The 104,651-nt window shown below is 43.4% G+C and overlaps 1 protein-coding gene and 3 pseudogenes across 3 annotated transcripts; all 4 read left to right on the top strand.

The window, feature by feature from the left end:
- Positions 1-3,703: 3,703 nt before the first annotated feature.
- On the top strand, positions 3,704-5,057 carry LOC101028302 (tubulin alpha-4A chain pseudogene; annotated as a pseudogene).
- A 9,636-nt stretch (positions 5,058-14,693) lies between these two features.
- Positions 14,694-61,172, top strand: LOC104651708 (cyclin-Y-like protein 2). Of its 3 annotated transcripts, none has more exons than XM_074382189.1 (13): positions 14,694-15,253; positions 15,444-15,544; positions 16,499-16,653; positions 22,021-22,525; positions 23,711-30,234; positions 31,471-31,505; positions 39,039-39,139; positions 42,473-42,508; positions 45,433-45,484; positions 46,267-46,386; positions 47,298-47,464; positions 56,253-56,415; positions 57,595-61,172. In XM_074382189.1, the coding sequence occupies exons 5-13, from the start codon at positions 29,853-29,855 to the stop codon at positions 57,703-57,705; spliced, it is 1,167 nt and encodes a 388-aa protein (XP_074238290.1). In that variant the 5' UTR covers positions 14,694-15,253; positions 15,444-15,544; positions 16,499-16,653; positions 22,021-22,525; positions 23,711-29,852; the 3' UTR covers positions 57,706-61,172. The 3 variants fall into 3 exon arrangements, with proteins under 3 accessions (XP_074238290.1, XP_074238289.1, XP_074238288.1); XM_074382188.1 differs by having other exon boundaries at positions 16,499-21,340; XM_074382187.1 differs by having other exon boundaries at positions 16,499-22,525.
- A 7,982-nt stretch (positions 61,173-69,154) lies between these two features.
- LOC104651709 (protein PHTF1 pseudogene) lies at positions 69,155-70,797 on the top strand (annotated as a pseudogene).
- A 5,982-nt stretch (positions 70,798-76,779) lies between these two features.
- LOC101028622 (tubulin alpha-4A chain pseudogene) lies at positions 76,780-78,074 on the top strand (annotated as a pseudogene).
- The last annotated feature ends 26,577 nt before the right edge of the window (positions 78,075-104,651 follow it).

The following is a 104,651-nucleotide window of genomic DNA, read 5'->3' as shown; positions in this document are numbered from 1 at the left end:
TCTACATCCTCAACTTCATCATCTTCATCAAACTCCTGTTCTTCACCATCCTCATCCTCCTCATCTTCCTCATCTTCTCCTTCTTTGTCCTCCTCCTCTTCATCCACACCATCCACCTCGGCATCTGAGTCAGGTGCTCCCTGGTCCTCTCCCTCACAGCCATCCAAGTAGGTAAGCTGGGGCAGGAGCTTGCAGACACTCTCGGTAGTCACTCAGGTTACTGACCTCACAGTTAAAGAGGCCCAGGCTTTTCAGACATTCTAACTTTTTCAAAGGTTCCAAGGTGCCGACATCTTTCCGTTTATTTCCACTTAAGTTCAGATGTGTGAGATTTGGAAGTTTTTCAGCGAACATGTCCAGACCGCCAAAGATTCTATTTTCAAAGTTCAAGTTTTTCAATTTAGGCACCTTGGGGAGGTTTGAAACTGAAATCAAGCCTACATTTATTAAATTGAGGAACTCTAAGTTCACAAATTCAGCTGTTAAGCCCTCAATTTTTCCATTATTTGATTTGCAGTTGTCCAAGAACTGCTGCCGAGGTCCGGCTCCAGAAGGGTTTGCTCGCGGTAGAGGCCGGTGGCCTGGTCCTGGGCGGCTGGCGGCGTGCGGGCAGGCGAGCCGAGCTCTGGAGCCAAATAACTCACCAGAGCCGAGAGAAACCACGGCAGGAAAGGGGGCCTGGAGCGCAGCGCTGGGCTCACTACCGCCGCTCAGCCCAGTGTCACTGCCCCGCGAGGCTGCTCAATGTAGACGTTAGGCATGTCCCACCCATCTGCCACCCACCAGGGCACCTCGGGTATACCAGAACCGCCGACTTTTTTTTTATTATTATTGTGACTGCTGAAGCTCTTTATGGAGAACCAGGAGAGGGGGCACAGGGAAGGGGGTGGCAGGAAGGGAGCCGCTGGCTGGGCTGGTAGGGTTTGTTCCCAAGTCCCTATGCAGAACAGAGGTGTGAGGTGGGGCTGCTCCGGGGCTGCTGAGGAGCCAAGGTGACCCTTGCCCCGACTGCAGGGGTATAAAGGCGTCAGCTTCCAGGAATCCCTTGCGCTACGCGAGTTTCTTAAATTCTTCCAGGGCCTCTGTGTTGACGTCGGGATTCCTACCCGTGAGCTTGGCTACTTGGAACCTTTCCCCCTCAAATTGCAATGAACAGAAAAACAGGCGGTGGTCCCTCACAGAGGAGCCCTCCAGGTGTAGGTAGTTCAGGCCCCCAGAGGTCCGATATCTGCCGGGTTCCCCAGTTTTCTCCAGGATGGTGTCTATTTCGTGGCACTGACCGTGGCTCCTCTTCCTGAGGGAGGCCTGTGTGTTACGGCTGCCCAGCAGTGAGAGCGTGATGGGGGACACCTTCTTCCCCGAGATGCCCTTGTTTCCTGCAATGGCCTTGATACACCATGTTCCTGAAATCTGCTCCAAATCAGCGGCAGAGCCAGTTCTGGAAGAGCGGGGCGTGGGACCCTCCGGTGCTTTCCTCTCCCAGCTGCAGCTCTGTTCCCAGAGGGGCTTCCGGGAGCCAGGGACTGAGGCCCAGGACCCCGCCAGGGGTGGGTCCGCTCCCCTTCTTGGAGGGAGTGTGACCCACAGAGGCTCACAGGCTGCACGGAAGAGCAAAGCCACCCCCGTGACATTCCACAAGGTTCCGCTGGCCGGCCCCTGCCCTGCCCCAGACAGCGGCACACAGGCAATGCCCTGCAGCCTGAGACCCGGGGACCCCGGCCTTGGTCCCAAGGAGGCCGGGGACAGAAAGGCTTCCTCCGGGATTCTCGGCAGGAGAGGAGCCGAACGTCCTCAGAGTCAGGGATTGCGGCACCCACGAGAGTCTTGGGTCACGTCTGCAGCACCTGGACCTGAGCCCGGGGACAGGCAAAGGAACGCAGCTTCGCAGCAGCCCAGAGAGCCAGAACCAGAGCGCGCAAATGGCAACGGAGGCCACCGCGGGCGCCAAACCAGTAGCGCCCGTCCTCAGGCTTCCCCTGCTTGCGCCCTGAGGACAGTGTGGAGCTTGGCAGCGGCGTCCCAGGACAAGGAGTGAGCTCACAGTCTCTGGTTGCATCTGGGTTCAGCCACACCAAGCTGAGCCTTAATCGACAATCACACTGTGCTTTCCGCGGAGCCAGACTTTCCTGCCTCAGCCCTAGGGTATTTGGCCTGGGCTTGGGCATGAGCACTGGGGAATAAAAGGGGCAGAGTGGCAGAACTGGATTGCCACAGTGGGGTGAGGTGGGCACGGCTCAGGAATGGGAGGATGTGTGCACGCCTGTGTGTGTGATGGGTGTGGGGAGTGCCGAGTAGCCACTCTGACCAGCCAGAGTCCTGCAGCGCCATGGAACACTTTCCCAGGGGAATTAATGTCCCTATTGGGCAGCCAGGGCAACAGGGTCGGAGTCAGGGAAAAGCCCGATTCACAGAGGAGACGGCTTCCCTATATGGGAAGTAGGGGGCTGCTTTCACTTTGTCCTGGCCTGTTTAATCTCCCTAGAAGGGCCAAAAATCCAGCAGAGGATCCCTGCAAGCAGAGGTGAAGCAAGCCCAGATATCAGCCTTCGGTGCAGCCCGGATCCGCGAGGCCTCGCTGGAGTTGGCCAGCAGAGGACGTACTCACGCCGCCTTAACCGGCTGGCCAGCGAGGAGGGGCCTCTGGGGGCTCCCCACCCTCAGCCCCCTCTGCCTCCTTCTGCCAGGGGTCCTCAGCAGGGGAGAGGGAAAGCTAAGCCCAGCTCAGGCTTCTGGAGCCAGCACCTACCTTCCTGCTCAGCCGGGGTCCTCCACCCACTGGCACTGTTCCCCTGGCCCCAGCAGAGACTGCAGCAAAAGCAAAAATTGGCGTGCAAAGGAAGTTTATTTATCTGTTTAAGAGAGAGGCATTTGACAGCCACATTCGGGTTCATCCGCTGTCTCACTTAAAACCATGTCCCAGCATAAATGAACATACTAAATACAAGGAGGCTGAAAGTGAAGGGCACATCTGAGATATATGGACAGAGCCAGGAGTTGCACAGGGTTGCAGTTATAAGCACATCTTTCTCTTTCTCTTGCAAGGTCCTCTCCCCTCGGGGGCCCAGGAGCCGGAGGAATGCGCTCAGAAAAGGCACTGTGGGTGCTGCTCACTCTGCTCTTTCCACTCGGCGCTGTTGCCAGGCTTTATTTATTTTAAACGAGCCCCCATGACTTCTCCTTCCTCCTCTTCTGTGGAAGGAGAGCAAGCTCTGCACCGAGCAAAAGGAACATCTGAAAGCAGCCAGCACTGTGATGTTCCACTCCAGGGCTCGGTGGGTGAGAGGCCTCTGAAGCTGCAGCCCTGGAAAGCTCGTTGCAAGCTCCTGCTGCATCTGTGCCATGAGCTCCTGGCAAAGAGACAGCCTGGGCTGAGCAGAGCCTGGAAGAAACTGATCTTCGGTCTTCAGTGCCAGCTGTGGCCAAGCCACCATTTAGCAAACTGGTCCCAGAATCCCACAGAAACCAAAGGAGGAAGACGGGGGCACTTTGATTTCTGTCTCTCATCTGAAGGCTCAAAAGCCTGGCCATTTGCTTAAACTTCCCAGGAACAGGAGCACACAGGAGAGAAAATGGTGATTTATGATTATTGACTGCTTACTGTAACAATACCTTGTATCTGCTCAGTGCTTTCCTAACCTTTTCCAAGAAAAAAAAAAAGGTTTCACTGAGACCCATCACCCCAACTCAACATGAGATGCACCACCCGGACTCACCACGTGTGAATGCATCTCAGTCCATGTGAGGCAGGCGGGTGTCCAGATGGGCAATGCCTGCTGGGAGCTCTATTGCTTGGAACATAAGATTTAGCCTGATGGGCAGATGCCCAGTGACATGATCACTGGTGGAAAGGATGACTCCTTCACCACCTTCTGTGAAACTGGTGCTGGAAAACATGTGTGCTGGGCAGTTTTTGTGGATCTGGAGCCTACGGTCATTGATGAGATCTGAAATGGCCCATACCGACAGCTGTTCCACCCCGAGTAGCTCATCACTGGGAAAGAGGATGCTGCCAACTACTCTGCCCGTGGTCACCATACCATTGGCAAGGAGATCATTGACCTGGTGCTGGATGGGATCCGAAAGCTGTCTGACCAGCGCACAGGCCTTCAGGGCTTCCTGGTGTTCCACAGCTTTGGCGGGGACACTGACTCTGGCTTCACCTCACTCCTGATGGAATGACTCTCTGTTGACTATGGCAAGAAATCCAAGCTGGAATTCTCCATCTACCCAGCCCCACAGGTGTCTCCAGCTGTTGTCGGGCCCTACAACTCTATCCTGACCCCCCACACCACCCCGGAGCACTCAGACTGTGGTTTCATAGTGGTCAACGAAGCTATCTATGACATCTGCCACCACAACCTAGACATGGAGCTTCCAACCTACACCAACCTCAACCACCTCATCAGCCAAATCGTCTCTTCCATCACAGTTTCTCTGCACTTTGACGGGGCCCTCAATGTGGACCAGACAGACTGCCAGACCAACCTGGTGCCCCACCCTGGCATCCACTTCCCCCAGCCACCTATGCACCAGTCATCTCTGCTGAAAAGGCGTACCACAAGCAGCTGTCAGTGGCCGAGATCACCAATGCCTGCTTTGAGCCTGCCAACCAGACGGTGAAGCATGATCCCTGGCATGGCAAGTACATGGCCTGCTGCCTGCTGTACCGTGGAGATGTGGTGCCCAGGGATGTCAGCGCTGCCATTGCCGCCATCAAGACCAAGAGCAGGATTCAGTTTGAGGACTGGTGCCCCACAGGCTTCAATGTTCGTATAAACTACTAGCCTCCCACTGTGGTGCCTGGGGGTGACCTGGTCAAGGTGAAGCATGCCCTGTGCATGCTGAGCAACACAACGGCCATCGCCGAGGCCTGGGCCGGCTCGGACCACAAGTTTGACCTGATGTATGACGAGAGGGCATTTGTGCACTGGTATGTGGGTGAGGGCATGGAAGAGGGCGAGTTCTCCGAGGCCCGTGAGGAAATGACTGCCCTGGAGAAGGATTATGAGGAGGTGGGCATGGACTCCTATGAGGACAAGGATGAGGGAGAAGAATAAAGCAGCTGCCTGGGGTCTATTCACTATGTTTATTGCAAAATCCTTTTGAAATAAACAGTTTCCTTGAGAAAAAAAAAAAAATCCCGGCCTCCCAAAGTGCTGGGATTATAGTCGTGAGCCACCACGCTGGCCCAAGAGCCTTACTTCTTAGAAAGGTTCAGCTTGGCAGGCTGGCCATCTTGACAGGCTGGGAAGTGTAGCTTCTAGCAAGGACCAAAAGCAGGCACTTCCAGGGACAGGAAAGTGAGACAGGAAGTTATGCTGAAAGGGCTGGCTAAATGTACATATTCAACAAGTTATAGAAGAATCTGTGACTATTCATGAAGAGGGTGATACACACCTACTTTACATGTTACATATGTCCCATGTTCATTTTGGGATGGAGACAACATTTAAATGCTTTATAATTGGGCCCTTTATGTCAAAAGGTGAAGCAGAAGGTTCGAAGGCACACAGTGCACAGGCTTCCTACTGGAGAAAACTGAGAAATATTTACAACAGAGACAATCAAGGAAATCACGAGAGTGTGCCTATGGCCAGAAAGGTGGGGAATGGAGGCTTTCAGGACATGGATCTGGAGAAACAGCGAATAGACATCACACCAGAGGAATTAACAGACCACTTGATGGAGATGAGGGCTTTCAAATCAGTGCCAGATCATGAGGAAGAGGGTGTAGAAGCAGTGCCAGGAAAAGCTGACATTCAACAATCTGGCAGAAGGATTCCGATTTTTCAAGACTGCTTGTGATTTTTTTTTTTTTTTTTTTAACCACATGGACCCTTCTATGATATGGGCACTGAAACTAAAGCAAATGGTGGAAGAAGCACTGGTACCATACAGAAACATTTTTAGAGACATGAAAAACCAAAAATGTCAGACAGCAAAATAAAAAATTACAATAAGTTTCCATACAGTTACACTGAGCGTGCGTGCCTCTCCTGCCTCCCTTCCCACCTACTCCACCTTTTCTGCCTCTCCATCCCTGAGACGGCAGGACCAACCTCTTCTCTTCTTCAGCCTACTCAATACAAAGATGATATGGATGAAAACCTTTATGATGACCCACTTCCATTTAGTGAATAGTGAATACATTCTCTTCCTTATGATTTTATTAGTAATATTTTCTTTTCTGTAGCCTACTTCATTGAACTATTCTGTCACTCCGTTAACCCCTCTTCACCTTGCTTATCTTCTACTGGTCTGCATACCTCATTCTTAAAAAAAAACAAAAAACAAAAACAAAAAACTCCCAAAACTTAAGCGAAACCTCAAAGAAAAACTTTAAAAATAACATTTTATTTTTGATTATTAAAATGTTTCAATCAATGTTCCGAGCCTAAATGTGTAGGTGAGTGCTTTCTCCATCTTTGTACATGTGAGGTGCTCCTGGACCATCTTTGAACATGTGAGGTGCTCCTGGACCCCACAGTCCTCAAACACCATCATATCCTTAGAACAGAAAGAAAGAGCAGTTGCACTAGCCAGCCCCTATAAGCCACTCACTCGGGTCCTCCCCTGCCCTGCTAAATTTGGGAGGCCTGATTCCAGAGAGCTGGATACTGAACTGGCAAAATCAACCCAGAAGAATCTTAATTGCAGACAAAGACAAACTTGTCTTTCATTTCAGATAGACATCCCATACCAGTGCTTTTGATGTTAGCTGCGGTTAAAGGGGCAGGAAAGGCCCCTACTCTATGGCTGGTGGCGTGGTCAGCTCAGTGCTCCCACCTCGGTGGGCTCCATCCCACCGTGACCGAATCAGGCTGCTGGTGTCTCCTTATGTCAAGTGGAAGGAAATGCAATCAAATTCTGACATGTCCTGCAGGTCCTCCCAGGCCCTTAGCTACTGGTTAGGACACTAGTAGGGCCGTGTATCAACCAATTAAACCCATTAATAACTGGCAGCACAGCACAGCCTCCTTCTCAACAAATTAAGATGCTGATCCCTGGACTCAGCCATCCATGTCCACGGTCTTTTGTCCATAAGCGTTCAAAAACCCTCGCCTGCTTCATGCTTTCTAGTCTTGAGGACTTGGCTTAAGCCTGCTTCTGAATGGAAGCTGCCTCTGGGTTGACATTTTTTTTTTTTTTTTTTTTTTTTTGAGACGGAGTTTCGCTCTTGTTACCCAGGCTGGAGTGCAATGGCGCGATCTCGGCTCACTGCAACCTCCGCCTCCTGGGTTCAGGCAATTCTCCTGCCTCAGCTTCCTGAGTAGCTGGGATTATAGGCACGCGCCACCATGCCCAGCTAATTTTTTGTATTTTTAGTAGAGACGGGGTTTCACCATGTTGACCAGGATGGTCTCAATCTCTCGACCTCGTGATCCACCCGCCTCGGCCTCCCAAAGTGCTGGGATTACAGGCTTGAGCCACCGCGCCTGGCGTTTTTTTTTTTTTTTAGACAGAATTTTGCTCTTGTTGTCCAGGCTGGAGTGCCATGGCGTGATCTTGGCTCATTGCAACCTCTGCCTCCCAGGTCTTGAACTTGATTCTCCTGCCTCAGCTTCCCCAGTAGCTGGGATTACAGGTGTCCATCACCACTGCCAGGTATTTTTTTTGGTATTTTTAGTAGAGATGGGGTTTCGCCGTGTTGTCCAGACTGGTCTTGAACTCCTGCGGACTCAAACTCGCTTGCCAGCCTCACCCGCTGAGTCCACCCAACAGCTTCACCCTAGACTTGAGGCTTCGGAAGCGGCGGGCTGGGTGGTGAGCACGACGGGGCTCTGTCCCTTTGGAACCTGACCCCCAACTCCGCTCTGTAACCGGATTTCTGGAAGCCGCGACCTCGAAGCCACCAGCCTTCTTCCTCAGTGGCCGGGCCTGGGCTCCCGGAAGCCTCGCAGCCGCCGCTCCCGCCTGCAGCGGACGCCGGAGCCGCCAGGGGGCAGCGCAGCGCGGCGGGTCCTCCCCGGCCTCCGTATTGGGGCGCGCGGGCGGGAGGCCGAGGACCTGCGGCTTCGGGGGACGCCGGCGCCCTCCCCTGCGGGGAACAGAGGCGGCTCTGGACGTGGGTTTAATGCGGACAGCACGACCGGAGGGGCGCAGAACGCGTCTCCCGGCGTCCCGGGCTCCGCCAGCACAATGTTACACCAGCGGTGACACCCGAGTCCTGCGGCGTGGAGCCCGGCCGCCTCGCTTCCGCGCCGAGGGCCCCCGTCCCCGACTTCCCGGGCTCTGTGGGCCCTGAGCTGCCGGTGATCCCGGGGTCTCCCGGCCGAGGCGGGAAGGGAGCGGGGCTCGGATGACTTGGGGTCGTTTCTCCGCCCCTGCCCCGTGGCCAGAGCCGCAGCCCGGCCCCTTCCCCTCCGGGGCCCCGCCTTCCTGCTCGCGGCCAGACAGGCTGGCCCTGGCGGGCTCTCGCAGGTCGGGGCGGCCAGGGCCGCGCTGCGGTGGCGAGGCGGACCCGGTGCGCCCACGGGGCGGCTGGAGGCCGCTGCGTCCCGGACCCACGAACAACGCTGGAGTTGCGGCTGCGGCGTCGGCTCTGGGATCTGCTTCGTCTCTTGGCTCCGGGGCTGCGGCCGCCTCCCTGCCGGCAGCCGGCTAGTCCCAGAACCGCAGCCTGGGGCGTCCCCTCCGGAATGGTGGCCAGGGCTGGCGGGGCGTGTTCGCTGCGGGACCCCCGAGCCCGACTGCAGCCGCCACCAAGCATGGCGAGGAGCAGCGTGAGCCTCTCCACACCGAGTATGGCGGGCCGCACTCGGGTATCCCAGGTGGGCACGGCCAGGGGCAGGCTCAGCACTGCGCAGGCCGCCGGTTCTGTGAGCGCAGAGAGGGGCCTCCGGTTTATGCCAAAAATGTGTCTTTTCCAACCTTCTCCTCAAGCCCTTCTCATATGCTGGTTCCTGTCTCTAATAGTGCCTAGGAGTCTCTGCCCCCAGGCACTATTAGAGACAGGAACCAGCATATGAGACAGCTTGTTCTCCCCAAGCTCAGCTGTGGGCTTCAGGGATCCGGAAGCAATCCTAAGAAGGATTGCTGGATAACCTGCCCACCCATTGGGGTGGAAGGCCAGTTGCTACCCTCATCTCCACTGTGACACTAGGAGACAAGGAACATATGTATCCAATTATTATGGATACATAATATTCATAAGTTGTACATAAGGAACATTTCGATTTCATTCTTTTAGTTATTCTGAATTATATAATAAATTATAGTCACCCTATTGTGCTCTTGGACACGAGAATTTATTCTATTTAACTGTATTTTTGTACCTGTTAACCTGTCCCTCTTTGTCCCTCCCTCCCTGCTACCCTTCCCAGTCTCTTAGCCATCATTGAGAGAGATGCCTATTATGTAAATATTTTAAAATTTTCAAAAGGAAAACACATACTTGGTAACGTGCTCTAACTGTAATGCAAGATGCACACAATGCAATCTTCTTTTTCCCTGCTCTAACTGCTGGTCTCTCAGATCCCTGCAGAGCAGGATCCTTCTAGATGCATATAAACACATTTGCCACCCTTTAGAAACACAGATGGTAGCTTATTCTATACAGTTTTGTGCTTTGCTTTTTTCATGTAACACATCTTAGAGGGATATATTCAGTGAGTACTGTAGTTCTGCCTCCTTTTTAATCCATCCTATGGATGCACCATTATTTAGTCTAGCTTATGTTGATTGCTCTGCTCTTGGTTGTCAAAGCCTCCTGAGAATGCAGAGGCACGTAAAATATATGGATTTAGGTGTGTAGGTGTGTGTGGATTAGGGGTGTAACACTGGCTTAGATGACAAAGATTGGCAGCTGAGGGACTGTTTGCTCCCTGTTCTTTCTGACCCTACAACCAGCTGCTTGCCCCTTGGCACTCTGTGTCATCAGATGTGGTGTGAAGATACTCCACCTGTCCATTGAGCTGTTCCAGAACCATTTCTGTGCTCAGAAGCCTCACCTCCGTCTCCTCACCATTCTTAGATGGATACCTCTGCTCGGCTACAGAGCAGTCTGCCTCTGTGGGGTTCTCAGTCCTGAAAGAAGCCAGCGAGGCTCTGGAAGCCTCAGGACTTTGCTGGAAGTCTCCCTTCTTAGGATTGCTTCTTGTTTAGAGCTTTTATTTTGCTGCAGTATTAACAAGAATTTAATTGAAATATAATTTTTAGTTTTCCCTTAATGTCTAGAGTGCCAAGCTGTTCTACCTTTGTGGAGTGGTGCATGGAGAATATCAAAACGAGGAAATTGACAATCTGGGCCATTTTATTACAGTTACAAAGTTTAGGCCTCTCACATGGCAAACTTCCCACCCTTATATCCTGGCAGACAGGTAAAAAGTGATTGTAAACGTTTTCTTCATGGGTCATATATTTCAAAGCTAAAAAGGCTAGAAAAAGAACAGTGATAGAATTTATTTTTTGCCTATTTGAATAGTGGGGGTAGAAGTGTAGTAGATGGATAATGTCTATTGCTCCAAGATGCTGTGTCTTTGGGAGTAAATTAATTATGAGGTATTTAGGGAAATGGGAGGACTTGGAAGCACTTAAGGCTACAGGATGTGGCCCCATCCTGTGTTCAGCATCAGTTTTCAGTGATGCTGCCTTGTGTCCATGCCCTTGAGTTCTTCATGTGTGCCTTCAGTTTCCTTCCTTTGTGCTCTTCTTCATGTCGTTTTCTCAGCCTGGAATACCCTTTTCCACCTGCCAGAAGCCACATCACATTAAAAATCCCAGAGTACAGGCTTGCCCTCTTCCAGAAAGGAATTTTCTGAATATGTTTTTCACTCTTCCCTGACCCCAGGTGGATATCATCTCCCTGTCTAGTGTCTTATGGAATGAATGTCACTTTTGGCTTACAGTGGTATGTCTGTCCCTTTTCCTCTGGTGGATGGTGAATGGTGCTTCCTTATTTCTCTATTTTCTAGTTTTCTAAACGACATGCTTAGTGGACAAGAGTGTGGTGAGTCATTGACACATGAAAGGAGGTATAGGAATTTTTGACATTCATTTCTGCTGTATGACTGAATTTCTTTTTCTAGGGTGAAAGATTTGACAAACCGAGAGAATATACAAACAAACATCAAATGTGACCAGAAGGTGTCACTCTGTGGTAAAGAAGAGCGCACTTAAAAAATCAAAGGCAGATTCACATGCCAAGTATTGTCTCGTTATTAGAACATATTAGAATTACACATAGGATTCTTGGGATGGCTTGATTTCTCAGGAAAACAGAAATATGACCAAACAAGGGAAGATGCCCTTGCTGGACGTTTGAAAAGTAACCCAGCGATGTGTAGGCCTGCAACCGTGTTATCAAATCCGTCTTCTTCTGTAGCTAGAGGGACACCGTTCCGGTTTGGTGCAGAGCCCTTCTTCAGTGAAATGTTTTAACCCCTTGGACTGTGGATCGTTTTTACCCCCAAGTCCACACTAGATACTTACTGACTTGTCAGCAGAAGCTGGCTCTTTAAAAGGGGACTGTCTTCTAGGGTAGGAGACTTTGCTGAGAATGATGTCAGTTTCTTCCCAGACCCTTGTATCTTCCTGAACAACAGAAGAAGAAGTTCTGTTTAAATGAGAAGGAGAAGCTGGTTTATGCACCTCTTCCTGGAGTTGGGGGTGTGCTGTATGACAAAGACACTGTCTGTGTTGACCTTGGTGGCAGCCACAGTTTTGGGGCATCAGTGAGACAGGATTCATTGCTCTGAACTCTCATTCTTCTTTCTGAATCTATTTTTTAATCACAAAAATTAATGTACTCAGCTTTTATTTGTTGAAGACTTTTCTTTTGTACTTATAATAAAGGCCTGAATGCATATTGTAAATCTATAGAATTAAAAGAATACTTTTTTTTCATTGTACCAAGCAGAAGAGTCTTGTCCTCCATGCCTCCTCGATCCATGGCCCCAGCATGAGCACTGCTGCCAGTGTGGCGCCTGCACGGCCCGTGCCTGTTTCTACAGAATCAGTGTGCTTTCCGGCTCTCGTTGGTCTTTTTCTTTTTCTCATTCACAGTGGTCTCCTCTTCTGTATTTTAAAGTGGGTTTCAAATGTTTATTTGTCAGTTCTGAAGTTTACTAGCATTGGGTTAAAATCTGGGTTACTTTAAAATGTTAGAAAAGCTACCATTGTTATACCATTGGAAGTGAGGTTTTTCTAGCTAGCTGTTTAGAGTATCAGGTTATATACTCCCAGAACACTGTAAAAGTTTAACGGAGATGGGGATCCATTTCAAGCTTTGTTGTGAAGATTTTCTTCTGTGCTTTTTGAGACATGAAGAAAGGTTCTCAGGAAATGTGTCTAAGATAATTTTGAGAAACTGAGTGAAACCAGTGTCTCTCCAGGATCTTTGTGCTTTCCTCACATACCCTTTCTTGGTGGTCTCGACAGGACGAGGTGGGGTCCACTCATGAGCTGGTCCAGAGTCTCGTCTCCACCCACTCCATCATTGATACCAAGATGGCTTCAAGTCGAGTGACACTGTTTTCTGATTCCAAGCCACTTGAGTCAGAGGATATAGATAATCAAGGGTAAGTCTGCTTTTTTTCTATTTTTAATAAAAAGGTAAATTACAGAAGATGTATAATTCTGCCATCAGAACACATTTTGGTGGGATTCATTCTAGGCTGATTTGTTTTTCTTTGTGTGTGCATGTGTCTGAGGGCTCTTCACTTACCTGACATTACAAGGAAGTATTTACTTGAAATAAAATACAGGATGCATTTTTTAACAGCCCTTAAATATTCTTCAAATACCATGCCATTTTCCATAGGTTGCTTTTTGTTTTTTAAGGGACTTGAGGCCACTTGGCTTTCTTTTGGTGGCCAAAACAATAGAGCAGAGCCAGAGAGTTTGTGGCTGTCCAGAAGCCACGTGCCTTGGCTCTGAAAGTTTTATTTAGATTATGTTGTACTATCTCCTGTGGGTAGGTTTCCACTGATGTGTGGCTTATGTGAATTCTTTTTCAGTCTGGATTGGAGATTTGTATGCCTTTATGCATAGTGGATGTTTGCAAAACATTGGTTTTGTTGTATTGATTTATGACTCCCAGTAAAATGTATCTGAAAATTTTGAGATTATCTAGTATGTAATTTGTTATACTGTGCGTAAACTACCTAGCACAGTGCCTGATAGATACGAAGTGTTCGCTGAAAGATCACTCTTTTATAATGAGTGTTATGAGCTGTTTTCATTTTTGCATATCCTTCTAGTCATCCTTGTCTACAAGAATATTGCCTTCTAATACAGTTACAGTTTAAATACATAATTTTATTTCTATATTCTGAGCATTTTCTTTTTCTATACAGTCTTTATGTCATCATTATTTTGTTATTATTGGTGTATTCTTTTTGTTTGTTTTTGAGACAAGGTCTCACTTTGTCTCCCAGGCTGGCGTGCAGTGGCATGATCTTGGCTCACCGCAGCATTGAACTCCCAGGCTCAGGTGATCCTCTTGCTTCAGCCCCCCAAGTAGCTGGGACTGCAGGAGTGTGGGAGCTTTCAGCCTGTCTCCTGTGTCCTTTCAACCACTCCTGGCTGAATTTTTTTTAACTGTTTTCTAGAGAGGAGGTACCACTATGTGGCCCAGGCTGGTCTAGAACTCCTGGGTCCAAGGAATCCTCCCGCGTTGGCCTCCCAAAATCCTTGGATTAGCCACGCCTTTTATTGCTGTATTCTAACTTACCCATCTCTTATTGTATGATTTTTAGTTGTTCCTAATTTATGTTTTTATAATTTTATGTATTGTGCTATGTTAAACAACTTGATGCAGTTGTGTTTCATCCTGCGATTTTAACCTCCTGATGATTCTTCGTTATCAGTTATGGCACTGGTGACTTAAAATGGAAGTTCTTCCTCCGTCAGTCCTCCTACATTTGTTAGCTGGCCTTTTTAACAAAGAACTTTCACTTCTCCCCTTTATTTCAGTGTCACTGGTGACTAATGCACTGGTGTTTTATTCCACGAGTTATTTTCTATCACTGTCATTATTCTTTCTAATGCCTATGCTGTCCCAGATTCGGCTGCGGGAGCCTTCAGCCTGTCTCCTATGTCCTTTTAACTGTCTCTGTTAGTCTTTGAGCATGTCTTACTTTCTGACAGAACAAGAGGATCCAGGCTTATTTTATCTTCTTTCTACTTTGGGCCTGGAATTAGCCATTTCTCTTAAGGATCATGTGTTTTTAGCTTAGAAGTTGATGAGATTTCCAAAAGATCTAGAAAACACTAACATCTTTTTTGAGCAATTGTTCTCTAAAATTAGATTAGTCTTTTTAAAGGGTTATTCATTTATTCTCTCTCTATATTTTTTGAAGTGTGGTATTAGGGAACCATGCCTGAGTTTGCGTATTTACTCTTCCAATGTTTATCAGATCATTTTTTACCTCTGCTATGTCATCCTAAACAATTCTTCGACATTTTCTATTTCTTTGTATTTTCATTGACTATATTGTCATTTCTAGATTTGCTGATGAACCTGCAAATTGAGTTCTTTTGCATTTCCTTGGTAATAATGTAGGCTGTTGATGCCAAAGGAAGAAAAACAAATGGACTTGAAACTAATCGAATGCGTCAGAAAGCCATTTTTGCAGATGAAGATGGATCTGGAGATAGTGGTGATGAAGAAGATGAAATTTCTGAAGGTGACAGATTGGAAACCATCTTTAGTGATGAGGAAGCAGAAGAGTAGGAAAATGCTGAAGTGACTGGTCACTATATGACTGCTAAGGGCATCAAACGAGGGAAATTTGAGGAGTTGGAAGAAGCCAGTGAAGTAGATTTGCCAGCATTTGCTGTCCGTGACAATGAGCTTGAGAGGAGCTCAGCAGAAGGGAAAGTGGAATAAGCTGGAGAAAGCAGTGAGGAAGAGGACTGCACTACAGGAGAGAGGGGCATTTCAGGATCAAAGACTGCTGGAGAAGGTAGTAAAGCAGAGCTGTCACCAGCTAATCCCCGGAGTGACCCTGTAAATCTGGAGAAGTCTTTGTCGATGAAGAAAGCAGCCCTCACCTCTTTGTTTCTGGGCATTGCACAGCTGATGAGGCATTTGCATCTGAAGAGGAATCTGAAGAAAGCTCTGCACTCAGTGCAGAGGAAGAGGACGTGGAAAATGAGGACCCTTTTAGGAAAAAGGTTTCAGAGCCTTCTCAAGTGGGCAGTGGTCAGAAACTGGGGTGAAGAAACTTAATTGGTGAGACCAGTGATGTAGAAGATTTACTCAAAGAAGAAGATTGCAAGGAAGAGAAGAATGATTCCACAGAAGCCTCGGGTAAGCTTAAATTGAGTTGGTTGCTGCTATGAACTTGACTCTCAAAATGGTACCCAAAGGAATGTCTACATTTGGGGGTCTGTTGATTCTAAGATTTTGGTAACTCTTGAAATGCTGCATTGTGGATGGATCTCGGGGGAGGGGAGACAGGTAAACAATTCTAACTGGTGGTTGGCATTCGTCATTTCAGGTGCCCTCAAGTGGAAGGAAGACCTTTCCAGAAAGGCGCTAAGGCTTTTCTGAGGCAGCAACAAGCAGCTCCAAACCTCCGAAAGCTTGTTTATGGGACAGGTAAAGAATTCTGGTTCAGAGCTGGAGATGTTTCAGTTTCTCTGATTATTTTCTGAAAAGGAGATAGGGAATTGGTTGGAGTATTGGGCTGGTATTGTTGACATCCGTTATTACTGGCCATCACATTTCCTATTTGGCAGATGTCTTTAATCATCAGCTTACGAGGACCACACATTGGTCTTGTGAAGTACACTTCTGGGTTTGCTGTAAAACTCGATGCAAGTCGTGTCCATCGCATCATGTCATGTCCCTTTTTAAAAAGTCATTCATGAGAAATTTTTTGCAGAATTTAGTGCCAGAAAAATATTTCTGCCCTTAAAAGTATTTGTTTGTTCCTTTCTGAGAATGAGAACCCTGTATAACACATTCGGTTCTTCCTTTTGCCCTTGTCCTCTGATTTTACGCTTTGTTAAGCATACCTATATGTTCTTTGCGGTAGAATTAATGCCAAAATAAACATAGAGTGGTGAACTTTACATTGTGTTCCCTGGTTACTGCACGATGAGATCAAGGCCACATGGTGAGACACTTGGGCTCGGCACACTGAATTGGGAGGGTTGTTGTGTACTGTTCGTTCAGCTTTTGTCTAGCTACTTTCAGTGATGAGTGGCTCAACACCCTTTAGAGCTCTTCTTTAATAATCAAAAGCTCTGCTTTTAAATGTCCCTTCCCTCCTTGACCCCTAATATTCTAAGTCCTCCTCAACTGCTTAGCTGCTGCCATGCAGGAGTGCAGGAGCCCCCACACATGTAGAGCAGTAGCTTCCTGGCCTCTCTTTACCTGTAGCTGACCTGCCCTCTCAGTGCCTGACTCATATGTGGCCATTGCCATACCCACCACAGACAGAGGCCCTTGGTTCCTGAGTTGGAAGAATCGTGGCCTAACTGGATGAAAACAATGAGTCCTCTAGGGCTGTAGGTTTTGTTCTCACTTTTCTCATGGTGTTCTCTTCAGTGACAGAAGATAATGAAGAAGATTATGATACCTGAGAAGAGCTTGGAGGGTTGTTTCATGTCAGCCAGCCTGACAGAGCGTGTAAGCACAAGGCTGACTCTTTGGACTGCTTCAGATTGCTTGTGGAGTTGCCCCGTGACTGGGATTTAGAGGAGGTAAGGCTGGATAATACGTTTGATTTATTAGAGAGTTGTTCTAGAATAAGATTATCTGATGTCAATATTCCGTACCTGTTGTTGGTTTCTTATTTTTATAGGATGACAGATCATCCTCCCAGGTACTGTGGTGGGCACTTGATGCATTCTAAGCAATAACACATTCTGAGTTTAGTTAGTCCATTGCACAGCCCACGGAGGACAGGTTCAGCTTCCAGTGTGAACAGTAGCGCCAATCTTTATTTTGAAGCATCACACATACATTTTTATACATCTGATGTATTTTGTGTCTTATCACTAGGATGTATGTAGCATCCCTGAGTTAACATTTATAGTTTCTGCTATTTGTAAGCATCCAGAAATGTGTGATACCTGTAAATGTTCTTCCTGCAGCTCACCACTTTGTAGTCACACTGGAATTCATTCAGTACTCAAACGCCACACAGCTTACCCTCCTCTTAGGCCTTTTCTCTTTCTCTCTCTTTTTTGAGTCATGGTCTGGCTCTGCATTCCAGGCTGGAGTGCAGTGGCACGAGTGTACGGCCCAATGCAGCCTCGACCTCCTGGGCTCAAGGGATCTTCCCACCTCAGCCGTCAGAGTAGCTGGGACTATAGGCACGAGCCACTAGGCCTGGCTGCTCTTTGCATTTTTTGTAGAGACAGTGTTTCACCATGTTGAGCTAGTCTCAAACTCTAGGCTAGAGTGATCTTCCTGCCTTGCCCTCCCAAGAGTGCTGGGATTACAGGAGTGAGCCATTGCATCACCCCTTTTCTCTATATTCTCTTCTGGAATGTTCTGATCTTCCAAAGGCTGCCTTCTTTTTTGTCAATTCAGTTTGGCTTAGGTGTCACTTCTCACAGAGGCCCAATTGCTCTCATCCTGCCTATTGTAATTTTCCAGGTAACACTGAATGCTCTTTATGAGATTTCATTTAACCGTTTTTTAATGGTGAAATTTAATACAGATAGAGAAAACCAAGAAAAACGAATTGTTTAACTTAATGGGTTGCCAGAAGGTGAATACCCCTGTACTCAGCACTCAGGCTGGGAAATCAAGCTTTGCTGCCTGATTGTGACACCAGCCAGGGTCCTCTTCCTCCCTGTGGAAGGAGGTGTGGTCCAGCCTCTTGTGGCGACTCTTTTGTTTTCTTCCTGGTTTCCTCTTCCGTGCTTCCATAAGCATCGTAGTTTACTTTTACCTGATTTTTATTACAGACTTTCCATCTGTCTTTTCAAATTTGTAGTCAACAATCTTCCTTCCTATTTCTTTTTTTTTTTTTTTTATTACATTTTATTTAAGAAACCAAGTCGTTGGTCTGTAGAGTTTCTCATGTTCTGGATTTTGTGGATTGCTTTGCATCCCTCTGCAGTGTCTCAGGCCCTCCTGTATTTCCTGTGAGTGTGTACGGAGCATTACTGATAGAAATTCTGTGATGACTGGAATGTATATCCGAGGTGTGGGTTGTGGCTACTTGTGGCTACTGGGTACTTTAAATGTGGCTAGTGAGACAGGAGAACTAATTTTTAAGTTTTATTTAATCTTAATTAAGATGAATTTAAATAGCCACATGGTTGTATTTACCTGATGGATGAAACATGTAGCAGTTGGACAGGATTTAAATTTGATTTTTATTTTTCAGCAAAACTTCTTCCCAGGTGGTGGTGTTTTCCTATTGGGAGGCATATAAAGACAGGTTGTGTCCTTTTAAAGGCATGAGATGGAGAGATGGTCTAATCTGCCATACGCTGCCATACACTGGGGCAGTGGCGAGTGATTTGAACTTCATGGCATAGATGGAAACTTCCAGGTTCTCTTGGTGGTAGGCAGAGGCCTCAGTTTTTAAGAAACTCCCCAGCTTCCACCCTGCCAGTGAGGATGTTGATTGAGGTGATTGCTATCAGTTTTAAGTAGAAAAGATTGTTTCTTGATGTTGAATTTCAGGTAAGGAATCTAGCTCCTGCATATCCTAATGGTGGTGCTTGGGCTGAGACAGGTCTAGAGAGCACGGTCAGAAAAGGGGCTCAAGGAAGTAGCTGTGAAAGACCCCTAGGGTGTTTTCTGCTCCCCTCTCTGCAAATCCCCTGGAGGGAGATCCCATTAGTCACTATGGGGGTGTGTGTGTGTGTGTGTGTTCATCACTTATTTTATTTTCATTTTTGTTTTTCTGTATAAAGTCTGCAGACTTTCCAACAGTACCTTGATGTTTCCTGAAAGCAGAGCTGATGCGCACACTCTAGGGCCTGAGGCCTCAATTTGGTGGTATTTACTCGGGACTGGTGTATACCTACAAACTGTGTGATGGGGTCAGGCCAAAGAACACTAGTTTCTGTGTGAAAAAGACATTTCGTTCAACTGGATGACAGGCCAAGTCTAGTGGAGAAAAGGTCTACTCTGCCATAGCATGGGGCAGCAGCCTGCAGTTCAGAAGACTGTTGTGTGTCTGGAAGTTTCCAGAGCTTCCAGTTGCTGGCAGAGGGCCAGAAGGTAGGACGCATTTGTCTGCAGATCAGAGGAGGAGGTCTGTTCACCCCGACGTGATGTTGGCCATGTGTGGGCCCTTGAGTTTTCAGGGCTGGATGTCCTGACTGACACTGCCATAGGAGGGTATAAGAGGCTGAGAGTGACGCAACTGTAGGCTGTGGGGATGATGTTCACAGGAAGCCTCCCTGCTGCCTGTGGCAAGAGCAAAGAGTGAAATGCTTGGGGCTGGGAAGAGGCAACAAAAGCCCACAGAGTCTATTCTCAGTTCATCTGCCATCCTAGTCCTATCATGGCCTAACATCCTTAGTTACCGATTGCAGAGGAGATTCTGCACATTTGTGTTCATGTGGCCTTGGATGTAGACAGATTCACATTGGTGCCCCTGGCATCTGTGCCTGCATCTGCAGTTTCAATGGGCTCAGGAACAGGCTAAAGGGCCTCCAAGCTTCCTCCAGTTTCCTTGTATATGCATGTGAAACATACTCTCTTGACCTGGGTTTTCCTGCCTTTTCTTGCCAGTTGGGTCAGATCTAGCTTATTAACCAGTGTTTTTTGAGCTTTAATAGAACTGGCTCAGACCAGTTGGAGACCTGAAAAGGGCTATGTGATAGACGTTTTTTTAGAGTAGTTTCAAATGTGCAGCCAAATGGAGTACAGAGCCCAAAGTTCCCATGTGCCCTCAATTCCTGTGCACTCTTGGGTCACTCCACTAACAACCTCCTCTACCAGAGTAAAATATTTGTTATAGTCATGAACTTATACTGACATGTCATCACCACCCAGAGTGATACCCTTGGTGACACATATTCTGAGGATTTGGAGAAATGTGTAACGAGTATGTGTATAATGAATGTATCATCATAGCTGTTATATCCTGCAGTATATTTTCACTGTGGTAAGTATCTTGTGCTCTATTTATTTATCCTCTCTTTTCCTAACCACTGCAAACCACTAATCTTTTCAGTCTCCATAGTTTTGCATTTTTCTGAACGTTGTGTTCTTGGAATCATAGAGCAGATAGCTTTCCAGATTGGCTTCTTTCAGTTAGTAATGTGCATTTAACGTTCCTCAGTGTCTTCTGATGGCTCAATAGCTCAGTTCATTTTAGAAGTGATATATTTTATTTTGTAAATATACCACAGGGTTATTTATCAGTTAAGCTACTGAAGGACAACTTAGTTCTTCCTACGTTTTGGTAGCTATTTTAGAAATTGCTATAAACATCTGTGTTCAGGTTTTTGTGTGGACATCAGCTTTCCGGGCATTTGAATAAAGACCTAGGGAGTGCAATTGCCAAATCACATCGTAAGAGTATGTGTAGTTTTGTAAGGAACTGCCCATATTAGGAGAGTCTTTACGATGGTAGAGGAGAACATGTTAACATACTGAAGAATCAGTCCACTGAAGGAGATAGAACTTGAGGATCTAGAAAGAATGATGTGACCATGATAGGTGTTAAAAGGTACGATTAGGCACTCTGAAACATTAGGAGGTATATTTGCGCATTCAGAAATTTCAAACCAGGCAACCCCAGGCTACAAGCAGCTCAGAGCTCCAAGGAGAGGGTTCGGGAGGGTGGGGGAAGACTTACATTGTGAATGTAGAAGAAAAAGAAAATACTTGATCTGGTCAAGTGCAGCAGTGGTCTCATTTGGATCATTACAGTGGAAAGTCTCTAGGTAGATGTTAGTTGATGGTTGCTGACTGGTTCAGCTTAAGTTTCCTTTTATTTACACTGAGTCAAATTTTGGTTTGTTTAAGGGGGAACTGAGTGCCCTGCACTGGAGCCATCCTAAACCTCATGGCCACCTGTTTATCTGATTATTTTTTTCACAGAGAAGACCCTTTTAAAAATATCCGTTGCCCTGCCTCGAGTGCAGTGGTATGATCAAGGCTCACTACAGTCTCAACCGTCCAGGCTCAGGTGATCGTCCCACCTGAGTGCTCCCCACCTTCAGTAACTGGGACTACAGGCATGTGCCACCACACCACCATGCTCAGCTAATTATGTATCTGTATTTGTTTTAGAGGTGGGGTTTCCCTCAGTTACTTAGGCTTGTTTCAAAGTCCTGGGCTCAAATAATCTGCCTGCATTGGCCTCCCCAATTGCCAGAATTACAGGCCATCTAAATCTTTTATCTCAGATTTGCCTTGTGAGAAAAGGAGGGATGATTTTTCTGACATGATGAGGGAGAGAAAGATGAGGTGAGTGCATTCTGTGCATATTAATTTCTCAGGGGGTGGGAAGATGATCGGCTGTTACCTAATGGGATATCTTTTCTCCTTAACTGATTTGGCAAGATATCAGAAGAGAGAAGTTGAATAAAGGAAGAACATAGAAAAGATTGGTCAAAATGTTCGAAGAACATAGAAAAAATGATGTGGTTGGAGACACAAACCTTTTATTGATTTTTGGAAAATTTAGGGCCAATTTGTTGTGTAAGAAATTTGAATTTGTGATGATACCTGTGACCGTTTTTTGATATTTTTGTGGTTCAGCTGAGTGGTGTCACTGAGCCAACACAAAGTGGGGCTCATCCAGGGATGAGATTTTGCCAGAGAAAGGACGAGCAGCAAGTCAGGGAGCTTAAGGCAATTATTAGAAAGTGACTGTCTAAAATTGCATAGGTGGAAAGAGACAGATTGGATTTTTGTGTTTGGTATTTGGGGGAAGAGGTGTGGTGGTATGTACGTGAGATGTGTTGTTCATTCTCCTAAGATAGAAAATGGGGGGATTAATGGACCGTAGTTCTGGACAAGGTGGAAAACTCTGAAAGTGGAAGTACTGGGGCAAGTTCTCTGACAGGCCGGGATGGTGTAGTCAGTCCCTTAACCTGGAAATCAGTAGAATGTTAGCATCCAGACTCAAACTTTGTAAAAAACAGGTGGAGAAAAGGAAGTCCCTCACAGTAACCGTCACCATAATCAAGACAGAATGTTTCCAGAAGAAATGGAGTTATCTGCTTTCAGCCCCAGGTGGTAGCTGTTCTGTCCTGATGATATGTGATAATAATTTGTGATCCTCATGTCTTAAAATGGAGTCACTCATCTCCAGTAGAATTAAGTCTACAGTGAAGTTGTCCCCTCATCCCCAAAGAGATAAACACAGATGAATGGGCTGAGTTGATATTTATTGCTGCCTGAGATCATGAGAGACCTGAAGTGAACTGATAGGAAGTGAAAAGTGGCTGAGAACAAGAGAATGGACCCATCTGCAGAGGATCATAAAACCAGCAGAGACAAGATCTTGTCTAAGATGTTTTCAGAAGCTTTGTCCATGAGAACTGCAAGGACTTCTCCAGACCTGGTGGCTGCTGCTATGATCTCTGCCCCAAAGGAACATCTGACCAGCATCCAAAGGGCTTCTGGACCCACTGGATTCTTCTGGAGGTACATTGGTCTCTTGAGCCATCACTGTGGTTTTTTATTTACTTTATTCCTGCCTGTGTGTAGAATGATAATTGCCTAATTGATAGTGTGAATGAATACCTCTTGACAAATGTAAATCTGAGTATATATAATTGGCTGCCATGTTACTGTGAAACCTCACAGCTTCAGTCAGTGTCAGCACAGCTAGGCAGCTTGTACCCAATGCTTATATCAGTGGGCATCGTCTACAGGCACCTAATGACTCAGGTACTTTAACAGTCACTGATGAGTGTATCTCCAAGGAATAGTCCAACAACATGGCTAGCCTGACAGACGGTAACTATATGTCTAATCCAGGGTCATACTGATTGGACATCTGCCAACCAGAGGTCATTCCCCCTGCCTGCCATTGAGCAGTTCAGAAGTGACTGGTGTGAGCAGACATGAGTGCACTTGCTCAAGTCACTCTTTGCCTTTTCCAAGGGCATCATACTTAGGATCTAGGTGATTGTGCCTTACTGGAGTCCTACACATTTCACTTGCAAATTATATTTGAAAATTAGAGTAAATTACTATTTGCTAGTCATTCACAAAACAGTTTTTAAAATTACAATTCCAGAACCCACATTAACATCCAGTGACCCATAGAAAGCAATAGAGAAGTGTATTAAATGTTCTGGCAACTATGTTGCTAGTCATTCACAAAACAGTTTTTAAAATTGCAATTCCAGAACCCATATTAACACCCAGTGATCCATAGAAAGCAATAGAAAAAGGTATTAAGAAAAATGTTCTGGCAGAGTCTGGCACTGGCCTGGTTACCCAACCTCTGGCATTGGTCACATTAACTCAGAGTTAAGAAAAATAGAAAGTCCCAGCCTTGTTACTCAAGACGTTAGGAACTATCAATTGATGTAGATAGATAAAGAATTTTAGCTAAAAAAAATTACAGTGTCATCCTGAAAAATATGTACCTCTTCCAGAGAACCCAGGAGGTTATGATGACCCCTGGAAAGCCCAACCAGCAATAACAGTGAAAGTTACATAGGTACATGAGTGCAGAAATACAGTCTCTACTGAAAATAAGTTTTATACTCGGCAAGAATTAACAGGATATACGTAGAACTTTTGCTCATGAAGTAAAATCAGATATACAAATTACATATGGTTTAGGGGTTAATGATGGTGAATTCATTATGCTTACAGGAGGCAAAGGAGGACCAATGACTGGAATAGCCAAGAACTCCAGGATTCATGATGAACTAATTGCTAGAGCAAAAATATCCAAGATCTTCCTGACTTATGATGGGGAAGGGGTAACAGAAGTTGGATGAGACAATACCCAAACATGATTGCCAGGTTTACCTAAACTGAACAATAGAAGATTGTAGATGATGCCATTAAGATTACTCAAGAATATGGAAGATTATTATTCACTTCTGATGGGACCTTGTAAGTCACCTGAAAAAAATTCACATGAAAAACAAGTTTTACAAACTGTCACGTTATGCTACAATATTTACATAATATACGGTACAACCCTGATCTCTTGGCTGTCATAAAATGTTTCTTACCTCTAAACCAAAGTTTCATTTTATAATTTAATTTTTTTCATTTTTCCTGTCCTCTTAGCTTAAGAAAAGATCATTGCAGGCCGGGCGCGGTGGCTCACGCCTGTAATCCCAGAATTCTGTGAGGCTGAGGCAGGTGGATCACTCGAGGTCAAGAGTTCGAGACCAGCCCAACCAACATGATGAAACCCTGTCTCTACTAAAAATACCAGAACTATCTGGGTGTGGTGGCAGATGCCTGTAATCCCAGCTACTGGGGAGGTTGAGGCAGGAGAATCGCTTGAACCCAGGAGGTGGAGGTTCCAGTGAGCCAAGATAGTGCCATTGCACTCCAGCATGGGTGATAGAGTGAAACTCCATCTCAAAAAAACAACAACAACAACAACAAAAAAGAAAAGATCATTGCAAACTTTTTGTGTGTTTTTCATATTTGCTTGCAGAGGTTTGTAACATTTTATTGTGATTATTCGTGCTTTAAGCTGAAACTTTTCTAATCTTTAGCAATTATGAAATAGCATGCTATTTCCTTTCCATATTCAATTGTATGTTCTGTATTTATTACCCTAGCTATAGGATTCTGTCTTTTGAACCTCCCCTGTAGTTAGGTATGGCCATGTCACTAAATTTTAAGCCAATAATTTGTAAGCAGTGTGCTATGAGTACCTTCTAAAAAACTTTCCTTCTTCTTTTCTCCCTCATTTTCTTTTTTTTTTTTTTTTTTTTTTGAGACGGAGTTTCGCTCTTGTTACCCAGGCTGGAGTGCAATGGCGCGATCTCGGCTCACCGCAACCTCTGCCTCCTGGGTTCAGGCAATTCTCCTGCCTCAGCCTCCTGAGCGGCTGGGATTACAGGCACGCGCCACCATGCCCAGCTAATTTTTTGGTATTTTTAGCAGAGACAGGGTTTCACCATGTTGACCAGGATGGTCTCAATCTCTCGACCTCATGATCCACCCGCCTTGGCCTCCCAAAGTGCTGGGATTACAGGCTTGAGCCACCGCGCCCGGCTTCATTTTCATTACAGTAGTCTGGAGTGAAGATCCAATAGCTGGAGATCAATAGTCATCCTACATAATGCAGTCAGGAGTGACGGGCAACATGGTCTGTTAACTCCCTGACTGGGAGACAAATTCACAAGACTAAGAACCTTACGTTAGTTCAAGCAATATCCCAGCACTTACACACAGTGTGCAGCATGTTTGCTGAGGGCTCAGGTATTAAATGGCTATTGAATGGATAGATGTATTAATTGGTTTACTCTGGAGTCATAAGTAAACAAGGTCTGAGCTCATTTCACAGAATCAAACTCCCTATTAATTCAAATCACACTAATCTAATTTGTTTCTCTTTGCTCTCTCAGACTTGCCAATGTCATGGACGGATAGGAATTTTTCTTAGTTTACTTCAATAGTGCTTTAAATCAAAATGTTTTAAAGTCTGTTTTTATAACAGTGCTTCCCAGTAATTTCTTGTTTAGAAAGTTCAGAATTCTTCCATTTTTAAAGTCATGGATATCTTTTTGATTGTGTCTGTTGTTAAGTGCAGGAACTATTTTGTAACTTTAAATAGACGTCATCTCAAGTCTACAAGAATTATCCAAAATGGGACCTAAAGACCTTTCTAGGGTTTCAGACACTATTAATGCAGATTGTAGTCTGAGGATTGTACTTGACATTGGTTACAGAAACTGAACTTTCTTTTTTTTTTTTTTTTTTTTTTTGAGACAGAGTTTCGCTCTTGTTACCCGGGCTGGAGTGCAATGGCGCGATCTCTGCTCACCGCAACCTCCGCCTCCTGGGTTCAGGCAATTCTCCTGCCTCAACCTCCTGAGTAGCTGGGATTACAGGCACACGCCACCATGCCCAGCTAATTTTTTGTATTTTTAGTAGAGACGGGGTTTCACTATGTTGACCGGGATGGTCTCGATCTCTTGACCTCGTGATCCACCCGCCTCGGCCTCCCAAAGTGCTGGGATTACAGGCTTGAGCCACCGTGCCCGGCAAAACTGAACTTTCTTGAATTCTTTTTCCTTCCACTGTGGTTTCTTGCATTTCAGCATATCACCTATCTTTGTCCTCAAGCTTCACTGAAATATTTTCAATGGAATTAAATTAAAGAGGAATCATCCCTCCCATGTTTTTGAAATGACCCTTTGCTTCCTATAATAAATGATTCTTCTGATCCTTTTTGTAATTACTTATGTTAGAGTTTGTAAATATTCATACATTTTACAATTGCATATAATTTTCTTCTTAATAAATTTTTCCTCTTTCCCTAAAGTTGTTGTTATTTCTCTTAACTCTTTATGGGAAAAATTAAGCCCATCTTTCACTTTCTGGATATCCTTATTTATAATTGAACTCTGTGATTTTTGGTCAAATTGCATTTCAAGTTACCCACTTTTAGGGAAGCTATTAGTGTATCAGGTTTTTTTTTTTTTTGAAAAGTCTGTTAATATAAAGGTCATCAAAAGATCTCTTCCTAAACGTTTCCTCTACCAGAAATATCTCTGGAGTCACATGGCCATTTTTCCCTTCTTGCTTTTGTAGGACTCCAAAGCTAATCTCTTCTCGATTTAGATTGCATGCATCTGTGCCTTTTGGGGGCCCTTGTGCATTCATTCTTCCTTCTCTTCTAACCTCAAAAATGTGTTTTCTCTGTTGGCTCTTCCCCTTTAACATAGAAGTATACTCATGGTTTTGTTGAATCTTGAAATAAAAGGCTTTCTGTAGCACATATCTCCATTTAACTACTACTACATCTCTCTTCTCAGCCAAATACATGGGAAGAGATCTGCTTAGTTTGTACCATTGTTTTCTCACCTTCAGTTCACTGCTTTACCCACTGCCTGACATGTAGCTCACTCTCACACATGCACAAGCCCAATCACTAAGTTGCCATGGCTGATTTGTAGCTTTCATGCCCTCCTAGCAAAATTTGACTCTGTGCATTGGGATATTACTTACTGAGTAGCTATTGACCAGGCACTGTGCTAGGTGCTGCTGTTACAGAAATGAAGTCAGACATCATCTCCTTTCTAATGACTCACAGGAGCAGCCATTCCTGATTCCTAAGCAGGTCTCTTGACTCCCAGTGCTCACTTTTGCAAGCTTTACTTAATACCATGTAAATCACTCTATTCTCCAGGTCTTCTTTCTTTCCAATTCTCCTTACTATACACAACTTCTCAAGGCAATCACTTCCATACCTGTGGCTTCAGTTGCATCCTCCATTCTCTGAGGACAATAGAATTTTAAATTTAAAATGTTAGATTTATTTTATGTAAGATTCCTCGTTTGCTATAACCATAGATTCAGAGTTACTCCATGAAAGTAATAAATAAAAAATGGTGATATTCTTAACATGTAAATTTTAGGAAATTTCCCCAGTTACTCTTAATGGTTGGATTTAGTATTTGTGCTATTTTTGAAAACATATGTTTGGATGTCACAAATGGACTTAGCCTACAGTGATTTATATTCAACTTTGATCAGAGAGTTCCATTTTAATGTGACACTGAGCGTAAAAAACTGTCTTTTCCTCCTTAGCAATTTCTCTTCCTACATTCTCTGACAGGAGAAAGGTACAACTCTGTACCCAGTCTTCCCCAGCAGAGCCCGAGCAGCCCTGTTTTTCCCTCTACTTCCCTGCTTTCACATCTCATGACCAAGTACTTCCTATTCTGTCTCCCCAATAATCACAAAATTTTTTCTTCCACTTTTGTCACTGCCACTGCCTTTAGCATCAGTCTTCCTTTAGATAGTCTCTTAATTGGTCTGTTGCTTCCTTCAGTCCTTCCTTATTATACAGACCACTGCACACACATCTGACAGAGACTCCTCACCTTTGTATGGTTCAATGACTCAAATTTTCAGAATAAAATTAAAACTACCCCAGCATCCAATTTGGGGCCGAATAGAGGTGGGTTTGTATCTCAAGTTCATACACTGTTGAGTAATGTGGTCTCACAAAACTGAACTTCTTAATAAGCCTTTGTTTATCTGCCTACCCTCATTGAGATTGGGACTGTTTCACACATACAGTGTCTGGCATGTAGAAGGGACTTCATCAATGCTGAATGAACAGGAGGCATTTTAAAATTCACATCAAAAAAATATATCAGTCCATAATGTCACCTCCCCCCACAAGCTTGACTTCTGCCTGTACTTTCTGATATGGTTTGGTCATGTCCCCACCCAAATCTCATCTTGAATTGTAATTCTCATAATCCCCACATGTTGTGGGAGGAACCCAGTGGGAGATAATTGGATCATGGGGGTAGTTTCCTCCATGCTGTTCTTGTGACAGTGAGTGAGTTCTCATGAGATCTGATGGCTTTATATGTGTTTGACAGTTGCTTCTTCACATGCTCACACTCTGGCCTGCCGCCATGTAAGAAGTAACCACTTCCCCTTCTGCTGTAATTGTAAGTCTCCTTAGGCCTCCACAGCCATGTGGAATGTGAGTCAGTTAAACTTCTTTCGTTTATAAATTACCCAACCTCAGCTATTTCTTGATAGCAGTACGAAAATGGAATAATGCATTTTCTGATAATCACGCTTGAGGAATTGGGGAATTCATAGTACCTGAGATCAAATACTGGCCCCAGCCTGGGAAGTCATGTGACCTTGGGGAGATAACTTACCTTCTCCATCTTAATGTCTTCTCTAAAACTGGTGAGATTGTTTCTGAGGGCTAAATGAGCATAACCCACTTGGAACACTATCAGGCACATACTGCTTGCTAGGTGTTCAGTATTCATTTTTATTGAGTTAGGACTGTGGTAACCCACTTTACGGCTCTTGATTTTGTATAACAAAGTCATGCTTAGTGCTTTGTTAGTAAAAGAGAGAAAATCTGAAAGTCCCTGCCATCAAAGGAAGAAATGGGAGAAAAGGAAGTTGGTAAGTTTCAGCCCTTTAGAGCTTGTGGGACAAGTTAGGTTTCTATTTTATGGAGAAGGAGGTGGAGGCAGGATGGGTTCCAAGGTGTCATTCAAGACACACAGCCGTTGTAACTCTTCAGTGAGAGTAGAGCTAGGGCCCCAGGGATTGCTGTGGTCAAGTTGCAGACGAAAACCACCACTCATTGGAAGACAGGAGAGCAATGTTTCAGGTGTATCTACATTGAGTCAGCAAATAAAAGTTCAGCTTGGTTGCTAATGGGACCCACTCTGCTAACTGCCACTTTGTATAGAACTCCTAGAGGAAGATGGCTTCCAGTAATGAACCGCCCTGTTTTTAGGACTAAAAAGCTCAGGAAGCTGGTGGGGGATGAGTGAAAACCTTAGTTCCACTGGCACTGAAGGAGGGGCCAGGAGAGCAGTGGCATCATAAGGCACAGGGTGGGGCAGCCCGGGCAGTGGGGGAGGGGTGGCAGCCAGGATGGGGCATTGTGAGGTGTGGGGCGGGGCATTGTGAGTCACGTGCCTGGGCTTCCACCTGGGCCAGTGGGCTTCAGTCTGTAGTGACTGCAGAAGGAGGAGCAGCTCCTTTTGTGCTCTCTTCAGGTAGTAGTTGTATCTCTCAGCGCTTGTTGGGTTCCCAACCTATTAACCAGTTGTTTTTGACCCTCCCAGACAAGTCAACTCAGGAGAGGCGGCAGGGTGCGGGCCTTGGCCCGAGCCCCGGCTGGGGCCGGGCTGTGGGGTGGCCAGGTGAGCCGCCGGCAAGACCATCTCTGAAAGTGCGGCATAGCCTCGGCCTAGGGCAGCAGGAGTGCCTGGCCAACACTGTGAGCGGAGGCACAGGTGGCAGCAGACAGGAGTAGAGGCGCCCCATGGGGAACATACTGAGCTGCTGTGTGTGCCCCAAGGTCTGCCAAGAGTCAGACCAGGATGAGGGGTCAGGGTGTCCTCCTGAGTCTAAAATCTGTGAGGCAGCAGCTGAGAACACCGCAGCAGCTGAGGACACCACAGCAGCTGAGGACACCACAGCAGCTGAGGACACCACAGCAGCTGAGGACACGGCAGCTGAGGACACCACAGCAGCTGAGGACACCACAGCAGCTGAGGACCCGACAGCAGCTGAGGACACCACAGCAGCTGAGGACACCACAGCAGCAGCGCCCACGGCTGCTGCCATAGAAACTGCCGAGTTGACTGTTGAAGCTGGTGAGGACCGTCCTGTGCATGACATCTGTGATGGGGAGATGCCTGAAGGTAAGGAGGTGATGGTGCCATCTGCCCTGGCCACCCCTCTGGGTGCTGGTGTCTTCAGGGTCCCCTGGGTGTCATCCCCTACCTCAGGCTCCTTTTTGCCTGTAGCCAGCTTTTCCAGGGCTGGTCAGAAACAAAGGCTGGCTCTGCCTTACGTTCCTTTTTCCACCGCTTAGTCTTTCTCCACGGAGTCCAGTCAATTTCTTTTCTCCTCCCTTCCCAAACACCCAGTTCTTGCTCCCTCATCTCATTGTCTCAGGCTGGCCTGGGACCATTTATTTATGTCTCTTCTTGTCTGTAGCTCTGTTCATTATTCTGTGGGATTTTGTTGAGGCTTTTTTGGAATATTCTCTTCCTTTTTTCAATAAAAACTCAAATACCCCAACTTTCCAGTACCCATCTCATTCTTTTTTTGTATCTATCCAGATGGTACCTAAGTGAAGGTACCAGGTAAGTGCCTAATTATGTCCTTTGTTAAAGTAGCTAAATCTCAGGACAATTCATACTGAAATATTTGGGGATTTCTTCTTTGAAATCAGAGTGAAGGTTTCCATGGGAGAGATGATAGGATGTTTTTTTTTTTGTTTTGTTTGTTTTTGTTTTTTTTTTTTTTTTTGAGACGGAGTTTCGCTCTTGTTACCCAGGCTGGAGTGCAATGGCTCAATCTCGGCTCACTGCAACCTCTGCCTCCTAGGTTCAGGCAATTCTCCTGCCTCAGCCTCCTGAATAGCTGGGATTAGAGGCATGTGCCACCATGCCCAGCTAATTTTTTTTGTATTTTTAGTAGAGATGGGGTTTCACCATGCTGACCAGGATGGTCTCGATCTCTTGACCTTGTGATCCACCCACCTCAGCCTCCCAAAGTGCTGGGATTACAGGCTTGAGCCACCACGCCCAGCTGATAGGATGTTCTTAATGGCTTGCTTTAAGTCACTAAATTTTTTAATTAGCTGAATTTTTCATGTGGCCTAATTTTTGTGTCCTTTTGTACATGAGTATTATTTCACTCCTATGTAATAAAAACAGAACGTCAACTAGGTCAAAAAAAAAAATCCAAGTTTTTACATTTTATTTTATGAGATTTATCTTACCAGAGAGTTTAAATTATAAATTGTTGAAATTAATTTTTTAATGGAATTTTCTCTGATTGTACATAGTAGTCAGTAAGATGTTAACAACAACTTTTATTTTATATTATTTGTGTCAGAAGTGACCGGTTTTTTTTTCTTTCATTCTTAGCACAAGAAAGAGGAGAAAACAGCCGTACAATCCTTGTAAGTAAATAGTCAAAAAGTTGAGAAATTGATAGTTTGATGTAAAACTATGTGTCTCTTGATTCCTTTAAAGTATAATCGGGACCCAGTGGTGATAGGATGGACCTCGTTTCATGGATTTTCTGAATCTCTTCTACTTTCGTATCAAATTTATCCCAAAAAGTCTTCAGCTTAGTGTGCCTACCTTTTAAGAATTGCTGACACTCAAGTTAAATTTCAGTAGTTGCTTGTGGTATAAAGATCTGCTTTAAATATTTAATCTTATTTTTAATGAAATAACAAAAATAGAAGAGCTCAGTTAATTGTCAGTGTGGTCTATTGACCCTCTGTCACAGCAGGTGAAAACATATCTTCCTTGCTAACCATGACCTTATTTTTCTCCCTCTGTTTCTTTCAATTGTAGCACACTTTTTAATTCAATCAGTAATATTGACATGATTATGACTATCCAAATACTATTCACTGCTGAGTTATATGTTGTTTTCACTGTGTCTCTTCCTTACATATTCCTTCATCCTTTCTCTGAAACAGTTCTGAAATCTGAGCACTTCTGCACTTCTTCTGGATCATCTTTTTTTTCCCTAGCCTATGTTGGTTTATCCAGCCAAATGCAATAAGTAGCCTCTGGATGGTCTGTCACTTTATTGAAAAATAATAATTATTGTTAAATTATATTTTACATGTAATTTACATTTCACATCCATTATTTTTTAGCATGAAGCTAATTTTCTGACTATATTCATTTGCCTGTTTTCTAACAGCTGATCCCCGCCCCGAAGTGTTGTAGCATTTATCACATGCCTTTCAAAGAAATTTTCCATCTGCTAAAACATATCTGTTCCTCTTTGTTTTTGGCGGGTGGTGGGCAGCCTTTCTTTATCCTTTTGTCATCCTAGTTCAGTATAGAGAGGCTTTCCCTAGATATGCTTGATGTCTTAGTCTATCTGTGCTATCTCTTTAAAGTCTTTTGGGATCTCACATAACTGCTGCCTTGTGTGGGATCGCCTGAGTCCTAGATTCTGTGTTTCCTTCTGTCCTGTTATCCTCTCTAGCTGTACTTAAGCACACTTTCCTGGGCAGAGATGTTTAGAGATCTGAGCAGTCTTAAAATTCTTCTTCCTTGATACAGAGTAAACTTCTAGGTTGAATCTAAATTTTATGGTTCCGAAGATGTTCTGCAATTGTGCTCTCATCACAGTGTTGTTTTTGAATCTATTGCCATTGCGTGACACGTTATTTATAACCGCGTTTTATGTATTTTTGGGAGCTTTTTCGGATTTTCTGTCTCTGAGATTCTGAAATTTCATAACAGCTTGGTGTTGGATCTTTTCATTTTACTGAGGCTACTAAGTCTGCAGACTCTCTCTTTTTGAGAATGTTTTTTATTTTCTCTGTTCCTTCTTTCCAATAGTTGTGTTACTCAGGCGCTAGGCTGCTTAGACCAGTAGACCTGCTTTGGTTTCCAAATTTTTCCCTTCAATTTTTTTCAGTTGTCCTTTTATTCTACATCTGGGATATGCTATGAGTTTATCCTCTATTATATCTATTGAATTTTATATATTTTTTAGAGTGTTTTAACATTTTAAAAAAGTTTTGCTCCTGATTTTGACCGGTCCCATGAATTTTGTGTGTGTTGTTTCAATCTCTGTTGTTGGAGGCTTTTCTCCAATGTGTGGTGGTCCCTGGCTGGCTTGGTTGATTTGGAAGCAGGACTCTGTTAACTGATGACACTCAGTGTGAGGTTGTGGAAGCAACTAGCTTTTCATTTGGGAAACCTCAGTGTATTATCTGGGGATCTTTATTCAAGACAGTTTAGTTTCTTGAGAATGTTCTCCCAAGTTTCTGCCTGCCTACTTGCTTTCCAAAAGCAGAATTAGGGAAGATAGGTTGGAGTTCCATTTTTGGTGTATAGTTTTCTTTATATTTCAGGTTTAACCTCTGGTAGTTGGGAGCCAGAAATTCTCAGGTTTGGTATATCCAGGGAACATACATCTAAGTTTTTTATCAGATGGGAGAACAGGTAGATGTGAGTCTCTAACCACAGATTTTCAACTGACTTTGGTGGCTTTGTTTTACATTTTGCACTACTTTTTTTTTTTTAATAAAGTTTTATTTTTCCAAATGTACAGTTGGTTGGACCTATTCATGCGTCTTTACCAGCAGCTGGAGCATCTCCACCCTTGGTATTTCCAGTGTAAATTACTTGAACTCTGTGCTTTGAAACCAGTTTGATAAGTCCCTGTCACAATGGCTGGAGTGCAGCGGTGTGATCATGGTTCACTGACACCTCCATCTCCTGGGTTCAAGGAATTCCTGTGCCTCAGCATCCTGAGTAGCCTTGCTAAGGGGCTCCTGAAGGGCTGCCCTGGCAAGGGAACCTCGAACCTTCAGTCTCTTAGAGACCACAGCTGGTGTTATAAGTTTATAGCTGGGAACTTCCTTACACAGTTTGTCATAGGTAGCTTGGTCAAACAAGATTAAGTTATTGAGCTAGTCCTGAACTTTGCCTTTGGACCACTTCTTTTTGGCCTTGCCCCCCGATTTGTTCACTGGGTCTTTGTCTTTCTTGACCGACTTTCTAGCATCTTTCTTCTTTTTGTCGTCCTTGGGCGGCATTGTGAAGCTCGGAGAGCAGCGGCCAACACTACAACTGTGCTAGGATGTCGGACCTGCACTACTTTTTAAAGTGCTATTTGCCTCTAAGTTCAAGCCCACCTTTAGTTCTGCAAGATAAACTGCTCGCTTCTGTTGCAGTCACTTTCTCTTTTTTTTTTTTTTTTTTTTTTGAGGCAGAGTCTTGGTTTGTCACCTCGGCTGGAGTGCAATGGTGAAATCTTAGCTCACTGCAACCTCTGCCTCCTGGGTTCAAGCAATTCTCTGCCTCAGCCTCATGAGTAGCTGGGAATGCAGGCACCTGCCATCACAGCCAGCTGATTTTTGTATTTTTAGTAGAGATGGGGTTTCACCATCTTGGCCAGGCTGGTCTTGAACTCCTTGGCCTCCCGAAGTCGTAGGATTATAGGCGTGAACCTCCTCACCCAGCCTCCAGTCACTTTTTTTAGGTATCATAGTTGTGATTCTGTGTTATTTACCACTCCTTATCTACTTTTTATGTCTCAGCATTTATTAAAAATGATCTCTTTTCAACGTTCTCTCCTGGTGCTGTGTGTCACCTTTATTTTGTGACTAATGAGATGTCTAGAGGGAGAGGAAATAAATTTGTGATCAGTCTATTATATTTAATCCAAATTTAGGACCTATATTAAAGTGTAAATCAAAGTTTAATTTCAATATCATTAATGATATTAACCCAGACAATTTTTTAGTGATGTATCTATAATAAGCATGTAACAGTTGTCTTCTAAGGCCTTGTTTGCTATTTTCATTTAAACTTTATACACTGTCATATTATCCCATTACTTCACAACATAGATGGAGCTGTTTTCATGAATGCTTAGTGTTAGAAATATTTAAGTTGCCGGGCGCGGTGGCTCATGCCTGTAATCCCAGCACTTTGTGAGGCTGAGGCGGGTGAATCACCAGGAGGTCAAGAGATCGAGACCATCCTGGTCAACATGGTGAAACCCTGTCTCTACTAAAAAATACAAAACATTAGCTGGGCATGGTGACGCGTGCCTGTAATCCCAGCTACTCAGGAGGCTGAGGCAGAAGAATTGCCTGAACTCAGGAGGCGGAGGTTGCGGTGAGCCGAGATCGTGCCATTGCACTCCAGCCTGGGTAACAAGAGTGAAACTCCGTCTCAAAAAAAAAAAAAAGAAAGAAAAGAAATATTTAAGTTTATTAAGATATGTTTATTTTTAGCCTGCTCAACATAGCAAGACCTCATCTCTACAAAATGGTGAAATAACAAATGAGCCAGGCATGGTGGCATATGCCTTTAGTTTTACCTACTCAGGCAGCTGAGGCAGAGGATTGCTTGAGCTTGGGAGTTTGAGGCTGCAGTTAACCATCATTACACCACTGCCCTCCAGCCTGGGTGACAAAGTCAGACCTTGTCTCAGAAAAAGGAAAAAAGTTATTACTAGTTTAAAAACATGCCTAAAATTTGTCCTACCAAAAAGGAGAGAGAAAAACATAAACTTTAGTTTTTATTTTATTTATGTTTGCTGAGAAGATTGCTGTAGTTTATTTAGTTATTTTTTATTTCCGTAGGTTTTGGGGGGAACAGGTGGTATTTGGTTACGTGAGTAAGTTCTTTAGTGATGATTTGTGAGATTTTGGTGCACCCATCGTCTGATCAGTATCCATTAAACCTGATTTGTAGTCTTTTATCCCTCACGCTTTTCCCACACTTTCCCCTGAGTCCTCGGAGTCTGTTGTATCATTCTTATGCCTTCACATCCTTGTCGCTTAGCTCCCACGTATTAATGAGTAAACACAATGTTTAGTTTTTCATGCCCGAGTTACTTCACTTAGAATAATAGTCTCCAATTCCATCGAAGTTCCTGGGAATGCCACTAATTTCTTCCTTATTGTAACTGAGTAGTATTCCACTACACACACATGCACACAGACACACACACACACACACACACACACACACACGTATATGTATATAAAATATATACATGTAAATCATAATTTTTTATCCCCTCATTGACTGATGGGCATTTGGGCTGGTTCCGTATTTTTGTAATTGAAATTTGTAAATTGTAATTTGTTTCTTGAGTTCCTTGTAGATTCTGGGTAATAGCCCTTTGTCAGATATATAGAGTGTGAAGACTTTCTCCCACTCCGTGGGTTGTCTGTTTACTCTGCCCATTGTTCCTTTCCCTGTGCAGAAGCTCTTCAGCTAAGTCTTCCCTGTTTGTTTTTTTGCATTTGCTTTTGGGTTCTTGGTCATGAAGTCTTTGCCTAAGCCAGGGTCTAGAAGGGTTTTTCCAAGGTTGTCTTCTAGAATTTTTATGGTTTCAGGCATAAATTTATGTGCTCAATCCATCTTGAGTTGATTTTTGTGTATGGTGATAGTTGAGGATCCAGTTTCATTCTCCTGCATGTGACTTGCCAATTCTCCCAGCATCATTTGTTGAATAGGGTTTGCTTTCTTCACTTTATGTTTTAGTTGGCTTTGTTGAAGATCATTTGGCTATAAATATTCAGGTTTATTTCTGGGTTCTCTCTTCTGTTCCATCGGTGTATGTGTCTCTGTTTATGCCAGTTTCATGCCATTTTGGTAACTATGGCTTTCTAGTAGAGTTTGAAATTAGTGAATGTGATTGACGCCTGCAGATTTGTTGTTTTTGCTTAATTTTGATTTTGCTCTGTGGAGTCTTGTTTGGTCCTATATCAGTTTTAGTATTATTTTTTTCTAGTTTTGTGAAGAAGGATGATGCTGTTTTGATGGGAATTTCATTGAATTTGTAGATTGCTTTGGGCAATATGGTCATTTTTACAATATTCATACCACCCATTCATGAGCAGGAGATGTCTTTCCTTTTGTTAGTGTCCATCATTTCATTCAGCAATGTTTTGTGGTTCCCAGCAGCATATCAAAAAGATAATCCACCGTGATGAAATGGGTTTCATACCAGGGATCCAGGGATGGTTGAACATACACAGGTCAATAAATGTGATACACCACATATACAGAATTCAAAACAAAAATCACATGATCATCTCAATAGACACAGAAAAAGCATTTGACAAAATCCAGCATCATTTTATCATGAAAACCCTGAGCAAAATTGGCATACAAAGGTCATACCTCAATGTAATAAAAGCCATCTATGACAAACCCACAGCCAACATAATACTGAAGAAAGGTTGAAAGCATTCCCCTTGAGAACTGGAACAAGGCAAGGATGCCCCAGTCTCACTGCTTTTATTCAGCACAGTACTGGAAGACCTAGCCAGAGCAGTCACGCAAGAGAAAGAAAGAAAGGGCATCCAGATCAGTACATAGGAAGTCAGACTGTCACTGTTTGCTGATGACATGATTTTATACTTAGAAAACCCCAAGGACTCCACCAGAAAGCTCCAAGAAACTGATAAATGAATTTAGCAAAGTTTCAGGAGACAAAATTAGTGTACACAAATCAGTAACTCTGTTGTGCCCTAACCGCAAATGCTGAGAATCGAACCAAGAACTCAGCCCCTTTTATAATAGTTGCAAAAATAAAATAAAATTCTTAGGAATAGACCTATCCAAGGAAGTGAAAGAGCTCTACATGGACCTTTGATGGTAAGCCTTTGGTTTTGACTTACTAAATTACTAGGTATAATTGTCTTCTAGTTTTTGCTATTAACTTACTATGTAACCCCTTCCGTTTCTTGTTAAAGATCATGAAATTTCACACTCTTTATTCATGCCGACTGCAGTTAGATGATTTGTTTCTTTTTTGTTGATTACCTTAAATAATACCGACAAACAGTAAACCGTTAGGAGTGTTTTTGGTGTAATTAAATGTAATAAGACTTATTTTCCAAATTATAACTGAATTAATTTATTAAATACTTGTCCAAGTTTTTGATTTACTCAAAATCATGTGGTCAGCAGCTGGAAGTAGAAAGAGTAAGAGCCCTCCCTTAATCTTATGGAGAGGCGGCATACTTTCTGGTGAGGGAAATACTCGGCAAGAATTAGCATCTTGTTACCAGTCTTGAATTTGATTAATTAGTGTACAGAAAAACAAAAACAAAAGTTCTTTTGTGTGTGGCTGCTGGCAAAAAGATCCAAGAAGGTAAATGGAATCAAGCTTGCTGAAACAAGGAGAGAGAAAAACAGTCTTCTAGGCAGAGAGCAAGGGTATAGCAGGAAAATGCCTAGGTGCAGGTCAGATGATTTACAGAATGAAATTAATCAACTTTTGAAATGAATGGCAAATATTCTCTGAGAGTTTCATTTGAGTCATGTCATGGCAGTCTCATTTAAATATGAAGTGAAAGTTAAATTTTTTAAGTTGTTCTGTTTTCAGGGTGTGAGAGAATATTTAAGTGATAATCTTTTTATCCTCCACATAAGAAAACAGGACTAGAGAAACCTATGGCTTCCTCACTTGGTGGTGGCCTAGCAACCCTGGCACACAGAACCTCTGAATGTGAAACACCTGTTTTGTCACAATATTGCCTGAAATAATACACGTAGGATTAGTAAGTTTGTAAATACATTAGTCTTATATTCATTGCAATAAATTTCTCTTGTACCAGTATTAATACATTACATTTTATTGTAATAAATTAATAGAAGTTCTCAGCTGCTTTATATCATGGTAGAAAAAAACAATGAAATTGTATTTTAAACTTCTGTCATTATATATAAAGAGAATTCATAAAATCCTTGTTAGGTTTGATGACAGGTAGCATATTAAGAGCAGCATTTTCTAACCCATATCTCAATATCATCTCTGGAAGTTAAGAGCCTCCAATGGTTTTTCCATACACTGCACACGATATCACACTCAGGCAGTTCATGGAGTGTAAGAAATATCTTAGTGCTTTGTCATTTGACGTTTTAACTGGGGTAGAAAAAAACACACTTTGATAAGTTTACCTTATCCTTCCCTTCCTCTTTAGATATATACAAATCAGTATTTTTTGAAATCCAGCTCATGTTCAACGCTTCGTCTGGAAAACAGCACAGCCAGCTGCCCTCATTTTAGAACGACGCTAAAATCGTGAGTACAACTCTACTGCCAAGGGACAGATTAAAATTATTTCGGCCATTTGGTTTCCCTCTTCAATCAGTTTAAAAAATTGGAGTCAACTATATATTGATACCAGATTCTAAATATTAAGTATCAATTTCTCTTTTCATCTTCTCCATCATGGTGGAAGGAAAAATCTCTTAGCAAATAAGCAATTTCAGAAAAAGTGTTGCTATTTATTTGATGCCTTTATGCCTTAAGAGAATGCTGAATGCGATAAGAAGGATAGGTTCCCTTTATTGAATGTTTTTTGTGAAAAATTAGTTTCTCAATGCATTGCAGGCGTAAGTCAATTTGTACTACTTTGGACAAGTTTTAGAAGAAGGAACAGCTTTTTCTCCTCTGGCACCGCAGTGTGTCTGCATTTGAATTTCTCCCATTGTGCGTGAGCACCTGATGGGCCACAAAGATGCACTTGGAGAGCACTCTGAGATGAAGTTTATCTTTCAAAAGGAACAACCAACACCACCACCACAGGGGCTGTCCATTGTACATGACGATCATGTCCTTGGTTATGAGTGCTGATTTTTAGAGCACAGTTTGCAAAGTGCTAATTTAGAATATTAATATCCTTATATTTAATTTTACTTTTCATTCTAGAAGTATAGCTAGCTTATAAACAATTTTGTTTTGAATGCACTAGCCTTTTTAGCTAATTCAATTGTCAGTAACTTTTTCTTTAATTAAAAATGGCAGGTTTACACACTTATGATAATGTCACTTTCCTCCCTCCCCTATAACAATAGTTGAGATTAAATTGTGTTTCAGCAAAAATTGGAATCAAATTAGGTCTTAGGTGCTGAGCTCTGGGACCTATTGAGTCATCACTAAATGTCTGTGGTCAGCCAAGTTTCTTCAGTCTTTTTGCTTTCTCTTTTCTTTTCTTTTATTTCTTTTCTTTTTCTTTCTTTCTTTCTTTCTTTTTTTTTTTTTTTTTTTCTCTTGTCGTATTGCCCAGACTGGAGTGCAGTGGCACCATCTTGACTCACCACAACCTCCACCTCCCAGTTCCAGCAATTCTGCCTCAGCCTCCCAAGTAGCTAAGATTACAGTCATGCACCACACCCAGCTGATTTTGTAATTTTTTTTTTTTTTTCTTTTTGAGAGTTGACGTTTCTCTGTGTTAGTCAGGCTGGTCTGGAACTCTCAACCTCAGGTGATCTGCCCACCTCTGCCTCCAAAAGTGCTAGAATTACAGGCATGAGCCACCACACCTGGCTGTCTCTTAAATCTTTGAGCATAAAAACAAACAAACAAACAAACAAACAAACTACTTTGGCTAAAGTCCCTGGCTGCTTTTTAATTCAAATGATTTTTACATGTTAGCATAGAATTCCAAAGTAGCTTTGAAGACAGTCTTGTTCAAACAAATTTCATGTCTTTTTCCTCATTCTTCTAATTTTTAGAAGTCTACTTTCAAAAGTAAAGTAAGTTTTAATTTGCCATCAGGAAGTTTGAGAAATGATCATTTGGTATATTCACTCTTGGTGAAATAGAGGTTTATTGAGCAAATTAATAGGGCAAATTTGCTTCGGGAAAAGATTTTGAAAAATGTTCATCACTAGTTAGTAGTGCACTGTTATCAGTGGGATAGGTGGAACTCATTGGGATCACTTTTGCAAAGTTTTTCTTCAAAATAGATGTCTGCAAATACGTGTGTCCTCCAATCTCCGCTTTCCCTCTATCTCTAGGCACTGAGAAGTCTTTTAGGAAAACATAGCATCTTTATGTGAAGAAAAGCATCCCAGAAGATTCTGATTTTCACCCCAACTCAATCATTTCAAATTTTGCTGCACATTGAAATCACCTGGGAAACTTTTACCAACAACCCTGATGGCCAAAGTTATATCCAATGCCAATTATTGAAAATGAGGCAGTTATTAAAGCTTCTTAGGTGATTTTAATGTACAGCAAAATTCAGAGCCATTGCCTAATTTGAGTTTAGGGCAAGAAACTGCTCCTGTTTGTTGGGACCTTGGGCAAGTTAGTTTTAAGATTTGTTTCCCTGACTTGTAAAATGAGTGTTGGATTAAATGTCTTGTAAGGTCATTGGTCCTTTCCAGCATATAACTTCAAATTCTGTGATTTTAAAATTATTTCAGAGATGAAAACTACTTGAAGCACTATAGACATGTCCATCTGAAGTGCTAATGTTACAGGCTTTTTAAAAAGTGCTGTTACTAAAATTGAGATTTGCCTTCCCTCAGTTATTTTGAACCTCATTGTAGATGCGGAGGGCAAATGGAAGCACATAACTTATGTAAGAGAACCTCTTGTTTTCTGATACACAGTATCAGTGGGTAACATAGAAATACAGTTACATATATCTGAAGAGTTATATCTGTTCATAAATATTTCAGTTAAACTAACTGAAGATACCTGCCATTGATATTACACTGTGTCGTGCTACACTACCTTGTTAGCACTGCTTATTTTAGGATTGCTGTACCTATCATTGATGTCATGTGAGCTTATGTTTACTAATATATTTTGTAATCATTACGCAAAAGCAATTTCAAATAATTTTATTTGTTATAAAGCACTTTCATTATGTTATGCATTTTTTGGGAAATAATTTTTAAAATGGGTGGATAGGAGATAGTGGACTAAACTAAAATGCAGGGCCTAACATTTAAAAAAAGAAACCACTACTGTGTGGCTGAAGTTTAAATGTATATACACGTAGATATAAATTGCACGAGTCAGGGTTTGGCGGCTCAAGCTGTAATCCCAGCGCTTTCGGAGGCTGAGGCAGGTAGATCACTTGAGGCCAGGAGTTTGAGATCAACCTGACCATCATGGCAAAACCCCATCCCCACTAAAAATACAAAAATTAGCCAGGCATAGTGGCACCAAACTGTAGTGTCAGCTACTTGGGAGGCTGAAGCATGAGAATTGCTTGAACTCAGCAGGTGGAGGTTGTGGTGGGCCATGGTTGCTCTGCGCTACAGAGCAAGATTCTGGGTCACACAATAAATAAATACATAAAATAAATTGCGTGTGATTTAAGGTTTTGTGGGTAGAAGAACATATAACAGGGAAATATGTTATTATTTATATATTATAATCATCTACAGAAACATGTTTTCTAACAGTGTATTGAATTGCCTTGCATTTTTGTTCTCATATTTTTGCTAAAACCCAAGAAATGAAAACAAGAAAGTGCCCTTATGGAACTGTTCTGAACTAGAAGGTTTTAATTTCAGGGCCACTAGGAGAGTTTCCACCACACCCTTTTAAAAAAATGTCATCAGACCTAACAAATGATAACATCTATTGTTGTGAATGTTTTTCCTTCCACAGTGTGGCCTTGGAGATATATTACCTTATCAAGAATAGGTGAGCTTTTTAAAATACTGTCTTGTTATTCTGGCTAATTACTTTGCAAGCTATCAAGCTCTTTAGGTAGCAGCTCAGACATCATGAGCTGTATTGGGCCTACTAAAATATCCAAGCAAATTATTTGTGTTTTCCTTGGTCCTTAACACTTTTAATTCTTAAATGATTGGGAGTCTCAAAGAGTATGTATTTATATTGATGATATTGATATTTACTGTCATAGAACTATAAAATTGAGACTTTTGTCAAAATCTATTTTTAGTTTAGATTTCACAGCCTTACCACTGTTGATATCTTGATCTAGATAACGCTTTGTCAGGAGGACTGTCCTGTGCATTGCAGAAAGTTTAGCAGCACTGGTGGCCTGTACCAAGTAGATGTCAGTAGTTACCCATGACCCAGGTTGTGACAACAGAAAATACTCCTTGAGAACAATATTGTTAACAGAAAATTTTAATGAGAAAATAGATTTTCTGCAACAAAAAGTTAAGTATAAAGTGTGTCATGTATTTATATGATTGAAGACCTGGAATGTCGCACTTGATAGAAGACGGCTGGATTCTCTAGGTCTTTCTTTGCAATTTGTTTAAGAAGCAATAAGATGGCCAGGTGTGGTGGGAGGCATCTGCAATCCCAGCACTTTGGGGAGGCCAAAGTGGGCAGATTCATTTGAGGTCAGAAGGTTGAGACCAGCCTGACCACCATGGTGAAACCGATCTCTACTAAAAATACAAAAAAATAGCTGGGCATGATAGTGCATGTCTGTAGTCAAGAAAGGGAAGCAATGACATGACCTAATCTCATGCGAATATGTAGTTGGTAAAAGGTGCATTTTTAAAGCTTTGACACAGCTGTGGGTATTTAATAGTAAGTGCAAACTTGACAAGTGCTACTTTTTAAAATTCGTTGCAGTGGTATTATACATATCGAAAAATTTATTTGGTCAGTACTCACTAATCTGTCTTGCATGGTAAATGGATCTTTCCCCTCATACTTGCATTTATACTATCATGCATTAGTTATTTGGAATATGTTGGTTTATGTTTTACTGTGTCAAAAATCACTTTTAACCACCAATATTATTTTAAAAGTCTTTAAGTGTTGAAAAGCTGTCAAACCTGCAGTAGAAGGAGCAAGATTTTCAAAGTCCTCAGGAAAGCTTAATTTATCATTAGGAACACATGCATATTTTCCTTGAAGTGACAACCTCAGTTCATTTATTTTTGAGAATGATAGTTGTCCTTTTTTTTTAGACTGAGTCTCACTGTCACTTGGCTGTAGTACATTGGCATGATCTCAGCTCAACCAATTCTCTCACCTCAGACTCCTGTGTAGCTGGACCCACAGAGGTGTGGCACCACGTCTGGCTAATTTTTGTGTATTTTTGGTAGAGACAGTTTCACCATGCTTCCCAGGCTACTCCAAGTTCTGAAGGAGCTCAAGCAATCTGCTGCTTTGGTCTCCCAAAGGGTTTGGATTCTAGAGGTGTGAACCATTGCACTGGCACAGTAGTACTTTTAAATGAAAATGATTTTCTGTGAAAAAGTGATTGTTCGACTCATAATTAAATCATGAAAGTTTTAAAAACACATCTGTAATGCAGTCAGCAGAAGTTCTTCTTCTTAGCTTTCTACTGATTCAGAATATTAAAGAGACATGTCAAGATTTAGTAACACATGTCAAGATTTAGTTAATTTTTACCACCTCAACAAAGACATTCTTAAGTACTTTAGACTGCTTTTTAACTGTAAGGGACAAAAAAGAACAGAATTACTACCAGTGCAATTGGTACCACTGCCTTGATTTAGGCTGAGAAACCAGCAGTTTTATCCACTTTTCCTTTTATACAGTTATGGCAAGTCTCTATGAAAGAGTAGTCAGTGTCTTTATATTAGTTTCTTAATTAAAAAAAATTTGTATCAACTTTCTGAGGTTGAATTAGTATGATTGTTAAAACAGTGTCCAGCAGACACGGTGGCTCAGGCCTATAATCCCAGGACTTTTGAGACGCCAAGCAGATGGATCACCTGAGGTCAGGAGTTCAAGACCAGCCTTGCCAGCATGGTGAAACCCCATTTCTACTAAAAATACAAAAGTTAGCTGAGCGTGGTGGTAGGCACCTGTAATCTCAGCTACTCGGGAGGCTGAGGCAGGAGAATCACCTGAACCTGGGAGACGCAGGTTCCAGTGAGCCAAGATCCCACCATTGCACTCCAGCCTGGGCAACAAGAGTGAAACTCCATCTCAGAAAAACAAAAACAAACAAACAAAATGAAACAAAGAAAAACAAAACAAAACAGTGTTGACCTCTTAGGCCTTCTCAGAAAGAGTCTTCAGGATCCCCAGCGGTCCACAGAGCGCATTTGGAGAACCACTAGTTTATCAAACAGGCACAATGCATTAGTTTTACAAAATTTAATCAAAGACTAGCCTCTTTTAAAATAAAAGGGGAGATGAGCTTTTAATTCAAACAACAGAAAATAAATAAATTCATCATGAAAGTATACTACAGAGGACTAAAAATAAGGAAGCTAGAAAATCGGAATCTCATTTACATTTATTAAAGTCCTCAAGACTTTATTGCCCACCACTACTGCTTTGTAAAACATTCTTGTGTTTCAGTGTGTGGTTATCAAGAGAGAAAATACGTTTGGTTTATTGCCATTGCCTGTTAAGGAGGGTCAATACCTATAGGCAATTCTGACTGGTTATTGTGAAAAAGACTTCACAGTACAGGATGTGATGTGCTGAGGAAGAAGAGGTCAGGAAACATTCTGCAGGACAGGATCCAGGAGAAGAATTTGTACAAACTGTTTGCTTTGGTGAAGTAAACACCAAAGCACATAGGAGGCATTATTATACTAAACAGGTATTATATTAAGATATTAACAGTATTTGAAGTAATGCACATTCTCATTTTATAGAGATGGAAACAGAACTATGGAAATACTTGATGAACGTATATTTCCACTTAACGTAAGTGGCACTTTTATTGAGATTGCATTTTCATCACAGACTTGTATTTGTTTCATGCTGAAGTCAAAGCCGTCTTTAAATCCTCCCCATTTCATGTTGCATTTAGTCCTGTTAGATGTTGTAAAAAGAATGTATTAGAATAAGAACTGATCTGTAGCTCTGTTTAGTTAGTGAACAACTATGAGTAAATCTACTATCGAAATAACAGAAAATGTATCTTTTAAAAGACAGTTATTAGTAGCATCAAGCAGTATGAGTATATGTAAATACTTTGAACACAGAAGCATGACTTTTATGAAGAGAGTTAAAAATAATTTGTTTAAATCAACCTACATGTTATAAAAGTTTAAAAATGTACTTCCTCAAGTACGTAATAGCCACATGTGGCTAGTGACTATTGTATTTAACAGCATAGGTTTAGAGCCTCATGGTTACAGGAAACTGTATTTTCTCAAAGTTTATTGCAGAGAATGACATACCATCAGGAAGACATTAAAGCCTAAGAGTAGCTTACATTTGGTTAGAATTATGTGGGGCAAAGAGTAAAAAAGAACAAAAATTTTCTGAACTTTAGCTCATATGATTTTTAAGTGAATGTTGATGAATATTAAATCATTATGGTATTTAAGATCCCACTGTTCATAGTGTAAAATCTGAAAGACATCTCCCCAGTCAAAATGATTGTAAAAGATACATGGGCACAAATGTGAACACTGCTGTCTTAAGAGCACTTCAGGTTTTCTCTTCAATGGATACTTACATTGCATCCTTTCTTCTTTCAGCGAGGAGAGGTTCTGGAAGAACACTTTCTGTATGATCCTAAACACAAAGTGATTTACAGATTTATACGTACTATGTTTTGTGTGAAAAGGCTAGATGCTGACTTAGCAATCATAAGTTTGGTAAGATGTTTTCTATTTATAAAGCATCTTTAGAAATTGGTCTCGTAGAGCAGCCTGGCCATTGTGGTTAAACCCTGTCTCTACCAAAAGTACAAAAATTAGCCAGGCATGGTGGCACCCCGCTGTAGTCCCAGCCAGTTGGGAGACTGAGGCAGGAGAACTGCTGAACTCAGGAGACAGAGTGCAGTGACCCGAGATCAAGGCAGTGTACTTCAGCCTGGCAACAGAGCAGGACTCTATTACCAAAAAAAAAAAAGAAAAGAAAAAAAAAAGAAATTGATCTTGTAAACAGGGTAGTATGTTCCTGATTTTAAATGAAAGTAGGTTTCTGAAATTATCCCAGAACTTTAAGAGAAACTTATGAAAGCAAATACACACATTTGAGTTGAATCATCATTATGGCTTAAATGTTGCCTTGCATTTCTCATTACAGAACAGTTGCTATTAAAGGCAGCAGGAGGGATTTCTGATTGCTCTCCCGACACTTCAGTGCACACCTGCACACGCAGTGCGCACACATCCAGGGCATGTGGAGAGCTTGGAATGAAGAGCAGTAACAAGACCATCTAGTTCATGGGCAGGAATGTGTGCCATTGTAGGTCTAAGCTCAGTCCCAGGGTGTATCCCCGGGCAGTTCTCATGTATGTTGTGATTGAGAGCTACTGCCCTCCGTTCATTGGTCCTTGGAGGTTGTTAATCTACCCCCGGTGGGCAGAGTAGGTAGCAGAAATATTTGGGCTATGATTGTGATATGGCCCTTACTTAACCTGATGAAACAAAGTCTCTGTAGAACATAAGAGTAAAAGGCATCGACTTTCTGGTCAAAACCAGAAGTATTCTGGTTTTTCATAAGAGTTCTTATCACAACACTGAAACTGAGCTACATCAAAGGCCAGTGCTCTGTTTTCCAGGTTTACATAAAAAGACTTCTGGAGTGTGCTGATATCAACATTTGTCCAACCAACTGGAGGAGGATTGTCTTGGGAGCCATTCTTCTTGCTATCAAGGCTAAGAGCAGTGTGGCCGTGGACAATAAGGACTTATGCAGGCTCTTTGAAAAAATGACAGTGGACGATATGTGAGTTTGTATGGTTTTTGTGAACTTTCTAACTATTTTTGAATATTTGCTCCCATAAACTTAAACACTTTGAGAAATACTTTTAAAGGTTACATTATGCAGATAATAAGAATGGGCATAAATACCACATGCTCTTTCTCCCCAGCTTTAGAACAGTTCATATTTTTCACTAGTCATTGGTAGGTCTTGGTAAATTGCCGTTGTAGTAATCTCATAAATGAAAATGTATTTTTCTGGTAAATGTTTTTGGCAAATATCTTACCAGTGTACAATGAGAAACCTAATAGTACAGTCAATTTCCTTACGGCTTTTACAAGCTGTCTGCAAGTTCTAGTCTCTTTGTGAGGAGCGCGTATCTGGCCTTTGAAATAATTGTTTGCCCATTGACAGGTCTGGGGCCTCTGCATTGTGAAGTAGAGCTTCACCCTGAGCCATACGTTGTGTATTTGCGTTTGCTGGTGTTCTCCTGCTTTTCTCTGAAGATCCATTTTGTAGAAACCTCGAGATACAGAATAGCCACAGTTCCCTGTCCTCTCCCCATTAGGAGTGCTGCATCACTGGGCTGATGAGTCAGAAGTTCCAGTGTTCCTCCCAGGCAGTCTGAGAAACATTGAGGGGGCATCACCCCATGCTCACCACACTCAGGAGGTTCCCGGGGCATTAATGCAACCACAGCAGCACTTGGGGGGCCCCAAGTTGTCTATGAGAATGTAAGAAATCTTGCTGAATCATGGGGTTGCTCATAGACGGCAATGTGACACTGAAGCAGGAGCTTCATGGGTCTTTCTTTCAGTCTGGCCTCATGACTGCTGTAAAGGGAAGGGTCTTGGAGCTGGTTGGTAGGGTGAGCCAGGGAGGCATTTCCGGCACAGGCTCTCACAGTGTCCACTAGACAGCGAGAATGGCTTTGTGGGTGACACTTAGGAAAATCTGAAGGAACACCTCTTGATGACATAGAAGCATATGAAGTGTATGAAGATGAAGATCCTCAGGCAGTGGCAACAGGTTTGTTTTTGTTTGTTTCTTTGTTTTTACGTTTGCCTGTTAACTCCAGATAAGACTGTGATTCAGGATGTAGGCAGTCACAAATAGAAGTCTCTGCCAATTGTGCTCCCCACAGGAATAACAACTATCTAAATAAAAAACACCTCCATAAGAACTGAAAATTATTTAAATGTTCATATGATGTGGTTTTAATGTCATGTCAGTGAAAGAGGCATTGAACAGCATAGGAAAGACAGTCTTGAATTGCTGATGCCATCACCGTGAACCTGTGGCAAGGAGAGAGGCGACATGCTTGGGGAAGGGAGAGCACAGCAGCTGTGGGACTTTGCCTGAACTCAGTGCTGCCTCGTCACAGCAGAAAGCAAAACAAAACCGAATCCACCCAAAGCCCACTCACAGAAAAACCATTTAGACTAGCCCCAACCATAGGGGAATTATTCATCCCCGTGGTTGGAACTTGCGTGGTGAAAGCCTGGCTGCCATGGGATAAAATAGTCTGGGATCCTTAATCAACCTGAAAGGCTGTCTAGGTCACAAGGACTGCAACTCCTAGTGCCATCTGGACAGACCTAGTGCTGTCCCAGAGGTCATGGCCACAGGGGTGCTTGTATCACTCCTCTCCCAGCTCCAGGCAGCTTAGCACAGAGAGACAGACTTCATTTGTGGGAAAGTAAGTGAAGAAGTGAGTCTCTGTCCATTAATCTAAAGAATTCCTTCAGGTCTGATCTCAGACCACCAATGTGGAGCCTCCACAATTCTGCAAAAAGCAATGACATTCTTCACAGAAATAGAAATTTAAAAATGAATTCTAAAATATACAGGCAACTACAAAAGACTCGGAATATCCAAAGCTAACCTGAGCAAAAACAAACCTGGGGGAATTACATTACCTAATTTCAAATTACCCTCTACACCTGTCGTAACCAGAACAGCATGACACTGCGATTAAAAACAGATACGTTGCCCAATGGAACAGAATAGAAACCCAGAAACCAATTCATACATCTGCAGTGAACTCATTCTCTATGAAGGTGCCAAGCACATGCAATTGGGTAATGACAGTCTCGTCAGTAAGTGGTGCTGGGAAAACTGGATATCCACATGCAGAAGAATGAAACCAGGCCTCTATTTCTTACCTTACACAAAAATCAAATCAAAATGGATTAAAGATGTAAGTCTAAGCTGGGCGTGGTGGCTCACACTTGTAATCCTAGCACTTTGGGAGGCCAAGATGGGAGAATGGCTTGAGCTCAGGAGTTCGAGACTATATGGGCAATGCAGTGTCTCTGCCTTTTAAAAAACTAAAAATAGATTTAAATCTAAGACCTCAAATACGAAACTAAAATAAAACAGTGGAAAAACTCTCCACGATATTGGACTGGGCAAATATTTCTTGCATAATGTTTTATAAGCACAGGCAACCAAAGCAAAAATGGGCAAATTAGGTCACATCAAGTTAAAAAGCTTCTGCACAACAAAGGAAACAGTGAACAAAGTGAAGTGACAACCCACAGAATGGGGGAAGGTGTTTGAAAACTATCTGACAAGGGATTAATTACCAGAATACTAAGGAGCTCAAATAACTCCATAGAAAAAAAATAACCATCTGATTTTTAAAATGGGCAAAATATCTGAATAGACATTTCTGAAAAGAGGACACATTAGGCAGGCTTGGTGGCGTGTGTCTGTAATTTCAGCTGCTTAGGAGGCTTAGATGTGAAAATTACCTGAGCCTGGGAGGTCAAGGCTGCAGTGAGCTGTGATTCTGCCACTGCGCTCCAACCTGATTGACAAAGTGAGACCTGTTTGAAAACTCCTTAAGAAAGGCATACCAATGGCAAACAGGTATGTGAAAAGATACTCAACATCAATATCGTTGATGTTCAGAGAAATGCAAATCAAAATTACAATGAGAGATCATCCCACCGCACTTAAAATGGCTCTTATTGTAAAAACAGGCAGTAACAAATGCTGGCTAGGATATAGAGCAAAGCTAACCCTTGTATGCTGTCAGTGGGAATGTAATTTAAATACAGCCGCTATGGAGAACAGTTTGGAGGTCCTCAGAACTAAAAATAGAGCCACCGTATGATCCAGGAATCTCACTGCTGGGTATAAACCCAAAAGAAAGGAAATCAGTATATCAGAGAGATACCTGCACTCTCATGTGTGTTGCAGCACTATTCACAACCGCCAAGATTTGGAAGCATTCTGAGTATTCACCAACAGATGAGTGGCTAAAGAAAATGGTTCATATACACAATGGAGCACTATTCAACCATAAAGGAGAATGAGATCCTGTTATCTGCAACAACATGGATGGAAATGTGAAGTGAAATAAGCCAGACACAAAATTTACCTTTTTTTTTTTTTTTTTTTTTTTTTTTTTTTGAGACAGAGTTTGGCTCTTGTCACCCAGGCTGGAGTGCAATGGCACGATCTCGGCTCACCGCAACCTCCGCCTCCTGGGTTCAAGCAATTCTCCTGCCTCAGCCTCCCAATTAGCTGGGATTACAGGCACACGCCACCATGCCCAGCTAATTTTTTGTATTTTTAGTAGAGACGGGGTTTCACCATGTTGACCAGGATGGTCTTGATCTCTTGACCTTGTGATCCACCCGCCTTGGCCTCCCAAAGTGCTGGGATTATAGGCGTGAGCCACCGCGCCCAGCCCAAAATTTACCTATTCTTACTGATTTGTGGTAACTAAAAATTAAAACAGTTTAACTCATGAAGATATAGAGTAGGAGAATTGTTTACAGCTGCTGGTAAAAGTAGCATGGAGGATGAGAGGAGTAAGGGGTGATAGTTAATAGGTACACACATTTGGTTAGAAAGAATAAATAACATCTAGTATTTGATAGCACAACAGGGCGACAACAGTCAAGAATTATTTAATTGTACATTTTAGAGTAACTAAAAGAGTGTAATGGAATTATTTGTAAATCTGTAAACTGGTTTCTGTGTGTGTGTGTGTGTGTGAGAGAGAGAGAGAGAGAGAGAGAGAGAGAGAGAGAGAGAGAGAGAGAGAGAGAAAGAGATACAGAGAGAGAGGAGAGAGAGAGGAAAGAGAGAGGTGGAGTTTTGCTCTTGTTGCCTAGGCAACAATGTGCAATGGCGTGATCTTGGCTCACCACAACCTCCACCTCCTGGATTCAAGCAGTTCTCCTGCCTCAGCCTCCTGAGTAGCTGGGATTACAGGCATGTGCCACCACACCCGGCTAATTTTCTATTTTTAGCAGATGGGGTGTTACATAATATTCAGGAGCCTGGAGAGACCAGTGGGTGAAACAGAAGGATTTCATTAAGGTGGCCACCAGCTCGGCGGATTTGCATCCCAAGGCTGAGAGCCTAACAAAGACAGGGCTTGATTTGTTATACAGCCAGGATGACATAGCAACTAACAGGTTTACAGAAGCCAGAGGAAAGAACAGTTAACTTGTGACATGTCTTGTGATGTATGTTATGTTTGAAAATAACATTTTGAGAAACACATTGCACATTCTTTGTGTGTTATATAACCCTGTGACCTTGCAGCTGGTCTGCAAGAAAAACGGGAGTCTTGAGATGCCTGGGAACTTTGCTGAGAAAGTAGGGAGAGTAGATAAGGTAGATTTTATAGGAAGTTAGTTAATTTCAAGCAGAGCTGAAGGTTAGATTTTATATTGAACACAATAGAGCAAATTGTATTATGTAGCAATTATAGACTACTATTGTTATTATTTAATTTCCCTCTTCAGGGGTTTCTCCATGTTGTTTCTCCATGGGTCACGCTGGTCTCGAACTCGTGATCTCAGAGGATCCACCCATCTTAGCCTCCCAAAGTGCTGGGATTACAGGCCTGAGCCACTGTGCCCAGCTTGTAAACTGGTTTCTGGAAGGGAGCAAGATTTGTAATGATGAACACTTAGCTCCACTATAGTGGCAGTTAAATTGATCTCAAGACCTGCAGCTAATCTGATGGGGCTCTAGCTCTAGTTCCAAGGTCAGAGAATATACAGAGAAATGTGCAGGTTTCCACAGATATGAGCTTCAGAGGCAGTGATGACAGAGGCCAGCCCCAAGATGACCAGTTCTACATAGTGCCATTTGTGAACGCAGAAGCATCAGGAGCTGTGCTCTAAAGAGGAGCTATGCTCACGATCTTTGGAGATTGAAAAACATTACAACAAAGTGTTTAATGGACATTTATCTTGTCCCTCTGCTGTTAATTATTTATAGTGGTCTCTTTTTGACTGTAAATTGAAGCTTTTAAAAATTAGTGTCTATCAGATTTTTCTTCAAACTTTTCAACATCTGTTAGTCTTGTTGGGATGTATTTGTCTTCAGAAACATCACTAATTATCAGGGAAATGCAAATTAAAACCACAATGTAATACCAACTTACTCCTGCAAGAATGGGCCATAATTTAAAAAATTAAAAAATCATCTATGCTGGTATGGATTTGGTCAAAAGGGAACACTTACACTGCTGATGGGAATGTAAACCAGTACAAGCACTGTGGAAACCAGCACTGCCATTCAGTCCAGCAATCTCACACTGCGTATCTACCCAAAGGAAAGGAAGTCATACAAAAAGACAAATGCACATGCATGTTGACAGCAGCACAGTTTGCAATTGTAAAAATGTGGAACCAGCCTCACTGCCCATCAATTAATGGGTAAAGAAAATGTGGAATGTATATACCATGGCATACTGCTGAGCCTTGAAACAGAATGAAATAATGGCCTTTACAGCAACCTGGTTGGAGCTGGAGGTCATTATTCTAAGTGAAGTGACTCAGGAATGGAAAACCAAATATCATGTATTCTCCATGAGAATCTAAAGTCATAAAATGCTACAGTAGCCTTTGGGGACTCAGGGGGAAAGTTGGGAGGGACATGATGGATAAAAGATTACATATTGGGTACACTGCTCGAGTGGTAGGTGAACCAGAAGCTCTGATGTCACTCCTAAAGAAATTATTCATGTAACCAAAACCACCTGTTTCTCAAAAATGATTGAAATAAAATTAAAAAACATTATTGATAAATTATATATATACACATACACAGACACACACACATATAAGTTAAACTGAGCAGCCTCTAGTCTGAAAATTTGCTGTGCTTGAAAAGAGTATGCTATTCAGCCATTTAAAAAACAGCAAAAACTAAGAAGATACATATCCTGTAAGGAGAATTGTTTTCTTCAATAACTACTATTAAACATGATCATTCTATGAAATACCATATTTTACACAGTTAAAATGTTTATGGAAATACAGAAAAGAGATTATGAAGTGCATGCATTTCTATAGTAAATTAAGTCCTGGCCAGCTGATTATTTGCATATCTGATTGACATTCCCATCATAGCCTTGTGGTTATATGACTAGAAAATTAATGTTGGAAGTGGTTTCAGCTGGGTTTTCAGTGAAACCAATGAGAAAACCACATATCTGCTTATATCCTAACTGATTTCCATACTGGAGAACTACAAGCATTTGTTGACTTAGCCAGTGGATAAAACATTGAAACTTTAAAAGCAAGAAACCAAACGTGTTGTTGAGGTATTGTTTTTATACAATTAAGTCTTTACAGTGATTACTATGAGAGTGGTAAGATTACTCTAGTTTTTTATTTATTTAAACATTTGTCAGCTGGGCGCGGTGGCTCAAGCCTGTAATCCCAGCACTTTGGGAGGCCGAGGCGGGTGGATCACGAGGTCAAGAGATCGAGACCATCCTGGTCAACATGGTGAAACCCCGTCTCTACTAAAAAATACAAAAAATTGGCTGGGCGTGGTGGTGCGTGCCTGTAATCCCAGCTCCTCAGGAGGCTGAGGCAGGAGAATTCCCTGAACCCGGGAGGCAGAGGTTGCGGTGAGCCGAGATCGCGCCATTGCACTCCAGCCTGTGTAACAAGAACGAAACTCCGTCTCCAAAAAAAAAAAAAAATTTGTCCAAGTGCTGGATACAGTGGCTCATGTCTGTAATTCCAGCACTTTGGGAGGCCAAGGTGGGTATTCACTTGATCACAGGAGTTAAACACCAGCCTGGGCAAAAAGTGAGACCCTGTCTTTACAAAAAGAATTTTTAAAAATCACTCAGTTAAGTGGCGTGAGCCTGTAGTTTCAAGCTTTGAAAGGCTTAGCTGCATGGATAACTTGAGCCTGGGAGGTTGAGTCTGCTGTGAACCAGAATCATGCGATTGCACTTTAGCCTGGGTGACCCTGTCTCAAAAAAAAAAAAAAAAAAAAAGAAAGAAAAACAAAACCTTTGGCCAGAACAGGTGAATAATCATGCAGCAGAGGGCCGCTTTCAGCCTGTTCCCCTCACTGCATTCAACTCATCCCCACATTCTGTTGTGGCCAGGGGTGACAGATGCTGAGCACCTTGGGGTTTCATTCTAACGCAACTCACGAGAAACTGTGTAAGGCTGGCACCCTACCAGAACACATCTCATAAAATGAATTTAGTTTAGCCAAGATGTCTCTCTCTGATCTTTCTACCATTGGAGGTGTAAAGAGTATCCCTGCCCCGCCCCGTAATAGTGACAGCTAATAAGCATCATCCATCATTTCTGTCATCTGATCACTATTGCGGTGCCTTGGGGGAGTGAGCATGAAGTCTGAGTTGTGCAATGGAACACTCAAGAATGAGCCCCGAGTCAGCTGCACAAGTACAGAGGAGGCTGTCACTTTCTCCTCATCCCAAACTTGGGGTGCTGGATTCAGAATGGACTGCTAGCAGCTGTGCCCTGTTTGGACATTAGTGTAGGAACGCACCTGCATGTGTTTCAAAACAGAATTTGGAGCCATTCTAGTAGCTCAGTGTGATATTTTTAAATAACTAGAGAAAAGTTTTGTTAACTGACTTAACAAAAACAACTGCCTATTAAATGCATATAGTATTGTTGAAAAAGTATCTACAAAATTGTAACCTCAATGTTTTCTTGCAAAAGAAGCGGAAGTAATACAGAGACCCTTTCAAATGAAGAATCACTGAGAAACAAAATAGAAGTAGGATAACGTTTACTTATGTATCTTTTTAAAGATTATACAAGAATGAATTTGCATCAGGCTTTTCAATTTATGAACATTAGTAGGATTTCCCTCTAGGGAAAGTTTTCACATCAATATTGAAGAAATTCTTAAAACTGTAAACTTTTCTGTATTTGGTAATCTACCAGGGTTCCAATCCAATGTGCTTTCTTATATTTATAAGAGCTATCTCCAGTGTGTATTATTATGGGTCTTGGAGCAAATACCATGTAAATGAAGGCATTTCTACATTCTATACATTCATAGGTTTTATTTCAGAAATGAGTTCTTATCTTCATGTGGAACTGGAACAATGGAAGACCTTACCACAGGTTTCTATTTATAAGGAATTTCCCATTGAATCCTTTCATGTTTTCAAGGAAATAAAAAAGCTGAAGTCTTTACCATGTTTCTTAAGATTATGTCATTTTTCTCCATATTAAATGTGAATATGTCTTTGAAAGCATAGGGGAAAATCAAGTTTACAAACACAGTTTTTACATTCATGTTTCATTTCCAGTACAAGTTGTTTTTTTTTTTTTTTTTTTTGAGTTTTCAAAGAGAATTGGGAAAGTTGCATGCTTTCTTGTATTTCTTCGCTAGATCAGGTTCTGTCCAGTGTGAGTTATTTCATATATTCTAACAAACTAGAGCACATGAGAGCTTAGGCACATTTGTTACATAAGAATAATGTTTTTGAAGATAGCCCAGTGACCTAACATGGTCCTGTGTTGGTTTTGTTGTGTTTCTCCTTCCCCAGGAACGAGTTACAAAGGTGGTGCTTGGAGCTAATTAATTACAATATGGAGGTTTCTCTAAGCGTTTATACCAGATACTACTTCAGTCTTCGTGACTTGATATTCGAACATGGCCTGACTTTGCGTTATTACCTTCTTGACAGAGAAAAAGCATGGGATCTGAAGGTAAGGCTATGAAGTCACTAAGTGGGTTTTCAGTCAAATACCAGTGCCAACATTTATGACTAGGTCATATGAAGTAGTGATTAGAAAAAGGGAAAGCTTCAAAATTAACATACTGAGAGCTTATTAACCTTTCGGCATTCTATTTCCTGTATCTCTTATGGTTTTTATAAGGATTCACGTTTTTTGAAAACTATAGGTATTATCTCTTTTGTGGCCATAATTCAGAATGTTTTAATCAAATTAAATTCATTCTTAATGAATTTGAACATTTTGAACCTTTGCCCTTGCAAATAATCATACAGAAATGATTTCTTGCCATTGTATTTCTAACGATGTCTACATACATAATGCACTTACCACTCTTGACTACTTTTTATTACTCAGTTTGCAAATTTCTGTCATTTTCTACTGTGTATACCACAGTGCAGTCAGTCCCATGGGTGTGTTAGGCAAACCATTAGTGCCTAAGCCAAGAGACATGCACTTAGACAGTAAGAACTGTGCGTTTCTCAAGTACTGGCTGCAGGAAGTACATGGGATTTTACTGAAAATGATAACTCTTATGGAACAAAGTAATATTTATGGTTTGTGACTTTTGGTAACTACCCAGCAAAATTACAGCTGACAAGGATGAACATTTAAAATAGGCACGTTCTGTGGCATCGTGGAAGTATTTTAAAATAATACAATTTTCTACCATAAGCATAAAAGTAGTGCCTTTTGATGCTGAATCATTAGACTTGATTGACATTTCAGTACAATCCAGCACATGCCTGCCTGGTCACAATTTTCTTTCAGTTTATCATAACTTTATAGATTGGGTAGAATGCGAATAGATTAATAATCTACCTTTTTGCAATGTGTGCTTTCGTTATTTTTAAGGCACAAGTGCACAGGTAACAGATGATACTGTTAGAAGCCTGTCACAATACGGTGACATTTTGGGGAGACCAGTTTTTAAGTAACTTAATAAAGCAAGCTGCCCTTTGCTCCAGCAATCTAATTCTAGCCCTGATGACCTAAGTAAGCTGCCGGAAGTTGGCAGTGTAAACCTCAGCCAAAGTAGCTGTAGCTGAACTATCTAAAGGAGTCTGCATGTGTGGCTTCTCATCAGTGGTGATTGTTAAAAGGATGGAACCCTTTTTAAAATCGTACCTCTTTTCTACTTACCATTCTTAGGCTTTATCAAGGATGGAACAGGATGAAGTGTTCTATACTGGTCGCAAGAACAGGTCTTTTAGTGCTGATGACTTAATTCGTCTTCAGCGCGCTAAGGCCGTCCTCTCCTGAAGGAAGAAATGAGGGGTAATGTAACATCTGAGCCCCTCACCAAAAAGACAGGAAAATACCACCTCTCCTGCTAAATAACTAGAAAAATTTGTATTTTAAAAAGAAGAAATACCTCAATTCAAGTTAACTCAAGGACAACTAGGATTGCACTTTATAGTAAAGAATGGGACCATGTCAGGGCAACAACAGAGTCTTACACTCTTCTGTCCCTTTGAATGTATACAGAGTTATAGAAACCACTCCAAAGTGAAGACTCCTTCTGCTCACTCACAGATGCTTGTTAGTGTGTCGGCTGATAGCTGTGAACTGTGTCAGCCTTTTTCTGTTTTGTTTTCAGATGAGTCTCTGTTGCCAGGCTAGGGGGCAGTGGTGTGATCTTGGCTTAATACAATTTCCACCTCCTGGGTCCAAGCCATTCTCCTCCTCAGCCTCCCTCCTTAATTAAATGTTTTATTTTAAGTAGCTGGAATTACAGGGGCACCCGGCCTATGTAAGGCTTTTAAAAATTTTTTTTAAATATTTTAGATTTTAAAAGATAACTTTTTAAAAAATATATATATTTTTTCTTTTCCCCCAAATTGCAGTATTAGTATGAAAACATGTCAAAGGAGTTCATGAATAGCACAGTCTTTTCTTCCTGAGGGTCCTCCCCTTCAGGTGTCCCAGCCTGCTCGCAGCAGCTATAGATCAGGCATTTATACTGAGAGAAGCTACAGAGTGCTGGAAAGCTGAGAATGCACAGGCAGACATGATCAGAGTTGAAAATAGGAGGCAGGTTGTGATATCCTCTGTGAGGCCATAATTGCTATTTTCCTGAGGCTGTTTCTAGACACTGTCAAATAAATTCAGATGTAGGTAAGACGTGACTTTATTCTAAAGGAGTATTGCAATGGGGAAAGCTCCAAGCATCAGATCTGCAAGCATCTCACAAGAGGCAGGAAAGGGCTGTGTTTTTTATGAAGGAGCGAACAACATGAGAAGGAAGGTGGGAGGAAGAGTGGAGAATGGCAAAATCAGATTCAGGCTTAGGGAATGTTTCACCCAGAAGTCAGTCTGTTCTTAGGAGGAACGTAAACAGGGTTTGTATGTTGGCTCAGACTGAAGGCAGAGCAGAGTCCGGGAGCTGGGGAAAGGAGAGAAACTTAAGCACAGTTGTGATGGAATTCCTGGAACCCAGGAGGCAAAGGTTGCGGTGAGCCTAGATTGCACCAGTGCACTCCCGGGTGACAGAGTGAGACTCTGCTCACAAGTAAATAAATAAATATTTTAAATAAAGTCTTGTTTTAACCAATTATAGTTTGTATTTGTGTAATTTTGTTAATATAAAAGACCCACCTCTGGAAACCAGAAGGAAACCAGGTGTCACATGTTCCCTTTTTTTAGATGTGTAGCCATCCATCTTCCATCTGTATCCCTTTGAAATCCATCCTGAACCCCTGAGACTCCTTTGAAAAAGCATCTTTTTCTTTCTCCTCTTCTATCCTGTCTTCACAGAGAGGTAATTTTGTCTCTATACTATGGGACAGTTTCATCAGATGTATCCTCCAAACTGAGAAAAGTTAACTTTTTAAACCTTTAACTGGTTGGCTTAGGATTGGGCTCAGGGGAAGGGAACCCAGAAGCACAGCATGCTGGCCAAAGGGCCAAGTTTTTTTTTTTTCCCAGTGGGGTTTTTGGCCTCCCTCTCCTGTGCAAACTGGTAAAAGGCCCTGGGACTTTTGAGCAGTCCTTACCCCTCCCCTTATTTTGATTCACTTTGATTTGTTTTGCTTTGTTTGAGAAAGAGTTTCTCTCTTGTGGCCCAAGCTGGAGTGTAATGGCAGAATCTTGGCTCACCAACCTCCACTTCCTGGGTTCAAGAGATTCTCCTGCCTCAGTCTCCCTAGTAGCTGGGATTACAGGCACCTGCCACCATGCCCATGTAGTGTTTTGTATTTTTTGTATTTTTGGCCAGGCGTGGTGGCTCACACCTGTAATCCCAGCACTTTGGGAGGCCAAGGTGAGCAGATCACCTGAGGTCAGGAGTTCAAGACCAGCCTGGCTAACATGGAGAAACCTCATCTCTACTAAAAATACAAAAGTTAGCCAGTCGTGGTGGTGCATGGCTGTAATCCCAGCTACTCGGGAGGCTGAGGCAGGAGAATCACTTGAACTTGGGAGGCGGAGGTTGCAGTGAGCCAAGGTCCCACACTACACTCCAGCCTGGGCAACAGAGTGAGATTCTGTCTCAAAAACAAAAACAAAAAAACAACTTTGTATTTTTTGTATTTTTAGTAGAGACAGGGTTTCAGTCTGTTGGCCAGGCTGGTCTCGAACTCCTGACCTCAGGCAACCCACCTGTCTCAGCCTCCAAAAAGTGCTGGAATTATAGGCGTGAGCCACTGCACCTGGCTTATTTTGTTTTGATACATGTTTTCTAATAATCTGGTGTGTGTTGTCTCACCTTCAGCCATCAAAGGTTGAATGGTCAAGCAGCTGGAGCCTCGGACAATGATCCCTTCTGCCAGGGACTTTTAGATAGGCCTCTGAGGGGACTCTGAGTGCAGCTTTCCCAAAACTGCCCCTGACTGTAGGAAGCAGCATCCTTATTCTAACAGCAGTTGGATGTACTTATTTAGAGAGAGGAATGAGGCGGCTGCGTATAAAGGGGTCATCAGAGAACCTTCATCAGGCCTGCACACTGGGAGGAGTGAGCACTGGGGTGGAGCCTTGGGAAGTTCGCACTGTTTGCAGTGTGGAGAGCCTGGCCTCTTCCCTTCCTGTATGGAACCTGGAATTCAATCTGTGAAGCGGGAAGCCTATGCTAGCAGGACTCACTCTGCTGAGGGTCCCTGGTTCCTCTTTATCCTTTTTGCTTAATACATTTTATTTTTCTCACCCTTCAAAGTGTCTGTGAGCCTAGTATTTCATGACCATGTGACAAGGACCCCATCTTTATTCTGGAATGTTTTACGTTGGTCATTTATGCCTCATCATTCATCCATACCCAATGAAGAATCACCACGACAGAAAAAGATCGTTCTTGAAATTTTACTTCAAGATGAAATAATTTAAATGTTTTTTATTTCTGACACTTGATACTAGTGCTGGGTTGTTATTAAAGAAATATTGATTGAGCATTTAATATGACATTACTTGGAACATATGTAGAAAATGGTTCCCGTTTTCTTGTCATTTATAGTCTAAAGAAAACCTGTGTAAACCCCTTTACGAAAACAAAGATTTTGTTTGTTTCTATCTCATAAAAATAACTTGAAGGAGATCTGACATTCTTGAATAATTTCTAACTTTATTTTTGGCCTGATTCTGTATAATTGTGAGAGAATAAAGTAAAAATAAACTAGTACATATTCTGGCCTGAAGAAAGTTGTCTTGACATTTTTTTAAACATAGAAGTTTCAAGTTTCATATCTTCACTGTGTTTTTAAAAATGATTTTTTGAAACATTTTTACTGAAATTGCTCCTTTTGAAGTCACTAGAGATAAAAGTTATGTAATTTAATGATTTATTATTAGGTTTATTACTGAGTCAACCATTCAGTACTTTGTGTTGGCATATTTTGTGACACATGTATTATTAAGTTAAATTTTAAATAATTTTGATGTGATTCTAAAACAAGGATTTTGAAACATGAGATACATTTGATAAATTGCTATGGTGTTGAGGTATTTTGTAAACCAGTTTAATAATTTTTAAAGTTTTAAATAAAATTTAAGAAAATGAGTATGACACAGAGTATCAAACATTGTCCAATGTTCCATTATAATGGAGCAAATGGGAGAAGTATGACAATTAGTTTTTCATTATATTTATATTGACAAAGCTAAATAATTATCTTCTTCCATCTGTTTTATCTTGATTAAAACTATGCGTGAGTATAATTAAAATCAAATCTATTAGAATTTCAACAAATACATTTTATCCTATATCTTGTATTTCTTACTGGAATACATCTCCACAGACAGTGTTGTATTCCCATATCTATAATGCAAGAGTAAAATCTTGACCAGGCACAGTGGCTCATGCCTGTAATCCCAGCACATTGAGAGGCTGAGGCTGGTGGATCAAGAGGCCAAGAGATCGAGATCATCCTGGCCAACATAGTGAAACCCCATCTCTACTAAAAATACAAAAATTAGCTGGGCATGGTGGCGCACACCTGTTATCCCAGCTACTCGGGATGCTGAGGCAGGAGAATCACTTGAACCTGGGAGGCAGAGTTGCAGTGAGCTTAGGTCATGCCACTGCACTCCAGCCTGGTGACTGAGCGAGACTTCATCTTAGAAAAAAAAGAAGAAAAACAGCTCTAGGGTTTGGGTATGTGGCTCACACCTGTAATCCCAGCATTTTGGGAGGCCCAAGCAGGTGGATCACTGGATCACTTGAGGTCAGAAGCTTGAGACCAGCCTGGACAACATGGTGAAACACCACCTCTACTAAAAGTACAAAAATTAGCCAAGGATGGTGGCACATGCCTGTAATCCCAGCTACTCAGGTGGCTGAGACATGAGAATGGCTTGAACCTCAGAAATGGAGGTTGCAGTGAGCCCAGATGGCACCAGTGCACTGCAGCTTGGGTGACAGTGAGAGATTCTGTCTCAAAAGGATTTTAGGTAACACTGAGCCAGCATTGAGTTTTACCATTTCCCTTCTCTGGTGTCTCCCAGTCTGTCTTCAAGGAGGGCTGAGCTTGGAAGTGGACTTGGGTGCAAAAAGACAGGGCTCAGGACAGCCTCCCTGACCCAGCTGAGGAGCAGGAAACAGTCTCCTACCATGTAGAGAGAGTGCAAGAAACTCTTTTCTCTTTACTCCATTTTCTTGTACCTCAGTCCTTTGCGGCCCACTGGCACCTCATTTCTGATAAGTAGAGTGGTGGCCTAAGCAGGTGGGCACACTCCATTGCTTTTTCACTCTTTCCATCCTTTTATTGCTTGACGCCATGGTCACGGCAAGCAAGGTGTAGAATGAAGTAAATAATCCCCTTGCTTGGGTGGCGCTCTGAAAAGATGAGCTCCTAGGAGCTGGCAAGGACCAGAGAAATCATGGCATGTGAGGATTTCAGGACGGGGAATTTGAAAAGTTGTTTATGAGCTCCAGGGCTCATCTCTGTGATAGTTAATTCTTTCCTTTCATTTTTAGTGGGCATGTAATAATTGTGTATGTTTATGGGATACAGGGTGATAGTTCCATATGTGTATACAATGTGTAAATGATCAAATCAGGGTAATTAGCATGTCCATCACCTCGGATATTTTCATTTCTTTGTTTTGTGAACATTCAAAATCCTCTCTCCTAGCTTTTGGAAAATATGCAATAAATTCTTGTTAACCACATTCACTCTACAGTGTTTCAGAACAGAGCTCATTCCTCCGATCTAACTGTAATTTTGTATTTTACTCAGCCTCTCCCCAACCCTCTCTGCTCCCTACACTTTCTAGCCTCTAATGCCCACAATTCTACTCTCTACTTTCATAAGTTCAAAATTGATCTTGCTCCCACATATGAATGAGAACATCTTTCTGTGTCTGACTTACTTTGCTTAACATAATGTCCTCCAGGCTCATTCATATTGCCATGAATGACAGGATGTCATTTGTCGGCTAAATAATATTCTAGTGTGTGTCTGTGTGTGTGTGTGTTTAAAGTTTTGGAAGAAAACATAGGAAGAAATCTTCATAACTTGAGATTAGGGAAGGAGTTCTTAGACAAGACACCAAGTGCACATAAAAGCAAAAATCCATTAATTAGACCTGATCAAAATAAAACAATATAGCAAAAGATACTGAAAAGACAGCTACAGACTGGGAGAGAATATCTGCAAACCACACACATCCAACAAAGAAAGCATCCAACATAAACAAAGAATTCTCAGAATCAACAGTTAGAGAACCATGCAAACAAAAATGGATAAATGACATGGACCCTCACCAAAGAGGATGCTCTATTTGGAGGACAGTAAGCCTATGAGAGACCATCAACACTAGTCATTAGGGAAATGCAAATCAATGCATAGTGACGTAGTGAGGTGCCACCGGAAAGCAGTTTGACAGCTCTGTTAAATCACATGGCCCAGCAGTCCCACAGCTATTTTCCCTGGAGAAAGGAAAAATCATGTTCACATGAAAACCTCTATACAAATGTTTATAGCAACTCTATTCATAATCACCCAAATCTGGACACAACCATATGTCCTCCCATGGATGAAGGGGTAACCACCTGTGTCTCCCTGTGCAGGCAAACACCATTCCACAATCCAAAGGAACAGGCCACTGACACACAGAGCAGTGGGGATGGAGCTCAAAAACATGATTCTTAGTGAAAGCAACCAGTTACAAAGATCCCATGCTGCGTGTCTCCACTCACACGACCTTCCGAGACAACAGTGTGACAGGGATGGAAGGCGCAGCACCAGTCAGCAGGGTGTGGTGGGGAGGGCTGGACTCCAGCAAGCGGGGTGCCACTCCTCGGCATCCTGACTGTGGAACCTCACACGTGTGAAAATTCTCAGACCTAAACCCCTCTTTAAAATGGGATCAGATGCGGAAATAAGACTAACTTTTTTGTCTTCTGTTTCATGTAGTCACCACATGTACAGTGGTGACCCTTGAACAACACAAGTCTGAACTACATGGGTGCACCTACATACAGATTCTTTTCTTAAAAAATTTTTAAATGAAATCTTCTTAGACAGACACGGGGTCTCCTTATGTTGCTCAGGCTGGTCTCAAATTCCGGGACTCAAGCAACCCTCCCACCTTAGCCTCCGAAATTGCTGGGATCACAAGCATGAACCACCACACCTGACCTGGGTTGTTTTCAATAAATATATTGAAACATCTTTTGGAGATTTGTAACCATTTGAAGAAACTTGTAGATGAACCTTGTATCCTAGAAATATTGAAAAAGTTAAGAAAAAAAGGTATGTCATGCAAAAATTAGCTGGGCATGGTGATGCGTGCCTGTAATCCCAGCTACTCAGGAGGCTGAGGCAGGAGAATTGCTTGAACCGGGACTCAGGAGGTGGAGGTTACAGTGAGCCAAGATTGTGCCATTGCACTCCAGCCTAGGTGACAGAGTGAGACTCCATCTCAAAAAACAAGGGAAAAAAAAGAAAAAGATATGTCATGAATATACATAAAATATATGAAGACACTACTATATTTTTATCATTTAATACCATAAAATATATAGAAATCTATTATAAACAGTTAACATTTATCAAAAGTTATACACACAAACACAGTACATGGTGCCATTTAGTCGAGAGAAACATAAACAAAGGTAAAGATGCAGTACTAAGTCATAACTGCATAGATTAATGGGAGCTCGCTGTGCCACTGGAGTAATTCTGCCGCCACTCCTGCTACCATTGCCGTGAGCTCGTTTCAAGAGTGTTCACTTTAAATGCCGTGGGACACTAGCCATCTCCGTGTGAGCACCTGTCTCTCCTGTACATTGTGTACCACAGTGAAACCTGATCCATCGTGGTTCTCATGTATTTTTCATGTTTAGTGCAATACCGTAAACCTGAAGAACACATTAGGATGGACACGAAGTGCCACTGGTGATGCTGGAAGTGCTCCCAAGAAGCAGAGAAAAGTCTTGGCAGTACAAGCAAACGGTGGATTGATTGACATGTGCTGTAGACGGAGGCCTGCAGCTGCCTTTGCCCACCATTTCAAGATAAAGGATCCAGCCTAAGAACCTTCATAAAAAAAGAAAAGGAAATTCTCAATGTCATCACTGCAGCCATCCCAGCAGACATGAAACCTTGATCTTTTTGCCAAATACTTTTTTATCTAGTGCAGTTTTTGGCTGGATGTAGTAGCTCAGGCCTGTAATCCCAGCACTTCGGGAGGCTGAGGCAGGAGGATCACATGAGGCCAGGAGGTGAAGACCTTGTCTGGGGAAAAAAAAAAAAGGAGAGAAGAAGAAAGGAAGGAAAGAGAGAAAATTCGGCTTTGATGTGAGTGCAGGATATCTATAAGAAAATCACATCTATAGACCCTAATGCGATTCCAGAAAAACTGATGTCATTATATGACAACTTAAAGCAAAGGATGGTGGAGGGTAAGGACTTAAAATTATGAGATCTACAAATCTGGAGAGGCTAAAGTACAGTGGCACAATCAGGGCTCACTGCAGCCTCGACCTCCTGGGCTCAAGCAATCCCCACCTCAGCTTCCCAACTCAGCTTCCCAAGTAGCTGGAACTGCAGGTGTGTGCCTCCGTGCCCGGCTCATTTTCAAACTTGTTTTTTTTTTTTTTTTTTTTTTTTGAGACGGAGTTTCGCTCTTGTTACCCAGGCTGGAGTGCAATGGTGCGATCTCGGCTCACTGCAACCTCCGCCTCCTGGGTTCAGGCAATTCTCCTGCCTCAGCCTCCTGAGTAGCTGGGATTACAGGCACGCGCCACCATGCCCAGCTAATTTTTTGTATTTTTTTTAGTAGAGACAGGGTTTCACCATGTTGACCAGGATGGTCTCAATCTCTTGACCTTGTGATCCACCCGCCTCGGCCTCCCAAAGTGCTGGGATTACAGGCTTGAGCCACCGCGCCCGGCTCAAACTTGTTTTTGTAGAGACAGGGGTCCCACTATGTTTCCAGGTGACCTTGAACTCTTGAGGTCAAGCAATTCTCCCACCGTGGTCTTCTAAAGTGCGGAGATTACAGGCATGAGCCACTGTGCCAGGCTAAGAGCTGTATTTTATTTATGTATTTATTTATTTATTTATTTAGTTTGTTTGTTTATTGACAGAGTCTAGCTCTGTCACCCAGGCTGGAGTGCAGTGTTGCAATCTCAGTTCACTGCAACCTCTGTCTCCCAGGTTTAAGTGATTCTCTTGCATCAGCCAGCCGATTAGCTGGGATCACAGGCACATGCCACTGTGTCCGGCTAATTTTTGTATTTTAAGTAGAGATGGAGTTCGCCATGTTGGCCAGGCTGGGCTCAAACTCCTGGTCTCAAGAGTCAGACCCCAAGCCTGACTCCAAATGAGCCCACAGGAAGTCCAGCCCTGGCAGTGCCCTTGTTGCCTTTGCGCCAGACCCAAGGCAAGGGGAGAGCCTTGGGTTTGTCTCCCCTCAGACCGCAGGACTGAGCCTGGAAAGCGAAGTCGCTTGACTGTGGCCACTTGTCAGGACAGTATGTGAGTGTCTGGAGACAGCACAGCTGACTCCAATCCTGCGGCGCTCAGGACCCCTCCAGGCTCCTCTCTCCTGGAAGTGCTGCAGACGCCCCATGCCCCGTGGTTGGTGACACCACCACCTCCTGCCTACCCTTGGGACCAAGTTTCTGTGGCTGGTTACAGGGCATCTGGCCCCTGCCGCCCAGGATAGACACACCTCACAGCTGATCTGCCAAGCAGAGCCCTGGCCCCTGGGGCCTCTTAAGCCCCCCACAGCCCTCCAGGTCCTCAGTTCCGTCAGATGGAGGGCTCTCAGGGTGTGGCCTGGGCCTGGATGCCACTGGAAGCCCTGATGACTGGCAGCACAGTGTGTGCTCTGGGAAGAAACAGCTGCCCTAGCCGCAGAGGGATCCTGCACCTCCTGACACCAGCCCAAATCCTGACAGTGGGGTCTGTCCTCTGAGTGTGGGAAGCCTTTAGTCCTTTAAGGTTGGCTGCTAGGGGCCTGTGCTCCAAAGCAAGGGGCAGGGACAGCCTGCAGCTGCCCACCCAACCTGGTCTTCATGCCACATTGCACAGGACACTGGATCTCTTCTATCTTGATGGAGATGAGGAGTTCCTGCCCGGGGTCATACAACACAGCAAATAGCATAGTGCTCCTTCCTTCCCCCACCTCATTTTTTCTTTTTTTTTGGTTGGGGTCAGGGGTTGTTTCCTTGAGATTTACGTTTTTATTTTTGAGGGGGAATCACCTTCAAGTAAAACAGTAAAAGTGAAGGTACTTTGGAACCGCTAACACCTCTGCACAGGGCAGTTAGCCAGCTCACGTTCTTTTTCAGAGAAAGGGACTTGGCCAGTGCTTTGAGTACCCCCACTTCACCTCACAGACAAGGCAGCTGGCCTAGTCTGGGGAGTCTGCCTAGGACAGTGGTGGAGGTGGGTCTTGAACCCCAATCTGCACCTTAAAAACTAAGGGAAATGCCTCATTCTCAAAGGGGCAACAGTGACACCATCCCTGTACTCCTGGGTCCTGGTCTTACAGTGCCCAAGGCATGGCATGGTGGCAGCTGGACCCTCCCCCACCAGGTGACTCTGGGGGCAGAGGTGAACTTTGTTTAGGAGGGTGGTCAGACCACTCAGCCAAATTACTCCTCAACCCTAGACAAAGCCTTTGGCCAAGACGGAGACGCTGTTAGCTGAGCAGCCCTTCTGGGTTTCAGAGACTGGTGTTGGCTACACACTGGTCTCATCTCCATTCCCTTAATGACAGGTGGCCCAGGAGTACCCATGCACAGCAAATGTGGGGTGTGGGCATCTTCAGATGTTCTGGTAAAACTGTGAGATCAGCTGTATGAAGGAAAGCAGTGGGAGGAAGGGAAGTTTTCAGGATGGCGAGATGTGATTCACACACTGCACATGCTGGTAGGGCTGTCACTGGGCAGTGGCCTCCATGGAGAGTGGTACCAGCACCTCAGTCCATCCAAGATGTTTAGAAATGCTCAGTCTCTGGTCCCAGAGGATGGCTTCTCAGGGCATGCCACAAGTTAAAGGTCACCTGCCTGGAAGATGACTGAGAAAGCCGCCCGTTCTCAAGACCCATCTGCCTGGGGAGTGTCACAGAGGCAGGATGTAAGCCTCAGGGTGTGGCATTCTTGCAGAAGTCATGAAAATCAGGACAGAGAGGGAGCCTGGACATCAGAGACTTCTGCCCACAGCACATGGCACCCACAGCTGCCCAGCCTGGACCCAGCACAGCCCCTGAAGCCACATGGGAAAGTGTGCCGTGTTCACTATAGCCTCAGGGGTATGAAATGGATCTTTTGCTTTCCAGAGATGTTATACATATTTTGTGTGTAATGAGCCATTCTCAATAAATTCTCACTGAAAAATGACCCAAAAAAAAATGCCTAGCGAAGACCTCCTTCACTTTTAATCTCCCTCATTTTCCAGTTCATCCTCTGCTTATTTTCTGGTCAGCCCATGACCCCGTAGGTCAGGCTGGGACAAGCGATGGATTTGCTACTTCAGGGCTCTGGGTAGCCTGCTGCCTCCGAGGCTGGGGTGGCCTCCACGGCCTCCATAGTAACGGCCCCGTGGATGTCTCTGCCCAGTGGGAAAGATGAGGCCTGCCAGCCCGCTGCCTCGTCCCCAGCCTCATGCAGGGCCCCCGGCCACTGAGGACAAAGGCCCTGGGTGCTGGCCTGCAGGGCATCAAGCACCAGCGAAATATCGTTCTCTGGCTGGAGACACAGATGGTCTCAAATGAGAGAGATGCTGTATCTGGTACCAAAAGAAGATGGGAGCATACGATCAGCAGACATAGGAAAAGTCAATTGAACAGACTTGGATTAAGAGTTTCAAAAACAAACCAAAATAGATGGGCCAAATAAAGCCAGACTTGACTGATGTTGACTTAATCAGAGGCTCAACATTCGCCAACGCAAAACCTGAAATTCCATGGACACCTCTGACTCGGAAGGGGCTTGTTCGAGTTGTATTTTTTCCGTCTTTCAGCAACTGGTGGATTCAGGTTACCTCTTTAAGAATCTTTGTTTGGCTGTTACTGCTTTATTTCATGCAAGTTATAGCAATCGTCTTATATTTGATGATGCCTATTGTGAATGTAAGTGAAGTACTTGGATGCTCGTGTCTTATGCTACTCATGGGAACTGTCCGCTGTCAAATTGTTTCTACTCAGTTAGCAAACCCATCAGGAAACAATGGAAATCAGAGAAGAAGAAAATTAGGAAAAACTGTAAAGGGCAATGGGAGCTGAGAAAATGGAAATAACTCCCCTGATAAAGTCAGAGGAGTAGAAACTTTGGAATCTGTACCCGTTATTGGTGGTTTTGGGGAGCCTATCTTTGGCAACAGGATTAAAAGAGTAAATTCATATCTCATAAAGGGACTGAAACTGACAATGACCCAAGTTGTGTCCATCCTATCATTAAGAAGAGACAATGTTGACCAGAGGTTAGAATGTGGCAAACAAGAGAGAAAGCAAAATTTTCAGATGGAGAAAAGTGCCGTAGGGAGGCTTTCAGGTGTTTGGGTAATGGGGTATCTTATGACCTGTCAAGTGAGGAAGATGGAGAAGCACAGACACAGATGATATTATTGTGTAGGAGTGTGGAAGGGGACAAGTGACAATGGTTGTGGAGTTAAGGATAGAAAATCAATACTTTCAAAGCACCTAAACTCAGGTAAAGAGAACCACTACAAGGTGGTGTCATCTTGTGTGGGAATTAGATAGTCTGGCGGAATCAGAATTGGAATCAGCAGCCTTCAGCCAGGGCTCTAGATCTGGTGTGAGTGGTGGCTCTTGAAGCCTCAACATGTCAAGAAGAGACCCAGTACCCGCCATGACTTGGAGATCGAGGATATGTTATGGGATAACCTGCCACATGGCCCAGAGTGCCAGTCTTCTGCCACCAGTGACAGTGAGAGGGCGCATATGAGTACCCTTCACTCAGAACAAACGTGACCCCAAAGAGGATGTTTTTCAGCAGAACCATTTATTCTGGCTTCAGACCTCAAGCCCTGCCTCTGATTGAGTTAGAGCAATAATCTGGGAAGGGAATGAGTGCAAAAAGATGGATATGTCTGTGTTGGAAATAAGTGGCCTCATCATGAGCGCGGTCAGTGCCAGCAAGGAGTAGGTTGTCAGATGCTGGGAAATGTTGTCACTATTGGATGAGCATTTTTTCCGTTCTTACATCGACTTTTCCGTGAGAAGAGCCTTGACCAACTGAAGTCCATTTCAGCTGAGGACATCTTGACTCTCTTTTGTGGGGCATCACCTGTTATACCTGTTACTGATTTGTCCATAATTAATGTTTTTTGAAAGATTGTGTCTTATTTGGGTTTTTTTTATGATGTGTGTGGCAGAGAGAACGTATAAACAGGTCAGTGGAGAAATAAGTAAAATTTTTTACCTCTGTTTTTGTATATGATATTCCATTGAGTTTTTTTTTGTCTCTTGATTTGATCTCTCTTCAAGTTGATGTGGGCAACAAAGGATTGATAAGTGGGAAAAAGATTTATTAAATGCTTTTTAAAATTCTGCCTATACATGGTAAATGCTGATGAAGAATATGTAACAATCAATATTTAAGCATGCCAAATATTAAAACTTTTCCCAACTTTTAAAATTATTTTAAAAAATAAGCCAATTTATATTGGACATTTGGGTTACACGTGCATATAAAAACAGTCATATTCCTCAACTGACCATAGATAGAGTGGCATATAAGTGTCCTTCTTTCTGGATGTAATTAAGTTTTAGAGGCAGTGGTTCAGAGGGTAGCAAATGAGCTGACCTCTTCAAGAAGTAAACTTGACAAAACTCAAGAAGTATTAAAGGTGCTAATGATTCATTCCACAAATCTTTCTTTCTTCTCTATCTTTTCAGTATACAAGGGTGCACTATGGGTGTCTATAAATTAAAACACTTCTAATCTCAACTGTGAGCTCCCACGAAAGGGACTACTGTCAATCCATAAAAGGCACTGGGGAAGTGAGAGGTAGCTCAGGGGATCAGAGGGCACCTGCCCTCCATCAGGCCATCCACACAAAGCTACTCAAGAGCTAGACTTGATGTTCTAAGTCTCAATGGGCTTAGATGTTGACCTGGGCCTTCAAGTGAGGTTTTCCTTTATTATGTTTTATGTTGTTTATTCGACTGTTTTTCTAATTGGGGCAAAGTGAGATGTTCAACTAGTCTAAAAATGCTTAATATACACCATAAAGTGTCTGAATCAAAGGTTTTTATTTAATCTTCTGCCAAACACAACTGATTTCCATCTAGAATTATTTTTTAAGGTAAGAAACAATGTGTCAAGTGAACAAAGAGCTGGGGCTTTGGGCTCTAGAACATGATGACACACTGACTGAGAAATGCAGGGCCTCAGGGTGGGGTCTAGTCAGGCTGGCCCCAGCAGGGCATGAACCTGCCTCACTGGGCCTTCTCCAAGAATGCTCTGCAGCACCTGACACGCTGCTGGTACACCATCTCAAAGTCAGAGTCATTCCCGTAACAGGGATCTTCAATAATAAGTTGTTTTTGTGGGTCGTATCTCCCAAGCAACTCAACTGCAGCTTTGTAGGTTTTAACTCGATTACTTTTTCTTGTTTTTTTTTTGTTGTTGTTGTTTTGTTTTTTTGCTTTTTTTTTTTTTCCAAGACAGGGTTTCACCATGTGATCAGGCTGTTCTTGAACTTCTAGCCTCAGGTGATCCGCCCACCTTGGCCTCCAAAGTGCTTGGATTACAGGCATGAGCCACCACGCCCGGTCACTTAACTACTTTTTCTATTCAAATCTCTCAGATTGCTTTCATCCGTACGTAGTGTGGTTGAATTTTTTTTTTTTTAAGATTTACCAAAGAGTAACCTGTTTGTTTATTTCACTTAAATTCTTTTTTTTTTTTTTTTTTAATTAAGACGGGATTTCACCATGTTGTTCAGGCAGGTCTCGAACTCCCGACCCCAGGTGATCTACCCGCCTTGGCCTCCAAAGTGCTTGCATTACAGGTGTGAGCCACCATGCCCAGCCCACTTAAATTCTTAAAAATACTTATTTGGCAGTTGTCACATAAAATGTCATAATGTAAAAAAAAGAAAATTCATTAGAAAGAAAAGCATGAAAACACAGACCCAAAATGTTAAGATTTCATTTACAAAGTTTTTTTTGTTGTACAGAAAGTAAAAATGCTGTTACAGTCTCGGTGTAACTGGTAGCCACAGACGGTTGACTCACCAATCACAGCTATCCATGCTACAGCAAGAGTCTTACACAAAACCTAACAATGTTTACAGTTTTGTTGGGGTAAATTCTACAAGCTTGGTGGTAGATTACCAAGGAGGCCTACACGGAAGGAAGGCAGAATGTCACAGGAACTATTCTTTGGCTTTTTGGGTGGGTGGGTGTCCTGGGGTTTGTATCACAGCTACTTCGTTGTTTTTTTTTTTTTTTTTTTTTTTTTTAACAGCTACCGAATCCATGAGCAGTCCAACCAATACTGAACAGTTCTGTTTCTGCAGGTCATCTGGAGTCTTAATCATCTCCTTCATCTTCTGTTTCTCTCCTCCTTTCACCTTTCTCACCTTCTTCCTCCTCTTCATCCTGATCTTCACCTTCTTCAAGTCCACATTCTTCTTCCTCCTCACTGACATCATCGTCATCTTCATCCCCTTCTACATCCTCAACTTCATCATCTTCATCAAACTCCTGTTCTTCACCATCCTCATCCTCCTCATCTTCCTCATCTTCTCCTTCTTTGTCCTCCTCCTCTTCATCCACACCATCCACCTCGGCATCTGAGTCAGGTGCTCCCTGGTCCTCTCCCTCACAGCCATCCAAGTAGGTAAGCTGGGGCAGGAGCTTGCAGACACTCTCGGTAGTCACTCAGGTTACTGACCTCACAGTTAAAGAGGCCCAGGCTTTTCAGACATTCTAACTTTTTCAAAGGTTCCAAGGTGCCGACATCTTTCCGTTTATTTCCACTTAAGTTCAGATGTGTGAGATTTGGAAGTTTTTCAGCGAACATGTCCAGACCGCCAAAGATTCTATTTTCAAAGTTCAAGTTTTTCAATTTAGGCACCTTGGGGAGGTTTGAAACTGAAATCAAGCCTACATTTATTAAATTGAGGAACTCTAAGTTCACAAATTCAGCTGTTAAGCCCTCAATTTTTCCATTATTTGATTTGCAGTTGTCCAAGAACTGCTGCCGAGGTCCGGCTCCAGAAGGGTTTGCTCGCGGTAGAGGCCGGTGGCCTGGTCCTGGGCGGCTGGCGGCGTGCGGGCAGGCGAGCCGAGCTCTGGAGCCAAATAACTCACCAGAGCCGAGAGAAACCACGGCAGGAAAGGGGGCCTGGAGCGCAGCGCTGGGCTCACTACCGCCGCTCAGCCCAGTGTCACTGCCCCGCGAGGCTGCTCAATGTAGACGTTAGGCATGTCCCACCCATCTGCCACCCACCAGGGCACCTCGGGTATACCAGAACCGCCGACTTTTTTTTTATTATTATTGTGACTGCTGAAGCTCTTTATGGAGAACCAGGAGAGGGGGCACAGGGAAGGGGGTGGCAGGAAGGGAGCCGCTGGCTGGGCTGGTAGGGTTTGTTCCCAAGTCCCTGTGCAGAACAGAGGTGTGAGGTGGGGCTGCTCCGGGGCTGCTGAGGAGCCAAGGTGACCCTTGCCCCGACTGCAGGGGTATAAAGGCGTCAGCTTCCAGGAATCCCTTGCGCTACGCGAGTTTCTTAAATTCTTCCAGGGCCTCTGTGTTGACGTCGGGATTCCTACCCGTGAGCTTGGCTACTTGGAACCTTTCCCCCTCAAATTGCAATGAACAGAAAAACAGGCGGTGGTCCCTCACAGAGGAGCCCTCCAGGTGTAGGTAGTTCAGGCCCCCAGAGGTCCGATATCTGCCGGGTTCCCCAGTTTTCTCCAGGATGGTGTCTATTTCGTGGCACTGACCGTGGCTCCTCTTCCTGAGGGAGGCCTGTGTGTTACGGCTGCCCAGCAGTGAGAGCGTGATGGGGGACACCTTCTTCCCCGAGATGCCCTTGTTTCCTGCAATGGCCTTGATACACCATGTTCCTGAAATCTGCTCCAAATCAGCGGCAGAGCCAGTTCTGGAAGAGCGGGGCGTGGGACCCTCCGGTGCTTTCCTCTCCCAGCTGCAGCTCTGTTCCCAGAGGGGCTTCCGGGAGCCAGGGACTGAGGCCCAGGACCCCGCCAGGGGTGGGTCTGCTCCCCTTCTTGGAGGGAGTGTGACCCACAGAGGCCCACAGGCCGCACGGAATAGCAATGCCACCCCCGTGACATTCCACAGGGTCCCGCTGGCCGGCCCCTGCCCTGCCCCAGACAGCGGCACACAGGCAATGCCCTGCAGCGTGAGACCTGGGGACCCCGGCCTTGGCCCCAAGGAGGCCGGGGACAGAAAGGCTTCCTCTGGGATTCTCCGCAGGAGAGGAGCCGAACGTCCCCAGAGCCAGGGACTGTGGCACCCACGGGAGTCTTGGGTCACGTCTGCAGCACCTGGACCTGAGCCCGGGGACAGGCAAAGGAACGCAGCTTCGCAGCGGCCCAGAGAGCCAGAACCAGAGCGCGCAAATGGCAACGGAGGCCACCGCGGGCGCCAAACCAGTAGCGCCCGTCCTCAGGCTTCCCCTGCTTGCGCCCTGAGGACAGTGTGGAGCTTGGCAGCGGCGCCCCAGGACAAGGAGTGAGCTCACAGTCTCTGGTTGCATCTGGGTTCAGCCACACCAAGCTGAGCCTTAATCAACAAACACACTGCTTTCCGCGGAGCCAGACCTTCCTGCCTCAGCCCTAGGGTATTTGGCCTGGGCTTGGGCATGAGCACTGGGGAATGAAAGGGGCAGAGTGGCAGAACTGGATTGCCACAGTGGGGTGAGGTGGGCACGGCTCAGGAATGGGAGGATGTGTGCACGCCTGTGTGTGTGACGGATGTGGGGAGAGCCGAGTAGCCACTTTGACCAGCCAGAATCCTGCAGCGCCATGGAACACTTTCCCAGGGGAATTAATGTCCCTATTGGGCATCCAGGGCAACAGGGTCGGAGTCAGGGGAAAGCTCGATTCACAGAGGAGACGGCTTCCCTATATGGGAAGTAGGGGGCTGCTTTCCCTTTGTCCTGGCCTGTTTAATCTCCCTAGAAGGGCCGAAAATCCGGCAGAGGATCCCTGCAAGCAGAGGTGAAGCAAGCCCAGATATCAGCCTTCGGTGCAGCTCGGATCCGCGAGGCCTCGCTGGAGTTGGCCAGCAGAGGGCGCACTCACGCCGCCTTGACCGGCTGGCCAGCGAGGAGGGGCCTCTGGGGGCTCCCCACCCTCAGCCCCCTCTGCCTCCTTCTGCCAGGGGTCCTCAGCAGGGCAGAGGGAAAGCTAAGCCCAGCTCAGGCTTCTGGGGCCAGCACTCACCTTCCTGCTCAGCCGGGGTCCTCCACCCACTGGCACTGTTCCCCTGGCCCCAGCAGAGACTGCAGCAAAGCAAAAATTGGCGTGCAAAGGAAGTTTATTTATCTGTTTAAGAGAGAGGCATTTGACAGCCACATTCGGGTTCATCTGCTGTCTCACTTAAAACCATGTCCCAGCATAACTGAACATACTAAATACAAGGAGGCTGAAAGTGAAGGGCACATCTGAGATATATGGACAGAGCCAGGAGTTGCACAGGGTTGCGGTTATAAGCACATCTTTCTCTTTCTCTTGCAAGGTCCTCTCCCCTCGGGGGCCCAGAAGCTAGAGGAATGCGCTCAGAGAAGACGCTGTGTGTGCCGCTCACTCTGCTCTTTCCACTCAGCACTGTTGCCAGGCTTTATTTATTTTAAACAGGCCCCCATGACTTCTCCTTCCTCCTCTTCTGTGGAAGGAGAGCAAGCTCTGCACCGAGCAAAAGGAACATCTGAAAGCAGCCAGCACTGTGATGTTCCACCCCAGGGCTCGGTGGGTGAGAAGCCTCAGAAGCTGCAGTCCTGGAAAGCTCGTTGCAAGCTCCTGTTGCATCTGTGCCATGAGGTCCTGGCAAAGAGACAGCCTGGGCTGAGCAGAGCCTGGGAGAAACAGATCTTCGGTCTTCGGTGCCAGCTGTGGCCAAGCCACCATCTAGCAAACTGGTCCCAGAATCCCTCAGAAGCCAAAGGAGGAAGACGGGGGCACTTTGATTTCTGTCTCTCATCTGAAGGCTCAAAAGCCTGGCCATTTGCTTAAACTTCCCAGGAACAGGAGCACACAGGAGAGAAAATGGTGATTTATGATTATTGACTGCTTACTGTAACAATACCTTGTATCTGCTCAGTGCTTTCCTAACCTTTTCCAAGAAAAAAAAAAGTTCTGACTGAGACCCATCACCCCAACTCAACGTGAGATGCACCGCCCATACTCACCACGTGTGACTGCATCTCAGTCCATGCGGAGCAGGCAGGTGTCCAGATGGGCAATGCCTGCTGCGAGCTCTATTGCTTGGAACATGGGATTTAGCCTGATGGGCAGATTCCCAGTGACATGACCATTGGTGGAAAGGATGACTCCTTCACCACCTCCTGTGAAGCTGGTGCTGGAAAACACGTGCGCTGGGCAGTTTTTGTGGATCTGGAGCCTACGGTCATTGATGAGATCTGAAATGGCCCATACCGACAGCTGTTCCACCCCGAGTAGCTCATCACTGGGAAAGAGGATGCTGCCAACTACTCTGCCGTGGTCACCATACCATTGGCAAAGAGATCACTGACCCGGTGCTGGATCGGATCCACAAGCTGTCTGACCAGCGCACAGGCCTTCAGGGCTTCCTGGTGTTCCACAGCTTTGGCGGGGGCACTGGCTCTGGCTTCACCTCACTCCTGATGGAATGACTCTCTGTTGACTATGGCAAGAAATCCAAGCTGGAATTCTCCGTCTACCCAGGCCCCCAGGTGTCTACAGCTGTGGTCAAGCCCTATAACTATCCTGACCCCCCACACCACCCTGGAGCACTCAGACTGTAGTTTCATAGTGGTCAACGAAGCTATCTATGACATCTGCCACCACAACCTAGACGTGGAGCTCCCAACCTACACCAACCTCAACCACCTCATCAGCTAAATCGTCTCTTCCATCACAGTTTCTCTGCACTTTGACGGGGCCCTCAATGTGGACCAGAGAGACTTCCAGACCAACCTGGTGCCCCACCCTGGCATCCACTTCCCCCAGCCACCTATGCACCAGTCATCTCTGCTGAAAAGGCATACCACAAGCAGCTGTCAGTGGCCGAGATCACCAATGCCTGCTTTGAGCCTGCCAACCAGATGGTGAAGCATGATCCCTGGCATGGCAAGTACATGGCCTGCTGCCTGCTGTACCGTGGAGATGTGGTGCCCAGGGATGTCAGCGCTGCCATTGCCGCCATCGAGACCAAGAGCAGGATTCAGTTTGTGGACTGGTGCCCCACAGGTTTCAAGGTTGGTATAAACTACTAGCCTCCCACTGTGGTGCCTGGGGGTGACCTGGCCAAGGTGAAGCATGCCCTGTGCATGCTGAGCAACACAACGGCCATCGCCGAGGCTTGTGCCGGTTGGGACCACAAGTTTGACCTGATGTATGACGAGAGGGCATTTGTGCACTGGCATGTGGGTGAGGGCATGGAGGAGGGCGAGTTCTCCGAGGCCCGTGAGGAAATGACTGCCCTGGAGAAGGATTATGAGGAGGTGGGCATCGACTCCTATGAGGACAAGGATGAGGGAGAAGAATAAAGCAGCTGCCTGGAGTCTATTCACTATGTTTATTGCAAAATCCTTTTGAAATAAACAGTTGCCTTGAATAAAAAAAAAAATCCCGGCCTCCCAAAGTGCTGGGATTATAGTCGTGAGCCACCACGCTGGCCCAAGAGCCTTACTTCTTAGAAAGGTTCAGCTTGGCAGGCTGGCCATCTTGACAGGCTGGGAAGTGTAGCTTCTAGCAAGGACCAAATGCAGTCACTTCCAGGGACAGGAGGGTGAGACAGGAAGTTATGCTGAAAGGGCTGGCTAAATGTACATATTCAACAGGTTATAGAAGGATCTGTGACTATTCATGAAGAGGGTGATACACACCTACTTTACATGTTACATATGTCCCATGTTCATTTTGGGATGGAGACAACATTTAAATGCTTTATAATTGGGCCCTTTATGTCAAAAGGTGAAGCAGAAGGTTCGAAGGCACACAGTGCACAGGCTTCCTACTGGAGAAAACTGAGAAATATTTACAACAGAGACAATCAAGGAAATCACGAGAGTGTGCCTATGACCAGAAAGGTGGGGAATGGAGGCTTTCAGGACATGGATCTGGAGAAACAGCGAATAGACATCACACCAGAGGAATTAACAGACCACTTGATGGAGATGAGGGCTTTCAAATCAGTGCCAGATCATGAGGAAGAGGGTGTAGAAGCAGTGCCAGGAAAAGCTGACATTCAACAATCTGGCAGAAGGATTCCAATTTTTCAAGACTGCTTGTGATTTTTTTTTTTTTTTTAACCACATGGACCCTTCTATGATATGGGCACTGAAACTAAAGCAAATGGTGGAAGAAGCACTGGTACCATACAGAGACATTTTTAGAGACATGAAAAACCAAAAATATCAGACAGCAAAATAAAAAATTACAATAAGTTTCCATACAGTTACACTGAGCGTGCGTGCCTCTCCTGCCTCCCTTCCCACCTACTCCACCTTTTCTGCCTCTCCATCCCTGAGACGGCAGGACCAACCTCTTCTCTTCTTCAGCCTACTCAATACGAAGATGATATGGATGAAAACCTTTATGATGACCCACTTCCATTTAGTGAATAGTGAATACATTCTCTTCCTTATGATTTTATTAGTAATATTTTCTTTTCTGTAGCCTACTCCACTGAACTATTCTGTCACTCCGTTAACCCCTCTTCACCTTGCTTATCTTCTACTGGTCTGCATACCTCATTCTAAAAAAAAAAAAAAAAAAACCAAAAAAAACCTCCCAAAACTTAAGCGAAACCTCAAAGAAAAACTTTAAAAATAACATTTTATTTTTGATTATTAAAATGTTTCAATCAATGTACAGAGCCTAAATGTGTTGGTGAGTGCTCTCTCCACCTTTGTACATGTGAGGTGCTCCTGGACCATCTTTGAACCTGGGAGGTGGAGGTTGCAGTGAGCCAAGATCAAGCCACTGCACTCCAGCCTGGGCAACAAGGGTGAGACTCCGTCTCGAAAAAATAAAAATAAATAAACAATAGTTCCTTAAAAACATTTAATAGCAAGTCAAGCATCAAATTTCCCTAGTTGCCCCCAAATGTTGATTTGAGTTACATACTCTGTTGATATGACTTTTTTTTTTTTTTTTTTTTTTTTTGAGACTGAGTCTCACCAGGCTGGAGTGCAGTGGTGCAATCTCAACTCACTGTAACCTCCACCCCCCAGGCTCAAGTGATTCTCCTGACTCAGCCTCCTGAGTAGCTGGGACTACAGGCGAATGCGCCACCACGCCTGGCTAATTTTTTTGTATTTTTGTAGAGATAGGGTTTTGCCATGTTGACCAGGCTTATCTCAAACTCCTGACCTCAGGTGATCTGCCTGCCTTGGCCTCCCAAAGTGCTGAACACTGCGTGAACCACTACAGTCGTGAACCACTGCGTCCGGACTATTGACATGACTCTTAAAACTTTTCTCCAAGTTTCCCTCTTTTTTTTTTTTTTTTTTTTAACATAAGCAACCCTTGTAAATCCTTTGTCCATGAGACAATCCATTGTGACCGTGTTGCAAATGTCAGGGTCCCTTAGCTTTTCTCACCCTTTAGTAAACAGTGCTTTGGATGTTCCCTTGGTGTTAGCCAGCCTCACACCTCTGCTGAGTGATCAAGAAGGCCCCATTTCCACCTACGATAAGTGCAGTATCTGAAAACTCATTTCCTTGAGACCTTTATGATAGTAAGTAGGGAATTGAACTCCTCAAAGCTTTTTGGTCTTGTCGGTCTCAAGAAACGAGGTTTTCAAGAAACCTGTTGGATGACTCAACATGAGGCTCCAGGGGTGATAAAGCCCCTGGAGTCCCTGATCCATGTAGAAGTTTTAGAAATAAAATTGTTTCAGAAAATGTGGAATGGGTAAATACAGCGTGTATAAATGGAAATATTACTTTCTATGATATGTGGTTTAAAGTGTGAGTAACTAACAAATTAGGTATACATGGACATAATTATTTTTTCTTCTTATTTTTTCTTTCTTTTTTTTCTTTTTGAGACAGGGTCTTGATCTGTCTTGCAGGCTGGAGTGCAGTGGTGCAATTTCTGCTCACTGCAACGTCCGCCTCCTGGGTTCAAGTGATTCCCCTGGCTCAGCCTCCCAAGTAGCGGAACTGCAGGCATGCACCTATGCATGGCTAATTTTTTTTTGCATTTTTGTAGAGATGGTGAAATGTTGGCCTGCCTCGGCCTCCCAAAGTGCTAGGATTACAGGCTGAGCCACAGCGCCTGGCTGATATAATTGTTTCTTCTGCAACTCAGAAGTTTTGTGTCTTGTGATGAACTAAAGTTGGAAAAACTGAGCTTTGCATAAGGAACAGTCTTGCCTGGGGTTGCATAAGGGGCTGTTGCCGTTATAGGACAGACTCATGCCCTGAGAGGGCCCTACCTCCCCTTGTCCTGCTAATATTCTGTCTTTGACTTTGTGAAGTCACTCCTCCTGCCACTGCCCTTGATCAGGTCTCTCATGTGCACCACACAAAGAACTCTGTGAGGATGCCCTGGATTTGGTCCCTGGTTACTGGCCACGCCCTGGTACCACTGGCTCTACCTGCTTTTATCTGAGTCTCTACTGGCTTCTCACGGACTCACTTCCCCTTGCTGCACACACCCTTCATGCTACGTGAGAGCAATTGCTGACATGAAAATTCGAAGACATGAAGCAAATAAAACTCCAACAACCTCAAGCTTCAAGAGTCAGAGAGTTAACTTCCTTTTCATTTCCTCCCTTAGCCAGGAGGGGTATTCCAGCGGCTTCGCTTGGCTTTTCCTATTGCAATAGACTTATCTTCTAAATCAGGGAGCAATTCCATGGCAGTGAGGCCATCTGCTCCAACTACACATCCAAAAACTAAGGAAATGACCCTGACTGATTGCTGCTGCCCCATGGGGCTGTTGTTGACTCTGATCAGTTTCATTTATTACCTGAGACTGTGAGAACCCTCACTGGTGAACCAACCTGGTGGTCTGGGTACCAAGGAATTGGTTTTATCACAGAGCCATGGTCAATTGTAACTGAAAATTTTGGGGCTTACTCTTCACTTGGCACAGTTACCTACCAAAATAATCACAGATTCCTTTGTGGAAGACTAGCAAAAATGTGTACACTATGTACTTGTGCCATTAAAGCTCGCCGGGGGCCTCTTAAGTCTGGGAATTGAATGGGTGAGGGGCTGCAACTATCGTGAAGCTGGGCCTCAAGTCACCAGACCTAGTTGCATTTGATTATATGGTTCATATGCAGTTAGGTTAATGCTGTTGACGAAATATTTTCCATGCTCCACCTTTGGGGCACCTGGTTAGTTGCACTTCCTGGTTCTGTTGTGGTTGGTGGGACCATATGTCTAATCCTGGCCAATCAGCTATAAGCAGATGATATGCGTCACTTCAGGGCCAGAGCATCTAATTGCCAATTTATCACCCTCTGGAGCTCTCTGTCTTTTCCTTTTGGAGTTGGGCAATGTTCAACATGATGACTGCTCCATTAGCCTAGATCGTAGCGTAAGAAGATGGCAAATGAGGAGGCCCCAGCAACCGACAGACATCCAGCATGAATAAGAAATAAATCTTTGTTATTCTATGTCATTAAGATTTTGACATAGCCTAGTATGTCTTGATTGCTACAAAAATTTATGCCTCGAGATGAAGGGTCTTTACAAAAACCTGGTTCTTGTGGCATTGGCTTAGAAATCAAGTGATGGGCAAGAAAACTAATTTTAGAACCTGTTTTCCTTGGTGCATTTGACAAAACCCTCACCTACGATAACTTGAAAGGTAGATAATGAACCTTGTATGCTTGTAGCTACGGGAGAAGAGACCAGAAAACAAAATATTAGTGCTGGCTGCATGACATGCTAATTCAAGAAAGAGATGCACCAAGAACATGATGAATTAATCTGTAGGGCAGGAATGGAAGGGAATAGAGAGTATAGAAACTCAGCAATCTGCAGGGTTGAGAGTGGGGTGTGTTTTATTTCCAATTAATAAACTATAAAATTTAGAGGAATATTAGCAAAAAAAGACTATTAGAACTCATATATCAGGCAAGGATCCAACCAAGATTATTTCTGTCACATCCATCATTAAAATCTCTCAATGGATTTAGAGATCCTCTGAACCGGATGTAATACTCAGGAAGAAAAGAAGAAAAGTGTTGCTCTCTGTATTAGTTTGCCAGGGTCATCATAACAAATGTACCACAAACTGGGTGATTTAAACAACAGAAATTTATTTTTCTATAGAAGTGCAAGATCAAGGGGTTGGCAGGGTTGGTTTCATTATGAGGCCTCTCTCCCTGGCTTCTAGATGGCTATCTTCTTCTTTTGTCTTCACATTGTCTCTCCTTAATGTGTGTTTATGTCCTGATTTATTTATTTTTTAATGGAGTCTCACTCTGTCACCCAGGCTGGAGTATAATGGTGCCATCTTGGTTCACTGCAGCCTTTGTCTCCTGGATTCAAGTGATTCTCCTGCTTCAGCAAACCACCATGGCACATGTTTATCTATGTAGCAAACCTGCACATTTGTACATGTACCCCAGAACTTAAAATAAAATAAATGTTGATAGAATAAACACAAAAGGAAATGAGAAAAGAATCAAAATGTGTCGCTGAAAAAATGTAACTAAACACAGCAGATGATAGTAAAGAAGCAAGTAAGAGCCAGCAAAGCTATAATACATTCAAAAACATAATAAAGCAGCAAAAGTAAATCTTTCCTTATCAACAATTGCTTTAAATGTAAAAGGATTAAAATCCTCAGTCAAAAGGAATAGACTGGGAGGATGGATTAAAAAGCAAATATGATTCAACTACATGCTGTCAACAAGAGACTCATTTTAAAGCTAAGGACACAAACAGACTGAAAATGACAGGAGAGAAAAAGATATTCCATGCAAATAGTAACGAAAAGACTGACTGGGGTGGCTATAATAACATCAGACAAAATAGATTTCAAATTATAAATGATTACAAGAGACAAAGGAAGACATTATATATTGATAAAATGGCTAAAACAGTAAAAAGATATAACAATTATAAGGACCAAACATTGTATCTCCAAAATATATGAAGCAAACACCAACAGAATTGAAGGAGGAAATAGATAGTTATACAATATATGAAGCAAACACCGACAGAATTGAAGGAGGAAATAGACAGTTCTACAATAATAATTAGACACTTGGCTGGGCGTGATGGCTCACACCTGTAATCCCAGCACTTTGGGAGGCTGAGGTGGGCAGATCACCTGAGGTCAGGAGTTTGAGACCAGCCTGACCAACATGGAGAAACCCTGTCTCTACTAAAAATATAAAAATAGCTGGGTACAGTGGCACATGCCTGTAATCCCAGCTACTCGGAGGCCGAGGCAGGAGAATCACTTGAACCTGGGAGGCGGAGGTTGCGGTGAGCCGAGATCACACCATTGTACTTCAGACTGAGCAAAAAGAGCAAAACTCCTCCTCAAAAAAAAAAAAACTAAAAATAATTGGACACTTACATATTCCATTTTCAATGATGAATGCCACAGTTAGATAAAAAATCAGTAAAGAAATAGAAGACTTGAGCAATACCACAATGGACTGAATGTTTATGTTCCCCCAATATTAATATCTTGAAATCCAATCCTGAACATAATGATATTAGGAAGTGGGGACTTTGGGAGGTTAGGTTATGACAGGAGATTCCTCATGAATGAGAACAGTGCCCTTAAAAAGGAGACCCCAGGCAGGGCGCTGTTGGCTCACACCTATAATCCTAGCACTTTGGGAGGCTGACGTGGGAGGATCACGAGGTCAGGGGTTCAAGACCAGCCTGACCAACATGGTGAAACCTGGTCTCTACTTAAAAATACAAAAATTAGCCGGGAGTAGTGGCACGCACCTGTAATCCCAGCTACTTGGGAGGCTGAGACAGTAGAATTGCTTGAAACCGGAGGCAGAGGTTGCAGTGAGCTGAGAGTGTGCCATTGCACTCCAGCCTGGGTGACAGAGTGAGACTCCATCTCAAAAAAAAAAAAAAAAAAAAAAAAAAAAGCCCTCAGTCCTCCAACCACATGAAATAACAGTGAAAAGATGGCTGTCTATGAGGAAGCAGGCCCTCACCAGATGCCATATTTACTGTTGTTTATGAGCCACCCAGTTTATTGTATTTTGTTGTAACCGTCTAAATAGACTAAAACAAACACTACAAACCAACTGAACCTAACAGACTCATACAAGAGAATATAACATTTTTCTCAAGAGCACATGGAGCATTCTCTGAGAGAGACCACATTATAGGTAACAAAACAATTCTTTTTTTTTTTTTTTAAGACGGGGTGTTACCGTGTTGGTCAGGCTGGTCTTGAACTCCCGACCTCAGGTGATCTGCCCACCTTGGCCTCCAAAGTGCTTGGATTACAGGCGTAAGAACAAAACAATTCTTAATAAATTTTAATAGATTGAAATTATACAAGTTATCATTTTTGATCACAATAGAATTAAATAGAAATCAGTAACAGAAAAAAAGCTGGAAAAATCACAAATACATGAAAATCAAACAACATACTTTTACATAACCAACAGGTCAAAAAAGAAATCACTAGGGAAAATAGGAAGTATCTTGAAACAAATGAAAACAAAAATGCAGCATGCCAGGCTGGGTGCGATGGCTCATGCCTGTAATCCCAGCACTTTGGGAGGTTGAGGCAGGCAGATTGCTTGAGCTCAGGAGTTTGAAACCAGCCTGGGCAATAGGGTGAAACCCCATCTCTACCAAAAATATGAAAAATTAGCCAGGCGTGGTGGTGCATACCTGTGGTCCCAGTTACTTGGGAGGTTGAGGTGAGAGGATGGCTTGAGCCCAGGAGACAGAGATTGTGGTGAGCCAAGATCATGCCACTGCACTCCAGCCTGGGTGACAGAGTAAGAATCTGTCTCAAAAAAAATAAAAAATAAAAAAAGAAAGAAAGAAAGAAAGAAAGAAAGAAAGAAAGAAAGAAAAAGAAAGACAGCATGCCAAAACTTATGGGATCACTCCTAAGAGAGAAATTTGTAGCTATAAATGATATAAATGATTACTTACAAAAGGAGAAAGATCTCAAATCAACAACCTCACTTTATACCTTAAGGGACTAGAAAAAGCACAAATGAAACCCAAAGCTGTCAAAAGGAAGGAAGTAATATTCAAACAGAGACAAATAATACAGAGAATAGAAACCCCATAGAAAAACACTGAAGACGGGCCGGGCACGGTGGCTCACGCCTGTAATCCCAGCACTTTAGGAGGCCGAGGCGGGTGGATTACGAGGTCAAGAGATAGAGACCATCCAGGTTAACATGGTAAAATCCCGTCTCTCCTAAAAATACAAAAAATTAGCTGGGCATGGTGGCACGTGCCTGTAATCCCAGCTACTCAGGAGGCTGAGGCAGGAGAATTGCCTGAACCCAGGAGGCGGAGGTTGCGGTGAGCCGAGATCGAGCCATTGCACTCCAGCCTGGATAACAAGAGCGAAACTCCGTCTCAAAAAAACAAACAAACAAACAAACAAACAAACAAACAAACAAACACTGAAGACAAAAGGCAAATATTGCATCATTTCACTTATATAAGGTACCTAGAATAGGCAAAGTCACAGATTCGGAAAGTGAAATAGTGGTTACCAGTGGCTGTTGTGAGGGGGAGAATAGGGAGTTATTGTTTGATGGGTGCAGAGTTTCAATTTTTAGTTTTTATTTTCATTTTTTTTTTGAGACAGAGTCTCACTCTGTCACCCATGCTGGAGTGCAGTGGTGCCATCTCGGCTCACTGCAACCTCCACCTCCGGGTTTAACCAGTTTAAGTGATTCTCGTGCCTCAGTTTCTGGAGTAGCTGAGATTACAGGCCTACACTACCATGCCTGGCTAATTTTTCTATTTTTAGTAGGGACAGGAGTTCACTGTATTGGCTGGGCTGGTCTTGAACTCCTTACCTCAGGTGATCCCCCTGCCTTGGCTTCCCAAAGTTCTGGGATTACAGGCATGAGCCACTGCACACAGCCGTGTGCTGAAAGGCTTCTGACTTATCATAGTGTTCTTGCAATATCAGCTCACTTTTCAAAACTCAGGAAAAAAAATCTGATTGATCAAGCTGAGGTCCCATGTCCAGTATCCTGGTTCTACCATAATCTACGTGCTACTTCTGTAATTATTGATAATTGACAAAAAATTATGCACATTTATCATGTATAACATGATATTTGGAATAAGCATACATCATTTCCATAGGAGATGTTTAAAACGAAATATATATACGTTGTGGAATGGTTAAATTGAGCTAATTAACATTTATATTACCTCATACACTCATAAATAGAAGAGACAAAAAAAACCCAGCTATATTTCCAACAGGCATCCAATAGCCTTTATACCACTGTGCATCATAACTCTCTGAGAGATGGAGATGGTATCTGGCATTTCCCACACTTCTGCAGCAGGGTCCTACAGATAATAGTTTGGAAAAACCAAAGTGAGGAGGTAATTGGACTTTTCCTTCCACACCAGGGGGCCCTCCTAGATATTTCCCTACATGGAGTAAGTAGTTCTGTCCAGCATGCATTTGTGGAACTACCAGGAAGTGGAGAAAGGAGCAAAGGACGCTCCTCAGGGACCTCTGGTTTGTGCAAGTCTCCCACCTGGCATTGCATAAAGTGGGTTCCTATGCCCTTGCTGAGGCCAGCATTCATCAGGCCACCTGCCCTGTCCTACCTCATGCTGAATCATTCACTGATTCTGATACTCTGGCCTCCAACCTTGCCAAAGATCTTCTTTACTTAACCTTCTTATCTCTTACAACTGAAGCTGGAAACTGAACTTCTCACTCTCACTGAGGTACATTGAATAACTAGTCCCAACTCTTCAACGCTCTGTACTTTCATATTCTTGAAAGGGCCTCATTGTTGGGAGTCAAAAATCTCCAGCTCTGAGGATTTATTTATTTCTGTCCTGTTTTTTCTCAATTAATGTTTTTCAAAGCTTAAAATTAAAAATTTGTTTTCATAGAACAGCTAAATTCCACTTTTTAATTTAATTTTTTTTTTCATAGAACATGAAGCTTTGTTATTATGTACATATACATTTAGGATTCTCATGTTATCTTGATTAATGAACCCTTTTGTCATTATGAAATGTACCTTTTCATCTATGGTAAATCCTTGCCTTAAGATCTCTTTGATAATATTAATAGTATAGGCATGCCAGGATTTTTTTATGCTTAGTGTTTTCAGGGTAGAACTCTTCCATTTTGTTTTCAACTTGTATCTTCTGTAAAAAACAGATAGTAATGTTTTGCTCTATGATACAGTTTCACAATTTATTCCTTTTGTTTAATTTGTTTTTCACTGAATGTCATTTTTATGTAGTCGGGTTTAAGAATACAATCTTGCTGTTTGTTTTCTATTTGTGCTACTTGTTCTTTGTGTCTTCTCTCTTGGTTTCTTTTGGGTCAACAGGGCATTATTTTTCAGTACTGCATTTCCTCTCCTTTATTGGTATTTTATCTACAGCTCTTTCTACTATATTTGTAGTAGTTTCTCTAAAGATTACAATATGTAAACTTAATTTATTAAGTCTACTTTTTCTTCTCTCTCTTTTTTTTCCTTTTTTGAGACAGGGTCTCACTCTGTTGCCCAGGCTGGAGTGCAATGGTATGTGCGATCACAGCTCACTGCAACCTCCGCCTCCTAGGTTCAAGTGATTCTTGTACCTCAGCCTACCAAGTAGCTGGGACTATAGTTGTATGCCATCACACCTGGCTACTTTTTGTATTTTTAGTAGAGATGGGGCTTCGCCATGTTGGCCAGGTTGGTCTTGAACTTGTGGTCTCAAGTGATCTGCCTAACTTGGCCTCCCAAAGTGCTGGGATTATAGGTGTGAGCCACTGTGACTGGCATATCAAGTCTACTTTGAATTGGTATTATACTATTTCAAATATAATGCTAGAATCTTACAACAGTATCCTCCTACTTACCCTCTCTCATTCTTTTCCTTCAAATAATGAATAATTTCCTTCCACCCCCTTGCTTAATCCTTTCCTTCTGGGGCTCCCATTATATATATATATTAGACGGCTTGATAGCATCCCACAAGTCATTGAGATTCTGTTCACTTTTCTTGATTTTCATTCTTTGTGCTTCAGTTTGGATAATTTTTATTGACTGTCTTCAAGTTCATTCTTTCTTCTGCAGGTCCAATCTGCTTTTAAGTTCTTTCAATAAATTTTTGATTTCTGATATCATATATGTTAGTTTTATAATTTGGTTCCTTTTTTTAGTTTCAATTTCTCTCCTTAGCTTCCATATCTCTCCTGAAATTCCTGTCTTTTGCTTTTTTATATTTATCTTTTTCCATATATTTTTTAATATATTTATAATAGTTACTTTAAAATTCTTGTTGCCCAGTTTCAACACTCGTGTCATTTGCTGTTCTGCTTCTAATGACAATTTCCCTGTATATTGCAGGTCACATTTTTCTACTTTTTATCATAGCTAGCAAATTTTTGTTGTCTTCTAAATATTGTGGTTGATACATTTTAGAGACTCTGAATTCTGTTATCTTCCACTTAAGAATGGGTTTTTGTTTTTGTTTTTGTTTGTGTTTGTTCTTGGAGGAAGTTTAATCACAGGCACATCATTTTGATCCTATGGAAACTTGATTTTAGACTTTTCAGAGCAGATCTATTTCAATTTTGCCTTTAGTCCTCAGGCATAGTCCTTAGTCCTGAGAAGCAGCCATTACTCTTAGGTGTGTCCTTTCTGGGATTTTAATGGAAAACCAAAGTGTTTACCAAGCTTTTCCTTTTTAAAAAAGTAATGAAGTTTTTTGGCCAGGCACAGTGGCTCACGCCTGTAATCCCAGCACTTTGGGAAGCTGAGGTGGGTGGATTGCTTGGATTCACGAGTTTGAGACCAGCCTGGGTGACATGACAAAACTCCATCTCCACAAAAAATATATATACATATAAATTAGCTGGGCGTGGTAGTATATACCTACAGTCCCAGCTACTCAGAAGGCTGAGGCAGGAGGATCACTTGAGCCTGGGAGGTAGAGGTTGCAGTGACCTGTGATCACACCTCTGCACTCTAGCCTGGAAAACAGAGCATGACACTGTCTCAAAATAAATAAATGAATAAGTTTTTAAATTGACAAAAATTATATATATTTATTATATATAACATGACATTTGGAATATGTATAGATCCTTTCTGTAGGAGATTAAAGAAAAGAAATATGTATACCTTGTAAAATGGCTAAATTGAGCTAATTAACATTTATATTACCTCATATACTTATCATCTTTGTGGTGAGAACACCTGGACTCTATTCTCTTAGTAATTTTCAAGAATACAATACTGTACTTTGTGACTAACTATAATCTCCATGTTGTAAATAGATCTCTTGAACTGATTCCACCTAACAGAAACTTTACAACCTTTGACAATCATGTTCCTTACCCCCACGCCCACCTCCCAAGATCATCTAACCTGAGTTGATTATTCAGTAAATGTTGTTGAACACTTAAAGAACTTATTTTGATCTGTTTTAATAAGAGATACCACTTTTGCCAAAATCTCAGATATTAACTTAGAGCAAAGATTTAATAGTTTTTTAAAAAAATTAGCCATAACAAATTTTTAAAAAACAATAATATGAACAAAACCAAATCTATCAATCAAGAAATTATAGAATATATTTTCATAATTTTATAGACTGCCCAAGCATTTCAGCAAAACAAAGCCACATTGAAAAATATTCACAAATTTGTGTGCCTAAAACTGTAAATCCTGCTTATGGGGAAAAATGCAATAAGCAAAGTTAAAATTTAAATGACAAGCCAGGAAAAAATATTTGTGATGCATATGACAAACAAGAAATTAATATTACATGATGGGATCTGAGCTCTGCACTGTTTCTCTAGCTCAGGGTGGCTGTTGAAATCTCTGGTCAGTGCCTGTTTTTGTCTGGATTCCTTGGAGTCTTGCCCTGTACCGGTGCAGCTTAAGAGTCAGCCAAGAATTTGAGAGGAGTTATATACAGATTTGGAAGCTCTCCCTCTATTGGTCTCTTCTTTTTGGAATTCCTCCCCCTTCCTCAATTTCAGCTGCTCTGGAAGCCCTGACTCTGGCCTCTGATTCTCCATCCCAGCCCGTTGGCCTCTTTTTGTTGGAGTTGCAACCACACCTCACCCCACTCCCACCTACATCACTCCAGATCCCCAGCACTAGAGAGTCTGGGGAGTGACCTCAGTTACTGACCAACATCAGTTCTTTAAACTTTTAACAGCATTTATTGAATAATCAATCCTTTATTCACAGTTTAAATGTGTAGCTCTGTCATATTTAGGTGACTAGATGTGTTGGTCTGTTTCTGGTGTCCGTTCTGTTCCCATAATCTGTTTATTTATCCTTCTGCCAGTCTCACGATGTTTTATTACAGTGATTTTATGGTACTATTTTATTTGTGTCTGGCAAGACAGGGGCCTCTCTTTGTTCTTTTAATTTTTTTTCTCCCCTAAAATTTCTCCAGGGTTTGCATGTATTTAATCCTGCAGATGACATTTACAATCTTCTTAGGTTATAGACACTGTGTTTGTGCTTATGTTCACATTGCATTCGATGAAGGGTTATTTGGAGAACTGACTCTATGATGGGTCTGGATACAGCACCGTGCTTTGAACTGGTGGGAGAGCAGAGGGAACGGGATGAGCGCAGCGAGGTTGCAGGGGGCTTCCACTGCTTTGGCTTCAGCAGCAGAGCCTCTCTAATAGGATCCACCACTTCCCTAAGGCACCTGCCCTCCTAGTTAGCCCCGCGGGGGCAGACTCCGAGTCCCGAGGGTAGCTGGAGAAATGCAGGGCTCTGGCCAGAGGGGCCTCGGCAGCGCCCTTCGGTTCCCCGGGAGACCGAGATAGAGGTGTCTCAGACTGGAGGGCGCGGAGGATACACGGAGCCGTTTGCCTGGGTCCGCGCTGGGCTGTCCTAGCTCACGGGGTAACTTCGGGGGCTCCCAGCGTCTACCCCACGCCCTTGCGCCGCGTCTAAGCAGCCAGCTCCGGACGGGTGAGTCGCGTTGGTTGGGGCGTGGGCAGCTGGAGGGCTGCAGGTCCCCAGCACCGCCTCCCGGGCGAGGGGCAGAGACGCGGATCGCCGAAGTCAGCTGGCCCCAGGTTCTGCGCCCTAGAGCCAGAGTGCATCTCAGGGCCCGCCGCAGCCTGCGCTGGCTGGCGGCCAATCTCCAAGCCTGTGGCTCCAGGATGCACTTAACGCCGTCCCCCATGCCCCAGGAACCTCCTTCGAAACAGAAGCACCCTGCCACCCATTTCCCATCCCCCCATACACTCCTGCAGGGCCAGCATTTGTTTAAACTGCGCACTGTAACATTGGGCCCCTCCCCAGACCGCCCTTTTAAAGTTGTGTGCTCTTTAAGGGAATAAGATTTCAGTTTAAATATTTTGGGAATCGATTTCAGAACGTGTAATGGGTTAGTCATAGAACAGTAACTTTGATGTACTCAAATTATCAGTAAACATTTCCACAAATGGTGGAAAAGGAGAACCACCTCAATTAAAATCGGGAGCTACAGTCAGACACCAACTGTCACCATTATTGCTTAATACTGTTTTGGAGATTCAAACAGATGAAATATAAAAATGAAATTAAGTGGCATGAACATCTAATAAAAAGAAATAAGGCCATCTATTGTTCCCATAATTGGAAACTAGAGACACAAGTTTAAAAAACCGTCTGGAGTGGGTGAATTTGGGAAGTTTGCTCGACCAACCTAAACATGCCTAAGGAACTTTTGTCTATTATAGGAACAAGAACCTTATAAATAAATTTCACAAGAAAGCTACACAAATTTTATTTTAGGCAAACTGTAAGATGGTAGTGAAACCTAGAAAATAAGATCTGGCTGGGCACTCTGGCTCACGCCCGTTACCTCAGCACTTGGGAAGGCTGAGATGGGAGGATCTCTTGAGGCCAGAAGTTCAAGGCAAGCCTGGGCAACACAGAGTTGCAATCTCTATTTAAAATTAGCCGGGGGCTGGGCGCAGTGGCTCACTCCTGAAATCCTAGCATTTTGGGAGGCAGAGGCTTGTGGATCCCTGAGTCCAGAAGTTCAAGACAAGCCTGGTCAACAAGGGGAAACCCCATCTCTACTAAAAATACAAAAATTAGGCTGAGCGCAGTGGCTCACACCTGTAATCCCCAGCACTTTGGGAGGCCAAGGTGGGCAGATCACCTGAGGTCAGCAGTTTGAGACCAGCCTGACCAACATGGAGAAAGCCCGTCTCTACTAAAAATACAAAATTAGCTGGGTGTGGTGGCACCTGCCTGTAATCCCAGCTACTCAGGAGGCTGAGGCAGGAGAATTACTTGAACCTGAGAGGCAGAGACTGCAGTGAGCCAAGATCGCATCATTGCCCTCCAGGCTGGGGAACAAGAGTGAAACTCCATCCCCCGCAAAAAAAGAGAGAGATCCAAGATGGCTGATCACTAGCAGCTCGGGATTGTAACTCCCAGTGAAAGCGCAAAGAATGAGAGGACGCCACACCTTCACATGAATTCTTGTTGCTCACGCACCAGGAGATCCCCAGCGGAGGAGCCCCACGGGTCGCCAGCGCGACTCTTGTGACCAGCGAGGCGGTTTTGCCGGCGCCTCGGAGCGTGGGTTCTTGGTGCAGAGTCAGAAAAGCACCATCAATCTTAACGCCGCTGATTTGGTCGGCGCAATGGGTTGCTCAGATTTCGGCGCTGAGAATCAGTAATTTGGACATCCACTCAGAAACCCAATTACAAAGACAGTAAATACAAAGACCACAGATGGATAAATTTATAATGAAGAGAAGAAAACAGCCAAAAAAGGCTGAGAATACCCAAGATCAGAACGCTTCTCCCTCGGGGGGGGGGGGGGTCACAGTTCCTCATCAGCAACGGAACAAGGCTTGATGGAGAACGAGTGTGTTCCAATTACAGAAGCAGGCTTCAAAATGTGGATAATGAGAAACTTCTGTGAATTAAAAGAACTTGTTTTAACCCAATCTAAAGTAACTAAGAACTTTGAAAAAAGATTTGACAAAATGTTAACAAGAATACACAATTTAGAGAGGAATATAAGTGAATTAATGGAGCTGAAAAACACAATACGAGAACTACATGAAGTATGCACAAGTTTTAACAGCCAAATTGATCAAGCAGAAGAAAGGATATCAGAGGTCAAAGACCAACTCAATGAAATAAAACAAGAAGACAAGATGAGAGAAAAAAGGATAAAAAGGAACGAGCAAAGTCTCCAAGAAATATGGGACTATGTGAAAAGACCTAATCTATGCTTGATAGGTGTACCTGAATGTGACAAAGAGAATGAATCCAAGCTGGAAAATACGCTTCAGGATATTATTCAGGAAAATTTTCCCAACTTAGTAAGGCAGGATAATATTCAACTCCAGGTAATACAGAGAACACCACAGAGATATTCCTCAAGAAGAGCAACTCCAAGGCACATAATCGTCAGATTCACCAGGGTTGAAATGAAGGAGAAAATACTAAGTGCAGCCAGAGAGAAAGGTCAGGTTACCCACAAAGGGAAGCCTATCAGATTTACAGCAGATCTCTCAGCAGAAACCCTACAAGCCAGAAGAGAGTGGGGGCCAATATTCAACATCCTTAAAGAAAAGAACTTTCAATCCAGAATTTCACATCCAGCCAAACTAAGCTTCACAAGTGAAGGAAAAATAAAGTTTTTTGTGATTAAGCAAGCACTCAGAGATTTCATCACCACCAGGCCTGCTTTACAAGAGCTTCTGAAAGAACCACTACACATAGAAAGGAACAAACAGTATCAGCCTTTCTAAAAAAATTATCAAAAAGAGCATCAATATAATGAAGAATTTACATCAACTAATGGGCAAAATAGCCAGCTAATATTAAATGGCAGTATTAAACTCACATATATTGTTATTAATTCTAAATTTAAATTGACTAAATCCCCCAATCCAAAGACAGACAGGCAATTTGAATAAAAAACTAAAACCCATCAGTATGCTGCATCCAGACCCATCTCACATTCAAGGATGCACAAAGACTCAAAACAAGGGATGGAGAAAGATTTACCAGCCAAACAGAGACCTAAAATAAATAAATAAAAAGCAGAAGTTACAATTAAGCAACAAAGATCAAAAGACGCAAAGAAGGACATTATATAATGATAAAAGGATCAACAACAAGAAGAGCTAAAGATCCTAAATATATACACACCCAATACAGGAATACGCAGACATACAATACTTATAAAGAGACTTAGACTCCCACATAATAATAGTGGGAGACTTCAACATTAATATTAGACAAATCAGTGAGACAGAAAATTAACAACGATATCCAGGACTTGAACTCAGATCTGGAACAAGTAAATGCAATTAACATTTATAGAACTCTCCACTTTAAATATACAAAATATACACTCTTATCAGTACCACATCATATCAACTTAGAAGTTTAAACGAAATCTTGGTTGGCTCCTTGTTTGTTATTCTCTTCCCTCATTTTCTTTTATATATCCATTGTTAAGGACAATTATAGGCATACCCATATTTAGATTGCATTCTATCCCGGGCAATAAAGCAATACCCCCATCCTCTCTCCCTCTTCCTCTTTCTCTTTCTTCCTCTTCTTTATTCTTTTTCTTATTAAAAAATGCAAAAATTAGCCAGACATGGTAGCCCATGTCTGTAGTCCCAGCTGCTTGGGAGGCTAAGGTTGGGGGATTGCTTGAGCCCAGAAGGCAGAGGCTACAGTAAGCCGAGATCATGCCACCGTACTCCAGGCTGGATGTCAGAGCAAGATTCTGTCTCAAAAAAAAAGTTGGGTGCCCCCATGCACACCTGTAGTCCTAGCTACTTAGGAGGCTGAGGTAGGAGGATCACTTGAGCAAAGGAAGTCCAGGGATACAGAGAGTTATGATAGTGCCACTGCACTTGAGCTTGGACAAAAGAATGAGACCCTGTCTCAAAAAAAGAAAAGAGAAGAGAAAAAGAAAAAGGAATAAATTAAGGAAGCAAGCAAGCAAAAGAAACTAGCACCTCACCGATGGAAAAGCATAACAATAATGCAAAACCACCAAAAACTGCTAAGTCTTTTAAAATCAATATTTTCCTCTTAAAGCAGTTCCAGCAGTCCCAAATAGTGTTTTTTGTTTGTTTCTTTGTTTTGTCCTTTGTTGGGAGGAGGACTTTATAAAATAATCTTAGAGTTTATCTGGAAAAATAAAGGCCTAAATTTAGCCAAAAAATGAAAAAGAATAGTGGCTGGGCTTAGTGGCTCACACCTGTAATTCCAGCACTTCGGGAGGCCAAGGTGGGTGGATCACTTCAGGTCAGGAGTTCAAGACCAGCCTGGGCAACATAGTAAAACTCCATCTCTACTAAAAATACAAAAATTAGCCAGGTATGGTGGCATGCCCCTGTAGTCCCAGCTACTCCGGAGGCTAAGGCAGGAGGATCACTTGAACCCAGGAGAAGGAGGTTGCAGTGAGCTGAGATCCTGCCACTAAACTCCAGCCTGGATGTCAGAGCAGGCCTCCATCTCAGAAAAGAAAAAGAGAAAAAGAAAAACGAGATAAGGCAGGACTTCGTTTACCAGATATCCAAACCTACTCCAGCATCGCTGTCATCAGATCAGTGTGGTATCCGCATAGGAACAGATAAGTGGATTGATGGAATGATTAATCAAAGAACTCAGGAATAGATCATGGCATGTCTGAGAATAGAATCTCCAACCCAGGTGGCAGCTCGACACGGGGAACAGGAAGGTGTATTTCCTAAGTGGCACTGCCACAATGGCCTGCTATGGGACAGAAGACAAATGAGTCATCCACCTTTGCCCATGGAACATCTTTCAGTTCCAGTTCCAGGCATAGACCTCAGTGTAGGAATGGCCGAGACAACGAGGTGGACGGTGCTGCTGTCCAGGTCACTGAGGTTGAGACAATGACTTCAGCATGGCCCTATGGAGAGGGAGAGCAACACAGTGAGCTAAGGCCTGTGACTGAAGCCTACGCAAAATACACAAAGAGAGAGTGACAGAGTCACCTGGGAAGGGACATGCAACCTCGTTTTGAAGGGTGAGCAGGTATCCTCACTGCTGTGGATAAATTAGGGTGAGTCCATCAGAGCTTCCTGGGATTGCTCCCAAGTGGCCACCTGACCTGTGCCCCAGACAGATACCAGAAGCATCTGGGAGGGGCCTTATGGGAGCCCTCTGGTCATCCAGGGCCCCAGCCAGGCACAGCAGTGGGACAGAGCTGGCTGCCTGCCCAGGTACAACCTGTGTCACCTCCAGCTCTCCTCAACGGCAGCCAGATGTCCAGGAAAGAGGGGCCTAGTGGCTGGGGCCTAGTGGCTCTCAGCCAGGTTCTCTATCCCCTGGGGTCTGTGGTCTGTGCAGCTGCTGCAAGAGCTGGGTTCTAGAGCCTGCCCAAGGAGGAATCCATGTGCCTTGCCCTGGGCCTGCCCAGGTGAGGTGGGAAGAAGACCATCCCAGGAGCTCTGGACAGCCCTGATGCTGAGCTTGAATGCATCAGTAGCCAGAGTATCTTTGCATGTTTCCTTGTATCTTGCCTGAACTGATTCATACCGGCAGAATCGGCTTCAGCTCCACCTACCCCAGAAAGAACACGCTAGTCTCTGCAGCTACTCTGGCTAATGTGGGTTATTTTGGGGTGTGTGAGTCTTATCTTCTTAACTTGACTTTTGCTATCAGCCCTGGCTTCCAGGGGAGGGAAAGGGATGATGAGGCTTGGGTAACGGGAGGGTAAAGACTAAGAACAAATGAGGACTGGGGTCGTTGTCTCCAGTGGATGGTCAGAGTCAGGTACTGACATGGCTGGGCTGTGTCCCCAGCCAAATCTCATCTTGAATGCCCATGTGTTGTGGGAGGGACCTGGTGGGAAGTAATGGAATCATGGGGGCAGGTCTTTCCCCCGCTATTCTCATGCTAGTGAATTCGTCTGAGATCTGATGGTTTTAAAAACGGGAGTTTCCCTGTGCAAGCTCAGGCTCTCTTCTCTTGTCTGCTGCCATTTGAGACATACCTTTCACCTTCTGCCATGACTATGAGCCCTTCTCAGCCATGTGGAACCGTAAGTCCGTTAAACCTCTTGCTTTGGTAAATTGCCTGGTCTCTGGCATGTCTTTATCGGCAGCGTGAAAACAGACTAATACAGGGACAGAGTCCAGGATGCTTCTGTGGAATTTGGGTGTGGGGAAGCACAGCGAGATATGGGGAGCACAGTTAGTGACCTGGAGAGTGGGGAGAAAGGGGTAGAAGGCGCCACACAGCAGCTGTCCCAAGAAACAAATCTGTTTTGGTGCCAGGGCACAGGACAGAGAGGGCTGGGTGTCTGCAGGTGGAGCCCAGGCGCTGTCAGCTGAAGGGCAGCACCAGTCTTGGCAAGGGCAGCAGCATGTGTGGGACCTCTCAGCGGTGCATGGGTTTACTCCGCAGGCGCAGCAGAAACAGAGGTCAAAAAGCTGACATCCTGGAAGAATGCCTTCCCATGTTAGGGACACTCACGTTACCTAAGCCCAGCTTCCCAACAGTTTTCTCATCATGGCACACAGAAAATATGATAGTCTGTGTAAAACACACTACAGCTAAGCTGATGAGGCTTTGCAGAGGGCCAGGGAGCACAGGCCCGGGTCTCCAGCTACCTCCAGCCATGCCCTGTTCCAGGAGGGAGAGCTGAGGAACTCCATTTCTGAGCTACTGAGCCCACTTGGGAAAGTTCTTGCCTGGACTCAGTACCTCTTCACCCCACCTGATCAGACACGTGATGCCGAGCCTCACTCCCACTCCTGGGAACCTCTGTCTTTGTGTCATCAACAGGCATTGGACTGAGGAGGGAACCCTGCCCTGTCAGGGACTCAGAGGTGCCCAAGGCTCACACCCAGGTCCCTGGATCCCAGCCTCTTGTGGCACTAACCAGAAGCAGGGGCAGGAAAACCCATGACAGAGAGAAATGCACTTCAGCTTTCTTCTACGAGGTTGAAAACAAAACACTCAGGGATCCTCAGGTCTGGACTTTTTCTCACGGGGAAATATCACCTCTGTGCAACAAGTCTAAAGTTCAGAAACCTGAACCCAAGGAAACTATCGTTTAGGGCTGGGCTGCCAGACAGAGGGGCCCAAAGCTCCAACTTCTTTTTCTTTTCTTTTTTTTCTTTCTTTTTTTTTTTTTTTTTTTTTTTTTGAGACAGAATCTGTCTCTGTCACCAAGGCTGGAGTGCAGTGACACGATCTCAACTCACTGCAACCTCCACCTCCCAGGTTCAAGTGATCCTTCTGCCTCAGCCTCCTGAGTAGCTGGGACTACAGACGCATGCCACCATGGCTGGCTAATTTTTCATATTTTTAGCAAAGGCAGGGTTTCACCATGTTAGCCAGGATGGTCTCGATCTTCTGATCTCAGGTGATCTGCCCACCTTGGCCTCCCAAAGTGCTGGGATTACAGGCATGAGCCACCGCGCCAGGCCCAATTTTGCTTTTTAATGAGTCCTAGGATTTGCATGGGAGGGTGCTGTGCTTAAAAAACGTTTAGGTATTTGGACTCTGGGTTCTGTAAAGTCAAATAATATGTTTGTTTGGAGTCCCCTTTGCCCTAACTTGGGCTTTTCCATTCAGTGTAGTCTGAACCACGGCAGAGCGTGGCAGTGGCTGTGCTGAGCGGAGAAACCACGATGCAGAGGGCCCTGGGGAGGGTGGGAGAGGCCGGCCGTCAGAGCAGGGGCGAGATCCCTGACCAGCCCACACCCCAAATCCCACTGCAGCCATTTTGGGAAAATAAACCTCAAGAAGGTCCAACTTTGATGCACAGTTATGTTTCTGGAGACACTTCCAGGTCACAGATTACCACAGTCAATGAAAACATCCTCACGTTTTCCCCCAGTAACTAACAAAGTGGGCTACAATATAAAAAATAAAAACCCAGCCTGTTGATTTGTTAGGCATTTTTAGAAGACAGGGCAAAATACAGAAATCCTATCAAAGGCTGGCACTGCGTTAGGGCCAGCAATTGTTTGTTATTGCCAAACGCTGTCCCCATCGCTGTTTCCACAGCCTATGGAAAGGGGAAATTCCATAAAACACATGGCCTCGATTTTGTCTGTGTGGAAGGAACAAACTGTTTTTTCATTGTGCTCACATCACAAAAATCCATACATAAGACTTCTGTGACCAACATGTGTGGGGGTTTCTCCCTCTCAATAAGCAAGCAATCAGTTCTGCAGCAGACACCAGCTGGAACCTCTAATTTAATTCCGACACTACCCACCTGGAGACAGCATCAGACCCCACAGTTTGAGGGCTCAGTCCTCAAAACAGCCCTCACTTCCAATGCCAACGGCAAGCCATAGGCCATTTTACCCGTGCTTCTGACCAACCCATGCTAAATCGGATTCCCATACCCCCTCTTTGGATTCCATTAGTTTGCTAGAACAGCTCACAGAATTCAAGAAAACACTTTGCTTACATTTATTTATTAATTTACTATGAGGGATATTACAAGGGATACCTCTGAAGAGATGCATAAGCAGAGGCTTGTGGGAAGGGGTGCAGAGCTTCCGTGCCCTCCAATGCCACCCTCCAGGACCCTGTTCTTTTGGGGTTTATGGAAGGCATGATTGATTAAACCACTGAACATTGGCGATCAACTTAACCTTCGACCCTTCTCCTCCCCAGAGGGTGGTGGTAGGGCTGAAATCTCAACCCTCTAATCCTGCCTTGGTCTTTCTGGTGACCAGCCCATCCCGAAGCCACCTAGGGGGCTGCCAGGCATTAGTCAACTTAGTTGCATACAAAAGACACTTACTACTTAGGAGATTTCGTGGATTTTAGGAGTTGTATGCCAGGAAACAGGGACAAAGACTGAACATATATTTCACAATATCACTGAATCTCAGAAATCAAGCTAAGGGGGCCAAGGGCAAGTTTGGGCTCCTCTGAGGTGGCCTTGGAGGGCTAAGCAGCTCCACCATGTTCTTTCCAGATATAGGGACCCCTAAGCCTCTTGGCTTCTGCTTTGGGGTTTTAGCTGACAACAGGAAAAGTCCCTTTGTACATCTTCTTAATGAGATTCAACAGTGTGAGCCTTTATTTTTAATCATTGAGATAATTAGCAGAAGAAATACTAATGAGTTGAAAGTGGTTGCTTCCAGGAAATGGAACTAGTGCCAACCTAAAATAATCAAAAGGGTCAGAATCTCATGTTTTTGCCAAGTGCCATGGCACATGTCTGTAATTCTGGTACTTTGGGAGGCCGTGGTGGGTGGATCACCTCAGATCACGAGTTTGAGACCAGCCTGGGCAATATGGCAAAACCCCATCTCTACCAAAAACACAAAACATTCACTGGGCATGGTATGCCTATAGTCTCAGCTACTTAGGAGGCTCACATGGGAGGATCACTTCAACCTGGGAGGTGGAGGTTGTAGTGAGCTGCACCAATGCAAAATGAGATCCCCTCTCAAAAACAAAAACAAAAGAATACAATTTTTTTTTGTTTTTGATAGAGACAAGGACTCACTATGCTGCCCAGGCTAATCCCAAACTCCCAGGCTTCGAGCGATCCTCTTGCCTCAGCATCCCAAAGAGCTGGGATTACAGGCATGAGCCACCATACTTATCTAGAATCTAATTTAAAGAGAGTTTATTGAATCACAAAGTTTGAGGAAACACCCAGAAACACCAATTCCAAAGGAATGGAGGCAGCGTTCCAAGGTAGGGAAGTTAAGTTTTCATTTACAGAGACAGGGGTGTTTTTCACAGGACTACATTTTTTCATACAAGGTTGGCTCATACTTCACACTTACAGCAGTTTGCTTGGTAGTACGTAACATTTTTTTTGTGGGGGAAAGGTACATTTTGAATTTTTTGCAGTGGACGCAATTGTCATATATTTTCTGTCATCTGGTCTAAGCAAAGCAGGACAATGAAGAAGAAATTAAATAACAAGGATCATTAATTAAGAAAGCAGGTTTTTGTCCCTGATGTCATTTAATTCTCTAGTCATCGTACGGAACCAGAAGAATAAGAAACTGAGTAAATCTATAATCTGAGGAACTAGTGTATTCTGTAATCTGAAAAGCTGTAACCATAAATGATTCAGATCACAGCCATATCTCTCTCAAGGTCGAAACTGTTTTCGGGGTTCCTACAGCATTTTTGTTTCGTTTTGTTTTGAGACAGAGTCTTGCTCTGTCACCCAGGATGGAGTGTAGTGGCTCAATCTTGGCTCACTGCAAACTCCACCTTCCAGGTTCAAGCAATTCTCCTGCCTCAGCCTCCAGAGTAGCTGGGATTACAGGCATACCGCACTATGCCTGGCTAATTTTTGTAATTTTGGTAGAGGTGGGGTTTTGCCATGTTGGCCAGGCTGGTCTCAAACTCCTGGCCCCAAATGATCCACCTGCCTTGCCTTCCCAAAGTGCTGGTATTACAAGCATGAGCCACCACACCTGCCCAACAGCTTTTAAATTATATTTATTTTCACATTTTCTCCCTCCTCTTTTCACGAAGAACTTTCTAAGTGAGCATTGTAGATGAACTCAATAGTTTGTCTTCTTTTATGCTCAGGAGTTTAGTCCCAGGTCACTAGAAAGCCTGATTCCTAGGATGTCGTAGCCCACTGGGAAGGGAGGAATGGACAAACCCTGAAGCTGATGGAGTATCCGCCAAATTTAAAGCAACGTGAAGGAAGTGACTTTGTGGCCTGAGTCAGGTTACATGGGTACTTCAGTGAATGTAATTTTCAAGTGGCCATTATTTTAGTCTTTCTAGTCACATTGACTCAATTGTAAAGAAATGTTATTACAGCAGTGTGGGCAAGAACAGTGCAAAACACAAATGATTATAATTCTCAGAATAAGGAACCGTTTTTGTCACCAAGCTTCCCAAGATCCAAATCAGCTATTTAGCCAGTTGCTTGGAGAAAGTTTTGGATCTGAAAAGTTTGCTATTTGTGTTTTTATATTAGCCATTAATTTAGTGGTATTGTTTGATTTATCAGGGATAGAGACACAGCATTTAGTTTTTATGATAGCTCACGTTCCCCTTGGGCTGCAATAAGTTTGTCTAAAGACATATGCCTTTGTAATACAGCCTTTCTCATGAGAATAACTTTATTTAATAACGATATTTCTGGGGCTATTATTTAGGGCATTTTGTGCATAATTGGCTAGGACCTCTACATGTCAAATGCCCCCTTCAGTAGCCAGTTGGGGTAGAAAGATGGCAGCCAAAGGATAATACCAATGAAATACGGAACAAATCCAATGAGACTATAAATGTGGTTTGTGGGCTTGAAAGGGTATGAACTATGTGAGCTCATGCCCAGACATAACCCAAAGAACACTGTCCTAACCATCTCTAGGGTATTACCTTCCAGCGAAACAGTTCACTTAGGAGGCTCAGCCTTCTTCACATGTGAATCCAAGAATCTATGTCTTCTGATTCTGTGGTAAGGGTCAGAAGTACCTAATAAGGTCCATACCACTTTGGTTTAAGTGAATTTTTAAAAAAATGTAATTTCCAGTAGATAAAATCTCCTGGTTGAAGTCCATGGCCTTTGAATTTTTGTCTTCCTGGAGCTCACTGTGAAAAGATTCATTTTTCAATTCCTAATTTTTAGTTAATTGCTTCATAAGGCCATTATGATGGCTAAATATGCCTCTCTTTACTATTAAAGATAAATGATTTCCTAAATATAATTCCTTAGGTCTAGCTGTTACAATTTTGAATGGAGATAACTAGCATTTACCAAAAGGTGTTGACCTTAGATTAAGCAGAACCAGAGGAAGAGCTTTTGGCCAAGGAATTTTGAAAGCCTCGGTTTATTTGGCCAGTTAGGTTTTGATTATTCTGTTAGTGCATTTCATAAATATATAGGACTAGAGTTTTTTCTTTTCTTTCCTTTCTTTTCTTTCTTTCCTTCTTTCTTTTCCGTTTTTTTTTTTTTTCCTGAGACAAGTTTTCACCTCGTCACCCAGGCCAGAGTGCAGTGGTGCAATCTCAGCTCACCGAAACTTTCGCCTCCTGGGTTGAAGCGTTTCCCACCTCACCCTCCTGAGTAGCTGGTGCTATTGACACACGCCACCATGCCCGGCTAGATTTTGGATTTTTTGCAGCGATAAGGTCTCATTATATTGCCCAGGCTTGTCTCAAACTCTTGGGCTCAAGCAGTCCTCTCACCTCACCCTCCCAAAGTGTTGGGATTACAGGCATGAGCCATCACACCCAGCTGACATAATTTTTTCTAAGATAATTTTATTCACTTCTAAGGCTGTTGTTCTTCAGCATGGAAATTCCTCTACCCAGTGAATAATTTCCATGCAAGTTATTACCAGAATATATTTACATCCTTGTGATGGTGGCAACCAAATGAAATCTTATTTCCCTACCTGAAAGGGGCCTCAGGGAAAGGAAATCATACTTGGAACTGTGTAACGGCATCCCCAGATTACATTTTGGACAAATGTGACAACAATCATCATGTACTTAGGAGCTATAGTCAGAGATTTCCAAAAATATTGTTTGTCTGAAACAGCTAATTTGTCAGGGCTCCAGTGAGTGAGGTCACGTCCATGGGTTAAGAATGTTGACTGTATCAGCAAGAAGCCTAGGCCCGTAGCTCGGCCTGTATATTACCTCATTTTTGGGAAAGCATGTTCCCCCTTTTCTCTTCCAATTTTCCTGCCCAGATTTTGGAGCTCTGGATTAAGTTAATTTTCTGTCAGATTCAGGTGCTTCTTTAAAAGTTAATATAAATTGTTTTTCCCATTTAGATGCATTTAGAGCAGCTCTTTTTGCCACTTGATCAGCTAGCTGATTTCCTTGGCTTTGTGGCATACCTGATTTGGAATGGCCTGGATTTGTAGTTATGGCCAGTGATTTTGGTAATAATATAGCCTCTAACAATGGTGGAATGAGGTGTCCTTTTTTTTTTATTATTATTATTAACCAGAAAACGTTAAGAATTCTCTCTGTTTCCAGCTGGGCATGG

This window comes from Saimiri boliviensis, chromosome 12 (genome assembly GCF_048565385.1).
Source record: "Saimiri boliviensis isolate mSaiBol1 chromosome 12, mSaiBol1.pri, whole genome shotgun sequence".
Taxonomy (NCBI): Eukaryota; Metazoa; Chordata; class Mammalia; order Primates; family Cebidae; genus Saimiri; species Saimiri boliviensis.
This window is presented reverse-complemented; position numbering and strand designations above follow the sequence as displayed.

Coding starts and splice junctions, on each gene's coding strand:
- LOC104651708 (XM_074382189.1), top strand. CDS start 29,853: ATGGGGAACATACTGAGCTGCTGTGTGTGCCCCAAGGTCTGCCAAGAG. Junction 45,485..46,266: donor AACGTATATTTCCACTTAAC/GTAAGTGGCACT, acceptor TTCTTCTTTCAG/CGAGGAGAGGTTCTGGAAGA. Junction 46,387..47,297: donor ACTTAGCAATCATAAGTTTG/GTAAGATGTTTT, acceptor TCTGTTTTCCAG/GTTTACATAAAAAGACTTCT.